Genomic DNA, 144,179 nt, shown 5'->3' with positions numbered 1-144,179 from the left:
ATTTAATAATGGCAGGGTAGAGTGAAGAATCAAGCTCTCTATATTGCTAACTCCATCCTTGCCGCCAGAAGTTTAAACTGTGTTGCCTAGTGATGGCAGTGTTTGTCCCTGAGTTCTCTCCATAAAGCTGTTCCTTTCTCCCACCCAAACTTCATTAGCTAGCACCATCTCTTGGTTAGGGCCTGCTTACAGAAGCATATCACTACTCTTTCTGTTCTATTAGAATCAGGTTCATAAATATTAATTGTTTCTGACCAATGTAATTGCTGAATCCTTATTCAAATCTTCTATTACCACGATACAATAACCTTTCAAGCAGCTGATCAAGAGCTAGATTCTGGTCCCTGCTTTGGCCTGTATTTATGGCTCCTGTGACACAAAAGGTCCAGAAAACAACTCTCAGACAGTGGTTTTCCTGGGCTATCTCCTGTAGCTATTTATACACCAGTCACTCTAAGTTCCCCCTCCCCCAGCAAAGGAGGCCATGTCAGAGGGCCTAGCTCGGGGAGGGGAGCAGGGAACCTGAGCAGGATATAGGAGCTTCCTGGAGGCTTCTTGGAAACTGATATCAGCCCATGTATATTAGAGCAGCCTGAGGTTGCTCTAATTTATGTAGGTTTTGTCTGTGCTACATGGCTTTTAGAGACATGGCCATGTCAACATAGCTGTGTCACTAAAAGTCAGGCAGTCTATCAGTTGTTTGTCAGCTCTTTTGCCAACAAAATACTTCACCCCAAAAAGTGGTGTTCATGTTGCTGTCAGGAGAACGCTCCTACTGACAGCACATGGCTCACACTGGCATTTACTTTTGCAAAGCTTTTGACTTTTGAGGGAGGGACTTAGCACCTGAGAACCCCAAATGTTTTGTCATTCAGTTGCTAGTGAAGACATAGCCTTGGGGACCAAACTAGCCCCGGGATATCTCTTTGGGGAGGGAGGAGTACAAAAGATGCTTCCCTCTGTAGATGGCCTGAAGTTTGGACTTGCATGTAAGTAAGTTACTTCTTCCTTTCTTTTAAAAAAAACCCTTTCTTTTAAAAAACAACAACAACAACGCCTTCTGATCGTAGGATTGTCTTATCAGGACAACCTTAAAAGTCACCAGAGTGTTTGGAAACATTCTGCAGACGAGATAAGTTTCCTTTAAAGAGAAATTGAGGAACACTGGTGCTCTCCAGATTAATAGACGCTTTCTACTTGATTAGTAAGCCTGAGAAGCTGCTACCATGTCTAGCTTTTCTGGTATCAAGGGCAGAGGCAAACAATGCTTGTCAAACTTGCCTCTTTTGAAGAGACACTAGCTTTTTCTCTGGTGATGCCCCTCTGTTTCCATTGCACAGGCTTGTCCTATTTTAAATTTCTAATGGGAAAAAAAGAGAATTCTAAAGCTGGTAATCATGCGCCTCCCTCATATAAAAACACATCTTGTTTTTTATCATCAGTAACCTGTACTACATAAGAGCTCTGACACATGCGTTTCTGGATAGATTAGGAATTGCCTGCTGCATTTACATAACATTAAAATCACTGTCTAGATACACAAAATAAAATGAATACCTTCCTGATTCCCCAGCATGGGCTTGCATACAAACGATTTTACCTTGCTTTCATTTTTTTTAAACACACCAATCCTATTTTTTTTTCTTTAGTGGGTTGGAGGGAGATAGGCTTGATAGCAGAGAGGACACCCGTGCAATTCATTTTCCTCTCAGCCTTGGGACAGCAGATGAGCAGAATTAAAAAAAAAAATTGTTGTGACAAAGTCTGTGTGGACTGTGTAACAGCCTGGCCCTTTCTGACTCCCCATCATTCCTTGCAGCTGCAGGAAGCCACCCGCCCGTCTTTCCAAACCACAGGCTCATGTGGGTTATGATATGATTTCCTCTGTCTCATATTTTTTTGAAAAAAGAAACTCAAAAAACTCTGCACACCCGCTTAATCAAGACAGTCCTGGCCCCTCACATCCTCCCATTTGAAGTGATTCTTGCAAAACTTGGAAAAGCAGTTGGAGGATCTTTGTCTTTGTCATGAATGGCCCATTCTCAATCTCAATACAAATAGTCTATTTTAATCGCTGTCTACTCTGCCCTAAAATGGAGCTATTTTACATTGGGTGAACTGATTTGCTTTTGCGTTGTTTATTTGGGTCCTGTCCGTTCTCTCGTTATCAAATAGCAATCCCCTCCAATCCAACAAAGAAAATGGAAGACCTATAATCTGTCTGTCATTTGTGCTCATGTAAAATCTTTATCAATGGACACTGATGAGATAGTCAGTTGCCTATTGCGAGGTGGAATTGCGGAATCAAGACTGGCTTTTTCTTTTATTATCACTGCTTTCTATTTAGGACATTTATGTCAATCTCAGTATATCTAGACTTGTTTTACATAACAGAAATGCTGCCATGAAGAGTCAAACTAGCATTGAATTTGGAAGTGTATCCATATTCAGATTACTTGAGAGCTAAGATCCCACACAGCTTATTGTTCAAGCAGTCTTCCACTTGCAGATTTACTGATGCCACATTAACTCCTAACTGTAGCATCCCCAGGCACTCATGAAAGGGCTCTACCAAACAGGCTTGATTTTAAATTGGTTTAATGAGAGAAAATAGTAATCTGGTTTTATAGGTCTTAAGGGCCATATGTGAACTCCTGGCACCATATAAGTGCATGGCAAAACTCACATTGTCTTCAGTGGGGCCAGGACGTCAACCCCAATATACAAAACAGGCTCCAAAATATCTTAGCTAGGCATAAATATGTTTTCAAAATATGCAGTAGGCAAAATTGGTCATTGACTGTGCAAATATATTTTTCCTATGCAATTACCTGGTTTCATATGCAACAGCATATTTTGTGACTGCAAGTAACTGTGCTTGCATATGTTCACTTTATATTCACACATCAGGCATCTCTTTTGAAAATGTGGCTTTGTACTTTTTCATCTAGACAGAGCAGTGATGAATTTATTTAAAAACTCTAGCTCACATTTTGTATTGGGGTCCACTTATAACCTGTTTATAAAGAGTTAATAAAGGATTAATAGATGTTATATACACACTACAGATCTGAGTAATGTGTGTTGTATACCCACCTATAACAACAGGGTACAAATGGCTATAAGGCATGGTTCTAAGCAATCTATTGACCCACTAGCATTCATAACCACCTATAACAATGTATTAGCCAATATGGAAACATCCACTAGCAATTTATTAACACCTTTTAGACTGACTCAGATGTCAGTTTTCAGATTTTTTGTACAGGAAAGAAAAAAAACAGAAATAATGTCTACAGTATTATGCATAATTTTCCCTTTTAGTCAACAAAAAAATGAGATGTTATTTAAGATATTAATGGCAATAAACACTGATTGTGCTGTGGACATATACAAATTCCAAATGTGGGACTATGAGTTACTGAGAAGATTTCTACTTTTTGTTTCCTATTCTATGATTTTTACAATATAGGGCCTAATGCCACTTGTAATGACTTGTTTAAGAGGTCTCTTCACGCCAGTCCTGTGCTGACTTATATCTAGTACAATCTTGTTGGGCCAGAATGGGGCTTTGCAAAAATACTATATGTATTGCTACATGAACCCAAGTGTGTACAAGATGCACATTTGCCCCTTTTCTTAACCATCACTCCAAAGAGTTAACATTTTGCTACTGGCATAGGTCCCTCGTCCTGCTGTCACTCAATAACAATAGCCAGCTTTGGCTTCATCCATTCCTTGCCCACTTGTGCAGTACTGTACGCTGAGGCCTGGTCTACACTAAAAGGAAAAATCAATTTTAGATACACAAATCCAGTGATGAGAATTGCATCACTGGAGTCGACTTATTTGAAATCTATTTCTGCCACCATCCACACAGTAGGAGGTCAATAGGAGAAACTCTCCTGTGGACTTCCCTTATTCCTTGTGACTGCCAGGAGTGCCAGGGTCGACGGTGGCGCCATGAGAGTTTGATTTAGCATGTCCCCACTGGGCATGTTAAATTGTATGTGGAAATATCAACTGCCAGTGCGTCGATCTTCCCAGAAATGTAGACATACCCTAAGCATTCTCACTAGCAACCATAGGCCATACCACAGTAATACTAATCCTGGAACTTTGCAACAAATCCCATTGCCTACTTTGTCCATATATTTATTATGGAGATACCATCATTGGTGGTTCCAAGGTTGTCATGCTGAGGGTGGTTGTGGGGATAAGCTCCCATACCCTATAAAATTCCCTCAATGGCGTGCGTCTCAAAAAGCCTCTGACAACCATGTCCAGCTCCTGGCCTTCTCGTGTGGCTTAGTTTTAAGCCTGGCAGAACCGTTTCTACTGACAGGAGAAGGGGCAAAAGGCGGCTCACTGGCACCTTAAAGCCAGTTGCTTCGGGCAGCTGAGGCTCGTTAGCCTTGGTCGGTCGCTCACCTAGGAGAAGGTAAACTCTGATTTCAAACCCCTGCTGCCTTGCGGTCATGCCCATTCTAGGGTGGGCTTCGGGAGTTAACCCTGAGGAAAAATCTGGAGTTGGAGACCCGAAGGCAGCCTGATGTTACTTTTGACATCTTCCTGGCAACTCCTGCGATGCTGCTGATGCCAAACTGTACCGGCTCGCCATTCCTTTGGATTCATCAGCAACATGGAGAGGGGGGATCCGCTACATGGGCAACAGCTCATCCTCTATACAAAATTTGCACAGGCATGCACCTTGGAGAGGACACTCCAGCGTCGCCTCACAGCGTCAGCATAACACAGGAAGCAATAGTATACCAGTTATAAGTCACAGCTCGTTGGTGAAGAGCTTGACGCCAGGGGTTGCTTCCAATGGTGGGAGAGGTCATTGTAGCCCCATTGGACAGCTACTGCCCACCTCAAATTGGGCAGCCCCCAGCCAATAAGATGCTGTCTCGCCACTGTCCATTTGCTTCACTGGGTGCGTGGAGTTTAGGGATCAATCCCAACAGGTGGTCTGAAATCTGTGCACCAAACAAAAAGAAAAAAATACAAAAGCCCCCGGGTCTTAGACTGGGCACTTGGAATGTTAGAACCATGATAACTGGACTTTCAGTCAACCTTGAAGACATAGACGATATCCACAAGACAGCGGTTATTAACAACAACCTGAGAACGTTAAAAATGGACATTGTCGCCCTTATCTTCTGGCGGTCTAAAGGAGAAAGATTTCACTTTTTTCTGGATGGGAAAACCCCCTAGTGAGACCAAAGAGTACTGCGTGGGTTTCACAATCAAGAATAGTCTGATTGGCTCCATCACACCACCCACAGGGTGCTCGGAAAGGCTTATACAACTCCAGGTGCAAATATCTGCAGGCCTGACCAACATCATCTGTGCCTATGCTCCAACACTGACCTCTTCCCAAGAAGCTAAGGATAAGTTTTATGATGAGCTCAGCATCACAGTTGAAGAAATTCCAATTTGCGAGCCACTGATCATTCTTGGGGATTTTAATGCAAGAGTTGGTGCTGACCATTCCAGCTGGCCCACATGCTTAGGGCGATTTGGAGTTGGAAAGTTAAATGAGAATGGGCAACGAGTGCTGGAGCTTTGCTGTCAGCACAGTCTCTGTGTTACCAATACCTTCTTCAAGACCAAGCCCCAGCACAGTGTGTCATGATGTCAGGTGGAAAGGTGGGTGGAGCATTACTCAGAGTTGTATGCTTTGGAGAACACTGTCACAGAAGCAGCACTGAACGCCATTAGGTACCTTCCAACTTTGTCAGAGCTCGACAATGTACTAACAGCACTAGAGGTCAGCCAGGCACTTGACGCACTGGCAATTGGGAAAGCCCCAGGTGAAGACAGAATTCCATCAGAAATCCTCAAGTGTACTAAGAGCAGCTTGATTCCAAAACTGCATGGGCTGCTGTGTCAGTGTTGGAAGGAGCGGAAAGTACCACAAGACATGAGAGATGGCAACATAGTCACTCTTTATAAGAACAAGGGTGACAGGAGCGACTGTAACAACTATTGTGGTATATCCCTCCTTAGTATCGTTGGAAAGCTCTTTGACCGGGTAGTATTAAAGAGGCGCCAAGTCCTTGCAGAATGAGTCTATCCTGAGTCACAGTGCGGGTTTAGAGCTAAAAGATCTTCCATCGATATGATATTTTCCCTTAGGCAGCTGCAGGAAAGGTGCAGGGAACAGCAAAGGCCACTATGCATCGCATTCATCGACCTAACCAAGGCTTTTGACCTTGTTAGCAGAAATGGTCTTTTTCAAATTCTGGAAAAGATTGGCTGTCTCCCCACCCTGCTTAATATTATTAAGTCTTTCCACAAGGACATGAAGAGAGTCATTGTCTATGATGGATCCACCTCCGAACCTTTCAGTATCCACAGTGGAGTGAAGCAATGTTGCGTTCTGGCCCCTACGCTTTTTGGAATATTTTTTTCTGTCCTGCTCAGATATGCCTTTGGTTCAGACACAACAGGCATTTACCTTCACACAAGATCTGATGGCAAGCTCTTCCAGCTGTCTAGGCTAAAAGCAAGGACCAAAGTGCAACCAAGGTGCTTGCAGGACTTCCTCTTTGCGGATGATGCAGCTATTACAACTCATACACAGGAGGAACTGCAGCACCGCATGAATCGCTTTGCGGATGCCTGCAAAGAGTTCGGGCTTATCATCAATATCAAGAAAACACAAGTGATGAGTCAGGACACTAACCATCCACTTGCCGTAAGCATCAACGATCACCAGCTGGAAGTTGTCCATGAGTTTGTTTACCTGGGCTCCACAATATCCGACAACCTCTCCCTTGAAAGCGAGATTAACAAACGTATCGGAATGGCTGCCACCACACTATCCAGGCTAACAAAAAGAGTATGGTCCAACAGGAAACTCACAGAGCACACCAAAGCACAAGTCTATAGTGCCTGCATACTGAGTACCCTCCTGTATGGCTGTGAAACTTGGACACTGAGCTCCAAGTAGGAAAAGAGGCTCAACTCATTTCATATGCGTTTCCTGAGATGCATCCTGGGAATCTTCTGGTGGGACAAGGTGACCAACAACACAGTGCTTGAACGAGCAGGGATTGCCACCATGCACACTTTGATCAAGCAGAGACGCCTGCAATGGCTAGGTCACATCTCCCATATGCAGGATGGTCGCATACCTAAGGATTTGCTCTACAGTGAACTGGCAACAGGGACCAGGCCGGTTGGAAGACTTCATCTCCACTACAATGATGTGTGCAAGCATGACTTGAAGGCTGCTAACATCAGTACTGCCACCTGGGAGACACGCGCCACCGATCAATGCCTGTGGAAGCAATGGGTGAAAAAAAGACTGTCCCAGTATGAAGACAACCTCAGGCAACAAGCAGAAGAGAAAAGAACCCTGAGGAAGTCCTGCCCCCAGTCCATCAACCAGGGCTCAGTGTTCTCCTGTACCTTGTGCGGAAAAGACTGTCACTCAAGAATTGGACTTTACAGCCACACTAGACGCTGCTGTTGATCCAACCCCTGGTGCAACAACACACCATAGTCCTCCGGGACTGATGGATGCCTACGTACCTACCATCACTGGACCTAACCACATTAATTACAGGATTAGGGGCTCATTCTCCTGTAGCTCAACGAATATTATATATGCCATCATGTGCCAGCAATGCTCCTCTGCTATGAACAGACACAAAGCAGACACTCCCTCCTCTCCACCTTTTGCCCCTCCCTTTCATTCCTATGTGTCTGATTTGTTAGCTTTTACTTCAATTTTTTTTTTTTTTTTTTGGATCTCCATGTTATAAAACCTTCAGCTCTGTACTGGAAATGGCATATCTCCAGATCTGAAGAAGTGGGTCTGCCCCACAAAAGCTCACCACATAACAAATTATTTTGCTAGTGTTTAAGGTGCTACATGACTGCTGTGTGATCTTGGGGAAGTTATTTTGAGTGGGTTTTTCAAAACCACTGAAGTGGAGCACAAGTCTTATTTGGCTTTCAATGGTACTTGTACACCTAAGTAACTTAGGTGGTTTTGCTTACCCTTATCCTTCATCCCTGTTTATGCCTTATTTCTCTCCTTTGTTAAAACACTTTGAACTCTATTGTTATTAAAGAAAGCAAGATTTGGCACTTGGTGATTAATTGAAAAAATTTTTAAAAACCTACCAATAAAATCAGTGGAGACCCACAAATATAAATGTAGAAGCCTATATTTTAAAGGTGAGCTAAAATGCTTTTTATCTGCCAAATCTTGAGATCCAAGATCTGTGTTTCCTCTGCAAAACCTGATGATATCACACATTCCTGAACACTCCAGACAGCTTCTAACACTGCATTAGGTGTAATGAAGTAACAGGGAAAGCAAGAACCCTAAACTCAGGTCTTAGAGGGTAAGTAAAGGATGGACTACTTTTCAAATATTTTACCTGGAAAATAAGAATTTCCATTATCCCCCATTCCTCTTCCTGCTTTCGTTTTGCATGCTATGTCTCCAGTGTTTAATGTTTTGGGACCTTAAATGGCATATCATAATTTTTTAAATCATACTACTTCACATTTAAATGATAAAAATGGCAATATTCTGGAACTTCTGAATGTCATCATGTTGAAATGGTTTCTTTTTCTAATTCTCCACATAAAACCAAGACAAAAACCATTACCAGAAACGCTCTCTCCCTCTCTCTCTCTAAGTAACTTTGATAACTGTATTCTGTAACAAAATGTGTATAAAATGTGTTAAATGTGATAACTATATTCCCTTCCCTTATAGAAAGTGTATAAAAAGTGTATGTTTCATTTTAAGAACTAACGAACTACTCCCCTGGCCCAATTTACAGATACTTAAGCTCTTTCACTAAGGGTAGTAGCTACTCTGCAGAACTTTATCATGTATGCATCAGGTGTTGAGTTTCATTTTATGAGATGTAACCCATATCAAGAATTGTTTACTACTGATACTGACAGCCATGCAACAGTGGAATAACAGAAAAGAAACCTATCTGGGACATGTGTAAATTTGCTTTAAAAGAGGGCAGAGCCACAGCTGGTGTAAATTGCCATGACACTGGCACCAATGGATCTGTGGATCTGTTCTGGTATTTCTGAGGTGTGTGCTAGCCATAGATGCTAGATTCCTAATCCTGTTCTCATTTCAGTCAATTGGAATTGTGTTACTGACTCCAGTGGGAGCAGGATCAGACCCTATACTTAACAATCAGCTAACTGTGTTTTAGTGATGACTCTATTTTCATTCATTTTATCTGTAGTGTGTGAATGCCAGGATGGCTGGGTGCCTGTTTCATGCTCATTTCATGATATATATTTATAGAATTGCACCATTAATTCAACAATCTGCACCCTTCAGATTGTTAAAGAAGCAGTATTAGCAATTACAAATGCAAATGTCCATTATATTTGACCTTTCTTAAGGAGCTTCTTTGCCCCCATATTACAGGCACAGAGAGAATCTTCATGGGCAATTAGCTCTTTGACTGCAGTAAAAATTCATCCACCATTACTTACTGATCTAACTGCTGGAGGACTAGTTCTGTAAAGAATTGCTGGGAAAGTATAAGCACATATCCTCAACTAAATACAGGAAATGAGTGACTGCTCTCTTTATACTGCTGTTAAGGAGTCCAGTGCAACTCCCTTGACCTCAGTGGAAGCCTCTCCATTGAGTTTAATGACAGCTGTATCAGGCCTGAAAATGATTGCTTAACATCTTTATTTTTTTTAAAAAAGAGCACATGAAATGCTGGTATCTGGCATCCAAGCAGGTCAGGGTCACTTGGAATCATGACATTAGCTTTAAAGGAAGCCTGCATCAAACAATGTGTTCAAAGGCAGAGCATGTAGGTGCACAAAGCAACTTCCTTGACTTTCTGATCAATGCATACCTGTTTAAACAGAAGAAGAGGATCTCAAGAAATTAAAGATCAAATAAATATGCCCACCTCTTAGCTTCTTCAGGGTCATCATCAGACCCTGCAAGTGGGAACTGAACTGCAAGTCCTTTCCTGGGAATTTTTATGGGCTGGTGGGCAGCAAATGGGGCCACTGGCATTAGCTTGACTGCCACTGCAAAACAAAAACAAAAACAAAACAAAAACAAAAGAAAAAACATCTTGCCTTTGAGTTCAATGGTCAGGAGACCATAATTTGACCATTGTGCTTCGTATGCTTATTTGATCCTCTTCTTAAAAAAACAATCTACAAATCACAAGAAGGTAATCTAAATTTGTTATTGCTTTAAAATCAGGATCTTTGGATCCTTTTATTAGCCCAATAAGAAATGGTAGAACAGAATAGCTGTTTTTTTATCTAAAAAATGTTCTTTAGAAAATGCAATCAGCTGACAGAGATAATTAAGACAATATATCTGGCTATTTTAGTTTGGCTAATAAAAGAATAACTATCTTCACCAATCAGATCACATACATAAATAGCTACATATTGTTTCAGCTCTGCAGATATGATTAATCATATTCACCAAAACTTGGGCACAGTAATTTACATGTTCACCCTGGTTTTTAAACATGAGTATAAAAGTGTCATCTGAAAAGATAAAGAGTAGAGAATAATTCTATTTTATCAGGTTGCCACTTTTAGCTAGTTCTGAGCCAAGATTGACTTGTGTGTAACAGAGATTGCTTTCTATGTTGGGTGAAGGTATACATGTATTGATTTGAAAAGTGAGTAGTTTGAATCTTGATCAATATTGATCTTAAAGGAAAAAATATCTTGCTAGTCACCTCAGAATCAATATACCTATCTTTGCACAGGTTCATTGCTATAATCAGTCAGGTTTACATCCACCTAATAAAAAAAACCTCCATCAGGACTTTTTCCCTTTTTAAATGAACTTCCTAAGAGGATGGGTCAAGGACAGGACCAGGAATAAGAATTATTATGCTCCTTTGGGTTAACGGTTTTCACTGAACTCAGCTGAGTCCTGTCAGGATTCACTGATTTCAATATCCAGCATGAGCAGTTAGCATTCCTCCAGATCTCAGCATTATTGGCTTGTGTGAAGTTGAAACCAGAAGTTTAGTGGCTCATAATGTGGCTGTCTTTACCCAGCCATGGCTTAGGAATTTCTTCTTGTAGGAGATTATTGACATAGAGCTAACCATAAATTATATAAAGATAAACTAATTATAGAGTAACAGGGCCGTTGTGGTATGCATTTCTTTTCATGACATTTATTTTCTGTCCTATAATAGCTGTAACACTGTGTTAATCATTTTCTCTCTTCTTTCTGGCTAATTTCCTTCTAATAACACCCATTTCCATCTTAGGTCTCTGGAGGCATATCACTGTGAAAGGGATGTCCTTAAAAAGGGGCTGGTGTAGAACAGCCACCAACTCTTCTGTGATTGCTGCTTAGTTCATATCTGCCCATGTGGCGATAATCTCCATGTTGAAACATGTTACTCCTGTTGCTTTGGTTTGGTGCAGAGCAGGATTTCCTAATTTTATTTGGCCACGGAACCCTTTTAAACTCTAAATAATTTTGCTGAACTGCATTCCCAGGCTCTACCCCTTTCACCCCAAACCCAGCCCCCCATTTCCAGGCTTAACCCCTCTCAGCTCCAAACCAGCATCCTCATCCCCTGGATTAACCTGCCTCAGCCCCAAATCAGCCCCTGGGACTAACCCATCTGTGGAACTGGCTGGGGAGCCTACACCACGTGTGACTAGTGAAAGGAAGGCTGGTGTAGAGGTGTTTCACTGGTGGGGATGAGTTGATCCACACTCACTGAAGGAGTGTGGCTGCTCAGGTAGTGGGGTGGTTGAGGGGCTCTCTGTGTCTCCTTGCTGCTACTGAAATAATAGAAATAAATTCAATTGGTTTAACTGCCAGATCCTTCCTGTTGCCCTGCCAGCCGTTAAACCAATTAAATTTAGTTCCACTGTTTCAGCAGTGGCAGAGCAGGAAGCCGCAGAGGAGTCAACTAGTGTAATGGAATTTTCTTGCAGAATCTTTAAGGTTCCATGGAACACCATTTGGGAAACACTGGCATAGTGAATGCAGCTTTTTGGCATAGATCTCTCTTCCTAGGGTTTCACATCCAGATCATATCTACATTTTGAAGGTTCTTTTTTTCCTGCAAAACAACTCTAAGATAAGGTCTTTCTTTTCCATCCGCACAGGCAAACCTCTCATCTAAGCTTTCATCCTGTCATGTCTTGATTAGTGCCGCACAGAGCTGGCCCTAGAGCAAACAGGTCCACAGGTGAGGAGCATCTTCAGTCCCCACTCCTCCATTTGTTAAATTTTTGAACATTGTATTGCATTTCTAGTCCACTTCACAACTTTGACATATGATTTGCATACATGATTTATCTCTGTCATATAAGACAATATATTTGCATCTCGGAATTGGCAAATCTGTATTTATGCATGTCACATCTAAGCAAATAAAATTATTTCCTTTTAGCTTATATAAACATTTTTAATTTTAAGAATAAATAAAATGGTACTTCAAAAAATTGAACTTTGTTCCAACAATGGCTGGGCTACTATTAAATGGTGTTGCAGTAGGTGACATTTTTAGATTGTTAGCCCATGTCCTTTAGTTGAAAAGTACTTTTTCCAGTTTTTGACCTTTCATACTGTAGCATAACATCAGAGAGAGCAAAAGATTGGCCAACAGCATTTTCAAGTGGTCAGCCTCAGGTTTTGCATAGTTAATCTAAGATGTGTTTTAGTAAGCCTAAGCTTTGAAAAGCTGTACTCCTAATTTGTGACCAAGGTTGGAAGCTAGTCACACACAGTGCCATCCCGTCCATACGATGCATTGGGGTGGCTGCCCCATGCCCCGTACTTTTGGGGCCCCCAAGGTGGCTGCCTTTGCCAGGAGGGGGGACGTTTACCTAGGGCCGGGCACAGGCGTTGGGGCAGGCAGTGGCAGCTGTAGGGTTCACCTGCCCTTGCCACATGCTCACCATGCAGCACAAGCAGCAGCATACTCTGCTCCACTACAGCCTCCCAGCCCACTGAGCCCTGCTTCTTCACAGCAGTGGGAACCAGCCTCCACTCCCAGCTGCCCGCAGAGAAGAGGGTCTCAGTGAGATGGGAGGGCAGAGTGGAGTAGAGCAGGCTGCTGCCCATGCCACATGGTGACTGCAGGGTGGGGAAGGAAATACTGAGGGGAAGCAATCCTCTGCTGCTGCTGATGCCATCCACTACCCCCTGTGCCCTGCCCTAGATAATCTTCAGCCAGGCTGGTCAAGGAGGGGGATCAGGGTGGGGGCAGAATGAAGAAGGGGCAGAGTCTGTGGTGCAGCAGGGGGCATTTCTCAGGGCCCTGTTCCTATAGCACTGGTGCGTGGCGTTGCCCTAGGACCTTCCCTTCCTCCCCGCCTCCCCCACACAGACAGCTCTGTCCACAAATTAGGAAAAATATCCTTCAGCTCTTCATTAAGAATGAATGGCAGAACTTAGGGAAGAGGTTTCCCATGTTATGAAATGTGATGGATGTTGTCCAGTTCCACACAGAAGTCTTTATCATTGGTATCCAAACATTCCCCATGGTGAATTTCATACATTTGAAGGTCCATACATTTGCTCATGAGTGTTTTTGCCTGTCTGCCAGAAGCTTGCTTAACTCACAGAAAATCACCCAGTCTCTTTGTGATGCTTCACTTGTCTAAACCTTTCTTCAATGAACACCTGAGTAGAGCCATCAAGCAAGCAAAATAACTCCCTCTTGAAGTTTTCTTCCAAGCTCCCTGTTGTTCCCTCATCTCTGTCATTGTAACCAAACTGTATTTTCTTCTGATGAATAAAATTTTTTGAAGATAGGCTCAACTCCTCAGTATTTTTTTGCCATTTCTTTGGGAGCAGTGATGACATCTTTATCTGTAGACCACAGTAAAATGAAGGCAGCTTCTCATCAAAAGTCTCCATGGTTTCTATGTCCATTGACTGAGTTGGTAACGCCTTGCTTACAGCATTTACTTGGAACAGAATATCAAGTCAAACTGAGACCAGAAATTTGAAGTCAGTAATGTGATTTGCTTGGCTTTGTGCTGTGCGTCAGATTCCAGCCTTATGCACCTGTGAGAACACGGTTGAAAATATTTTAGGAGGTTCAAGGAAAATATCTTTCTCAGAAAAGCTGGAAAGTTCTACAAAGACCCAGAATGTTCTAAGAGGTTACTGAAAAATGAATCCACATACAGAATACCTCAAGTATTTTACTTAAAATGTTATTTTTCCCTTTTGTTGCTAACAACAAAAACAGTACCCCAAGCCTGGCCTCAGGGCCATACCAAGGGTGGGGGGAGGCAGGACCCCAGGCAACCCCCCCTTCACTGCAAGCCCCACCCCTTCTCCTGCTCTATTCCCACCATGACCCCTGGCCCCCTCTCTGACCAGCCTGATCATCCACATGCTTTTGGGAGCCCCACAGTGGCCACCCCAGCCCTCCTATGGACAGGAGGGAGAGGATTAACTGGTGGAAGAAAGTGGACCCCGCAGCCAGCACTTACCATATGGCCCTCCACTGCATCCTCTCGGCCTGTTAAGCCCAACTTTTAGGGGGTGGGGGGCGCTAGTGGAGCAGAGAGGGTGAAGCAAGCCAACCCCCTGAGGCTGCCACTACTATTCACCACCCATCCCTTGCTCCAGGTAATCCTTTCTCTCTCATCCATAGGAAGGGTTGGGTGGCCACTGCAGGCCCCCCCAAAAAGCACAGAGCCTGGAAAGGCTGGGACACCTTGTCCTGTAGATGGGATGGCTGTGGCTGACATTCTCCCTAACTCAGCATTCCAGGCAGTCACCTGGGTCACATACTCCTTAATCCAACCCTCCTGCCACATCTTTTTCTTTGGTGTTGACAAATGAAACATTGTTCCATGCATACCCATTCAAACTGCTGCTGCATTTTCCTAGACTATCACTTGGACTATGCCATGTCCCTCTTTGCATCCCGGCACTGGCTGCCTCTGTTCTATGGAACCAAACACATGCCACATGGCACCCCTTCAACAGCCCATTCCCACCCTACCTATCCTCTCACTCACTACAGCATTCTTTCTGTCTCCAGTCACCCAATAATAAGAAGCAACTTTGCCCACTTGTTAAAATTATTAAACAGTCATATGATGGAACAGTTGCTGCACTTCAGTTCCTGAATGCCCTGGGAAAATGTCCCAGAGTACTTTATTTTCTCTCATGCTGCTCCTCATGCTTGGCAGCCTATCCCTATAAACATGCTCAAAGATACCTTAGCATCCTCCTTCAAAATACCTCAAAATTCAATCCTTCTCAGTGATGCCTACAAAAACAACTATTAGGATAGTAACAGAGAGGGAACTGTGCTAGTCTATATATTATCAAAACAAAAAGCGGTCAAGTAAGTCTTTAAAGACTAGCAAAATAATTTATTAGGTGAGCTTTTGTGGGACAGACCCCCTTTTTCAGTATAGCTATGGTTTGAAGAAGTAGGTCTGTCTCACAAAAGCTCACCTAATAAATTATTTTGCTAGTCTTCAAAGTGCTACTTGTCTGCTTTTTATTTTGAAACTATTAGGACGCTATTGCATTGAAACCACAATCTATCAGGTTGACCACTATTGTCTCATTGTTTCCTTACACACTTCCATCTGTCAGTATCCTTTCCATAGCCACGTGTCTTATACTTAGTTCCAGTCAAATATCTCACAATCTTTTTTGTGTTGTTATCCTAGTATAACTGGATTGTATGGCTACGTCTACACGTGAAGCCAACATCGAAATAGCTTATTTTGATGTAGCAACGTCTACACGTCCTCCAGGGATGGAAACGTCGATGTTCAACTTCGACGTTGCGCGGCACCACATCGAAATAGACGCTGCGAGGGAACGTCTACACGCCAAAGTAGCACACATCGAAATAAGGGTGCCAGGCACAGCTGCAGACAGGGTCACAGGGCAGACTCAACAGCAAGCCGCTCCCTTAAAGGGCCCCTCCCAGACACAGTTGCACTAAACAACACAAGATACACAGAGCCTACAACTGGTTGCAGACCCTGTGCCTGCAGCATGGATCCCCAGCTGCAGCAGCAGCAGCCAGAAGCCCTGGGCTAAGGGCTGCTGCCCACGGTGACCATAGAGCCCCGCAGGGGCTGGAGAGAGAGCATCTCTCAACCCCTCAGCTGATGGCCGCCATGGCGGACCCCGCTATTTCGAAGTTGCGGGACGCGCAACGACTACACGGTCCCTACTTCGACGTTGAACGTCGAAGTAGGGCGCTATTCCTATCCCCTCATGGGGTTAGCGACTTCGACGTCTCGCCGCCTAACGTCAAAGTTAACTTCGAAATAGTGCCCGGCGTGTGTAGCCGTGACGGGTGCTATTTCGAAGTTAGTGCCGCTACTTCGAAGTAGCGTGCACGTGTAGACACGGCTTATGTGTGCAAGTATCAGGGGAGCAGCCATGTTAGTCTGTATCCGGAAAAACAATGAGAAGTTCTGTGGCATCTTACAGACTAACAGATTTTTTGGAGCATAAACAGATGTGGGCAAAGACCCACTTCGTTAGATGCATGCCCACAAAAGCTTATGCTTCAAAAAATCTGTTAGTCTATAAGGTGCCACAGGACTTCTCATTGTTTTTAGGTGGGTGTGTAATGATAAGCTTTAATGTGGCTGTTTACAAACCTAGTAAGATAAGTTGCTTTACCATTTATTTGAAGTAGTTATATGGACTTTGTGTTCATACAATCTCCTCACAACACTACTTTGAGAACAGTAAATCTACCAACTTTTACAATATTTTACAAATGCAGAACTGTGCTGCAGAGAAGAAATTTGCCCAGGATCACACTGGAAAACTATATGGCAGAGCAGAAACATGACTGCAGGTCTTCCAAACCTTAGGCTAGCAATCAAATCATTGGACTATCCTTTCTCTTTTGTTTAAAAAATTACATAGCACCCGTTCAGATTCTTTAACAGAAATTCTTAACTATTATTAATCATAAATAAGATTTTCAAGGGTGAGACAGATTGCAGCAGCAGTCTGACCACATACTTGTCATCATCTGAAAGCTATATGCATTTTGAGAGGAAACTAGAGGCACACCCATAGCTCCATTGAAATGCACTGGAACAGAAGAACATACGGAGATACCGAGAAAAAAAATGTAGTTTTTAAAAGGGATGTATGTCACCAGTTTCCAGAAACTGCTCTCCATTGCAGAGCATGCAAGCAGTTCAAACTAGCACATCAGTGCAAGATCCCATACAGACAGATTGCCTTTTATTCATTTGCCAGATTCATTACAGGTCCTTCTGTATATTTAAGAGAAATAATTCATTTTTATTATATGACTTGGTCCCTTGTTCTTTTAAGAGCTGTCAAGAGAGGGAGTAGGTAAAAGGATCCCCATGCTAGAAGATCAAATTTCTCTCTTGTTCCATGAATGGAGTTTACCTCTGGTAAGGAACAATCTTTAAACTTGGTGTGTGCTTGAAACAAATGTTATGATACCTGTAAAACACTGCAGATACAATTCAGTGTAATTTCCTAATGCAAAATGTGTCAGTTTTTCTTGTGATAGGAGACAAACTTCTCAGTCATATATGCAAGTATTTGCAGCAAATGAATCTGAGATTCACACATGCAAGTGTTTGTGATGGTCACCAAGTCAGGGTTCAGAAAAAAGTTTATGTGACTTATGTAGCCAATTAAAACGAAAGAAACGCACACATGAATTTTGAATTTTGACCACCAGGGTATAGTGATAAAAGTTCAGATAGATTCATTGAATAAATAGGTATGATAAATTAATGATAGGCAACCATGAATGACCCGTGAATATATCTGGAACAGAAAAAGGATTCATTCCTAAAATAAATTAGTTGTTCAGAAAGATTTAGCCACCTCTATTTTCAATCCTTCCACTTGCAGCCTAGCAACATATTTCTGCATATAAATGGTAACATGGGCTCCTAAATCTTTCTCACCTGTCTTCAATGAACCTAGTGTGATTTATATCAGTTGAGACTCTGACCCAGAAACTCGGGAGATGTTAATTAGTCTCTGTTAGAGACTCTTGCAGCAATACATAAGCTCAGTTTATTTACTTTCTATTGATACAATTCTATTTAGTAGGAAATTATTCGGAATTCTTTGTTTGGTTTTATGTTTGCCAGCAAATAAAATGGTAACATTTAAATTTGTTACCCTGTGCATGTGAAACTACCCCTGTGTAATTGAAGGGATCCATCTATCTGCATTTCTAACGTACCCTTCCCCTACATATAGAAGATTAAAGGTCATATTTTATTCTCAAAGATGGACCTAAATCTTTTCACTGTTTTGAAACCACATTCTCAAGAAGGTGGTTGTCTTCCAGAGGAAATACTGCTGGGCTATTGTGCTATTCCATTACTGGCGAAATACCTAATTAACTATAAGAATTTTGCAATAATCTGTATGTGTGACAAGACTCAGACTCATCTTGATCTCTTGCCCGGGTATGGGTCTTCCCCAGTTATGCTCCACACTGAGATACTACATTGGGATAGCTACATATTTCTGTCAACTGCAACTGACATGATGACACATAAGAAGAATTTTTACAATAAACTTCTGTAATCTCTAATGGACTGGGGGAGTGCAAAATGAGCTGTGATGTTTTCTCTTTGAGTCTCTCCCTTGGGTCTACATGGAGTTTACCAACCAAAACTAGTGTTATATTCCTGCTTACTTTTTTGAGAAAAGGTAATTAATTTTAGCAGGATTTTAATTGGAGTACAATTTTAGTACATCCACTTATGAACTGACTTTCAGGGAGGAGTTAATCTTTCTAAGACTTAAACAAAATGATAAATGAGTAGGAAAGATTACTACAGAAAAGTATCTGGGGATCATAGTGGATCACAAGCTTAATTTGAGCCAACAGTGTAATACCATTGCAGAAAAAACTTACACATAATTCTGGTATGTATTAGCAGGAACATTAGCAGTAATTCTTTTGCTGTACTTTGCATTGATTAGGTCTCATCTGGAGCATTTTATCCGGTTCTGGGCACCACATTTCAGGAAAGATGTAGACAAACTGAAAAGAGTCCAGAAAAGAGCAACAAAAATGATTAAAGGTCTAGAAAACATGAGCTACATGGGAAGACTGAAAAAAATGTGGCTTTTTTTGTCTGGAGAAGAGTGAGAGAGGACGTAAGTTTTCAAGTACATAAAAGGTTGTTACAAGGAGGAGGAAAAAAAACTATTCTCCTTAACTTCTGAGGACAGGAGAAAAAGCAATGGGCTTAAATTGTGGCAAAGTTAGGCTTGGGTTGGACACTAGGATAACTTTCCTGTTGGATTAGTTAAACACAGGAATAAATTGCCTAGGGAGGTTATGGAAACTCTGTCATTGGATTAAGAACAAAACAAAAAAGCAGTCCAGTAGCACTTTAAAGACTAACAAAATGATTTATTAGGTGATGAACTTTTATGGCACAGACCTACTTCTTCAGATCACAGCCATACCGGAACAGACTCTGAATTATTCTGTTCTGTTCTGGAATGGCTATCATCTGCAGAAGTGGGTCTGTCCCATGAAACCTCATCACCTAATAAATTATTTTGTTAGTCTTTAAAGTGCTACTGGGCTGCTTTTTCATTTTGATAGTATATAGACTAGCACGGTTATCTCTCCGTTACTGGATTAAGAACAGGTTAGCTAAACACCTGACAGGGACAGAGGTGTTGAAATAAATGCATGGTGGGTATGCTGAGAGCCACTGAGCCAAATTGTAAACCCTGAATATGACGGAATTCACCTCATGACATAGCAGCACTGCCAGCAGCCCTAGTTCTAGCACCTATTTTTGCCCCACCAACCCCTCATGTCTCACCCTGGTCTCTAATAGTTAGTGGTTCTCTTTAAGCCCTGAAGCATGAGGTTTGAGATATCCCTTTCAAACTTTTCATCATTAAGTAGTATGTCGGGGTCCTTTTGATAGCCATACAAATGTCAAGCCCCTTTCTGAATCTTCCTAATTTGTGACCTCAATGGCAGCCTGTGGCAATGAGTACCACAGTCTAAATTATGCATTCTATGGAATAATTTGTTCCTATCTGTTTTGAATCACCTTTAATTTCATTAAATGTCATCCCTCTCCCCTCCACTTTCTTGTGTTGTTAGACAGGGGGAGCAGAAGCTCTGGGTGTACCTGCACAACCTTAGTCCATGCCAACTACTGTTCGGTTTGTTTTGTTTTTGTTTTGTATGGGTTTTTAAAAGAGGAAGTATCAGTACCTCTTCTAGTGATGCTACAGAGCTGACTTGAATGGAAAGAGAAAGGTTAAGTCTTTTAGTGCAAGAGCCAGTTCAATTAACCATGTCCTCCCCACATCAATGCTTGTTTAGCACAGAATCATACCAATGTAAGACTGACAGGAAGCTCAATGGAGAAACATGGTTAGATTCCATTTATGATTCAAGGATGAACCTTACTGTAAGCAGGCTGTTGTAAAGTAATTGGCTCCTCTAGCATACGTGAATTTATCAAAAAGATAGGACTTATTGTCATGAACAAATTATGTCTCTAAAACTTCAGTCTGGCATTTTTTCCATACAATAGCAGATTGTTCATTTTAACATTTAACATTTGCAGATATGTTTACCCGATATAGTCCTGGGCTCTGTAATTTTTTCATACTCCTATATTCCCCCCACATCCCGTAATCCTTGGCTAAACGCATTTTGTGATTTCTTCTAAACAATTATTTTTACTCTTTTCTTTCATTTTTTTTCATTTGTCTGTCTGTTGCTCTTGCAATTGTTCAGATACTTTTTGTTTTAAAGGAAAATCTAATTATCTAGAAAATTTAGTATTTCAGCAACAATTTGTTAGGACTTTTATGTGCCGCTGTTTGAGGAATAACATCTTAAAAAACTGGGTACACAACTACTCAAGTAGGTATCACTGAGTCTTTATTTTTCTGTAACACTCTCCATAATGTGTGAGCAAAGCCCCCTGGAACCTGTTTGATGTTTCAGTAAGCTGCTGATATAGGCTCCTGATGATTTCAGTGGATTTTGGATCAGTTGTTACAATATATTATACCAGTTAAGACATTTCTGATTCCAGTCAGACCAATGGAAAGCTGAACAGAACTCCAGCAGAGTTTCTCCAGATCTATATCTATGTAGATCAAAATAGAATTTAGTCCATTGTGTGTATAAACTCAACGAACTAAAACTGATTCAAACTCTGCAGACAGTGCCACAAAACTATTTTCAAGAGGCCATAGGTCTGGGATTTTGATTTCAATTATATTAAAGAAAATCCTAACTTCATGGTCATATATCCAGAATAATTGTTACTGGCCTTTTAAAATGAAATCTGGAGTGCTGCAACCTTGAATTTTATTAACATCATGGACACTAGATCCCTTGTCTGCTGCACCTAGGTCTTCTGATCATGTACATGCTTGACAATACTTTCTGATTTGCTGAGTACTTGAGAGAACTATTTTTCCTTTTTTAACTTACAATTAAAACCAGGTCAGAGGGTCTGATTACACCATGGCTGTCTCCAGACCTAGATACAACACAGGTGTGTATTGCTAGATAGGACCTTATCAGCATTGCCCAAGAAGATTGCATGATCCTGGGTCTAGGACTATGTCTATCTCTGTGTCTTTACAGAGAAAAAATGATCGCACTCTGATACTCACTGAAGTCTTGGGCACTACTATATTGTGAGTAATATGTTTTCCTTGCAAAATGGAACTGTAACTGGGTCCCTGACTCCACTGCAGTTATAGAGTTGATAGGCCTTCTTGGGCAGTCATCCACTCAACAGGTTGTTTAGGCTGGGCTGCAAAAGTGGTCAGATTAAGAATTACACAGGTGAATTAGCGGGAATAGCAGGTGATAGTTTAGAATGTTGACAAGCACTTGTGGATTCAAATTGTATCTGGTTATACTTTTTATGGTTATCTTGTTACAAAAATTCTTAGTGACAACTTTTGCGGTTTGAACCTCTCTAATCTGGCACCCTTGGGACCTGACCAGTGCCAAATAAAAGAATTTGCTGAACCATGGGAGGTGAATTTTTTTAGCACATTACCAACACTTCCACTGCTTACTGGGCTCTTAGAAGACATTTAGGGGTAAATTATAGCTGAATAACAGCACAGAACAATGAGACCCACGGCTGGAGGCTGTAAATAAACGTTATGGGACTATGGGAAATTTAGCCACACCCATGACAAGCGCTCGTCCAGCTAACTAAAATCATGCTAGATTGCAGATGTTGCCAGAGGACAAAGTTCTGGATTGGAGAAGTTCAACCTGTAGAAGGAAAAGCATTTCAACTGTTGATTTGAGCATAGATTAACCATTGCGAATGACATTGCTTTTCTTGGAAACCTAAAACCTAAAACTTCTCTTTTCTATAATGTTTGAATTTTTAACCACACTAGATCAAATATATTTTAATCAAACAAAAAAGAAAAAAATATTTTAACATCACTAAAATTTCTAAATACTATAATGTGTTAAAATGAACATGGGGAATTTGCTGTTATAAAAACATTCACTCTTAAGACATTACCTGTCATAACCTCTACTTCACTTTGCCAGTCATGATGAGTCAGATAATGTAGCAATCTCTAATGCAAGAAAATATTTCTTCACTGACATTCATCACTCTTCTGTTCCCCTCCTATCTTGTAAATGCTATTTTTCAATTTGTAAAAATAATATCCTAATAATAAAGACCTAACAATGGTCAAGTAAATATAAAGTATAAATAAGGAAATTGGTAATAAAATGTATGGGGTTTTATACTATTATTTTTGTTTCATTTGCAATTTAATCACATAGTTTATGCATAGGGACACAGTGGCTACGTTTACACAAGAGAGTTTTTCCAACGAAGCCGGGCTTCTGACAGAAAAACCCATGGAGTGTCTACATGAAAAATGCACTATGTTGACAGACTGTTGACAAAACCCGTTACGTCTATCTGCATTCAGGAATAATGGCTTCGTTGACAGTTCTCTGTCAACAAAAAAGTCATGTAGACACTCCAGGGCACTCTCTGTCGACAGACAGGGCTTCCGGTTCACCAGGCAGCCCCATTTGCTGAGCTTCTGGTTGGCCATTCTATGAAGAGAGTGGCCAGGCAGTCTGGCTGCTCTCTGTTGACAGAATGGATTGTTCTTTTGATCTGCTTTTGTGCATGGACATAATCTGTTGACAGAAATTTTGCCAGAAGCTCTCTCCCAATAGTAACTTCTGTCAACAGATTGTTGTAGTGTAGATATAGCCACTGACAAAATCTCATCTGAGTTATATTAATATATGTCTGACCCATTATGTTCATGTTATACTAGGTCTATGAGTTACTTATTTGGCCAAAGCATGGTCTGTCATGAATTTCTGGGATAGGTCCTACTGTTGTCTCATTTGATGTGTCAGGATCAAACAAATAATGTCTCCTGACGTAGCCCCTCTTCCTATCATTGGCCTTGTTCACCTCTCTTCCTTTTAGGAACAGCATGTGGAAAGAGCTAATTTTTAAATCACCCAGATACAAGTTGAAAGAAACCCACATCTACTCTCACTAAAACTGTTTGTTTGAGGTAATGTCCACAATGTGCCAGGAGCTTTCTGGACATTCAGGAAAATCTGGTCTCTATGTTTTGATAAATGTATTATAAAGATTCATAGTAGGCAGCATGATCAAACCAGGTTTTTATGAGGGACTTTAAAATAGAAAGGGTATGGTGCTTGTGGGTGAGTTTAGGGAGGTCAGTCAGTGTACAGAGGGGTTGGGTGGAAGAGTACATGGAGACTGATAAATGGGTAGACATGATGGGAACATTGGAGGAGTGGAAAGCGTAGGGGACAATACAACACTTGATAAAGAAGAATAAGTAGGGCAAGAGAGACAGAAGGAACTGACCACTACTTTGAGAATGATGAAATAGTAGATGGGGAACTAGTTATTTAAAGCATGGAGGGACATAAACAAAGAGATGGGAAAGAAGACTTTAGCGGCAGCATTTTGTAAGTACTGAGAAAGAGTAACATGGGTTTTGAGAGTCCAGGGATAAAGCTACCACTGTGATTAAGGCAGGCTATAAAAAGCCTGAATGAGAGATTTCACTACGCAAACAGAAAAGGAAAGGATTGACTTTGGAGCTGCTAAGAAGGGAAAAGTGCCAGGTGGCCATAAAATTCTTCTTTTTATTTTGTAAATTAAAAGTTCTGAGCCATGAAATAATTGTATTGCATTTATAAAGTACCACAACAAGTGATGAAATAAAGGCATTAGTCTTGTGGCAGCCAAATGAAATGCCAGGAACATCTCTGAATAACTGCTCTGCCTTTGGGAAAGTTGAAGAGATTTTTCTCTTTGCTGCAGCTAGGTCCTAAGTGATGCACTACAAATAACTCCTCTGAGATTCACTCGTGTTGACAGAACGTAGAATACTTGTCCTGATGCATATTACATATATGAACCATGTGCTACACACAAGACTTTGTATAAAATGTACCATGAAGCTGTGTTGTTTCTCTGAACGTTGCTTCCCTACACTACCATTTGTCAGTATCCTCATACTGAGTCGCCTGTATAGGTGTTATGTTACCTGCTGATTGTGTCAGCCAATGAAACTGCCTCATGGTTGACACTGACTCACTACAAACATGTAAATAGTGAAACTTCTGTCAGCCAGAAGTCAACTTGATGAAAACAGTTCAATATAGTACCTAGTAATCAATCAGAGGTAAATAATGAAAAGGATTCTTGGTCACTGATATTCTGTGATCGGGATTGCTTGATAAGATGGTTGCAAGGAAACTATGCATTTTAATATGTGTCAATGTGTACATCTAGGAACAAAGAACATAGTCATATATACAGGGTGGGGGCCCCTACCCTATGAATGGTTGACTCTGAAAAAGATGACAGCATTCAAGGTGGATCATCAGCTGAAAATGAGCTCCCACTGAAATGCTGGGGAACATGGGAATAAGATGTACAGAGATTATTTTATCTCTGTATTTGGCCCTGGTTTGACTGCTGCTAGAATACTGTGACTAGTTCTGTTATCCAAATGTCAGGAAGGCTACTGAAAAGTTGAAGATGGTTCAGAGAAGAGTCATAAGAATGGTTAAAGGATTAGAAAACATGTCTTCAGTAATTAGACTCAAGAAATGCAATCAACTTTGCTTAACACAAAGAAGGGTAAGGGGTGACTTGATTACAGTCTAAAAGTACCTACATGAGGAACAAATATTTGATAGTGGGCTGTTCAGTCTAGCAGAAAAAGATGATCCAATGGATAGAAATGTGAAAGGAAGAATTTGGATTGGAAATAATGCATATATGTATGTATGTATGTATGTATGTATATTTAACAGCAAGGATAATTAACCCCATTGGAACAACTTGTCAAGGTCATGATGGATTCTGTATAACAGAGACTGTATGTTTTTTAAAAGATATGATTTAGGAATTATTTGGGGAAGTTCCATGGTTTGTGTTACCCAGGTTAGATCAGATGACCACAGTGGTCCCTTCTGGCCTTGGAATCTCAGAAGCAGTCACTCTCAGGCATAACTATCAAATTCAGACATCCTCATCTGTGTGGCCCATATCAGTCCATTTGTGCAAAGTACCCTGCACGGCAACGAGGTTGACTCTAGGTCTTAGGACTGGACCCTGGCTACAATTTGATTAATTATTAATTATATTGTGTTAGTGGCTGGAGACTGAAGCTACGATCATGGACCCATTGTCCCCAGGGAGCCATACAAACCTTTGGTTAGACACAGATTTTGTTCCAAAGAGGTTATAATTTAAGATTCCAATCCTACAAACACATCTGTGCTTATCCTTACTCCTGAGAGGAGCCCCATTTCAAGTCAATGGTACAATTCACATATACAAAGTTGCAGACATATTTCTGTCTTTGTAGGTTGGAGACAAAAATAGACAAGATAGGATGGTAAAAGGTTGTGGTATTTACCTCATTTTACAGGCAGGGAAACGAAGCAATCAGGAAGTTTCAATCTTGCAAATAGCGATGCATGCTCTTAGCAGTGTGTGTGATTCCACTGACTCACTGGGGCCCTGCATTGAAATTCAGGAGATAGGGATTCCAAACCTCAGTCTGCCATATATTTTAAGCATGACCACGGACTTATTACTCAAGTGCAGACCCCACAACTATCTGATGCATGTGCTTATCTGAACGGTACCCATATCCTTACAGTTTGGCAGAGACAGATGTGAGAGTAAGGGCCATCCTTCCTTTCTAACCTTAACTGTGGCCACACTGCTAAGAAGCACTAGCCCCTTAGCAGTACCCCTTCCCCCTGGATAATTACTACGGGACACCAAAATAGTATATAATTAGAAGGCGTGAGGAAGGTGCAGCAATGCAGAGTCTGACCTATGCCGCTGTAACTCTGGACCAGTTCTGTGGACATCAGAGTTCTTTTGGGTTAATCTGCATCAGAACCTGGCCCACTTTGTCTGTGTCACTCACTTGAATACACTTTAAAGACTAACAAACTGATGTATGAAGTGATGAGCTTTCCTGGGGCAGACCCACTTCTTCAGAGCTATACAATTTCCAGTCCGGACTGGAATAAGTAGGGCAAGAGAGGCTGATGGAGCTGAGCACTGGACTGCTAAACCTATGATCTGGAGAAGTGGGTCTGCCCCACCAAAGCTGCGAAATCAGTCTGTCAGTCGTTAGAGTACCACTGACTGCTGGCATGGTGTGTTAGAACGCAGACTAAGACGGCTCCTCTGTTGCCTGCACTTGCTACCACCGTCGGGTGCGGGGGCTGCATGCTTCCCTGCTGGCCCGCTAAGAGCATCCCAGCCGGGGAGATGCGCTGCCTTTCCGCTCGGCTGTGGGGCTGGCTTGGCCCCAGGGCACCGACTGACTGTACCCTCCCCCTGCTCCCCACCCCTCTGGTGGGTGGCACTACTGCAGGTGCACGAGGCAGAGGGTCGCCCCCCTCCCCCGCCCCCGCGGAGCGAGCCAACGCTGCGCATCCCGGCAGCGGCCGGGCAGGAAGGGTTACCAGGTGGGTGGAGGAGAAGCCCGACCCCGCCGGGCAGCAGAGGCTGCGGGAGGACGAGGGCGCGGCCGGGGGGCGCCCCGCGGGCGGTGGCCGCGGCAGTCATGTCGCACTGGAATGAGGAAGTGGAGTGGGGAGGGGAGGGCCTGAGCGCGGAGCTGCCTCCCGCCGCGGCGCGGCTGCGAGGAGGAGCCGCGGCACATGGAGCGGGAGCGGACCGGGAGCGCTGTCTGCCGCCAGCCCCGGCCACAGCAGGTACCGTACTGCGGCGCGGGGGGCCGGGCCGGGCCGTCCTCCGTGTGCGCCGCCTGCGCCGGGCGCTGCAAACTTTTTTTTTTGGCGGGGAGGAGGAGAAACTTCGCGCGCAGCCCGGTTCGGGGCGCGGGGGGCGGCTGGGGACGGCAGGGGGGGAGGGTGGAGAGCGAGAGAGTCCGTCGCTCCCAGCTGCCGGGCCGGGCCGTGTCTGGGGCAGGGCTGTCGCCGGGGGTGGCGGCTGGGGTGGGTTCGCTCTTCGGGGTCCGCTCAGCGCCGCTCCGCTGATGGCCTGGGACCCGCGCGCGCCGCTGTTCAGAGCCAGCCGCCGGCGCTGGGCGGGATGCGCTCCTCGGGGGTGTCGTGCGCGCGTGTCTGTGCGTGTGCGCGCGTGTGCAGGTGAACTCCCGAGGAGTTACACAAGCGCCCCGCGGACTCCGCCGAGGGAGGCTCGGCGGGTCTCTTGTAAAGAAATCGGGCCCAGGGCGAGCCGAGCCATTGGAGGAAGTTGGGAAAGAAAAGTGGGAGCTGACAGAGGCGAGCCAGGGGGGCTCGCTCGCTCGTCCCCTCTCGCGTGCGTGCAAGCGAGGGGCACCGGTGTTATCTTCTTCTCCAGACACGGCCGGAGAGCAGGGGATGAACGTGCTGAAATGTAGGCGGCCCAAGAGAGGCCCGGGGCACTTCGGAATCATTCCCCCAAGTTTCTAGAAACAGGCAAACCCAGAGAGATATTTTAAAACCATTATTCCCATTTCCCACCCCCCCCCAAAAAAAATCGGGAGAGTGAGTAAAGTGAGGAGGCAGTAAAAACATGCTCCTCATTGAAGACTATGCAGCAGTGTCTGTGAATCACCTCTAACACCTCAATTCATTCAAAGCCGAAGTTCAAGGAGTTTGCCCTTGTCAATGACAGCAGCAGGGGTGACTAAGCGATTAGGGACTTGTAAAATTAGCAGAACACGTTTATTTGGATATTTTCTCTTATAAATAAAAGCCTAGGCAGGTGTTTTCTTCAGTGTGGTTTTTAGGCTTTCTCGTTTGAAGTCTTGTTCTTTCTCACTACAGCAAAACTTGTTATTCTACATGTGACTGCTTTGCCCTGTATTCACTTTAAAGAAAACTAGTATAGAAGGAACTTCACGCTTAAGACGTCATTTATAAGGAAGCTTCTAATTTTCTTTTTGTTTTAATTTAAGAACTATCTTACGGTTGGGCAGTGTTCTACAACGTACAGCAAGGCTGTCCTGAATTGCACAAAGCATCCTTTTTTGAGAATTAGTATCCATGATAGCATTGTGGTTATTTTCTGTCTAGAAATAATCACTAAAACTACAATCCTAACAGTGTTTGTAATCTCGAGACCTTAGTCTGAAACCAGTGTTTTGTAGAATGTAAAAGACTTTAAGCTGGTATAGTTTATTGATCAAACATAGCTAGTAATTTTGAGAGGAAAATAATGTATTTTTAAAAGACATGTAAATGAGTGTGCTAGGTATTTTCACATTAATGGAACTGGAATTTTCAGATGAGCGTGAGTAAAGATGAACAACAGAAACAAGACTGAGGACTTTCCAATTCTCTTTTATCCATAGGGATGTTTTCAACCTGTCACACTAGCTGGATGTCACATAGGTTGTATCGATATTCATCCACCATTATACAATCCTAGGAAAAAAACACCAAAAAGAGTAACCTAGATGGGAGACTTTATTTGTTTCATGTGTTTGTGACTACTTCTGCAAGTTTTGTAGCTACTAGTTCATGTTAAAAGTAAAAGACAAACTAAGGGCCAGATTCTGCAAACTTCTTCAGACACATCCATTAGCAGCTTCAGTGCACTGCTCATGCGAATTATAACTTGTGCAGGATTGTGCCCTAAATATATATTAATGTTTATTAGATACAATAACAATCATTAACATATAAAAATGAGAAGTTAAAATATTGCGTTTAATTTGCTCACCCAAAGCCTGTCCAAATAATCTAAAAGGTTTGGAGTGCATCAGCTAAAACAAGGAAATTACGTGAGTTAGGTTGCCAATCTCAATGTGTCCTCAACTTCCTTCTTTATGCCCTAGTATTTCAGGAATCTGCTAATGTGAAGACTTCATCATGAAGCACTTCTGCTGCAGTGTCTAGACAAAATGTGAAGTAAGGATGGAGCAGCAGACTTAAGTGGAAATTTCTTTGCTTCTATTGATTTTACAAGTCAATTATATTCCCACTTTAGAAAAAAATATTTTTAATGTGGAAAAATTAAGAAAAAAGACAGAAAAAATCCATTACTTCAGTACTTCATATGAGCCAACTTTAGGCCTGGTATTTTTGCTCCTGGGGCTGATATATATTACACTACAATGTCCTTTGTTTTTGTTTCTAAGTCACAAGTTTACGTTAAAAATTGAAATATGCTCATTTAAGAAACATGTCTATGTTGATAACATTGGAAGAACAAAAAAAAATGGACACTTGATCCTAGGCTGAGCACTTGATCTTTTATCCTGAAGCAAACTTGAATGCCCAAATGTTAAAGCTTTTTCCTCTGAAAGAGTTGGTGATGGACACAAGAAACGTGATGAAAACTCTGTGCAACCAGAGCAGTCAGTCTCTGCTGACATCCTCTCCTTTTAGAAACCACAGTCCTCATTAACAGAACTGAGTGGAGAAAGACTGGGCTAGCTCATACAGCTCTGTACTTCCCTTTGTACATGATCCTTGTTCTAGTAACATCTAGTTCCAGAACTGAGGCCCGCTTTAAAAGTGTTGCAATTCATGTTAGCTTTTAGATGTCTTCGAATTGTGTTAGTTTTTTTATTGGCAACATTTAGTTAAATATTACTGTTCTACCAAATGGTGTAAATGAAAATCCAAATATAAATATAAAACTATAATTAAAATTAAAATTCAAAATCTAAGAACCCACTTTTTTGAGTAATATCCTGACAATACCAAATAGCAATTGTTATTGATGTCAGTGTGAGTTTTGTTATTGTCTTTAACAAAGCCAGGGTTTTCCCTCTCATGCATTAATACCTGGAGTCAAGTTCTATCTTGAGCATTTTTCTTTTGGTGGAGCTGCTTTGGAGACACAGGCATAGTGTGAAATTTTGGAAACAGTGCACATTTGCTTCAGAATTAACTAGAGATACCTGTCAAACACAGCTCAGAAGTTACATGGCTTCAGTGCTCGACCATTTCCAGCATATGCTCCTAATAGCTGCACGCATTTAAATGTTGTTCTTTGGTGTATTATTTTCCCCATATAATGTTTTGTTGAGTGTCCACGTGTCTTGAAGAATGCTAAGAAAGTTGCAGCATTTTGTAGTGTGTTGCATGTGCAAAAATTGCAACGGTGCAAAGACTTGTTACGCATCTGGTACAGCCTAAGTGGTGTGTCAAACACCATTGCTAATTTTGGACACATATTAGTGGAATGCTTCAATGTGTGGGTGTGTGTATGATGTTCATGGACCATGATAACACAGTGCAGTGATACCCATTCCAATATTTACTATTTTTTAGTTCTGTGATGGGCTTTGTAGACTGTAACCTGGATCTCCCATCACTTCTGCTGAGTAGGTACACTAAAGTCAAGTGTGAGAAGAGAATCAACCTGTGGTGTTTTTAAAAAGGGGTAGGTGATTGTACCCGTGTTGTTCATCAGATATGTTGGATAATTCAAAAAATGATGCCAAACTTTTTCAGGCATACTTTTATTTGAACTGAGAGGTGGTTCACAGACCAACAGTCTGCACATTCCACAGTCAGGAAAAGGCTTTAAATAACACAAAGCACAGAATAAATTATAATTTATCCTATGTTTTAACCATAAATCATCCTATGCTGGCAATTTGTGCCTGACAACTTTAAAAAAAATTGAGGTGGTGTTAGTCACTGGTCCATCCCAATCCTGTGTCTCTTTTGTAGGCAAACCTTCCGCTGAAGACTTCAGTGGGATTTTCGTAGTTATAGGAATTAGAAGACGGGGGTCAAGATTTTATTGTCAGGTTTTCTTAATGTTTGCCTGTGTATTTGAATGCATTTTGTAGTCACAATTTTTTCTACTGCACTGTGTCTGAGAATGAAAACAAATTTAAAATAAATAGTATCAAGTTGAGCAGCTTTTTAGAAGGTAACAGCAGCAATATGTGTAGCAGTGCTGATGTATTGCTAATATTTTAAGGTGTTCCCACATAATTTCCATCCTTAGTCTGTGACAAAATCCTGTGTTCCAGGAAAGCTTGTGATCGTACAGAAGGAGATTTGGGAATCTAATATTTTTGTCATTTTATAATCGCCCCTTAGGTGGGGAGGCAGCAACTAGACAGCTAAAGTTACATTAAGTACATTTGCTGGAAATGTTTAGAAAAATTTGGGGCATATGTTGTGTGATTTGAAATGTGGACAACAAATCTGCTTTAAAATTAAAAATAAATCTGGGAATTTGAATTCTCTGGGGAAAATACTGAAAATTCTTATGCTTAGTGCAGTAATCTAATGGTAAAAACACTCTCTCTTTTCAAATGGCTTTTATGAGCCCCAACGAGTCATTTCTGTGGCAGGGAAAATTTACCAGTCTCCAGAAAGTTGTGTAGGCCCCATCAGTGGCAAGGAAATTGTCCCAAATCACCCTTCAGTTTGGTAGTGAATTTTAACAAGGGAATGCACCATGCTCCCTCCAGCACATTACAAATAACTGTAGCGTCATATCTCCCTAGTAGCTATGCATTGGAACTCATGACAGAGGGAAAGTTGCCGCAACCAAGGTTGGCTTTGACTTGCTCACCTCAGTCCTACATGTGTGCATGATTATGATTTAAAGTCAGTAAGAATTTTATATGTGGATTGGGCCCTAAAATTGAACAGAACTGAGAAATTTTGCAGAGAAAGGAATGGATTATGGGTTTTCTTTTTTAAAAAAATGCAGCATAAGAGGAAAAACTCCACCCCTAAACCACACCTCAGCCATGCCCTCTTTTCTGCTGTGTTTGAACAGGAAGAAGCTATGGAATGGGTAGTGACTAACATTAATTTGAGCTGAGTAGACTGTAACCAAGTCAGATTGTACCTGTAGAGTGCAAATCTGGGCCCCAAATCTGCAAAGACTGATGTATATTCTTTACTTTACTCAAGAGTTCTCACACTGGGAAGTCATGTGCATTTATTTGTGCAGGATTATTTGGGGGCTTACATTGTGAGTGTTCTTCAATACATTTATATTGTATTTTTCCAACAGGCATCGCAGGGTACTTTAAATAAAATATGATCTAAAATATTGATGATTTTAATGTGAAGCATCTTTCCCTTAGGTTAATAAGATATGTTTTTAGTTAAAAAAAAACACCAAACAACTTTTTCTGTTCCCCGTTGATGTTTTATTAGCTTTTTTAGTAAGGGAGACACTGACTGATAGCTTGTAAACATGAAATTGACTACACACAGTAGACCAGACCCACCACAATGTTACTCCATTTTACAATTTTGTCATCCCAGTTAAAACAATGAATTGACAGTGGTGTAAAACTGCAATATTCTATAATGGGTTGGGTACCAAATATTGCAAAAGACAAAGTAGCTAAAAGAAAGAAAGAGAGTGAAACATCTGTTGATGTTTTCAGTTACAGTAATACTAACAGTTATTTTTAATTATATCTAAGAGGAAAAAAACACCCACATGTACTTTACTTTTCCAAGCTAATGTTCTTCCTTCATAATCTTAAGCAATTTGAAAACTGTGAAGAGAATTTAGGAGGTAATTCCACAATCATAGACATAGGGACTAAAACCCCTTGTCGTTTGGAGAAACCCCACTGACTGCCGAGTCTTTCTTCATTATATGGTCTAGAGTATTTGACTCTGAAAGTTCCATCAAATATAAAAACATCACTTATTCTCAACTGTTTTGCTAGATTTACTATAATAAACATGTTCTGTGTAAAGTCCTACATAGAAAAATAACAGAAAGTACAGTTCTGCATTGACTGTTTACCCCTGCATTAGGACCAGCAGTGCGTGAATGTCCCAGTGCGGAATTTGGCGCTTGGATAGTGTGCTTTTTTCTGAGGTAGTCAGTGTCTTAAATCACACGCCTAGCTTTTTTAATCAGTTTGTTTATTTGATGGAGATTAAAGTCTTTTTCTGTACAATGGTGATTTTATTTTCTTCGCTGAAGAAAGGAGTTAGAGTGCTATGGTTTCTAAAGCATGGCTTAAGTGGTTAAATTGTCTCTTATATTTCTGCTTGTTCAAAACAAATTTTTTAGTATGTCAGGTTCAATCTAAATCTTGAAAGTTCCTTTTTTTTAATTTTTGCTTTGGTTCAGGTATGAGTATTTGAAAATTGCTGAAATTATATATAAAGTAGATAAAAAGGGGAAATATGTATGCCTTTTATAATATGCTGTAATATCAATACAACTGAAACCTAGTAGAGAGCTAGTAAGATTGTATCTAGCATGTCCATACATTTTTCCAGTACACTATTTGCATTCCTTTACAAATTCCAAAAGAACTGAGAATTGTATATTCCTACTTTTTTCAGACCCTCACAATTGTTTACTAACAAAGAAATTATTTCTAGGGGTACCAGATAAATAAACAGATACATAAATATTTTGAATCTGTTTTTTTAGCAGAGTGGTGTTTTTGTTTGCTGGTTTGTTTTTGCTCTTGTTTCTTGAGTTACAGTGCTTCCCTCATTTTGTAGACAGGAACTCTCACATGAATTTTGACTTTATGTTTACAATTATTCTGTCAATTTCTATAGTTAACCAGAATTTACACTTGCCAGAAGTAGAAAAGCAATTGTATTAAATAAATTCTTTCTTAGACTTTGTGGGAAATGTTGAATATGGACTGGGTAGAAGTGAAATTGTGATGGTGAGGAGGAAGGATTGATCTTCATTTAAAACTTCTTTTTATAGAGGCTACTAATAGCAGTGAAAGTATTTTTAATAGTTATTGGAAACATGCTGAAGTCCATAGTGCGATGCTCAATTTTCTGTTGTCTAGAAGGGACTCTTCTTTTTCTTCTTAGTTACTATTTATATTGAGTAGTCTGATGAGGAGGAAATTAAAATAGAATTAAAATGGTTCAAAAGTAGCATCATTCATAACGACTGTGAAGTCTACTTTATTAAATTACAGTGATAAAGTTAATTATAAGGTGCTTGCTGAGATATTGAACACTTTTAATTAAAACTAGTTTACCAGTTTCTAGCAATTTTCTACAAGTATTTCTACCACATCCTTCTCAGTTGATTCAGAATATGCTACATTTTACCCAAACTTAATACTCTTCATTCTTTTGCCTTCATACTCTTCTACTTAGTTTGGCACCAAAGGGTCCTTTAAAACAAAATGACCTCTTTTACAGTAGATATATTTAAAAAAAAAAACCAGAAAATAATGGAAGGATAAATACTTTTACAGGGTTTTCCTCTTTGTTCATCATCTCTCCATGGTCTTTGGTCCAAGCCTCAGCTTTAGCAGATTTGAGGGAATTATCATGTTAACATTCTGCAGTTTGAAGCCGTTTGATGCACTCGAAGATATAGTCACGCTACAGTTATGCAGATAGATGCAGATAGATGCAATGGTTGTTTTTTTCATTAATTGGAGACCCATACATGCCACTCCTCGCTTAGTCATATCATTAATATGCATATGCTTTCAAATACTTTGAGTGGTATAGTTCTTTGATTGTACCAGGTTTGCCAGGAAGCTATCTGGTTTGGTTTTATGGGGTTTGACCTCTTTCTGTATTGTTGAAGCTACAACTCATGTGAGATGCATTGCTTTGGCTATGGTTTTTTATGTTGTATCCTGCATGATCAAGAACCACTGAGACTTACAGTTTAAAGACCACAAAAAAGGAGAGTCACTATAATAACATCAGTAATCATTTAAGGCCAGGTCCTGCAATACTCAGTTAAATGAGTTCCGTTTACTGCTTGTGTAAATGAGATTGCAAAATCAGCCTTTACCCTGAAAGGCTTTGCTGGCGAGGGTGATGTTTGGGTTTTTTTTTTTTGTTTTTTTTTTTTTAACAATAGACCTATTAGCCTATAGTTATTGTAGTCAAAAAAACCAAAACCCTGTGTATTTTATAAATGTTGGGTGGGATTTTCAAAAGTGCCCAAAGCAGTTAGGAGCACAAGATTAATTATAAGTGGGACTTGTTCTTCTGACTCCCTTAAACATTTTAAAAGCTTTTACATTTTAATTGAACATATGATTTGACAGAGCAGTATTACTGGCTCTCTGGTTGTTTAGTTGTACATCTCTGAGACCTGTGCTCTTGGACATTGTGGAGGAAACAAGTAGCAAGGAGTGTAATGTCATTAACTGGGCCCTATTGATATTTCACAAAATCATGACAAGAACAGTGTAAACTGAGGCCCAGATTCTGATCTCAGGTGTGTGAGTTCAAAACCAAAGTATTGCACTGAGGTCAGTAGTGCTACTCCAAATTTTCCTCATTGTATTTGAGATTAGGATGTAGCATACAGCATGTTAATATGTCCTGATCCTGCAAGTTTATATGCTTAACATAGGGGTGTGTGTTGTCTCACTGAAGTCACTACTTAAGTGCTTAAAGGAAAGAATGTGGAGATGTTTGCAGGATTGGGATAGTATACAGGAGTCAGTCTGGCATAGACCTTATCCTGTAGTCTCTTTAGACTCCAAAATCCCATTGGTTTCAGTGTAAGTTTGGCTGTGCAGGATCCGTTGGAAGGTATAAAACATTTTATAAATGCTGCACATTAATGATTTAACTTGACCTTTGCATTTGAAAGTGTGAAATAATACACCACGATTCCATTTCCAGAGCACAATTTTGATGCATTTTTGAGGGGCAACATTGTGAGTCACAAAAATTAACTTTACAGAGATATTTGTCCTCTCACAGCATCCTAAAGGGTCCCAATAACTTTTGGACCCAAATTCATCATTGATGTAACCCTACTGAAATGTGTGGTAATGGAGGTGAATAGTTAATCTGGCGTCTCTTGGCCATCAGGTGGGAAAAATATGTTGGAGTCTAGAATGGGCATTTGGGGCTAAATTCTCCTCAGACTTACATCAGAACAATGTTGCCTAGGTATAAATGAGAAAAGAGCTTGACACACTCAGCTTTTCTTCAGACTATGAAAGGTTAAATGTTCCATGGGAACACATTAACAACTGTGCATATGCTATCCCTTAAACACGATGTGGCTAGCATACATGTGCATTTCCAATGACCACTGCATAGGCTGAGTTATAGCAAGGAGCTGGTGAGAAGAAAAGAAGTCGTGTGCATTTCTGCATATTCAGGATTTTACTAGATGGCAACTTGCACAGTCCCCCCTCCCCCGTATAAATCAACTGTTTTCTTATTTAAAGCGTAACTTTGTGTAAAACAAGATGAATTTAGCATTTCCATTTTAGTGTGTGTTTCTCTAGGATTAGTAGTGTCAGAACTGCAAGATTTACATTTTGTTTTCAAAAGCATTATAATTAATTTTTGCAATCCAGATTCTAGATTATTATGAGGAAAACATAAGGGTTTGAATCCAGCTTCTAAGGAGATTTGAAGAAACAATATAATCTTTTGAAGGGAGCATTGTTGATATTTTTTGTCATGGCCAAAGCCCTTAAATTCATGTTTAAGTAAATAATAAAGTCATAAAGGAAAACAGAGCTTCCAGAGGTGCTGAGCACCTGCACATTGCTTTCAAGTTAACGGCTCCTGATTTGAGTGCTTAAATGTGAACGTAGGTGTCTAACTTTAGGCACTGATGCTTAAAAATGTTGGCTTACATTCAGTGTTGGTGTGAGCAGGTGCAGCTGTGTAGGCGGCAGTGGAACTGCATACACTCATGCCCATGGTAAATTTAACCTATCACTTTTGAAATTATTATGAATATTTGCAAAGGATTAATGGTCAACGTTTTTCTTTTTATTAATATTACTTCCCCCCCTTGTCTTCTGCTGTGAACACTTCTGCAGTTATCCTTTCATAACCACCTGTGATAAGACTCCATATGAACATTCAAAATCAGGTCTTAAATTGTATTTAGGTGGAGGGATGAATGGTGGTGTCCTTTCTCAGGGCAGCAGCCCACTCTGTTTGAAGTCTGTAACAAAGCTTTCATTGATTTTAGGGAAAGCAAGCCTAGCTGGCTTTTAGCTCAAATGGGAGAGGCTCATATGCTGAGGTCCCAGGTTTGGTTCTGCCTGTTGGCATTACACGCTCATTACATAAAACTTGGCCTACCGAGAAATTATGTCTGAGTGTGGATTTAAACACCTTTTTATTAGTCACAGAAAAGAAAGAAGGAACATATTATTCCAACACCTAGATATGGGTCCAATCATGCACTCCTGGCAAATTTTGTTGAAGTTGGTTGGGATTTTTCTGGTACTTAGACCGTTAGCATTATTTTCCCTTTCAAATTAGACATCAGCTGTTTTAATTTAATTAATTTAAAATTTTTGAACGATCAATGCTGAGAATGCTGAACATAGATAAGACTGGTACAGAGGTCCAAAAGACCAATAAAAGAATGATATTCTCTCATCTTTCTCACCCAAACTAATACGTTGCTCATCCACTCTTTCTAAAACTCTGATCAATCTTGTTGACACCCAAAACTCTATGTCTGGCTCCAGCTACAAGGCAAAAAGGAGCAGGCATTGGGAGAAAAGGAATGATTAAGTATTTGGCATGCTGCAGAAATGCTGGGTTTATATGGTTTGTCATGTTAGAGGCAGGTAATTATGGGAATAATAAAACAGAAATGTTCACATTTAAATATTCTTTTTCTGCAAAATGACCATCTTTAGTGGATTTATTGAGGGAGAAGAAACCCTTTCCACCATATTTTGCTTTGTCATCTCTGAAGGCCTAGAAATAGAACTTGAACCATTTTCTGATTATTTTAGACAAGGTGTTTAATTAATGTGTAGGATTCCCTTCTGGTGTATGTTTTCTTGGAATTTGGTTGGCTGGAATTCACCCTGCCACAGTGAAACTATGTTAATCAACCAGCCATATGACCATCTAAGGCACCAAGAGTTGCACAGGCATGTCTTTTTCGTCATTTGTGTTCAGTGATCCTTGCAGGAGAGCTAGTGAAAGTGTGAATATGGGTTCTTGTACACTACACTGCAGGGTTATTTTGATAACAGCTGCTATTTTGAAATAACTTTGCTAGCGTATAGACTATGCATGTGCTATTTTGAAATAAATTCGAAATAGCAGGTGATAACCCTCATTTCAGGAGAAATAATGCCTATTTCAAAATAAATATTTTGAAATAAACACTATTAAGAAAGCCTGTGTCTACACTTGCATTCCTCTTTTGAAAGAGGCATGCAAATGAGGGAATCCGAAATGCAAATGAGGTGCAGATTTTCATATCTGACACTTCATTTGCATATTATTTCAAAAGAGCTTCTTTCAAAAGAAGAAAAGCAGTATAGACATGGCTCTTTGGAAAATAAACCCCATCTTTGAAAGAACTCTTCTTCCCATAAAAAAGCCACATCTGTACTGCTTTTCTTCTTTTGAAAGAAGAATATGCAAATGTGGCACCAGATATGTAAATCTGCATTTCATTTGCATTTTTATTTCCCTCATTTGCATGCCTCTTTCGAAAGAGAATGCAAGTGTAGACACAGCCACATGGAATAGAACTATTTTAAAGTAAGACATAATGGCACTATTTTGAAATAGTGCTGTGTGTCTGGAAATGCTATTTTGAAATAGCTGGGTGCTATTTTGAAGTGCATTTTCTGTGCAGCTGTGTTGACTTGACATAAGATATTTTGAAATAGCTGTTTCAAAATATCTTATTTCAAAATACATCTGTAGTTGTAGCCATACAGTCCTCCTGCCAGTACATTCTGCATTTGCAGCAACTGAACAGGTTAGAATTAGAAGATGATGCTGGGCTTTCCCTCCCTCAGGAATTAGAAGATGGTGCTGGGCTTTCCCTCCCTCAAGCAGTCAGTGGGAAATAGAGCCTATCTTTATTAAAAAATGGACACATGGAAATCTTTTCTGTTCCACGGAAGCTGATGTAAATAGTTAGATGGGAGAAGCTTTTGCAGGGGGCGGGGGATTTGAAAAGCTACAGTGTATTTTAGATGATGTTTTTTACAAGTTATTTTGCTTAAGAGTAAAATATGGGACTGGGAAAAAAGCAAAAAGAAAAAAAAACATTCTGGTACATTCAGTAACACTGTGGCAGTTACACAGTGAGTGGAATGCCTGGTTGAAGGAACAGACTGAAGGCGTGGTGGCAAAATGCAGTGGGTAAAAGCCTGCTCTTCAAACTACACAACAGATGTGCACACTGATACTGGGCTCTTCCTTGTGCACAAAGTTTCCATTGACATGACAGGGAGACTTGCATGTGTCTGAAGAGCAGACTGATAGATCAGACATGCGCTACGTGGGTTCAGAGACCAATTTTTCCTAGGATGTCCATAAAATTAATTGGAAAACTAAACAGGACTACTGCTGTTACAAGCTTTTCCACTTCCATTTGTTTGGGTATCCTGTTACCATCTCCAGCATAACTGAGGCATATCTTGAGCCTTGTCTGTTTCCATTTTCTTCAAATAATGTAAGATGGAGAGGAAAAACATTGAGTTTATATATAGATATATATATATATATATATATATATGTCATACTAACTTAATATGTCTTTCAAAAATAAGTGTTTGACAACTTGAGGAGAATGGATATTGTACAGTTGTCCCAAACATCAAAATAGTGATGCACCTCTTTGTACAGTAATTGCACCATAGTCCTCTCCTGTTTTTAACTCCATCATGGAAATTGATTTCCATTGGCTCCTTTTGATTCCAGGAAACTAGATTGGTGCTGTTTTGATATCTAAAGAGCCAGATCCTCTGCTGTTGTAAACTTCATAGTTCTGCTGAAGTCAAAGAAGCTATTAAAGTTTATATCAGATGAGGTTGTGGCCCAAAGCAGTGGTAGACAGAGTTTACAGGTTAAACAACTTTTTTCTCCTAAGGTTACCTGAGCTGTCAGCACTGTGCTGAAAGCTCAGTATCAGGTTGTGCTGGGAATATCTGCTCTTGTAAGCCATTTATTATCCAAAGCACTACCAGATGTCCACCACAGGCACTTGAGACTTCAGAAGTGTAGGCTTGTGCTCCAAGTGAAAACTTTAATTTTATTTCTACCCACTAACCCTTGGCGTGCTTCTCCCTGGGGTTTGTGGTCACTCGCATCTTACGCTCAGAACACTATGTGTTGCAACAGAAGGGCAGTAGCTTCCCAGTATTTGTTACCAATCTGTGGAGCCAGCCATCTGGCAGCAAAACAGGAAGGCCTGGGTTCCCTTTGTCTCCTGGGCTTGTTTTGCTATTTTAGGGGGCTTTACTTCTCCCTGTGTAGAGGAAAGCTGATGTGGTTTCAAGCAAGGCTCCTGAACAAGTGAGGGCCAAAGACTGAAGCTGCTGTTTTGCCCATCTGCCACTGCTTGAGGTGTATTCATTATTAATGGAGGTAGTGGCGGTTGCTGCTCAGATATGCAGCCCTGCCTGGGTAAATGAGACATTCTTCAGCAAATTGCTTCGTTTTTTGATTGCTGATTGTACGCGTGTCACCAAGCTGACTCAAGGTTCATCGATGCATGCTCAGTAAATTAGAAAGAACATAACTATGGATCAACCAAGAGAATGAATTCTGTGCCTACAATGACCCAGGGCCATTTAATTTTCTGCTTAATTTTGTTGCAGTCAGTTTGCATTTTGGGTTATTATGCAGTAGGAAATTAACAATAAATAACAAATTTGGTCCTCCTGTGCTTGTAATGATATTTTTATAAATCTTTGTAATGCTGTTTTTAAAAGGATCAAGGTCTGTGCCAGCCTGATACCCAGGTATGCAGGAAGGAAAATAAAGAGAAAAATACATTTTTCTTGCCAGATAATCTCATAGTTAAATAGCAAAGGATTCCACCCCCCACTTCTTGTCTTGTTTTTTTTTAAATATATTTCACATTAACTTAATGCTTTTCCTCTCTTTCTTAGATTACTTGAGGAAAATGGAAACAGATGAGGCTCAAGATATGTCCCAGGTTTCAGGTGAGAACCTTAAAGAATACATATAGGATAAAAATCCTGAATTCCTGTTATTCTCTGTATCAAAGTGCCATGTTGTTGTTATTGTCATTATAATTGCGTTGCATCTTTGTAATGCTAGGGTGGAAAGAAACATATCATTAATGGTATCACTTAATATCAAACATAATAGTGCATAGACTTTTTAAGGAACTTTATAAATAAAGAAGCCGAGGAAATAGAAAAGTAGTTTTGTATTAAATCCGCAATAGTGTGTCCTTGAAGCAAGATCAGGGGTGTGTTGGGTTTGGTGGGAAAGGGGAAGCAAGAGATTAACTGGTACATGCCACTTTCAGAACAAATAAACATCAGTCAGGAAGGGAAAATATTAATTAAAAATTGCTTACCAAGTAGTTTTTGGATCCCTCTCCCTAAAAAAATCCTTTATAATTCTATTACACTGCAGTTACACAACATCACTGTTGATAGAAGTTACTGTCGGAAGAGATTTCCTGACAAAACTTCTGTCAACAGATTGCAGCCACACACAAAAGTCGATCAGAAGAGCGCTCCGCTTTCTCGACAGAGTGGCCAGGACTGCCTGGTCACTCTCTTGACAAAACAGGCCCCCAGAAGCACAGCAGACAGGGCTGCCCATTGTTCTGGATGCTCTGACCTTTGAGAGAAAGCCCTCCCAGAGTGTCCACACAGCTTTTTATGTTGACAGAATCTGTCAACAGCAGCGTTACGCATCATGGCTGAGAGGCAGAACACTGCTGGCAAAAATGCTGAGTTTTGTTGACGAACTGTCAGCAAAATGTGTTTTGTGTGTGAACGTTCCACCAGCTTTTCTGACAAAACTGGGGTTTTGTAGGCAAAACTTGCTAATGTAACCATAGCCTTCCGCTTTAAAAAAAGTCTGATAGGTACATATCTGGACACATATTAAAAACCACTGCACCAATGGCCTTAGACTTTAAAGGCTTTGGGTTACTTTATTCCAATGTGTCAACACTCTGAGAGAACGTTTAAGTGTTGCTTGAGAAAACTCATATAAGAAATGGAAGAGTTAGGCTTCTACCGGCCCTTGGCATCTCATGTTTCTTGTGTTGCGAGTTTTCTTGTTGACTTCATTGTGGATAGGACTGGTCCCTTGACAAGTCTGGAAATATAGATTATCAAGATAATACTATTCTTAGTTATATAGTGCTCTATCTCTAGTCTCAAGGAGCCATATAACTACCCTCCCTGTAGATTCCCTAACATTTGAGCATAGCAGTGTCAAATGACTTTTTCACTCTCAGTGTGCTATCTAGAACAGCTCACCTTAAATTAGACTCTGACAAAGGCTCACATCCCCCTGTCTGATCTGACTTGTTTTTTCCTCTTTTGATAAGTACTGTTGATACTGAGCCATTTCCACCTTGCTGAATAGACCTTGTCAGCTCTGGCCCTCCCTCTTACTGGGACCCCACTCTTTAAATACCCCTCTGAAACCACACCCCCCCAACTCATGCATCTGATAAAGCGGGTCTTTGCCCACGAAAGCTTATGTTCCAAAATATCTGTTAGCCTATAAGGTGCCACAAGACTTCTTGTTGTTCTCGAAGCGACAGACTAACACAGCTACCTCTCTGATACTTAAATCACTGAGGCCTCCATTGTGCAGACACTTAACCAGGTGGCTCATGTTAACAGACAACTGTCACAGTTAAAATTAAGCACATGCCTAAGTGTCTGGAGGATCAGTACCTGAAGAGCAGCTGTATGAAAGCTACAAGATAAAAAAAACCCTGTAACTACAGCTTTCATCTATTTTTGAAGAAAAAAATATAAAGTAAATTATATAGATGCAGAACTAAGTTTTAGGCTACATCTGCACTAGCCCAAAACTTTGAAATGGCTGTGCAAATGGCCATTTCGAAGTTTACTAATGAAGCGCTGAAATACATATTCAGCGCCTCATTAGAATGCTGGCAGCCGTGGCACTTTGAAATTGACGCGGCTTGCCACTGCATGGCTTGTCCAGATGGGGCTCCATTTCAAAAGGACCCTGGCTACTTCGAAATCTCCTTATTCCTAACAGCAGATAGGAATAAGGGGATTTCAAAGTTGCCGGGGTCCTTTCGAAAAGGAGCCCCATCTGGATGAGCCATGTGGTGGTGAGCTGTGTCAATTTCGAACTGCTGTGGCTGCCGGCATGCTAATGAGGTGCTGAATATGTATTTCAGCGCTTCATTAGTAAACTTCGAAATGGCCATTTGCATGTCCATTTTGAAATTTTGGGGTAGTGTAGACACTGCCTTAGTGTATATGTGTATATGTGTATATACGTATATACATATGTGTGTGTGTATAAATATATATATAATGCATAATTTTCAGAAATCTTTGAGTTTTCATCAAAAAAGAAAATCTTTTTTAGATGAAATCCTAACAAGTATAAAATAAAATGGTAATGTCCCATGGAGCTTTCTCTTTTGGTTTAAAAAAGCCATTTTCCATCACAATTTTCAACAGAGACTTTTCAGTCATTCTGTATGGGCTTGTTGCACTTCTCGCAAATAATTGCCATCATTTTTGTATTCAAATTAAATATAGTGAGCATCAAAGTTTTATTTCATACTGAAATAATAAAAAACAATTTGCACCTGCATTGTTCATCAGGGAAAGCAATGGTGTACAGCTCCTGTATTCCTTAAACAGACATAATTATTAGGATCTGTTTAAGCTAGAGCTTTTAGTATTGTAACTCAGATTCAATGATTCAGTGTGCTGCAGAATCCCATATGTGAGTGCCTTGTGGAGAATGGGCTCTGCTGGATTCCAGGGGTGCTGGAGAAGAGTTGTATCGTTCACCACCTCTGTTGCAGCACATATCCCAATGGATAGCCACACGCAATGTCTTAGTGCTTAAAATTTGCATTAATGCCACATCTGCTCCCTCTTGCAATGGTGGGCCAGAGGCAGCATCACTCCACTACAAGCTATGCTGGTAGGAAGAGCAGGATGGTGGACTAGCTCTCCCTGGGGTGGGCTGCTTTGACTCATGGATTAGGAGGCCACACTCTCTTCCCCTTTTCTTGAGGGGAAGATTTAAATGGAACTCTGGTCATATCTCAACTGGTATAAGTCAGGGGAATGCCTCCTTGTCTCTGAATGCTGAAGGATTGGTACTGCTTCTAGTATTTCCCAAACATCCCTAAGTGGTTGTGACAATCAGTCATATTCTTTGGCAGTGAAGTACTTTTCTTTAAAAGAAATGAACTCTGACGTAATTTTAACTTCCTGATATCTGCCCACAGCAAATGCCCTGTGTTAACCTCCTCACTATGTTGTGCCGGTGGACCCTGGGTGTTTTGCTGTTGGACTCCTTTGGAGTAGAGACCATCAGTTCCGTCAAACAGTGTTTGTGATGTGATCAAATGGCCACAACACTGCTGTATGCTTGCTTTCATTTGTGATCTGAGTAGCCTAGTGGATTAGCGCCCTCCACCCCAGGGGTACCTGACTGAGGCCTAATTTGTACAAGTAAAGTGTTCTAACGTTGGTGGGGATGTCATCCATAGGTCAACTACTGAATCCATAAATCATTTCAATACTGTATTTTTCCATGTGATATTATTATGTATATGTATTATACTGTATACAATAACATGGCTTAGTTTTCATGACATACAGAGTAGCTTGTGGCATGGTAAGGCAGGAGCAGAATGTTTTCTGGAGTGCACAGAAGTAGTTACATGCAGCTATACCCCTTTAAGAGTTGCTACTTCATAGAATACTGGAACTGGAAGGGACCTCAGAAGCTCATCAAGTCCAGTCCCTGGAGGACCAAGCACCATCAAGATCATCCCTGGCAGATGTGTGTCTAACCTGCTGTTAAAAATCTCCAATGCTGGAGCTTCCATAACCTCCCTGGGCAGTTTATTTCTGTGCTTAACTGCCCAGACTCATTTTATTCCTATATGGTTGACAGGCTGCTCTGACCAGTAGGTGTTGTCTGAAGGGGGAATTGTGCCCATGCCTCCAGGGACATAATTGCAGGGTAAGGGTGCTATATATGTTGGGGACAAACTTGGCATTTGCAAAGCCCCAGGCCTTAGAGGGTCATACTCACAGCTATAAATTGATTTGGTATTCTTCTCCTAAACTGTGCCTACTGCTCCTCAGCCCAATGATAGAAGCTGAACCATTGTTACAGGCTACTGTGCCACTGTGTTTTGCCAGCTGTCGTTATTTATGCTGTGAAAAATAGGTGTCATGCCCCAGACAAATCAGAATTATTGCATTTGGAAGTAATTTATCTTGCTTAGCTATAACTGGCACAGGGTGTGTCAGTGGAGGATAGGCCTACACAGCATAAAATGGGCATAAAAGAGATCAGAGTGAGGCCCTTTGTGTTTTCTACACAAACGTTCCCACTTCTTGGAATTCAGTGACAGCTAGCTCCTAAAAGAATCAAAGCGTTCTGTGGTAAGCTCTGAGTCTACCTTTTCCTCCTCCTGAAAATGATATTTAATGAGGCAAGCAGTTGAAGTTCTGAAGTGAAGAGAGAGCTGACATACATTTAACTACACTGTAGCCAGCACCCATATGAGAGACTCAGAAAACAGATTATATCTCACTTAACTAGCAGTGTTTTTCTTTCTTTCTTTCTTTCTTTCTTTTATTTTAGTTCTACATTGACTCCAACAGTTGAGGGAGAAAGAAAGCCAGGATGAGTGCTTCCACCACTATCCGAAAAAGAGCTCCCTAGGCTATTTGTAGTTCTCCACTTTTGCCATTTCATGAGAAAACGGGAAAGATTTTCCTTTGACATTACAGGCTAGATCTTCAGCTGGAGCTAATTGGTCTACCTGCATGTCACTCCAGTTGTTGGGTCTGATTCCTTTTTTAAGCCAGTGTAAATTGGAAGTAATGTTATCAATGGGTATGTCTACACATGGGAATAAAGTCGAATGTGTTGAAGTTGACTTTTTAACACTAGATTTTATAAAGTAGAATTTGAGTGTCTGAAACTGCCCACAAAGTTGACTTAGGCTGCATCTACACTACAAGACAAAACTGAATTTATTAATATTGATTTTGTAACTCTGGAATTTATAAATTCGATTTTGACTATCGTTACCGCCCCATATGCTCCTCACAAAGTCGACTTGTTGCTGCCACACTTAATTGGCAAACATTGAATGTTGCAGTAGTGCATTGTGGGAACATCCCATAGTTCCCTCATCCCCATAGCATTATGGGTATGCTAGCTGGTCTTTGACATCATCTTCCCACATTGCATTTTCCTCATTTCCGTGGTAAGCAAATGTCCATTTTTCCCATCAGAAGGAAGGAAAGGTACGTCATCCACAGAGATGGCAAAAACGTTTACAGAAATCTCTTTCTTCTGTAACGGAATTCTCAACTGGCCATCCACTGAGTATCCCTTCTCCTGTGATTGCATCTGATCCCTGAAAATAATACAGGGACCCTGAAAAGCTTGAAGAAAGAGAAGATAGGAAAGTTTTTGACAAAAGAGAGTTGCTGAGGGGATGGTCTTTGGCTTTCCCTTGCACTATAAGGCCTCTGTGCACAAGCTGTTTTCTCAACTGCCCATCCACTGATTATCCCTTCTTCCATGATTGCCTCTGATCCCTGAAAATAACACGGGGACATACTATATTCTATACTATACTATACTATATTCTCAAAGTTAGAAGAAAGAGGATAGAAAAATCAGGAAAAAAGATCTTTGTCTTCGCTCTTTACTACACAGACATTGCCAGCATGGGAGATGGCAGTGAAATGTCATGCATGAACATATAACAGAAACAGGAATCTCAACTGGTCCTCCACGCTCTGTTTTTGATGGGGTCAAAGCATGAAGACGGATAGGAGATTTTAGGAAAAAGATTTTATAACAGAAATATCAAACGAGCAGGTGTCCGTAATGGACAGCAAGCTCCTGAAAATATTTTTGGTGGGAGGCGGGGGTGGTGATCTGTGGTCTGCAGCTTCAGAGCCTGTTGAAACAGTTGAAGTAGTTCCCCCCGACTATCTTAGCTACCAGGGGAAACTTCCCTCCAGCAGCAGCAAGCCCCGGTTTCCGCTTTGAAATTCATGGTCTTCCTGTTATCTAATTCCTGCTCACCTAGAGAGCAGCGGCCAGAGCAGACCACTGAGGAGCATTGTGGGTTACATACGGGGCACCTCTGGAGGCTAATAAATCTGATTTTAAGATGTGGCACGTCCATACTGGCCTTTAATTGAAATTTTGAATTAGAGCTTGACACCATATCCATCAGGTACCGACGATATAGTATCGATATTAGTGCTAATAAATAGACCTAATTAGACCTAAATCGAGCTAATGGTATTTGCAGTGAAGACAATCACTTGGTAATATCAAGCTAACTGCCTTAAATTCGAATTTATCTCATAGCATAGACACAGCTTCTTTGTGTTGCAGCCAGGGTGCCCAAGTTCGACTGTGGCAGCAGTGCATTGTGGGCACCTGTCCCACGGTTCCTGCAGACCCATTGCATTTTGGGATTCTGTGCCAGTGTCTTGTGGGTTTCTGATGTCATCATCCCAGAATGCATTTCCCTCACTTCCTGCTGAAAAGAAATGGACAAAGGAATTTTTGCCCTGCCACTTGCCATTACAAAGAATAACATGGATCCCAAGATGCTTCAATATTTGGTGCAGTATTTTGTGATGACTTCCCACATTGTGATGCAATATACTCTGAACTTAATGCTCATGCACTATGAGTGGATTGATGCTGGGGGCACTGACAGATGTAAAGATCTGAAGAATTGCACTGTGGAGTTGTTGGCATCACTGGAGTCACTGCACAGTGTGGAACGCAGGTTCTGCACCTGTGAAGCCAGCTCAGACTGGTGAGATTACATCCTTTTGCAGTCATGGGATGATCAGTAATGGCTGCAAAACTTCCGCATACATAAGGCCACTTTCATGGAACTTTGTGAAGTGCTGTCTCACACACTGGAGTGCTGTGACACCAGAATGAGACCTGCTTTGACAGCTGAGAAGCACGTAGCAATTGCTCTGTGGAAGTTTGCGAAGACAGACAGCTACCAGTCAGTGGGAAAGCAATTTGGAGTGGGCAAATCCACAGCGGGGGCTGTTGTCATCCAGGTAGCCAAAGAGATCATTAAGCTTCTCCTGTGAAAGACAGTGACTCTGGGGAATATGCAGGACATAGTGGACAGAGTTGCTGCCACAGGTTCCCTAACTGTGAAATACACATCACCGTCCTGGCACCGGACCACCAGGCCTCAGAGTATGTTAACCACAATGGGTACTTCTCTATGGTGTTGCAGGCATTGGTAGATCAGAAAGGTCATTTCACCAATATTAACGTTGGGTGGTTGGGAAGGATGCATAATGGGTAAATCTAGGAATTCTGGTCTATTTACAAGGCTCCAGAGTGAAACTTTCTTCCCAGACCAGAAAATGAATACTGGGGTCATGGAAGTGCCCATAATGATTCTTGGTGACCTTTTTTATCTCTTGTTCCCTTGGCTTATGGAGCCATACAGAGGCACCCTGGACCCCACTAAGGAACTGTACAACTGCAGGCTAAGCAGGTGCAGAATGGTGGTAGAAAGTGCCTTTGGCCATTTAAAAGCAAGGTTCAGGTGCTTTCTGACCTACTTAGACCTCAGTGAAGAAAACACTACCTGTGTTATTGCGGTCTGCTGTGTTCTTCAAAACATTTATGAGTTAAAGGGAAAGAATTTCATGCCAGCATTGGGGCAGAGATCCTGGCCAGAAAGCATCAGCAACTGGACACAAGGACAAACAGTAAGGCACAGAAAGAGGTAATGAAAATCAGGGATGCTTTGAAAACCTACTTTATGAATGATCCTGAAGGGCATTAACTAACATCCCCCACCACACCCATGGTGTTTCCTTGCCCTTTATGAAACCACCTCCAACTGCATGACAATCCTCATCACCATACCCAACCCCAAAGCATGTACCCCAAAGCGTGTTAATTAATAAACAAAACTTTCTTTTTCCAGCCTACAGGGTTTATATTTAGGGGGCCCTAATGACAGAATGGTGGGTATAGGGAAAGCAAGAGGATAATAAAATCATGGTTCGTCATATGTTAGCCTTCTATTGGTGGGTGATTCCCTGGAGGTAAAGTGCAGGGATCTCTGTGACCTTGTCGTTCTCCCCTCATTCTGGGTTCCTGAAGAGAGAAGAGGGTGGAATATGTGGAGGGAGGAGGTATGGAAGTGGGGCATAGATTGTACAGGGTATGCAGAGCCCCAGGGAGTGGAGAGGACTGATTGTGTGGAGGGAGGTCTGAAATGGGGGAGGGTCTGGAGTGGCTGGGGGATACAGGGTGCTGACCGGGGAGGAGGATGAATATGGCAAGAGTGACATGTCATGAGGGTGCCTGGAGTGGCCAGGGGATACAGAGCCCTGACCATGTGATGGGAATGAGTAAGGATGGTGTGGCATGTAATGGGGCATGTTTTGGATAGGGGGTGCAGAGTTTGTTGATATTGATTTTTCAAGCATTGCTTTAATGATCTCCATCTGTCTAGTCAATATTGACAGGACTGTAATATTCATTTTTGCTTGATTGTCCACTGTGTTTTTCCTCCACTCTCTCAGCTCAACTTTTTCCTTTCCTACTACTTCAAAATAATTCTCCATCATTTCTTACCATGACTTCTTCCTTCTCGGCATTTGTGGCAACCTCATTTCGAGTGGACTGGGGCCTTTGCTTCTGTTTGTAAGGTCTCCTCCTGAAAAAAAAAGTTAAAATATTAAGGGCAGTGTCAATAGCAACATTTTTATCTTTACTCGGAACAATGAGCGTACTGACAGAATGAATGGCTGTCTGCTTCTATAGAACAACATATTTCAACTACAAGGTCACTCTGTTGATTCTTAAGGCTGAAGAATACACGATTCTAAGCAGAATAATTTAAGCTCTTCTGCAGCTGATGTTTACCTTCAGCACAATGGTAACCTATCTTCAGCTCATGGAAGAAATTCTGCTGCGCCTCCAGTGGGCCACTGGCACAATACAGGAGGAGGGAAGGGGTGGTCTGCTGCATGGGCTTGTTAAAGCAGTGCCTTGATTTAAAAATAGGCTGCTCCAAGAATTAAAAAAAATCATTAAAAGTAATTAAAGTCCCTGGCCCAGCGGGAGAGGGGTGGCTTACTGTGCTATGATTTAAAAGCCAGTCAGGCTTCATGACTTTTACTCTGCGCAGGATGGGTCACAGGCAAAAAATCATTAGTGACTCACAAAACTTCCCATGAGTTCTAGGTTGCCAAATGAGACATCAGCCTCCTCAGAATAAGAAAAAGGAATCAGGAAAGATTGCTCGTTCTGTCTGGGTGCAATGTTGGAAAATTTGCAAGAATGCTCTGTGGGGCCATGATTGCAGTTACTTAATGGTGGCTTAGTGTGGTAAGGTGTCTTACTGTGGAAGCAGGAACAGGTCAGGTATCCCCAAAAATCTTGTGAGAAGAATCCAAAAGTTCCTGTCTAAGGCCTTCAGTGACATGTCCAAACAGGACCAGTGCTGTATCACCAGAAATATTAACAAACTGTTCTAAGGGAAACAGGCATAGACACCCCCGACCCAATTGCAACATACTATTATCATTAGAAAAAAGGCATACTCACCAGAAATGCCCTCTCCAACATCCCAGTTTGCCTCTGAAGCCTCTTCCTGAGATAACAGATTGGGCTCCAAGTCAAGAAACAGTCCTGCCTTACAGGATCTGCTTCACCACTCAACTGGACTCTGCTGTCATCCACCTCTTCCTCATCCACCACCGCAGGCCCTGCTTCATCATCTTGCAAAGGAACACTCTTTATTGAGGAGTCAGTGCACCTTCGGGGGGATGAGGTTGCATCTGTCCCCAGAAGAGCATATTATCAGTATTTCTGGGGAGATGCCCCAGACCAACCATTTGTTTCTTTGCACTTTTGGTAGTTTTGCACAGTTCCTTCATTTTAATGTGGTACTGCTGAGTCTCCCTGGTGTACCCTTTCAGAACCATGCCTTGCAATATCTTCACATAAATATCAGCATTTCTTTTGCTGGCTTTGAGCTGAAAGAAGATAGTTTCTTCCCACTCCCATGGTGATGAGGTCCAAGAGCTCCTGATGGCTCCATGATGGGGCTTTTTTGCAATCCTGGGGACTCATGGCTACTAGGTATGCTGCAGAGGTGTGCTCTAGATGTCTGCTAGTCACACTGGCCAGAGAGGAAATGAAATCAAATCAAAATTCCCAGACTGATGACCACTGCTTCCTGTCACCTACTTCCTGCTCACCTGGGCTATGTCTAGATTACAGTGATTTGTTGAAGAAATTTTTGTCAGAGGATTTCTTCTGACAAAACTTCTGTTGACAGATCATGGCCAAACTACCAAGTGGATTGCAAGAGTGATCCACTCTGTCAACACAGAGCAGCCAGACTTCCTGGCCACTCTCTTGACAAAATGGCCAACTGGAAGTACAGCAAACAGGGCTGCCGGGTGCCCTGGAAGAGGGCTCTCCTGAACATCCAGATTGGCTTTTGTTGATAGAGCTCTGTCAAAAGAGATGTTCTGCCTCCTGGGGGAGCAGCAGAACTCTGTTGAAAAATGTGCCACCTTTTGTCAATTTACTGACAATAGAATGCCTTTTTGTCAATAAAACCCTCTGGTATAGACATAGCCCTGGAGAGCAGCGGAGGTGAAGCAATGACCAGAAAAGACACATGGAGGGGCATTGTGGGATAGTTTCAGAGGCTTATAAAATCGATTTTAATAATGCTGCCATCTGCACTTGCATAGGTCAACACTGTAAAATCAAGTTTTAGGAGTTACTCCCAGGTTATTCAGAATTACACAAGAGCTGCGTCTACACGTGCACGCTACTTCGAAGTAGCGGCACCAACTTCGAAATAGCACCCATCGCGTCCACACGCGTCGGGCGCTATTTCGAAGTTAACTTCGACGTTAGGTGGCGAGACGTCGAAGTCACTAACCTCATGAGGAGATAGGAATAGCGCCCTACTTCGACGTTCAACGTCGAAGTAGGGACCGTGTAGACGATCCGCGTCCCGCAACGTCGAAATTGCTGGGTCCTCCATGGCGGCCATCAGCTGGGGGGTTGAGAGATGCTCTCTCTCCAGCCCCTGCGGGGCTCTATGGTCACCGTGGGCAGCAGCCCTTAGCCCAGGGCTTCTGGCTGCTTCTGCGGCAGCTGGGGATCTATGCTGCAGGCACAGGGTCTGCAACCAGTTGTCAGCTCTGTGTATCTTGTGTTGTTTAGTGCAACTGTGTCTGGGAGGGGCCCTTTAAGGGAGCGGCTTGCTGTTGAGTCCGCCCTGTGACCCTGTCTGCAGCTGTGCCTGGCATCCCTATTTCGATGTGTGCTACTTTGACGTGTAGACGTTCCCTCGCTGCGCTTATTTCGATGTTGGGCTGAGCAACGTCGAAGTTGAACATCGACGTTGCCGGCCCTGGAGGACGTGTAGACGTTATTCATCGAAATAGCCTATTTCGATGTTGCTACATCGAAATAAGCTATTTCGATGTTGGCTGCACGTGTAGACGTAGCCAAGGTGACCTCAGAGCCCTTAAAATCGATGTATTGAGTGCTGTGGTATGAATTCATGGTTTGTAAAATCAACCTTAGACCCTTAAATTTGACTTGATCTCCTTGTGTGTGGACCTGGACAATGTCAGTGAATTTACACCAGTTTAGAAGTAACATAAGTGAAAGGAGAATTAGTTTTCTAGTATTCAGTCAAAACAATTCTTTCTTTCTTTCTTTCTTTCTTGTGACCATATCACTAAAATTCAAATAACAGCAAAGTTTCTGAAGCCTTTAGTTGATTCTAGTTTCTAGAGAAACGAATAGCAGTATGCATTTAAAAACACTGTGTGCTTCCGAAGCACCTTTAAGACCTGAACCTCTAAGGCATCAAAAATTCTGGGAAGGTGCTGAGCCACCTCTGTGTCCCTTGTGTTCATTGGGGCTAAAAACTGTCCAGAACCATGTTGGATTGGTTCCATAAGTGTCCCAAAACTCCTGTTTGGCAGGTCAGTGCTATCATTCACATCCTATGGATGGAGAAACAAGAACAAAGAGGATGGCCTGATTGTGCAAAATAAAAAAATTTCAGGAAGAGGCCATAATGCTGCAGTACTCACACAGGTATGAAGGGTTAGGTATTTGAGATCCTATTTGAGGGCCTAAACATGGATTTGGGTGACTAATTTTAGGTGTCCCAGTTTCAATTTTTTTAGCTTAAGTGAGTTAACGAAGGCCCTCCAGTGACTCAGTGGCAAGTCCAAGAATAGAATTCAGATTTTTCGAGATGTCTTGCACTTTCCCTCAAAATATTGTTTTATGAACAAAGGTATGTTTTAAGGCTACTTCTCGTTAGAAAAAATCACACCCAGATACTAGACTGCTCTGTGTGTGTTTATGTATGTGTGTGTGTGTGTGTGTTTCACACACTTTGAGTATAAGAGTGGAATAAATGTGTGGGACTTAGGTGACATTTTAATAAATGGCCCCAGTGATCACTAGCTTTGCAATTGCATCTCTTACATTTGTTGTTATTCTGAACATGCCTGTTAGAAATTAAATGGAGAACTGTTTTTTCCCCTTTCCATTTTTAAATTCATCTGCAAGAAATGTTCGTGAGATTGCATATCTGTAAGATTGCCATGCAGTACTGAATTTATCAGAGTGTAACAATTTAGATGTAGTTAAGGCATGAAATAAGAATATCGTGCTCTAGAATGCAAGAGAAAAGGCTCCAAAAATATAGTCATTTAAAAACTATTATTTTTACATGGTCTTTTCATATACAAGGATTGCTCTGTCATGTGCAGTTTCTGGGAGTTGGGGGGATTGGGGAGGTGGAGCTAGGATTCTGTGTCAAGAGTTATTAAAGCAAAGTTTGCAAAGTGAAGTTTTCATCACTCTAATCCCTCAAATGAGTGTGCTATGTCTTCAGTTTGTGTAAATCAGCTCCACTGAAGTGTTTTACAGCAATTGTCTGGCCCCATTCTTTAATAAAACTAAATATGTTGGAATCCATAGCCATCTGACAGACCCGCTTATTTGCTGTAAATTGGCAAAGTTCGTGACCGTCTCTCTCTCCCTCTTTCTCTCTCTCTCTCTTTCTCTCCTTTTTTTTTTTTTCCTGAATCCAAGAAGGATTCTTTGAAAGATGCGAGAGGTAGGATGCCTAACTTGGGGGATGGATGCAGGAAGGGAATAAAGTTTTATGGGTGTTAGTCCACCTGGTGATCTGCAGTACCAGTTATCTATTTAAGTCATCTTTAGAAACGCAGTTCCAATGCTCGTCTCCCAAATATAGAGTAATTCGAGTAAAGTAACATGGCATACTGCTGTAACTGAGGCTAGGTTTAGATTGCGTAGGTATTTCTAAATAATTTACGCAAGTTGTGTTGCACAAATTGCATAAATTATCTCAATATGCCTTATTTCGAACTTGGTGCCACGCAAATGGCACTGAAGTTCAAAATAAGGGGCCATTCCGAAAGTTCTGTTACCTCTCTCATGACGAGGGGGAGCAGAATCAGAATATTGCGTTCTAAAGTAGCTATTTCAAGTGTGGGAAAAGAGCTGCAGCATTGCTATTTTGGGACAACTCTGTATCCCAAAATAGCACACGTAGTGTAAACATAGCCTGAGAATACAATAGGGCCTTGGAACTTGAAAGTAGCTTTTAATTTACTTGGTTTTAAGCTGTTTTGTGAAGTAAAAATCTAAGGTTGTGAGAACAGGGTCTAATGAGACATGATCTTCGCCCGTAAGCTAGTAGTTTTTATTTTAAGTAGCTCAAATGTTTAAACCACATCACCCCATTCTCTGCCTTCTCTTCATAAGATACAGCTCTGCTGGGCAAGTTGTGACTTGCAAGGGAAAAGTGGTTGGTAGTTCATAAGTTCTTTAAAGCCTGTTAAGCAGTGAAGGAAATTGCAGGGCTAAATACACAAGGGAGCTGAGCAAATAATAATCAAAACAGCATTTTAATCAGCTTACTTCCTGCTTTTGTTCCTTTCTGCACAAAGTTCATGCTCCTTCTTTTCCCTTCCTCAACCTGTCTTCAGTTGGGCATCTATATCTAGTCAGTATTGTCTCTTTCTGAAAATACCATGGATGCTAAAGATGCAAAAGACTTTTTAACTCATGTAGTCTGTCCCTCTGCCAATGTGGGGATTAGTCCCTACTGTTTATCCTGAAGTTCGTTGTCAACAGTAGTTTTAAATGATTTCTCTGATGCTGCTCTGCTTGCTTTCCTTGGGAGACCATTGTACAGTCTGATAAATTCATCTAGTGATTGTCTACTTATTTTTCTCCTTCTAAATTTAATTTCCTTATACCTAGTTATGTAGTCACACAATCCTTAGCAATGCTTTTCTTTCTACACCATCTTCAAATACTTCATAAAAGGCCCTAAGTAATTAAAACTGCAAAAGTTAGCAGTGTTATGCCAGGATCAGAGAGATCAGAATCTAGTTTATTGCCTATTTCATTCTTTATTGTTTGGTCAAAGAATTGTCTTTTAATAATGGTGGTCTAAATTAATCTCCTAGATAACTCCACTGACTACAGTAGAATCACACCAGGCCTTGACTTTGTCCCAAATCTTTTTGGGATTCAGAAAAAAAAAATTAGAAGGTCAAATGCTTTGATAGATTACAGCAAACAAGAGATCACAAAACAGTACTCTTTTGGGTGATAGAGATTGAACTTCTCTAGTCTGGCACCCTGAGGATCTGATTGGTGCCAAATCAGAGAATTTGCCGAACTGCAGGAGGTCAATATTATCTAGCAGCATTTCCAACACTTCCACTGCTCACTGGCCTCTTAGAAGACATTTAGGGGTAAATTAGAGCTAAATAACAGCACAGAACACTGAGAACCAGGGCTAGTGACTGTAAACAAATTTTATGGGACCATGGGAAACTTGGCCACACACATAATAAATGGACACATGGCTAACTAAGATCATGCTGGAACATGGATGTTGCTGCACCAGAGAATGTCAGACTACAGAGGTTCAACCCCTACTTGATTCTGGATGCAGTGTGCTAGTAGACAAATTGTGCAAGGTACTGAATGAGAGAAGTCATTGGAAACTGAGGGAATTAAGTATCTGGCAGGGTCAAGCCATTTTTAAAGCTCTAAATTGTGTTGCCCATCAGCCAGGGAGAGCGGTGACCAAGAGTGAGGTCATGCTGTGGACCCTACTCATTTGGGAGTAGAGGTTTTAGAGCATTTAGACTATTTGTCAGGATAATAACATTTTTGTTTTGAGGTGCTGGCAATAAAGCAAAAATGTACTTATCTTCATGTAGCGTCCATAGAAGAAAGAAAAGTTTTCGTGTCAAATAGTTACCTTTATAATCTGCAATAGTTTGTTTTCTAGACTGGATCTCTGGGATTTAGCCGTACATGTCATAATTACCAGAAGTGAGGCTAACAACCTAGGAGTTATGGATAAAATAAATCTAGAAAAGACATTCTTCCAGGTACATATCTCTCACTGAAGGAAGAGATTGATGACTAGGGTCTCTGGTAATTTTTTTTTAATCTATTCCAGCAATATTATTAATCTAATATTATTCTTCTGTGACTAGGAAAGGAAAGTCCTCCAATAAGTGATGTCCCAGATGATGCAGATGAGCCCATGCCTGTACCAGAGGACCTTTCAACCAGTACAGGAGGACAGCAGAAGAATGATAGAGCTTTGGGTAAGATGGTTAGCCTGCTGTGTATAGAAATACTAGTCTAGTCTAGTATTAAACAAATCATTGTATAGTTGACTGGTATATTAGGAAATCTTGAGTCCCTTCATCTCCCTTAGCAGATGTTTCACCCTGAGGTTGTTTGCTACTTTCCCCTCAGCCATCACAAAGGAGAATGTAGTCTGCAACTAGAAAGATCCTGCCACTTATCTAGTTTCTGAAGCATGACTGATGGCATGCATCTCCCTCACAGAGATGAAACCCTTCTCATTCTGCACAGGAAACTATTCTGCTGTAGAGATCAGTAGTAGATAACAAAGTGCGTAGTTCCAGGGAAAAATAAAATGTACCTGTACTCCAATTTTGTTTGGCAGTGGAATGCTAAGCTGTCTGGTCTGACCATTTGCTTGCCATGGACGCCTTAGCTCTGTGGGTTTCTCCAAACACTTCACATTAACAGCCTACAGTTGGCTCATAAATTCTACATTCTTTGGCTAGTTAAGTCCAAACCTTTTACAGACCACTCTGCAGTGACACTTGTTGTTTCTATTGGGCATAGCCTGATAATCACTTGAATTTCTTTTTCCTGTGTCACCTGCAAAATGGCCAAATCCATAAGATCACAACTAATTGTGAACCAGAACTGATTTGCAAAGTCCTGGCACTAAGGGCTTGTCTACATGATAGATGAGGCCACACAAAATGGGGGTGAATTCTGGTGAGCAGTAACACGCTTACTGGCCAATGTGCACTAAATGCCCCCCAGTATGCGTTAACGTAGGACTGTTTGAAATGAAGTGATGTTAACATGCATGAGGGAAGTTTTAGTGCACAGTTATGAGCAACTTGCCAGTGCACACAGAATTTACGTGTGCTTGATTTGGACTGTTGCAGTGTGTAGACAAGCCCAGATTCATTAACTCACAGATCAGTGTGCAGTAATGGCTCTGCTGCTTCCTGCCCCATGCATGTGCCTACATTTACCCAGATAGGCATATTCCAGTAGTTTACTCTATGGCTGCGGTTACATTACATTCCCATTTCAGAAGGGGAATGCAAATACGATAATCGGAAATACAAATGAGGTGCTGATTTACATATCACACACCTCTTTTGCATAATGGCTGTCACTCGTTCTGGAAGTGCTGTTTTCAGAAAAAAAACAAGCAGTGTAGATGGCGCTCATTCGAAAACAAATCCCATTTTCGAAAGAACCCTTCTTCCTGCAAAATATGAGGAAGAAAGGTACTTTTGAAACTGGGGTTTCCTTTCGAATGAACCCCATCTATACTGCTTGTTTTTTCCCCAAAACAGCAATTCCAGAACAAAGAGTGGCCGCCATTTTGCAAAAGAGGTGTGCGATATGTAAATCAGCACCTCATTTGTATTTCTGATCAGCCACATTTGCATTCTCCTTCCGAAAGGGGAATATAGTTTAGATGCAGCCTATGCTGCTGCTTGTCTCCAGTAGGGGGGCCAAGTGAGAAGACATTTACCAGGCCATTGAATCAATATTTCTTCTGTCTTCCAGACCTGGGATTCATACCAGGAAAAACTGATGTCCCTAAGGGTAGGGAAAGGAAATAAGTACTAAAATGCCTTCCTTGCCTGTCAGCCCCTGGGGGTTAGTAAAGTTCCATTAATCATTTACAGAGGTGCTAAGAGAAGGGTTTATTTTATAAGTGGTAGTACTTATAGACCTCAGTAGAAATCCTGGCTCTTTTGTGCCATAGACTGTATAAACTAAACTTTGATAGTGTCCCTGCCCCAAAGAGTTTATAATCTAAACACTGAAGACAATACGAGAGGGGAAAAGGAGTCACAAAAATGGCCTACCCAGACTTACCCAGTAGGGCAGTGGCAGGGCAATAAATAGAACCACCAACCCAATACTGTCTTGGGAGTCCTCATTTTGTTTGGTACCAAAACAAATATTCTCAAAGTTGGAGCTTAAACTTTGGCTCCTGAAGCCATATTTAGGTACCTAAAATAAGCGGCCTGACACTGGAAAAGTACAAGTGCTCAGCTGGGGTTGCCAATTCTGACTGAAGCTACTCTGGGAGGTTTGTCTTCCCCCCCGCACCCCAACATGACATAACATTGTCTTAAAATCTTCAGGACTGCTTTCAGTAGTCTCTGTGACTGAAAAGCTGCGTCTACACGTGCACGCTACTTCGAAGTAGCGGCAGTAACTTCGAAATAGCGCCCGTCACGTCTACACGTGTTGGGCGCTATTTCGAAGTTGAAATCGACATTAGGCGGCGAGACGTCGAAGTCGCTAACCCCATGAGGGGATGGGAATAGCGCCCTTCTTCGACATTCAACATCGAAGTAGGGACGTGTAGACGATCCGCGTCCCACAACATCGAAATAGCGGGGTCCTCCATGGCGGCCATCAGCTGGGGGGTTGAGAGATACTCTCTCTCCAGCCCTTGCGGGGCTCTGTGGTCACCGTGTGCAGCAGCCCTTAGCCCAGGGCTTCTGGCTGCTGCTGCTGCAGCTGGGGGTCCGTGCTGCATATACAGGGTCTGCAACTAGTTGTTGGCTCTGTGTATCTTGCACTGTTTAATGAAAGTGTGTCTGGGAGGGGCCCTTTAAGGGAGCGACTTGCTGTTGAGTCCGCCCCGTGACCCTGTCTGCAGCTGTGCCTGGCTCCCTTATTTCGATGTGTGCTACTTTGGCGTGTAGACGTTCCCTCGCTGTGCCTATTTCGATGTTGGGCTGAGCAACGTCGAAGTTGAACATCAACGTTGCCAGCCCTGGAGGACGTGTAGACGTTATTCATCGAAATAGCCTATTTCGATGTCGCAACATCGAAATAAGCTATTTCGAAGTTGGGTGCACGTGTAGACGTAGCCAAAGGGTTGGCAACCTTATGTTCAGCAGTTTTGAAAATCAGGTCACTCATGAATTTCGGAGTCTAACTTTAGGCACCTATTTTTGAAAATGTTGGCCTTTATATCTTTGTTGACATGATCAGTAAACTGAATCAATCACTTTCTAATGTTAACATTCCATGGCAAATTGTTCAAACCTTGATTAAAAACCTGCTAATCAAATAACTGGCAAAAACAGGTAACTAAAACAGCCAATATTCTGATGACATAGAATTTATTTAACTGCACACAGAGGCTATGTCTACAATACAGAGATCTTTCGAAAGAAGCCCTGCCAGAAGATCTCTTCTGAAGAAACTTCTTTCAAAACAGTGTGGCCCACACAAAAAGTGGATCAAAAGAGCGATCTGCTCTTTTGAAAGAGAGCATCCACACAGCCCCCGCTATTTTGAAAGAATGGGCCAGGGGTCAAAAAACCAGGTGCAATGAGGACTGCTCTTTTGAAAGAAGGGCCCTGCGGAGTGTCTCAACATGTTTTCTTTCGATAGAAGGTGCTCTTCCTGAAATGGGAGTGGCGGAGCGCTTTCAAAAGTAGCACTGCATTCTTTCGATTTACATTCAAAAGTGGGCTTTTTGTGTGTAGACGCTCCACTGCATCTTTCAAAAGAGCCCCCTTCTTTCAAAAAATCTTTCAAAAGAACTTGCTAGTGCAGACTCATCCAGAGGCTATATATGGGCCATGCTGAAACCTACCTTTGTTGATGGTGCCTCTCTCCTATAGGTTCCTTACAATATCAGTGGTGAGATGGCAAGCAATACACATTTTTTTTGTAAACACACACGCATATTGTTCTTGGGGTTCTTATTCAATGAAATATACCTCTTGTCCTCCTATGTTCCCAATAGTAAAACAGGTCGTCATCATCTTGACTGCAGCATATCTTTCTACAACTGCTGAAAAACTCATGTTGTATCCATGACTTTTGGGTAACAGGAGTTGCATTCTTGCAAGGAAAAGAATCATTGTCCTGTGTAACAACAAAGACAATTTACAGTATTCTGCTCTCTGGACACTCTTCATTGTAGCCAGTGATTCCAGCACTTATGTTACTGCTCTAGATCCCAGAACTGTATTTCCTTTTATCCTTTCTAATCTTTTCTCTTGGTGCTAACTATAATTTTTTCTTTGAAAATTATATTTTTGTATTTAAAAGACCTTGATTTAATATCCATGCCATATTCCATACACCCTTAGTGCTACCCTGAAAATAAAAAAGATGCCATCCATCTAATTCTGCTTTTGTATTGCTCCTTAGTAGTGCATGTTTCAGGGTCCCTCCAGCTTCACAAGTAGGCATTTGATTTATCATTCCATCTTTGTCAGAGTGAAATAGATGGCTTTCATGTCCAATTAGCAATGTGTGGCATGCAGCATACATTTTATGTGATAGGGGAAATATGGCCTCCAGCGACACTTGGGTTTGATAACATGGCTCCCCATCCAGACAAAGTTTAGTGTCAGTCAAAATTGAACAAATTCAATAGCCAAGATGCTACAACATTTGAGCCATATAACTTGCTAGACAGCTAGAAGAACCTTCTGTAGCTGTGACAGTGGCAGAGAAGGATAAAATCTTCCCACACTGCTACACTTCTACCATTGCTGCCCCAGTTTCTTCCACTCTATTTATTATCATAGGTCATAACTCATATATCAAGATGACCTTGGAAGGCAGTTCCAAGAAAAGGGGGAGATGGTTGTGGATAGCAGATTATTGTAATAACTGACAAGTTATAAAGATGTTGCAGCAAAGGGAGGACCTCTGAGAGCCAGGGTAATTTACATGTCACAGATGAGAAAAAGGTGACCAGGCACATTTTTCTCCTAAGGACTCTCCCTGTCTTACCTGGCTTGTCAGGTAATGGAAGCACCAGTGCACTCTGGTGCATTTCAGCCTCTGATCATGTTTGTACCTTAACCCCATGCTGTCCTTGCTGCATGCATGTAGCATTTGTTATTAACAAGAATTGTGTGTGTGTGTGCTGAAGGGAGACTAGGAATCCAGAGAGTAGCTGAAACATAAGTTAACTAGAGATAACAATAGGAATTACTGTTTGGGTAAAAGGAAGGAATAACAATTGTCCACCATGAACTAGTAACACTAGATGAGAAATCTTGAAGGGATGACTTACTCCTGAAGTTGAGATGGTCCAAATGGACTGCTTGCTTAGTCTGATTTGTAGTTGCACTGAATAAAATGACTAACCCCATCCTCAGAATGTTAGTTACCTTTCTTTATCCATTTAGCGTGTTAAAGGTCAAAAGATCTGTGAATTTAGACAGAAAGATAGGCACCCAACTCCCTCTGTGCCTTTGAAAATCAACGCTCCAACCCACCGCTATGCTAACCTGAGCATAAAACTTTAGGCTACAGATGTGCTAAAAAAGGAACATACTGAAACTCTCTTCCTCTGACAGGATGTGCTTGCTGCATTGATTGGCCAATGCTTGCTAATCTGTTGTATGTCCATGTGTGAATGGTAGCAGGGAGTTAGAAGAATGGGGAAAAGAACAATAGATCAGCAAACAAGAGCCTAGGTGCCTATGAAAGGCCACACAAAAGCATGTCTTTCCTTTGATGAACACTGTGCAGGTACTTTCACATGCATACAAAATATATTCTTGTTTATATGCCACCATCTCTAACAAAAGCAAAGGTACAGATGGTTTCTTGATAGCCATAAGTAGTAGAACAAAATTCACCTGCCAAGATTTTTATGATTTTGGGTGCATCTGCTTTTGTATCCCCATCTTGAATCTGTTTGAAGGGACACAGATTTCAAGGTGTTAGTGCTCAGCAGTTCATAAAAAGATCAGGCCCCTTTTAAAGTGTCTCAAGATGAAGACTTAAAAATGGACACGACCATAATCTCTTTCACTTTTGACCATTGTGAAAATGATACACAGCTTTGAGAATACTCTGTGCAGAAGTAAATTCATCACTGGCTTCTGAGAATATCTTAAACCCAACAGAGCAAAGCACTGATAAAGAGGGCCTGGTGATATAAGTCATTTTATTTCCCTGGTTAGCTTGCCAACTTCTTTATGTTATAACTTCTGGATTGCTGTGATGTTGAATAGCTTCCTCCTTCACATTCTACTTCTGCTGCCCTGTCTACCAAATCTCCTTCCTGCTGTTCTTCTCCACCCTATGTTTCCTTCTTGTGCTGATCTGACACCTGTAACTGTTTTTTTTTTGTTTTTTTTTTTCTGTTCACCCAGATCCACCTACTCTGTGTTTCAGGATCTTTACTCTTAAAAACCACAGCTGAGATTTTCAGAAGTGTCTAAGTGTTTTAGGAGCACAACTCCCATGGAAAGCCACTGACTTGTGCTAAGTCACATAATGCCCAAATTCTCAAAGATATTTAAATGTCTAACTTCAATGGAATTTTGAGGAGCTGAGCCTTTGGCACCTTGGGGATAAGTGTTTTGTAGCCTTGCATAGACACATAGTCCAACTTTTCATGTTCAACTGTTGATTAAAAAGCTGACACAGGATATTTGGTGCCCATTCCCATTTTCATTCAGGTTTTGTAATAAAAATTTAGAGCAACTGCTGTGAATTGTCTCTGTTGAACTTGTATTTGATAGGCAGTTACAGTTGAAGGGCTTCCCTGCCCTTGCAATTTGCCCTGATTCAAGCTCTCTGTGGTCAGCCGCTGATCTGCAGACCATTAGCGATGACTAATAAAGTCTCTGTCTGCAATGGTGTAGCTTACCTACATGTCCACTGGTCCAGAATTACTCTTCCTTTGCCTATGTTAGTTTGCATAGGTGCACCTACATCAATGGCTGGCCACAGATGGCTGAAATGGGTGCAAATTCCAAGCTTAGATGAGATCCCAAAAGAAAATGTGGGCCCAGGGCTCACTAATTTTCTGAAGCCCTAGCAGCTTGCTAATGGTAGATATTCACATTGCTTACTCACAGCAGCTGCCTTAAACATTCCTTTCAGAATTTGAATGGAAGCAGTGAGGAGAACTGATGGTTTTGTAAACAAATGGTAAAAATGGCCACCATCCCACTTGCAGGTGATTACTATGGGCTTGGAATTCATAGACCTCGAGACCCTTCTTACTTGCCAAAGGAAGTGGGGAAAACTCCTCCCTCCTCCGGGTTGAAATGTTGGAAGACTGTGAGGTAAAATGCCCACAGTCATGGGTTTTAAAGGTCACTGGAATGGGGAGGGGATCACCCATTTAGCCCAAGGTATGATGGTAAATTAAATTCTCCAGTCAGTTTTCTCAGCCCAAAATAAAAAGGTATGTCTACACTAGAGTAATCCATTGACAGAAGTTGCTGTCGGAATATATCTTACGACAAAAATTCTGTTGATAGATCGTGGCCAGACTGCCAAGCGGATTGAAAGAGCAATCTGCTCTGTTAACAGAGAGTAGCTAGTCTTCCCGTCTGCTCTATCGACAAAATGGCCAACTACAAGCACAGCAGACAGGGCTCTCCAATGTCCTGGAAGCCCTGTCTGGCAACAGAGGCCCCCCTGGCATGTCCAGACAGGCTTTCTATCGACCAACTCTGTCAACAAAGGTGTTCTGCCTCATGAGGGAGCAGCAAATGGCTCTCGACAAAAGTGCCTTGCTCTGTTGATTCACTGTTGACAGAACACCTTGGGAATGTGGACACTGCTAGTTTTGTAGATGAAACTCTCTAGTGTAGACATAGCCAAAGGCAGAGGTGGGTGGATGCAAAGGAGACAACAGTCTCTTCTGAGTGTGGACATTCCTGCCCTGCCAGGCACCTAGTTTACAGTAAGAGCCTGCTTAGTTACTGAACCTGAGCACCCGGCACCGCTGGGATTCTGACACATCCCCAGCGTCCTTTTTTTCCAGCTGCCTTGGCAATTCAAACACTTGTATCGCTGCCTTATAAGAACTGGTAAATATCATGATTTTCACTCTTGGATATTATAGTGTTTTATTCTTCTAAAGCACTTCAGCACCTGGCGAAGAGAATACCTGAGTACATAGGTCTCTTCAGGTGCCTGCTGTCACAGCTCAACTTTAAAGTAGTTCTGTGGCAACTCACAAATAGGTGAGTGCAAGCAGAGGAAAAGTGAGGGAAGGCAGCTGAGAAAAGAGGGAGGCAAGGCAGGAAAACAAAAGAGGAAGTGCACCACCCTGAATTGCAAAACACAGTGCGATCACTTGAGATGAGTCCATGTTATCTTGCAAGTAATTGCTATTTTGACAGTGGAACTGTGGCCCCAAAGCTGTTCAGCATTTAGGAGAGCCACAGAACTCAACTCTTTAGAGTCACCCATTCTGTCTCACCTATTTGGGCTTTGGTGTCCTATAAGGGTGTGTGCTGTGTGCAGGTAATAAAATACTGTTATGTGTAATAGCTCAGACAGAAAGAAAGTGAGTAGAAAGCTGGAGTGTGGTGCAAAGGGCTCACTGGTATCAGTTCTGGATGTCCGCATTGTTCACATGAGTGGCAAAGCCCTGAGGGAGTTGTGTGGATCATCTCAAATAAATGCTAGTTAAAACCTTGTGTATTGTGTAGGCTCCAAAGCTACAACAGAAAAATTGCTTCAGAAATGTTTTGGGGAGCCTTACATGGTGGTAAGGGAGTTGTCTATTAAATCTCCACAATATATCCAGATTGCTGCAGCATCATTAATCCAGCTGACGTGGTTTCTGACAGATGTTGGAAAAATTATAACCAGTATGTTTTAGAAACTTCTCAAAATAGGGAAGTTGGGAATCTCCCCTTTCATAAGGGCTAACACTTCCATTTCTATCCAGTCATGAGACATTGGACCTTAAAACTGTCACAGATGCAGGTCTAACTATTGTCTGCAATGAACTTGGGCCAATATAAATTTTGTGGGACATTCCACATTTGAGAGGAAGGTTGGAAATATTTTGGTTCTTTTTTTTTTTTTTAAATAGCGTCTGAATGAAACAGCTCTGAGTGTTTTGTACATTAGAGTAAATAAGGTGGATCTGGTTTAGTGGGCAGAATGAAGAAAGGACTGTTAAAGATGCCTGATAGTCTTACCACAGAAGTGGATGTGTGTGTGTGTGATATAGTTATGCACTAGTCTTTCAAAAACTGTATTTGTTGGAGTGAGACACTGAGGTCATGGAGGTGGAGACCTGCTGGAATGTTGAAGGCTTTTCGGTGCTGCTGTGCATGTGCAACAGACAAGAGGCAGTTATTTTCAGCAGCATATAATGCAGACGCATAGGTACAGATTTCCATGAGGTCAGTGAAAGATACTTCCTTGAACCCAGGATTAAGGTCCTGTCAAATTTCAAAGTCCTGCTGAAAATAATGGAGGGCTGACAATTTTTGCAGACAAAGTTGGAGGAATTGCTCATAATGGCAGATGTTATACCCTGTGAGTATAGGGTATTGCCATGCTGCTACTGTTAACACCTGCAGAAGGTGAGCCTGAAACCCGCCATAAAACTTGTGTCAAATTTTTCTCTCTGATATAACCAAGTGGCCCTTTGACGTCAAGGACTTCCTTGAGCCTGCAATTTATCCTAAATAGGAGAAGACTTTGGGCCAATGGACCTTTGATGCCATAAGCAGCTTTTTCACACTTTATCCTTTAAGTGGAGGAGTGACTTCTTTACTCAGCACCATTCTGCATGGTGGTGGTATTTTTAGATTTTTTGTGCAAGAGATTAAATTAGTAGATCCGATGCCATTGTAAGGGTTAGAGCATTGTGGAGAACAGTACAAATGTCCATTTGTAAGTATCATTACTGTGCAAGGGAAGAAACAAAACGGTTTGAATGTTACTACTTCATAGTGGAAAGCAAGAGAGCAACAAGCTTGGCTAAGCTGGAGACAAACAGCGTGCTTAGCTATGTGGCTTGTAAGTACGGATACTGAGCCTGCTGATCTAATCTACGGTTAAAGGAAGTTGGTTTTTATCTGTGAAGCACATCTCTTCTGCTCCGATAAGCCCCATTTTAGCTGGGGAGTTAAAATTATCTAGCAGGATCTCAGCCATGGCTGCAGCAGAGCTCAGATCTGTAGGGCTTCTGCTGGATGTGGGGGAGCAGGTTTTAGACTGGGGAAGACCTATGTGACAGTTGCTTGCTATATCTTAGGTTATTTTAAGGGAATGACTGCATGTAGAAAGATTGGATGGGTCTTAGGTCCACCGACTTTTATATTTATTGTTTATTGTTTACTGTTTGACTCAGCTTTGCTCTCTCTAGCATGTCCATGTTCTGACTAAGCCTGAGCATACAGTGGGCTTGTAGCCAAACCGAGAAAACAACTGGTGTAAGCCATAGTGCCAAAAGCAACTGTTGCCTGAGCTATGGAGCAAATGGTTCACTCTCCTTTTTCTAATGGCTTATTATCATATTGCTGCACTTGTGGAACTTGGGTGAAGGTTATACTGCATGACTTAGGGACAGATTTTTGAAGATAATAAGGCCTGTAAAAGTTCACCGAAGAACCTGGTGGAATTTTCAAAAGTGCCTAGGCATGTAAGTGCCATTGCTCTTGAGAACCCCACTAAGTGTCTCTCTGCATCTTTAGAGGGCCTGAATACCTTTGAAAAATCTTACCTTTAGTGCTTGCCTATAACTAGGGGCATTGGCACTGGTTTAGTTGCACTGATTCACATCCCCAGTATTGATGTGCTGAAGCGCAGCAAAATGGAGCTTCCACTTGCACCAGTATTACAGAAAGTTGTTCCAGTGCAGTGTGTCTACCTTAATGGTTTGCACCAATGAATTATGTCATTGTTGCTGCACCAGTGCAAATTTCCCTAATATTCAAAGGCTTGAAATCTCTGACCAAGAAGGGGAAAAAGAGAAGTTTATTTATTTATTCCACTTTCCTTTTCTAAATCCTTGATCCCTTAAAGTCCACGGCAAAAGACCACTGTGTTCAGTGGAAAAGAAAGGTGTCCCTGTGTCTTTACAAGTCTGTTAACGGAAGTCCTCTCTCGCCCTAATCAGTAGGGATCTCTCTAGAAAAATTGTTCAGTGAATGCAGAAGGTTGAAATCCTAGCAGCACAACTTTTCATTGCAAACTTACGAGACTCATGAGCTAGAAGGAACCTCGTTGACAGAGTGCTGGCCTAAGGAAATGACTTGTAGGTAGTCCAGTTCTGACTTCAGTTATATATACTCCCAAATGAATAAGACGGTGGAAGAAGATGGTAATAAATAGCTGCACATGCTGTACATGACATTAGAGGGTTCCCCCTTCCATCCTTATACACAAAGATAAAATTTTAGGTTATGAAGATCCACCTGAGGGAAACCCAGACATGAGGATGGTTCTCAATTTTTTTCCAGTTAAGTTCTATTTCCTTGTTTCAGTTACATCTTTAGGTTAAAGATAATATTTTCAGAAGTGACTTAAGACCAAATGTTAAAGCTATTTAGGTATCTAAACATGCTTAGTGGCATATTCAGAAGTGCCTCGTGGTCTAACTCCTATTGACACTGATGACATTTTGATTCCAAACTGTCTTTTTTTGAAAAGGGGATGTAAGCTTCTAAGATACTTAGGCCTAGATTCTCAAAGATATTTAGGTATCTAACTCCCATTGGAATCACTGGGATTTAAACCTTAGAACTTTTGAAAATGTTACCCTGGACATGTAGAAAATTGTGTATAAAGCACACTGCTTACTGGCCATTTATTTCCTATTGAGCAGATTTGTTTAAATAAGTCCAAATTATGACTGCTGACTGTCACCTTTGCTTCTCTCATGCTTCCCTTCCCAGTTAGAATTTTTCTTCCATGCTACAAAGTGAGCTAGCAGGGAGTTTCAAAAAGAGAAGAAACTTGTGCAGTCAGTAAAATATGGAACTACAGTTGAACCTCTCCAGTCCAGCACTCTCCTGGCAACGTCTATAATCCAGTACGATTTTAGTTAGCTGGACAACCATAAATCATGGGTGTGGCCAAGTTTCCTGTGGTCCCGTAAAGTTTGTTTCAGCCACCAGTCCTGGTTCTCAGTGTCATGTGCTGTTGTTTAGTTGTAATTTACCCCTAAATGTCTAGTAAGACACCAGTAAGCAGTGGAAGTGTTGGTAATGTGCTAAACTATATTGACCTCCCATGGTTCGGCAAATTCTCTCGTTTGGCACTTGCTTGGTCCCGAGTGTCCCAAATGAGAGGGGTTCAACTTGTATAACTTAAAATTGTAAGCCAAATTTTCTGCCCTGGAAAATATATTTTTGAGGAAGTTGCTCTTACAGAGTTTTCAGTGACCTTATTTGCTCTGAAATGCTATATGAAAGGAGGTAAGCCTTCCTTTTTTAAAAAAAGGATCTTTAACAGAAACTGTGTTCCACAAATTACCAGAGAATAGCCACAAACTTTTAACACTTCTGGATAATTAGGATTGAGGGAATAATTTTACAGAAATTTCTAGTGACATGAAAGGAGTGTTTTCTGTGACTTTGGAGAGGCTTTCAGCATGTGTTGCAATTTGTATAAAAGGAAATATTTATTGTTCATATTTCATCATTTAAAAGCATCAGGTAATTGCAGTAGGCTGTGATCAGCAAACATCCCCACTTGGATGGATGTGAATCTCCAGACTTATGAGTGTTTGCTTTTTATGGTTGTCTTTTTTAAAGCCAGGAGATTCGTGGCTTAATTTTGAATCCTGGCACAATTTTGGAGAGCAGAAGGCCAGTCCTTTCCCTTTGAACAAGCACTTGCATCTCATTGTGGTGTGAACAGGATTATGGACATACAATTTCCGTGGTAAATACATCTCATTGTTTGCAAGTAGTGTCAGTAGCTGATGTTTAAAAGGAAGGTTTTCATTAGCACTGAAATGAGTCAAGGAATATTGCTAAACCTGCTCCATTCACGCTGGACGGTCTCTTCTTTGTAAAGACAAGGTGAATGAGGGAATATGTTTTATTGGACTAACTTCTTTAGGGGAGAAGGACAATCCTGTGAGCCACAAAGAGCTCTCTTCAGTTCTGGGTGAGGTACTCTGAGCATCGTATCTAAATGCAAGGTGGAAAAGCTTCTAAACAATTTTTTAGTCTGCCCACCTGACATTTTCAGAGATGAACCAGGTGTGTTTCTTGCTTCGTGTGCATGTAAAGAGGTCCCCACTAGAACTAATTCGATAGGTCAAATCCTCCTCTTCTGACCATAAGGTCAGTAGGCTGAATTCTAACCCCACTGCCTATAGGTGGTACTCCAAGAGGATTCACTTTGGGAGAGGACAGACATTTGGTTGCGGGGAACCACTTTGATTTACATACAGGTTTCACAGGAGCTTTGATGGTGCAGGCTACCTAGGGAATATACTGATTTGGGCAGGTCCCCACCTTGGCCAGCCTTGCTCACTTTTTGGCCTGAACCAACCAAATGCAAGTCATGCTGGTTTATGTGAGAACCCTCTGCCCTCCCTCCTCACATGTTCCCTCCTGTACTCATGCTTCTGCCATGTGTTGGTTACTGTGGGTGCACAACTCAGGTTTCCATTGGAAGCCAGCATAAACAGTAACTGACATGGGAATTTTGATTGAGCACTTCATATGCCCCCAGTCATTAGGTTGTATTAGGCTATCACAATTTCTTTTCTGTACTCGTATTGAGCCTTTCTCCCAGAATCTGAAGAATTTTGTCACTGTGATGTCACTTTGCTGGAATTAGGAAAGGGCTCTTCAACCCAGGGGATTGCTGGAGCATTTTGATACTGCCGATCTAAGACTCCCTTGTTTTAGAAATGAAGTGGGAATTGGATTTCTCTGTTCTGTTTTGTTGCTGCCTGTTTGAACACACAAATGTAGAAGTAAATGTTAATGTACTAGCTGGCGTTTTCAGTCACTTTGGAGCACATCATATGCAGAAGGTCTGGAATAAATAATGGTAATGAGATATTATGGGTGGTAGGAACACATTTGCTTAATCTTACTGCAGTGTTGCAAGTAGATCCTAGTGAAAGTGGTATCCTCCCATGGGCTTACTGTGGTGTTAACTGGAATTTTTACTCCTTGCAAAACAGAGGAGGGCATGTCTAGTTTTGTAAGTTTTGTAATTATACATTAATGGGCTTCCATCCATGCTGTGAAAAAGACTGATTTGTACACCACAAGGTTGTGACTTGTTGTGCTAAGGCCATTGTTGAGATATTTTTAATTTAGAAATCCTTGTCTTTATTTATTTATTTTTTAGTTTACTCTTTTTTATGGTGCCCATCTGGAAGCTTGAAACAGCAGTGTTTCCAGTGTGTTCACACGCACGCATGCACCGCCCCCCCCCATGTTTGGTAACACTGTTCAGTGTTTTGTATAAATTAGTGTAAATACACACATGCATGTGCATACGCAAGCCTACAGTGAATATACGTTTTAAAATCAGATCACCTATCCACAGATTTATTGGGGTAGCATTTCTCTCAAGGGCAGGGCTTCTACCAAATTCTAAAAAAAAAAAAAAAAGCGCACTGAGGTATGTATTTTGAAAAATAAATACAGATAACTAAACAGATTTTTTTCAGACACAGAAGAAGAAAAGATTATTTGCTGCTAATTTGACATTATTCCTTCTAACCTAACAGAGCTAGCAGTGTAAATTCCCTTTGGGAAGTGGGCAGGAACTGGGGAGAATATATTTATTTTTGTGTTATTGCATCGCTCACCGTCTGTGTAAAGACTGTGCCCATGAGCCCTATGCTGTGAGCAGAGAGGAGTATGAAAATAAAATGGACCAGAACAGTCTTTTTTTTTCTTTTTTTCTGAAGAAGGAATAAAATCAACACAGCACACAGCACGCCCTGGTTATGTCGATACTACAAAGTTATTTTGAGCTAACAGCTGTTGTTTCTAAATGACTTTGCTAGTGTCCACACTATGCACACACTGTTTTGAAATAAATTCAAAACAGTGGACGTATTATTTCAAATTTCATACCCTCATTGCAGGTGGAATAATACTTATTTCGAAATAGCTCTCTGGAAGTAGGTGCTGGGAGGATATGGAGTGGTGCTATTTCGAAATAAGCCATAATGGTGCTCAATGGCACTATTTCAAATTATCCCTATGTGTCCGGAAATGCACAGTAGCATTTCTACTGTGAACTAGCTGTGGGCTATTTTGAAATGCATTTTGTGTGTAGCAGTGTTATTTTGAATTACCTCTATAGTTTAGCCATAGTCCCCCTGTCCTCCCTCCTGTCCCCTTCTTTAAAACTCCAGAAGTCCTGCTCCTTCTTGCCTCTGATACACTGCTGCAGGGATTTAATATAGTCAGTAAAGACAGCATGAGCTCTTTGGGCCCGATTCTCCTCTCACTCACAGAACTTTAAATCAGGAGTGAGTGACTCTCTTACAGCCAGTGACATTGTACTACTGTAAATGAGGGAACAACCACACCATCAGAATCCTCTCTGAGCATCAACTGTACAGCTGGAGGGCATCCAACAGCAGCATGACTCCAAAGGGAACTTTTGCTGTTGAAGCTGGAGGCCTGCAGAAGAGCACACGGATCCCCTAGGAGCCAAGGGCTTGGGAATAGAGTTCTCCATAGATACCATGACTCCTCAGGTTCAGCCCTTCCCATCTCCAAGGCCCCAAAAGGTAGTCTTAGGCTATGTCTATACTAGACATAGAAGTCGACAGTCGATATGCAGTTTTAGCTATGCCAATTGTATAGCTAAAAAATCGGCTTATCAGCAGTTGATTTCAATGCCTATCTGTACGGAAGAAGGTCAGTGGGAGCATTTCTCCTCTGGCTCTAGCTCTAGCTCTAGGAAAGAAGAGGAGGAGGAGGAGCAGTCACAGAGCATGAATCAGTTGATTTGCAGGCTCTGAAGGTGCTGAGAAGGAGAGGGGAGCAAGGAGTTATGAGGCTTGGGTACTCGAGTGCGTGGAGGAGGGAGGCAGCCAGGGGTCCATGGGCCATGGGTTGTCCACTACTGTTCTAGCTTGGTAACCTAATATATGTTTCTATAATGGACTGAGCAATTAAATATGAAAGAGCAATTAAAATAAAGAACAACTCTAAACAGAAGTAGTTAATGTTTCTACTCTGCAGTCCCAGAAAATGAGCATGATATTAAGGAACCACCCCCGACATATGCAGGGAACCTACAGATTCGTGCAAAATGCACCACTTCACAAAGCCTGGGCTAGTTTGAGCAGAAAGCAGACCCCAGCCTTCCTGTGTGAGACCCAGTGTTTGCTGTGTGATCTTCCCTTCCCCCAACCCTATGCTGCCAGTGAGACAGAGTGCAAGTACTTATGTTACTTGCGTACTTCCTGAGAACGCAGTGATCCACACATTCTGGGCTGTGGGTTGTGTTTTTCACATTCAGGCATACGATGGGAGTTCATCAGATAGCTATGGGTGGCTCTAGCAAATAGCACATTTGCATCAGCAGAAGCAATTTCACAAGACCTGCTGGGAAGGTTTGCCACAGCAGTCTGTGCTTCTGCAGCACTAACAGGCATGGCACGTTCGTTTGATGTAAAAGATGAGCCAGAGAAAATGAAACTCTTAACGTTTTCCTCTGTCTCCCTTCTGGGACCATGTGAGAGCCACATTTCACCTTTCAATGCATGAGTGCTTGCTCAGGGCATCTTTGCTGCGAACTCAGTTTGCAGTCATGGTAAAATTTTGCAGAAATGGATGACCTGTCTTTTGTCCATTTAGATGGCAAGCTCTCCATGCTGAGGACTAGTGCTGTGTGTGTTGGTACAGTGTGTAGTACAGTGGGTCTCCAGGCACTACATAATGATATAAAAATAATAATGACTGGAAATTTGCAAAGGAGCCTAAGGGAACTAGGTGCCAAATCTCACTGGAAGTAAATGGGAGTCAAGCATCTATTTGCAAAGGCTTATATGAAAATACAGCCTTAAAATGCAGTTCTGTTGTAAGAAAAAGTGCATGAAAATAGATGTTCCATATTTTTGTCTGTGGCTTCCAGGTCAAATTTGCTTAATTTACAAATAAAAATGCAATTTTCTAATGGCTGGCCCCCCAACACTCATACTGAACATCCAAATGGGTTGCTTCTGGCTTTGGGTTTTTCCATACACAGCATTGTTCCTGAATAGCTCCATGTATGGACACTTGTGTTCCGGAACAAGAGTACTTTGTTCCTGTTCAGCTAAACCCACTGGGTTAGTGCAACATCCTTCTCTCTGGCCTTGATAAAAGTAATCTTGCCCAGCTCATATCAGTTCAGAATGCTATTGTAAAGTGCATTCTCCTGGCTTTTCACTTTGACCATATCACATCCCTTTTTCTCTGTTGCATCAGACATAATCTACTTGTCTTCACTTTCAAGGCCTTTCACAGCTTATCCACACTATAGCAATCACCACTGAATATTTAAATGTCAACTTCTGGCTTTAATTGGCCTTTGATGACTGCTTCTATCGCTCACTTATCAGATTTTTCAACCAAGCAATTTTGTGCTTTCGTGCTTCCCCTCACTCTTCAGAGTAACTGCATAAACATCTGTAAAGCCACCTTACTCCTTACCTTCAAATCTCTCATTACAATTCTTCTATGCCATGAGGAAGAATAGCAAGCGGACAATATGGTTCCCTCAGAAGCATTTTAATGACCTAAAAATCCAAAAGCAATCCTACACAAAGTGGAAACATGCACATCCTGCTCGGGATAAGTTCAAAAGATTACTAATGCTAGCATGCGGAGACAAAATCAGAAAGGGCAGGGCACAAAATGAGTTATGTCTAGCTAGAGACAAAAAAAAGAATAAGAAATATTCTGTAAGTATCTTAGGAGCAAGAGAAAGATGAACAAAGGTGTAGGTTAACTATTTAGTAGGAAAGGAGGGATAATAACTGCTGACATCAAGAAGTTGGAGCTACTTCATGCCTATTTTGATTCATTCCTCGCTAAAGAGTTAATTGTAACCGGGTTTTAGCACAAATAATTTTAACCAAGAGGAGAAAGCATGCAGGGCTCACAGGCTAAAATGCTTAGATAAGTTAAATGTTTTCAAGTGGGCAGGGTCTTACAAAATTCTCCTTTGGTTACATAAGGAACAAGCTGAAGTGAGTTGGGAGCCGCTAGTGATTATCTTTGAGAACTCACTGAGGATCAGGCCTCAGGCAACTGAAGAAGGGCAACATAGTATATGCCTTTAAAAAAGGAAACCAAGAGGATGGAATGTTAGACCAGTTTAACTTTGATACCTGGAAAGATATTGGAACAAATTATTAAAACCTAGAACATAGAGGATAGCAGGATGATAAATACTAACTACTGTGGATTTCTCAGAAACAAAGCATGCTAAACCAACCAAATTTCCTTGTTTAACAAATTTACTGGCATTGTGGATGGGGGAAAGATGTAGACATGAGATATCTTGATTTTAGTAAGGCTTTTGACACAAGCCCACATGATATTCTCATAAACAGACTGTGAAAATGTGGTCTAAATTAAATTACTGTTAGGTGGGCGCACAACTAGTTGAAATACCATACTCAAAGAATTTGGTGTCAGATTGAGAAATTTACCCAGTAGGATCCAACAATGGGGTAATCTGGGTCCGGCACTGTTCAATATCTTCATTAATGATGTGAGTAATGAAATGGAAAGTGTGATTATAAAATTTGCAGATGGCACTAAACTGGGAAGGATTGCAGGCAAGTTAGAGGACAGGATTAGAATTCAAAATGGCCCTGATAAGTTGAAGAATTGGTCTGAAACCAGCAAGATGAAGTAAGGGGAAATACCAAATACTATGCTTGGGCAGAAAATAAAAAACAAATGCACCACAAAATGGGAATCAAATATATTAAAAGTTGTTTTAAAGAGCAGAGTGATCATTGCTTCTCCATGTTCACTGATGGTCAATGTTGCCTCTAACTTTTCCATCCATGTGCAGAATAAATTTTGTTATGTACAGAAGGGCATGTGCAGATGTGTACCACCAATAGACACACATGCTGCTGGCTGCGGGCAGCCCTGGTGCTGTGCTCATCAGTTGGGTGGCACCTGAATTTCTCTTGGGTGGCTGCTCAAGCACTCATCTTACAGGGAACTCTGCTGAAAGTAGGACAAAAATAACGAGCGTCATCTGCAGCAAAGGAGATTTAGGTTAGATATTTGGAAACTATTAGATTTTCTAACTGTAGGGATAGTTAAGCTCTGGAAAAGGCTTCCAAGGGAGGTTGTGGAATTCCTATCATTTGAGACGTTTAAAAACAAACACCTGTCCAGGACAGTCTAGACTTACCTGATTGTGCCTCAGCACAGGGGACTTGACAAGGTGACCTTCTGAGATCCCTTCCAGCCTTACATTTCAAAAACTGACAGAAGTTAGATTGTGGCAAGCCTATCATGCCACCTATCTTTGTCTTATTGTGTATTCCTGCTTCAGTTAGTCTGCATCTATTGCCTCATCTCTCACTTCTAGATTGTAAGCTCTTTGGGAGAGGGAGATGTCTTTTGTCTGTATTTGTACACCACCTAGCACAATGGCTTCCTGGTCCAGACAAGTGCGTAGGCATTAGCACTAGTTGTAAAGAATCTGAAGCACAAATGTTCCTCTTCATTCACACCGGTCTTAAGACGATCTGGGAAAGAGGCTATTTTGCTTCATGGATCTTCTTGTACTCCACACTGTGCTGCAGGCACAGCAAGGGTGTGAACGTTTGCTTTAGCTGATAGGAAGTAGTAGCCCCCGGGGCTGTTCTGCAGCTGTTGGAGGAGGCTCTTCACCGCATTCAGCTGTCCAGCACGCAGCCCAGATACTGTGGCTGGGTGCTGGCATGAGAATTTCGCATGTTGTGGATTGAGTGTCACTTCTTTGTGGGTTTGGATCAGCAGTGACCTTACAAGTCATTTGAGGCAGTAGGGGACCAACAAAGGAATACATTCGCTAGGGTTGGTTAGATTTTTTTGTGGGGTGGGGGTAGGGGATGGCAGTTGTTCTTTTTAAAAAAAATCTTTGCAGAGGAAGGAAAGTACATAAGGCTTTGACACAAGAACTGTATATGATTTGTTTAATCAGCACTGGAGTTTACCTACACTGGCAAGAGTAACTTTCCAAGTAAATGGCTTCTCTAATGCACTGTGGGCTTGGAGACTATATTCTCGGAAAAACCAGTCAAATGTGAGCTGTCCTACTGGAGCAGCAAAAGTGAGTCTGACGTGAATTATGTTTGGCAGGGTCGTATTCTATCCGTTTTCAGCTCTTGACTTTAATGGTGCTGCTCATCTGCTTATGTGTTTGCAGAATCATGATCTTAACATATGGGATGTATAAGAAAACATTCTATTGTATAGCACACCAATGATCTTTCTGATTGCAGGAATACATTTGATTAACTGTATTATATAGGTGCAAACCAAAGGAAGTTAAGCTGACAATTGATGTTAACAATATTTCTTGAAATTCAGATACGGTTTTTAAATGCTGTTATAATTTCCCTTCAAATACACTAAGCAGATGTTTTAAAAAGTCATAGAAAAATTTAGGCAAGCTAATGCCCCTCTTACACTGAGAAGCACGCAACTAAAAGCTGACAGGAAGTTTGAAACAAACTGTTTGCTAGACACTTTTTTTTAAGATTCCATAAAAGCTAGGAGAGCGGGCAATGCCTTTGCTAATAATCTTAACACATCATGAACACTTGCAAAAGGTAAATGGCCAAATTTTGGTCATTTCCTTCACACTTGTCGCAGTTACTGAACTTGTTTTGATGGTGCATAGTAACATACCCATATGCTCATTAGCTGGAAAAAAAGTATCTCCCTTGAGCTTTTCAGTTCTCATCTCAGCCCGAAAGAAGTGTTGGGGTAGAATAAGATGTTTTCGTTATCTTTTGTCTAAAAGTGTGTTATTTATTTCTACTACAGTGACGTATAGGGAGCTTAGTGTTGGCTAAGGGCTTCGCTGTGCTAGGCCTTGGGCATGCACATCACACAAAGATTGTTCTCCCCCCATCCAAAGATCTTGCAATCTAATTGATGTTTTACAAGCTTAATTAATTAAGTTTCATGAGAACTGTGTCAGAAGTAGGTAGTATTTGCTGAGTTTTACTAGCAGGAAAATAGAGGCACAGATCCACAAAGATGCTTAAGCACCTGACTACCTTTGAGGCCCTCTCAGGAAGGCTGACAGACTTGACAGGCCCTTGGGCAAGGTGTGTGTTGGGGCAGACAGTGGATGGCAGCACACTCACAGAAGGGGTGTGGCATCAGACAGAAGAGGCAAGGCTGGGGGCTGCCAGCCCTCAGCGCTTCCTGGAGTGCATTATGTCAGATCCTCCTCCAAAGCCCTCAGAGCCACCTGCAGTGTGCAGTGCTCTGGCAGCAATTTAAAAGCTGTGTCAGCTGCCACTCCTGAGGTAGCAGCGGTGGTGGCTGGGAGATCCAGGAGGATCACCAGAACCCAAGCCACTCTCTTCTTTGTTTTCCCCTTTGCTCCATCAGTGGGGCTGGGCCCTGGGTTAGCGAAGTTTGAATAGCTGGAATAATAGTAGAGTCCAGGACTTACATCCATATTTTATCAGTCCAGTGCTGTAACTACTATGCCAGTCTTTAAACATAAGCCCTGAATGACTGTTCCAAATGATTGAGAGAGCAAGCCTCTCTCTCCAGCAGTGGCAACAAAGGAACAGCAGCAGCATTGGTTTGTCATGATATTCCAAGAAGTTAGTTTTATTTAAAACAATGAGGCCTAACAATTCAAAGAGAGAATATCCTTGATACAAAAATATAGCACAATATAAATATCAATTTCATTGTATGTCAAGCAAAATAACACCAGTGGATTCTTTTTGTGGAAGGCTGGTTCTGTGGCCTGTGTTATACAAGAGATCAGAACGCGTTATCACAATGGTCTTTTCTGGCCTTACAATCTATGAATCAGGCTGTTTAACAGTCTGTACATCAAGTTAAGTATATCTTGCAAACCCCTCATTTATTTTGCAATTTTTAACTAGTAGTAAGTAGTCGCTGGAAGTTATTCAGAGAAGCAATTTAGTATATCGCTCTAACTTAGGGAGGAGAGGAGAAGTGTTCACAGCTCTTGTGCTTGATTCACCACTGCATTGGTCCAGTGTTATGCCTGTGCAGTCAATGCAGTGATACTCATCATGCCCGGATGGCTTTGAGATTTTGTACGTAGACCCAAACTGGTGGCAGTTGGCAGAGCAAGTTAAGGTCTAAGCCTGTACTTGCTGTTGTGCTTTTGAAAGCTATGGAGGGTGTGAAAGTTGCTTACAGAATGAAAACACACTGGCCATTTGTTTTTTGGAGTTAGGCCTCACAGCTCGTAACTGAATTAAAAATGTGCATCTTTCAGTATGAGAAACACTTCAAGAGCCAATCTGGAGACAACATACACTTCAGTGGTTAGTCATTTCCTACAATAAAGATGCCGTTTGAACCTCTCCCCTCTTTTTTTCTCTCTCTCTGACTGCTAAGAATATCTGTCATGGCTACTACAAAGCACGGAGACAGTTAAAATGTATTTTGGAGAAGACTGCATTCTGCACATTTTTCTCAGGGTGTTTCAGTTTTGTTTCATTTATTTAAAACTGAGGCTATGTCTAGATTGCCGAGAACTGTTGGAAAAAGATATGCAAATTGTGCAATGTATTTGCATATCTTTCTTTTGCCAACATTTCCATTGGGAAAGGCTTTTCCAATATTTTGTCCATCCACACAGGGCCAAATGTCAGAAAAAAACCCTTTGTTGAGACATCCCTTCTTCCTCATTGAAATAGGTGTACAGAGATGCCAACAGAATGCTTCTAACCCACGATCTCTGCCAACAGTTCTTCAGTCTGCACGTGCAATCTGTTGATAGAAGTTTTGTCAACAGAAGCCTTCAGTCTAGACATAGCCTGAGACTTTACATTTCACCCTGGGTGAAAGGCGGTCAAAGAGCAGCTAAGAGAAGAAATGGCACCAAAAAAAGTTTTGTTTCCTTCCCTACTTCCCACAGAACTCCAAGGTAGAAGTAAACTCCTTGTTGCCCTTGACCTGTTATAGATTATAGCTCCCCCTGGATAAAAGGTCAGCTGCTGCTTTGTGGTCAGTGGAACCACTCTCTTCATCCCCTGTCACATAGACAAGATGTATCAGAGTATCGTGCACTGGAGAAAAGACGTTGTATATTTGCCCTTGGGCTGCTCTGTAGCACAAGATGCTGACCCTAGTCCTCAAATATTATGGCTTTCAAAAGTGCCTAAGGCCAAGATTCCCAAAGCTATTTAGCCACCTGTCTTCTTTTGATTTCAGTCGGAGTTAAACACACACTCAAAAGCTACATCTACACGTGAAGCCTACATCAAAGTAGCCTATTTCGATGTGGAGACATTGAAATAGGCTATTTCGATGAATAACGTCTACACGTCCTCCAGGGCTGGCAACATCGATGTTCAACATCGTCTCTCAACCCCTCAGCTGATGGCCGCCATGGAGGACCCCGCAGTTTCGATGTTGCAGGACGCGCAATGACTACACGTTCCCTACTTCGACGTTGAACGTCAAAGTAGGGTGCTATTCCCATCCCCTCATGGGGTTAGCGACTTCGACGTCTCGCCGCCTAACGTCGATGTTAACATCGAAATAGCGCCCAACACGTGTAGCCGTGATGGGCGCTATTTCGAAGTTAGTGCCACTACTTCGAAGTAGCGTGCATGTGTAGACACGGCTAAAGGTATTTAAGTAACGCTAGAACCCAAATCCCACTGAGTTTCACTGGAGGAATAACATTCCCCAGCTTTTACAGATGGGAAAGTGAGACACACAATAGATTAAATTACTTTCCCATGATCGTACAGTAAGTCTATGGCTGATTTACTGAGTCTGGATCCAAATGCAGTGCCCCATTGCCTAGACTCAGCTTCTTCCCTGAAACTAAAGCCTGGCCACAGTAAAGCTCATGCAGGATCAAGCAAGAGACTGAGCGCTATGAGAGAAAATACATTTGCTCACAGGTAAGTGATGTTAACACGCAAAAAGAAGTGAAGACAGCCCATGACCCCTGAATGCCCATTTTGATGACTAGTTCAATGTTCTCCTTTCCCAAGTTTGCATCAGTGTGAAAATTCCCCTGCAATGTTTTCCCTTGACCAAGTAACCCACAGTGATAATTCACAGTGCCACTGATGCCTTCATGTGTCATCACGAACCTCTTGGCCCTTTCCAGCAGAGCCCCAAGTTCCATTTTTTAAATTTCTACCATTGTAAAGGTAAGTAGTGTTAGGAATGTCCTGGTAGGAAAGCAAGAATATTCTTTGCTTGTTATCCTTTTGGTGTGGAGAATATTGATCATCCATTTCCATAATGTGGTCCTAATTTTTCAAGGACTTGTGTTTAAAAGAGATGTAGGCCTGATTTTTTTCTTTTGTTTACACTGATGTAAACCAGGAGCAACTCCATGGAAGTCAAAAACTGATGTAGAACTAGAGAAACTGATAGTAGAGTCAGGCCTTTTACTCCCAGCCCAAAGGTATGGCAGCCCCCCTTTTGTAATGTCTTAGGCTATGTCTACACGAGCTAGGAAGATCAACCCACTCCAGGTCACTCTTCTGGGGTTCAGTTTCACATGCCTGGTAGGGACACACAAAATTGACCTAGCGGGGTTGTCATTGACCCCTGTACTTGCGATATGTGAGCAGTCAGGAAGGTCAATGGGAGAAATTCTCCCATCAGCCTTCTCAGTGAGGTCGCACCTAGAAGTGTGTATCTCAGATAAACTTAGATTCCTAGTGTAGACCTGACCTTAGTGACAATGAGCTGCCAGAAACCTGTAATACACAGTCACGCTCTCACAGAGCATTATTTGCATTGTCACAACTGCCATCACTATTGAAAGATACAATGAAACAATAGCCCATATGCCAGTCTATAAGTAATGATAATATCATGCAATCCTCAATATGGCTGTGATTTCTGTTTGTTGTTTTGATGTTTCTCTTGTGGCTGATAAGGTAAAAATAAGGGTGTACAACATTGCAGAATCAGTGAAATAGCCAGTTCTCCCACTGATCTTAAAGGACTAAGCCAATACTACAGAGTACAGAACAAAGTAGATAAATAAACAGATGAAATAAAATAAAGTTCCTGTTCCCTCCCCTCCCTAATATCCCTTGGATGAAATTCATGCCTCCTCCTGTACAAATGCAGAATGAGTGAGCTTTGTCCACGGACCTAAACATGGGTTGTGGGATCCAGATAACATTCACCCAACTCACAGGCAAGTCATAGGGCTGAAATACAGCCATTGCCTCTTGACAGTCCCTTTGCAGAAGTGCTAGATTATCAGATCCAAGAAAGCATCGATCCTGTGCTGCCTTTTCATGACAGCCTGTTCTGATCCATTTCTGCAGCGTACCACCCTGTCCCCACTTCTCATCTGTTCTATTTCTCCTCATCCCTCATAGAGGACTGGTCACAGATGTCTTGGAGCAAGTTGGCCCCAGCACGGTGGCTTTTTATCCAGTAAAGAGCAACTAACAATGTTCCCGTATATTTTTGGTATACTTCTGTCAAGCCATGTCTGTCTTCATTTACAAGTATTGTGTCATCACTATATTCCCATAGCAATGTGAAAGTCAGTTTGCCTTAGCCAGGTCCTGATGTTGTTCTACTCCATCCTTAGTTAGACAGACTCCCATTGAAGATGAGTGGGAGCTAGAAGGAGGAAAAACCAAACATGGGAAGGTGGAGCTGGTTGTCAAGGAGGTTTGTATTTTATTTTGTGTCTCTTCTGCCTGCAAATAAAGAAGAGAAAGCACTTCATATGAATTTTAAAACTTTCTGCTGTCACCAAGTTTCATTCTGAAGTAGTGGGACAGAATTGTACATTATCTCATTGGAAGGACTTCCTAAGTTCTCCTAAGCTGTCCACTCCATGGTACTAGCACATAATTGCCAAATAGGTCAATCTCATCTGTGTTTTCTCTCTTCAAACCGTCTGCTACCATCTCCTCAGTGGCTATCTCTGGCAAATGAATCCATTATCTAATCACCACATCTGGCTCTGGGAAAAATATAAATTAGATATTCTGAGATATTTTCTTTTAAGTTTTCCTCTATTCCTTCTTGGTATGGCCTCCTACAGTTGTCTTCAACCTCACATGAAGATTTTTACAATGCACCAGTATCTATCACTTGTGTAAATGTCTCTGTGCAGAAGTTTCACAATTTGGTAACTGCCTAAAGGTGAAAAAAGAAGAAAACCAGTGAAAGCCAAGCAGGAGTTTTAATTCGAGAGGTTGATTTAGAGGCATAAAAGCCAAACTTAAGGTTTTTTTGAGTGTTGTTTTTGTTGTGTGTGTGTGTGTGTGTGTTTTGGTTTTTTTTTTAAAGCTAAGCCACGAAGTGCAATTCCTGGTCTGTGCTTCCCTTTCTGTCACTTCTCCATAATTCTTCGCATTTCGGTTGGGCTGCTTTGTCTCTGCTGCTTCCTCTTTTCCTGCATTCCTATATTTCATTCTTTGCACTTCTTCCTCTTAAAGTGCTTTTACAACAGCGCAAGGAGGATGTGGAAACCCAGTTACAATATGACACACAAACTGCAGAGTCACAATTGCTGGTATTTGGTTTCACCTCCTGGAGTGTGGAGATGAAGGGTGGGGCAGTAAAGAGGGGAAAAAGAGACCTCTAAGCAGGGGCTACCAATTACCCAAGTTTAGAGGTTCTGGAGCAGGGTGTGTGTGATGTCATCTCTTAATGCATTTGTGTGCAGGTGAAGAAGACATCAGGACAGATTCTCAGCTGGTGTAAATTTTCATAGCTCTGTTGGCTTCACTGAAGCTGTGCCGGTTTACACCAGCTGTGGATCTGTCCCTTTGTGTTAAAGTAATATTGGCCTGCACACACAGTAAAGACTAAATTAACTGGTGTTACTATGCGGCATATTCAATACTGCTTTATTTGCCAGGCAGCTGTGAGACTCCCCACACTGTGTACAACTCTTGTACTGCATTGTGATGAATAATGGCACTCTCTCTATGTCTTCTTGTGATCAGGGCCCTCTGCATTAAGTGGTTCCTCAGCCACAGAATTTTCTGCTAAATCTAGGCTTTGCTTTTCTCCTAAAGACAAGAGTTGAGATCCAGGTCTCCTGTTTGTGAAGCAAATCTTTTAAAAGTGCAGAGTATGTCAGTGGTGCATTGTGATCTTCCTGAGATTGCAGGCTTACCCCTCGAGAGATGTGTACTAGCCCCAGGCCCTTCAGAAAGGCATTTTCAGGGAGCAGCTGTAAGCAGATATTTCACATGGGAGCTTCCTGAAGCCTTTCAACTGGGCTGCCTGGATATAAGGCCTGAGAACTTGCATATGACTTGGTCCAAACTTTTGTTCCACAACTCCCAGGGAGGGAGGGGAGGACAGCTAAAGAGACATACAAGTGTTGGGTGGGAGGAAATAAGTAACGTGTCCAGACTGTGGGAGCAGTTAGAGGAACAGTAGCTGAAGGTTTCCTGTTAAGCCCAAGGGGGAAGCTGTGATATGCCTCAGCTATGGCTTCTGCAGAAGAAGAGACATCCTGATTTCCTGGGGAACTCAAGCTCCAGAGCGTTCTCATGGTGGGATTTTTCAAAAGCACCTAAGTTGATTTAGAAGCCTAGGCTCTATAGAAAGTCAGTGCTGTGTTTAAATATTGTACCTTCAGCCCCCACAAAGCAGCTTGTACTCCATGCTATTCAGCAAGGGAGAATGAACAGACAGAGACTCCTGCAGCTGCAAAATTAGAACCCTGGAAAAAGCTGTGAAACCAAAAGAAGACGATACGTGTTAACTGTTTCCCTGGTGATCGTATAAGCAGAACAGTCCATCTAACGTGTGTATCCCACATCCCACAGTGACTTCCACTCCATCCCAGGTGCAGAAGACACCAACTAACCACACCCAATTGACAAACCGTCCAGCTTACACTCTGACAACTTTCTCCTTGCTGGAGCCTTTCCCTGTGGCATCGCCCTGCCAGTGTCTTTCAGTGCAGAAGGGGAGCTCTTGCAGCAGTAGGCTGCACTGCTTAAAAACAGCAGCATAGTCTTGGAAGGCAGTGCTTGGACATGTCAGCTACGGGGACACAGCCAAGTTACTTCAAGGTAGCAGCTGTCATTTGAAAAGAACTTTGCTGCCATCTACACTACGTACATGCTATTTCGAAATAAATTTGAAATAGCGGGTTCATTATTTCGAAATCGGTAAATCTCATTGCCGGAGGAATAGCACCTCCTTCGAAATAAAGGCTGTGTTCAGATAATGTATGTTGAAATAGCTAAGTGCTGTTTTGACATACATTTTTGTGTGTTGCTGCCCTATTTCAAAATAGCTGTTTCAGAACAGCTATTCCGGAATAGCTTATTTTGAAATAAGGCTGCTGTGTCACTGTAGCCATAAGCTCACTTACCCGTGACTCACTGCCTGCATTGCTATTTATACCTGTGCTAGGGCAGTGTGCGCTGGCTGCAGAGGGGCCAGCAGACATGACGGACCCTGGGCAAGGTGGAAAAGGCTCAGCTTCATGCTCCCTGAAGAAGCTGGGCTAGCGGCAGCTAGCCCTGAAGGCCACATGAAGTGCACTCTGTGACTGCCCCAACCTCCACATGCCAGCAGCGCATGGAGTGAATGACCGGATGCTCTGGTGGTGATTTAAAGGGTCCAGGTCTCTAGCTGCCACTGTTGCTATGACAGCCGCAGCAACAGCTGGGAGCCCCAGGCCCTTTTGGATCTCCAGGCCCCAGGGCAGTTGCTCCTTTTGCCCCTCCCTGCCATGGTTGGCTGGCCTGTGTGACTGTATGCTACACGCCGCCATGAAACACAGAGATAGTATATATGCAGTTCTGTGTTGTCTGGCCAAGAAGTCTGCAGTTAAAAACAAGCATGAAAGAAATTAAAATTAAGTCAGTACTTTTCAAAAGCAACTCTCCAGTTTTGAATGCGGAATGAAACTGCTGCAGCCTGCAGAAGTTTTAGTTTGCTGCAGAAGTCAGGGAAACTTGTCTCCGAATATATTTTGCTCTCCATGGGCCACCTGTAGCTTATGATCAACAAAACATGTGCGAGAAGCTATGAGAATACACATGTGCACATGCACACAAATAAAAGGGGCCATGGTCACAATTTTCAAAAACAACTGGTGATTTTTGGTGTTCATTTTTGGACGCTGAGCTTGAGGTAACTTCAAAGGGCCTGCTTTTGAGATCATGAAAGCTCAGCACTTTCTGAAAATCAGGACACTTTAATGGGGGCACCCAAAAATGCAGGCACCTAAAATCACTAGTCACTTTTAATATTTTTGTTTGTTTTAGGAGAAGGTGAGCAAATAAAGAGCAATTTATTAGGCTTGGTCAAAGGAGTGGAAACAGAAGCCAGACAAACTCAGACTAGGCGTCTGGTGCACATTTTTACCAACATGGTAACTAACCACTGGAACAATTTACCTTAGGCTGTCATAGATATTCAGTAGTAGAAGTCTCTAATCAAGACTGAATGGCTTTCTAGAAGATAGCATCATTCAGCCAGAAATTACGTAAGTTTGACCGGGGTGAAATTGTATAGCGTGTGTTATGGAGGACAGACTAAATCATAGTTGGTCCCTTCTGGCCTTAAAATCTACAAAGCTATTATATATAGCATTTATGAGGGCCAGTTTATCAAATGGATTTTGTTTTGGGATTTCTTGGAGGTATTTGTTTACTGCTGCCGGCTGAGAGTTGTCTCTGATGTCTTCGTTAACTTCTTGGGTGTGTAGAGATGCTTGCACTGTGAAAATAATGATTGTTTTGTTAATTATTGTATGAAATAAGTGCATGATCTCAGCTACCTTTCTAGAGATTATTAAAAGTAAAATTGGCTGCATAATTAGAGTGGTTACCTCTGACCAGAATGCACTCCTTCTTGTCCATTTTTCTGCTTAGAAGTATTGCAGATGCTTCACTATTTCTCACAGCTTGTCTATTCTTACCAGAAGATCAACGAGCTGACAGTCGATCTTCCAGGGTTCGATTTAACATGCCTAGTGGGACCATGCTAAATTAAATGATCAGCGTGCTGCCGTCAACCCCTGACACAGTTGTGAGGAGTGATAGAAATCGAAGGAAGAGTTTTTCCCATCAACCTCCAGCTGTGGGGACAGCAGTAAAAGTCCATTTCAGATACGTTGACTCCAGCTACGCACTTCTCGTAGCTGGAATTGTGTGTCTTAAATCTCACCCCCTGACCCCCAAGTGTGGACCTGGCCTCAATCAGGAGTGAGTTTCAGTGGATTAGCACACTAGCCTTTGGCATATAGAACCTTGAATCCAGGATCTTAATTAAGGCCCACTCCAGCTTTCATTGAAGTAGATCTAATCATTTCCATTGACTTCAGTGGGGGGTTGGATTGAGGCCTTAGCTCTAAAGTGAGAATGAGTGAATTTGTCTCCTTCAGTTCTCCTATTCTATATCACAAAACCACAGCACTATTAAGTCTGGTTCAGTGTGACTGCCATCTTAGCTACGTCTACACGTGAATGCTACATTGAAATAGCTTATTTCGATGTAGCGACATTGAAATAAGCTATTTCGATGAATAACATCTACACGTCCTCCAGGGCTGGTGCCGTCGACGTTCAACGTCGACGTTGGGCAGCACTACATCGAAGTAGGCGCTGCAGGGGAGCGTCTACACACCAAAGCGGCCCACATCGAAATAAGGGTGCCAGGAACAGCTGCAGACAGGGTCACAGGGCGGACTCAACAGCAAGCCGCTCCCTTAAAGGGCCCCTCCCAGACACACTTGCACTAAACAGCACAAGGTCCACAGAGCCGACAACTGGTTGCAGACCCTGTGTATGCAGCATGGATCCCCAGCTGCAGCAGCAGCAGCCAGAAGCCCTGGGCTAAGGGCTGCTGCACACGGTGACCATAGAGCCCCGCAGGGGCTGGAGAGAGAGCGTCTCTCAACCTGTCAGCTGATGGCGAACCCCACTATTTCGATGTTGCGGGACGCGGATTGGCTACACGTGCCCTACTTCGATGTTCAACGTCGAAGTAGGGCGCTATTCCCATCTCCTCATGATGATAGCGACTTCGACGTCTCGCTGCCTTATGCCGATTTCAACTTCGAAATAGCGCTTGCCACGTGTAGACGTGGCGGGTGCTATTTCGAAGTTGGCGCGGCTACTTCGAAGTAGCTGGCACGTGTAGACGTGGCTCTTATCTCATGAGTGGTTCAGGAATTGATTAGCTTGGAAGTTGCAAGTCATGACTGACGAGCATCTGAAGAGCAGAACAGGAAAGCTTGCACCAACATTGCTTACACTCGGTCTGATAACCTTCTTACATCATCTTTGAGTTCGTGGGATTCCACTGACTTTAATAGAGTTACTCTTATGTTGACATTAACATCAGCGAAAGGAGAATTCATTCACTATGCCCCGCCAAGCCAATGTGATCTGTCTTTCATGTGCACGCAGTTGGGGTGGTATTCAGCAATACAGGGCAGACCTCAGTTGAGCAATACCAATGCAAGGAGACTTGATGCTGATCTAACTCGTGCTGGTGTAATTCAGGACTTGATGTCAGTGGAATCAAACTGGTCTCAGTGAAATCAGAATCAGGTTCAGAAATCACAAATTATAAATTGTTACTTCAAAGAATCAGCTTGGGCAATTTGTTGGTAAACCAGATTGGTATGGCACACGAATGACAGCAGTTTTTCCTGAGTACAAGCTTTTTTCAACATATGATAGGTACTGTACTCTCCACTGCACAAATGCCTTACCACAGATGTGCTGTCTGAGGCAGCAGTGAACCCTGTTTACAGAAACGTGCAGTCCATGGGGCCAAACTGAGGCTGTGTCTAGACTTAATCCACAGTGGCTTGAAGGTGCGCAAGAAAGGTGAAGAACTCCCTGGTGCTCAGTTTGCTTCTGACTCCCAAAGCACGCCATACACAGCATCTTTCAGACTGGTCTCCCATTCACAGTTTGGGTGGATGGAGGGAGGGGGCAATGCTGGAACAGAGCCAAAAGAAAACCACGTGGCCTTGCTCCAGGTGAATCCCAGGAGCTGGGGCATACTGACTGTTCAATACTACTCCCACTCAACTGCCAATAGGTGCCAGAGACTGCCTGAAGGTGCAGGAGCTACTGGGCCACCCTCAGCAAATGTTTCTCTCCTCCACTACTGGAACTGTTCCCTGCCACCATGTGCCTCATTACATTCCCTCAGCTGTTAAGACAGGTGGTCACTTTTCTGAACCTCTGTCTATTTTTAAATTGATTGTGAGTTAATGGGGGGGTGGGTGGGAGGTGGCTTACAGGAGCTCTGGCAATCCCTGCTGGATTATCAGTTACCTTAAACTTCCACAAAGTGTGGTTTTCTTTTAGCATTGTGTTCTGATGTGTCTCAGACCTAAGGAAAGCCTGAATGCTGCACAGAAAAGAAAATGACTTCTGAGACTTCCTTCCCCTACTCCCAGTAATGTTTGGGATCTGACTGTGTCCAGATATCTGTTTTTCCCTAAAATGAAGATAAAGAAATTGAAGATGTGGAAAGGGGGATTGCAGAGTGAGATGAAAAGAGGGACTTTAAAAAACTGAGCTTAATGGAGCCTAAGACATTTCCAACTTGGTCCAAATATATGAGCCCTTTGAGGTTTCTCCATCACTGTTCACAACACCCAGTTACTTTTAGAAATAGAGTTTGAAACCCTGTAGTCTGTCACTTTCTTGTCCAGCAATATATGTAATCCAGCATGATTTTAGTTAGGTGGATGACCACTTATCATGGGTGTGGCCGAATGTTCCATGGTCCCATAAAGTTTGTTTACAGCCACCAGTCCTGGCTCTCAGTGTTCTGGGCTGTTATTTAGCTGTAATTCACGCCTAAATTTCTTCTAAGAGCCTAGTAAGCTGTGGAGGTGTCAGTAATATTACTAGACAATATTGACCTCCCATGGTCCAGCAAATTTTCTCATTCAGCACCAGTCAGATCCCAACAGTGCCAGACTAGAGAGGTTCAACCTGTATTGGATATTTTCCTTGGCCATATCATATATATGACCGTCACACTAGCAGCAAGTTGGCTGCAATACACAAGGGAAAAAGAATCATTTTGTAAAGAACCTTGTTCAAGATCTGCCTCTGTCAGTGAGATCCAAAAAATTAATATAGATTTCAGTGTAATAGTCTTAGATGATTTGATAAATTATAATCAAAATTCTGCTATTGGGTCTAAATCTGAGAAGAAAAAGCATCAAGGCCATGTCTACACTAGCCAAAAACTTTGAAATGGCCATGCAAATGGCCATTTTGAAGTTTACTAATGAAGCGCTAAAATACATATTCAGTGCCTCATTAGCATGTGGGCAGCCACGGCACTTCGAAATTGACGTGGCTTGCCGCTGCATGGCTCGTCCAGACAGGGCTCCTTTTTGAAAGGACCCCGCCTACTTTGAAGTCCCTTTATTCCCATCTGCTCATAGGAATAAGGGGACTTCGAAGTAGCCGGGGTCCTTTTGAAAAGGAGCCCCATCTGGACGAGCCGCGCGGCAGGGAGCTGCATCAATTTCGAAGTGCCGTGGCCGCCCGCATGCTAATAAGGCACTGAATATGTATTTCAGCGCTTCATTAGTAAACTTCAAAATGGCTATTTGCATGGCCATTTCAAAGTTTTTGGCTAGTGTAGACATAGCCCATAAGAGTCAAACAAACACTTCTAACATGATAAAGGAATTCCGTCATGTCTAAGGGTTTGTCTATGCCACCAAAAAATCTCTAAAATAACAGCAATGAGCTTCAGAGCCTGGGTGAACTGTTAGTCTCTGAGTCGCATCCTCCTTGCACGCTCTCAGAAACAGTCTTCAGCCTGAGCAGAACCTTCTGCACTGTTATTTTCAGAACATGAACCCCACAAACCCCAGTCAATTAAGTGGGGCTCTGAGGCTTGCTGCCAGGGGTTTAGGGGTGTTTTTGTCATAGACAAGTCCTGATAGGCCTGAAGCAAAATCTAACTCAGAATTACTTCTCAGTTGATCTAATCCTGGGAAACGGGGCAAGCGGACGGGCAGAGGGGAGGAATCTACTGTTTCCACAAAATGAGGGCTGTGACATTGTAAAAAGTCAATTTCTCTGTTTAGTGACCTGCCTACAAAAGTTGGGGTACCAAGATGCTTGCCTGTTTCAATCTTTGACCTGTTTTCACGAACAGAATAAACAGGCAGCTAAGAGGAAAGATGCAGTTTGTACAGACACGCCCACAAACCAAAACACAGCTGGTTGATCTCATTTTAGGCCGTACCAACCTTTAAGACAGATGGGGAACCATCAGCAGTCTCTTAAGATGCAGTACAGTGTCAGCACAAGGTTCGTAATAGCTGAAGAATTGGTATTCTGCCAGTAGAGGAGAAAACAGAGTTTGCTGAGTACTGAGGTTATACAACTTAAAATATGCAAATTGCTATTTAAATGTGGACTGGTGCAAATCCACACGGTTCCACAGAAGTTGCTAAGACACAAATTTTTCATCGTTTGCTATATTAATTACATTTGGTATATTAATAGTGGGGCATATTCATTAATGTCTCTAATTAATATAGTTCTTTGCATATAAGCCATATTAATCTAAGAGCAGGTCTACACTTACCAGGACTTCCGCACTGTGGCCATAGATCCCCCAGAGATTGATTTAGCAGGTCAAGTAAAGACCCAGTAAGTCAACCACCAATTGCTCTCTTGTTGATTCTGGTACTCCATCAGAATGAGAAGGATAAAAAGTCAGCAGGCGAGTTTCTCGTGTCAGTCCCCTGCAGTGGAGACTCCACAGCAACTTGATCTAAGGTACGTTGACTCCAGCTATGCTACCCGTCTGGAGTTGCATACTGTAGGCTGACATTGCCGTGTAGTGTAGATCTGCTGTTATAAATGACCATTCCTGATGAATCTAGCGTGTATAGGAATTTCACAGGTTTTTTTTTTAGTGGGCTTAAATTCTCTCCCCCCAGCTACACTTTACAGCATGTTAGATACCAGACCACCAACCCACCCACTGGCTGTGTTCCTTGATCCCCACACCATAGGCTATGGTTATACTAATGAGTTTTGCTGACAAAACCCTCTTTTTCTCAACAAAACTCGTGGAGCGTGCACACACAAAATGGGATTTTTCAACAGTATCTATACAAAACACAGCACTTTTGCGGGCAGCATTCTTCCTCAAAGCTTTGAGGCATAACACTGCTGTCTACAGAGTCTATTGACAAAACAGTTGGTAAATGCCCCAAGGGGGCCTCTCTTGACAGACGGGGTGTCCGCAGCAATGGGCAGCCCTGTCTGCTGTGCTTCTGGATGCCTGTTTTGTTGACAGAGCAGCCGGGTAGTTTGGCCACTCTGGCAATAGAGCGGCACGCTCTCTCAATTTTATTTTGTGCGTGGCCGCACTCTGTCAACAGAAGTTTTGGCGGGAAATTTCTTCCAACATTGACTTCTGTTGACAGAGTGCGGTAGCGTAACCATAGCCATAGTGACATTCTTTTGGCTGGGCGTCTCTCCGACGTGGTCTGTTCTAATTCAACAGTGAACTTTAACACACATAACTACAATGCTGGTTTATGACCCCACCTGTCTCTCCGGCCTGATAGTTTTCCCTAGGCTCTCTGTTAATTCCATACCTCAGTAAACCTCCCCTCTTCTCCAGATACTGGTCCTTCATCAGGAAGACATTTTATCACACTACTGAGTGCTTTATTTGTGATTGCATAACTTTCATCTTAAAATTATCTGATGCTGCCACTCTTCTAACTCAGAAAGGAGATTTTGCTGTTATTTAAAACAAGCACATTTTAGAGTGCAGATTAACACTGATAAGTTTCCCTGAAGTGTTTGTATGGGAAAGATTTGAAAGTGGATGCCTCCCCTGTCAGGAGAGAGCATTGTTAGCATTAGTCACGGTCTGCAGTAAAATGTGAGGTCGACCCAGCTATATTGATCAGGGATGTTAGAAATTCACCCCTCTGATCAATGTGGCTAAATCGACCTAACTCCCAATGCAGCGGGTGCTTCTGTTAGTCTCACTAGCACTGCTTGGGGAGGTGGATTATGTCTACACTACAAAATTAAGTTGATTTACACATCAGTATATAGCAACCGTAATAATTAAAATGGCTGCTCATGTCCATACTATGCTTCATTTGTTGGCAGTGCACATCTTCAGAAGGATCACTTCCACCATCTGCAGTGGGGCTTTGTGAACGACTGACAGCTCAAACCTGGCATCCCTGTAACTGAATTCGTGGGGTCAAAGCTATCCCCTCAGCTGTCATCACCTGGGCAGGGGGCCTCCAGCTGTCAGCCCTGTTTTCAGGGCTGACAGCCAGAGTGCCAGTATATGTAACATATGTCCTGATATATGTAATATATGCCCTAATTCAGGGGTCTTTGACCAAAATAGCAAGAAGAGCCACCTTTTCAAGTTCAGTTACAAAATCAACATTTCAAGAGCCACAAGGCAGGTGAATAAGAGACAGTTCTTAATAAATAAGATCAAGCTACACTTTTTGTCACCCCATTTTAAGAACAGTGCACACACAATGATTTGTACCAGTTAGAAAGTTTGTTACTTTCACCCCTGGACTGGTGAGCAAATGAAGACAAGGAAAACGCTGCATCTGGGAACAGTCTGTCAAGCAGGAAGGAGCAATGTTCACAAGAACCCTCCACGCCCGCTCCCATTCCCAGGATCTACTCCCTTGGCCCCCAAACCTGCCCCCCATCTCCAGACTTTACCTGCCTCACCCCCAAATCCAATTGCTATCCCCAAGCTTTACCTCCCACATTCTGCAAAGCTGCCTCCCCACCCCCAGGCTTAATCCTTCTTAGCCCCAACCCCTGCCACCAGCTTAACCCCTCTCAACCCCAAATGTGCCCCCCATCCCCAGGCTCAACCCCTCTCAGCCCCAAACCTGCCCCCCCATCCCCTGAATTAACCCAACTTAGCCGACACGCTCCTCCACCTGCACATGCCGGCACCTCCTTCTCAGCAGGGCTGCACAAGTCCAGCAGGGGCAAACTCGGCCGCCCCTACCCCCAGCTCTCCTCCAGGCTCAGCCATTCCCCCGCCCCAGCTGCAGCATTGGCAGCTCCCTGCCCTGCTGCCACTGAAATAATGGAACTGAATTAATTGGTTTAACGGCAGGATCCTGTCCTCTGCCTGGCTGGCTGTTAAACCAGTTCAATTTAGTTCCATTATTTCAGCGCGGCAGGACAGGGAGCCACAAGAGGAGTCAGTGGCAGCAGCGTCCAGAGCTGGACCCACAAGTTGCTGACCCCTGCCCTATCTTTACTGACATAAGCATTATACTCCCTTGGAGCTGGCATTATGACCATGCAGGAGGCCTCTTCAGAACAAGCAGCATTTTAAGATAGTTCTGGGCATCATTAGGTCAATGCAAATAGCCTTTAGTCCCCTAGCTTCATAGCGTATTGGTCAAGGCTTAGAAAGCTCATCTTGAGTGGTTCCTTAGAATATGTGCTAACTACTTGTCCTATTCCACCCCTTCAATCTTGTATTTAGCTGTGACACTCCCAATACCTTTCCTAAATCTGAGAAGGAGCTCTGTGTAAGCTTGTCTCTATCACCAACAGAAAGTGGCTCAGTAAAAGATACTGCCTCTCCCACCTTGTCTCTCATAAATCTCAGATCTGTTAGGACTTACAGTGTCACTTGATAAACCCCTCTGTCTGATAAAGCGTTTCTCCCTACCACAATGCATACGTGTATGCACACTTCTGATGAACACCAAACACGCAGCTAGTTAACAGAGGTGGGACAGATAAACTGCTTGGATTCACACACTCCTCCCAGTTTAGATCCAGAGCAGAACTGTGCCGATTAGGCCTACTGAAATGGTTATAAAGTCCTCTAGGACCTAGCTAGTTAGGCCCGGATTCAGCACAGAACTTCACAATGCTGAAAGCTAGGTGCATCTTTAATAGATTTGTATGTGAATGCTCACATGAGTACCCTTTTAAATTGGTATCTTAAATCTGATAATTGCTTCTATGTGCAAAATAGCTTCCCAACCTCTAACCCCGTCCACTTTTGCTGGACTTCACCAAAGTGGCGACACAGCTGAAGCAGAATGCTTTGGCACTTTCTCTTTTTGGTGTGGTGGGGATTTCTTGGGTTATTGGATCTTAACTGGAATCTGTGCACAAATCCCCATGGCCCTGAAGGAATAGAGAGCGCTTTTGTGGACATACAGGAAGGTGGTTCTTTTTTTTTTTTTTTTGGTTTCCATGTCACTCATTTGCTTTCATTATACTCTGACCTGCGCATTAGAATTACAATTCCACAAGAAAAGGCCAGTCTATTTGCATCACAAAATAAGCAAACGGCAACTTTATTCATCCATTAAGAGCATGAGGAATCAGGGGGTCTCTTTCTCACCAGCTATCATACTGGTATGCTTCTTTGGCAAATGCTAGCTCAGGTTTTGGGTTTGCAAGTGGAAGGAGATGGCAACCTCCAATCACCAGATGGGTGGATCTCACCAGATTGGTGGTCGTGTGGCAGGTAGCCTATCTGAAATGAGCCTGTGTGTCTGGAATCGTATATTTGAGTAAAAGCCAAAACTGGGGTAGGGAACAAATTGATTCCAAACACTGATTGTCCAGGAACCTTGAGTAGGGGGAGTGGTTGAGTTTGTCCTACATGCTCAGTTTGCTGCAGTTGCAGGGAGCCTCAAGGCATTGGTGGATCTTAATCCTAATTATTTTTCTTTTTTTCCTTTTAAAATCCATTTGAGAACTGGACTCTGAGCAGCTGCTCAATTATTATGCAGTACCTGCAGTTTCACCTGTAGTCCCATTTTTCACTCTCCAACAGGTGGTCGGGAAGGGAAATTGACCTGTTCTTTCACTAGGTTTACTCATTTGTTTCAGGGGTTATCTTCTATTTGTCTTATTAGTCCTGCTGTTTCTTGTTTTTAATAAGTTGAGGCCTTTTTTTTTATGAATGTACTGTACTGGCATTTGTTCAGGTTGGTTTGTAGCCAGGAAGTTGTTGTTGCTTTTAGGGTTTTGGGAGGGGGCTTTTTAATATATTTCAGGTTCAGCCTTCTAGTCAGCCTTAAATGGTGTCTTTTTTTTTTATTATTTCACATATACCATGTTGAAATTGTGCTGGGGCTTGCTAGGGCTGAGCCCCAGCACTTTTAGGTTTGGCAGTTCATAGCCCTGGCACCTCTGGGCTTGCTACATCAGTTCTGAAAGTAGCAAAAACTGCTTGCACTCCAACACCTCTTTCATTCAAAACTAAACACTGCACACGTGAGAGTATCACATATGCACGTGCTAGTTGGTATTTGTACATGGAAATATGATGACTGCATGTGCAAAATGACACCTATTTTTTAAACAATTTGGCCTCTTTTTTATTGTTGTTGTTGCTGAAGACTAAGATGGTCTGGATAAGTCTATTTTGTATTCCATGAATTAGTAATCTGGATCAACCCATTAAAAATTGTGATGCAGATATGCAAACCCACAAATTTCTTTACTGGCTCCTTGAAGTGAATGCTGGAAGCTGTTACTATTTATTGTTGTTAACCTCATGATTATCTTCTGCCCAGACTTTTAAAAGATATTTCAGATCTCAATGGAGAAAGCTTTAAAAAGGCATGAGGGGAGGTGGGTGGGTAGAGTGATTAATGGAAAAGTCAAACTAGAAAATAAACTTGTATTTCTGGATGTTTCTGAGATGTTCATAAACCCAACAGCTTCTTCCCCACACATAGCACTGCTCCTCTTTGGGACCGCAACTCATTGTGATGCCATAAACTAAGGCCAGGTCTACTCTAGACTTGAAAGTCAATCCTAGATATGCAATTCCAGCAATGGCAATTGCATAACTGGAATCTATGTATCTAGGATTGACTTATCTGCTTGTCCTCACAGGAGGTCGACCAGAGAAGCTCTCCCATTGACCTCCCTTACTCCTCACAATAATGAGGAATCAGTTGTTGAGCCCTGATAACTCAATTTTATGCATCCCCACTAGGAACAAGAAATCAAACCCCGGAAGATCAACCCTGATCAAGCTGATCTCCTCATAAGTATAGACACACCCTAAGGGATTGTGACTTCTGCTGGGTAATTCGCATCACAATCTGAGTAATCTCTCCCGCCCAAACACTACCACGCCTGATTTTATTTGAAAATCTTTATAAAATAAAATAACATGGGGATTACTGAAAATATTATATGTAGGCAGACTTTTACTAGTGTAAACGAGAGCAAAATCTGGCTCCAGGTGCTATCTCAAAGCTTGGTTGATTTTCTTGTTTCTTTTTAAAATAATAAATAATAATCTAGATCTACATTTCTCAGCATTATTGTTTGTAATTTGCCAGCAGGGATGGTATTAAAGATTTTATCCTCCTCAATACATTTTAAATCTAGTATTCAGATAAATTGGCTTTTGTTGCAGCTTTATCTATCTACTGGTCTAACTATTGTAGTACCATGTATGCAAATATTTTGCTGTACTTTAAATCATCAATTGATAGCAGCAAAATTCTTCAAATTTCCCTTAGAGGATCAAATTAAAACAAAGTTTGGACACCCAAATATTAATCCAAGCACTTTAAAAAGGTCTTTCCATTGCTGTTGACTTTTAGAACTCTGCAAGTAGGAGGGTCTCAGAATCTGGGCTGCACTGCAATTAAACAGTGCCCCATCCCTAGCCTTACAAGCTCAAGTCAGCTGGCATGGGCCAGCTGCAAGGTTTTAATTGCAGTGTAATTTCAATGAGTTTTAGGCCTCTAGACTCCTAAATCACATAGGGTCTCTTGACATTTTTTCCTTTGTATTTTTAGGCTAAAGTCAAGCCATTCTAAGAACTGATGCACAGACACCCAGGGAGAAGAAAAGGCAGTTCTTTCTTCCAGATGCCCCTCCCCCCGTCCCCCCTCCTGACCGTCAAAAAAATGTAGCTTTCTATATTTGTGGGTTGCATAAAGGGTGTTTAGAGCTAGACTAGAAACTCTTATCTAATGTGACATTTTCTGGATTGAGATGGAGTCATAATATATAAACAGCAGGATTTAAGCTTTTGCCAGAAGTCAGTTAGGTTCTCTGACAAATGTCCTGTTGATCTTCCCTGACTATATTTTAGCAAAAGCTCTTCATTGCTCAGTCAGAACTCTTTTTGCCTCAGATTTGCCCCTGTTAAATTATACTGTATCCCATGAATACTGAGTCAGGATTTCTGAGTTGGTTCCTTACAGCAAGCAGCTTGCACAGTAATGATGTTTAGAATTGAGGCACTGTGATTCAGCAGCTGCATGGCTTGGCTGGTGGAAGAGGAGGAGAGAAGAAAACAGAGGAGGAGAGTCTGGTGGATATTTCCTTTCCCTTCTTGTGACAGAGCCCTGAACGCTCCACTCACCTTCCAAATCCTGTCAGCCTGTAAGAACCTTCTGTTTTCCAAGCAACCTACTGAGGTCTCTCCCCCTTCTTACCAGCTGTCAAATCTTCATGACAAAATACCTCACTTCTCACTCCGTGTTGCTCAGCTCCTCCTGAGGGATCATGGAGTAGAGTTCGGAAACTGAATGCCTTCATGGCCCAAATCTTTTCCTCAAGGGGCCCAAAATAACCCAGCGTCTCCACCAGCTACCCCTTCATCATAACAGTATGAAATGGTCTCTGTGTAGGGAAAGCCATGATTTCCTTCTCCAAACCATCAAGATTCCTGAACAGCACTCTGTACACACATGCAGGCACACAGAGAAGTACAAATGTGACCCTTCTCTGCTAGTGTCTCTGTCTTCCCTTAATACTTGTTATGCTGTAGTTACACGTTGATCGTGCCAAGGCCCATGTGCACTGTACAGGAAGTTGGGCCTGTAACTTCTGCCACTAGCTTCCTGGATTTCTGCAACACTCTGGGTGCAGCAGAGTGGAAATCTTGCAGTAGTTGCATTTCCGTGTAAAAATGGAGGTTTTGTTGAAACATGTGAAAAGTAGTAGAATAATCAGTACTTTAGCTCATCTATTTTGATATTAACCACAGTTTGCTCTCTGTCCTTTATATTCCAGTTTCCAACATGCAGCAGACTGATATCCCCTACCTGTGTTGTGGAATTAGTCAGGGATAGGAAGATGAAGGATTTGATATGTGGTTAGGACACAAAGCGGCTTTGGACATGTTAGGATCCATGAGAGGAAGCTGGGAATTGTAAGAGATGTACGTTACATAGATGGTTCTCATAAAATGGTTCTCATCTCTTATAATCTGCAAGATGCTCTTTTACCTTTAAGTTGCCTTTCAGTTGCCTTTTTGTCATTTATCATGTCATTTTGACTTTGTAGCTTGGTCACATTGGTGCAATGTGTGCATTCATCACAGTGAAAATGGATTATGATTTAATCTCCTGTGTATCCATAGCCTGATTCACTACCACATTAGCTCAGTATTTTACTGGTGTAATTCAATGGGATTGCATCAGCATAAAAGTAAAGTATTACTGTGATGAATCAGGCCCAACTATGTAAGATTTTCGTAGGTCATCGCTAGCCAAATTTAAACATAGTGTAATTAAAAGGGTAATGTCTTCAATGTGTTAGGAGGGCTAGGGCTTAATAATAAATCAATAAATAATCAATAATAATAATAATAACAATAATAATAATAATAATAACTAGAGGCCCAGCTGCAGTCCTGCTTGCGAGCGGAAGTTGGGCTGGAAAAAAGTTCTAGACATAAACTTGTTGCAATATATATCCAAAGGGTATGGGCCGGGCCCTCACTGACTAGGGGAGGAGCTCCGATGAGGGCTGTGCTAAGACCCGCACTTGCCAGGGGAGGGGTGAGGCTGGCATAGTGCAGCGGGGAGGAACATGGTAGACCTTGCCTGGACAGACAGACAGACAGACCAAAAATAATATAGCCAGTTATACAGATTGCATGAGTTAGGTTATATTACAATGCTGGGCCATTCATATTCTGTTGTTTGGAAAACAAAGTATCACAAAGTATCACCTATTTATTGTTGCATCAATAAATTTGAAGTACACACTCTGTTCCCTGACAGCCTTTTCACATCATCTGAGTACTAGAAATAGAATAGTTTATCCCTTTATAGAAGAGAAGGAAAACATACACGTCTCATCTTCCAGTTGAAACAAAAAATATTGATACTTAATCTGATCCAAATATAAAGCTTCAGACAAAACTTTCAGAATCTGCAAGTTACTGCTGATGCCATGCCACTGATCAGTGAATGCACTTACAAAAACCTGCTTTCGTACACTTAAACTAATTTATTTTTCCTTCTCCACCCATGTTAAACGGTCTCCCATTTCCACTGGGTTTATTCCCCATTTCCTGCTCTACCACATCCAGGCTCCCGTTGGATACTTTGAGCCTCCTTACCTCCCTGGTTATTTTTAATATTTAAAGTGTGGTTCTACTCTGCAAACTAACTCTGTAACAATGTGCCCCCTTTACGTGTGAAGAGACCTGTTTTTTTAACAGCCAGGCCTGTAAACTTCCTCCAACATGTTAGGGGACAAGCTGGGTTCTTTCCTTTTCTCACAGCTTCCCCAATAATGGAAGTTCTGTGTATGAGATTAGGCCTCAGTGACACATGTGCAACTCTGTTATAGTAATTGGGACTCCATAGTGGCAGCTGAATGGAATAAGGCCTTGTCTTTCTGGGGTTTTTTAACTACCGATATAGCTAATGCAAGCCAATGCACCACTGCAAAAGCTCCAAGAGAACCACTGCATTCATTTGTACCATTGCTTGGTCCAGTGTGGCTCACAGCAGGTTGCCACAAGTCATGGTTTGAATCGCTAGCATGTGTCTGCACTAGGTATATGCGTCAGTGCTACTACACTGCACCATTTACCTGTAGTGGTGGTAAGAAAACCCCATGTAGACAAGGCCCAAATCATGCTGATGATATGCAAGGTGTAATAGAATCAAGAATCTCTTTTTTCCACTGTGAGCTTGTCTCTAGGTGGTGTTCAGTGTGCACCATCATGTCTGTGTATCAACTGGTCTCTTGAGCACTCAATGGCCTGTGTGGGCCCTGCTGGGCCCTTGTGAATTTTCTTGTAGTTCCATTTCAAACCATACTATATTCACGCATGCTTGGGAACTTTTCATGCATGCCAGTAAGATCCCCACAGGCCAGCTAGTGTATTACAAACTGGTGTGCAATAGAATTTACACCCTCTAGTGCAGACTAATGCACCATTTCAACAAGTCCTTGGTTCACTCTGCAAGGCTAACAGAAGCGAAAAAAGGCACAAAACCTCGTTTTGTCACAAAAGTAAATAGAGATGATGGAATATGTACAAGGAACTGTTCTCTGGAGTGGCAAAAGATGTGTTGGCTTTGGCCTCTAAAATGCAGTTCCCTTGAAGACAGAGACTTCCAAGCCGGCTCAGGAAGTTGCATGTTCATTTTCTCTCAACTTTCAGTGACTTTCCCTTGAAAATTAAAATCACAGCTCCTTTTGGATTTGGTGGAAATTTTGCATGCACTAGACCTGCAGAAACTGGACCTATCGAGGGAGGAAGAATTCAGAAGCTCGTGGTTTCACAAAACATCACAGAATTTAGAGAACTCTGTGGAAAAACAGCAGGTTGCAAAGGGAAATTACTATGCATGCACATGAGGATTCTCTTAGTTGTCATTCTGCTGTCCTTCCTTTCTATTGCAATTTTTTTGTACTATGTCTGTGGTGAGAGCTTTGTCTCTCTCATAGGTAAGCAACGTCTTTTGGAGCAATAATATCATCTTTGACTTTTACTGCTAGCAGTACCAAAACCCAGCATTCTGTTTGCCTTCTTTGTTGCAGCTACATATGGGGCTGAAGGCTTTAGAGGTTTTCACGCAATAATTCCCAAATCTTTTTCCCGTAAGTATACAGTGTGCTGTCAATTACTGAAGGGCATGTCCATCTGGCACTTTTATTTTTTCCATCATTTCAGTGCTCAACAATTTACATTTGTCTGCATTTAAGTACAAATACCACATGAGGACTTAAAGACTATGTCTACACAGCAGCATTATTTTGAAATAAGGATTCATATTTTCAAGAGAAAAATTAATTTATGTGTTTCAAATAGTAGTACATTTTTACATGTATTACTTAGCTAATTACAGTTTCACGTGGATTAAAAAAGGGACTTCAAAACAGGAAAGAGCAGATATTCTGGTGCAGTTTTTTTAAAGATTTATAATACCAGCCGATTCTCTCATCCACACAGACTGCCTCGGGAATACAATGACTGTTTTAAATATGGGGCCGCTTCATTCAGCCACCAATTCCTGTATTCAGTCTAAACCATTCTCCCATTCTTTCCTGCTGACTAGACCCCTCCGCTTCCAACCTCTTGTCCTGGGTTCTTGAGATCTTGTCACGTAACCCAGGAACCTCCAGTCACAGAATCAAGTGCATGACTTCTACTCATTTTATTTCAACCACAGTACCAGCCCCAGAGGCCTTAGCCTGTTCCTTCTCACTCTTCATTTTTCCATCTGTGCCTGAGTCCTCTTCCCTTCCCACTGCCATGCTTTCTTCTTTCATACTGACAAATCAACCAATATGTGGATTCAACATAAAAGTGCAACCCTCAATCTCGTCCTGTTCTCAGAAGACGAGATGCCCTGATAAGCCTATCACTGGAGAATAGCAGATGTATTTTTAATGGCATCCACTGTCTTTTATGGGTACTTATTTTCACTATTTGGTGTCAGACAAACCCAAACAATATAAATTCATAATTACTGTCCTTCCTGTTTATTTGGATTGTCAATGCAAATATTACAGCTGCAGAAATCTGAAAGACTTAAATCAGCTTGTATTGGTTACTGGTATCCATTGCCCATTATTCCATATGTCACTGAACTCACCATGTTGCACATAAAAATGTCTCCATATCAGTAGTTTCTGTGCTTCGTTATATTGTACATTCTGTTTAGAAGTTTTCTCCTTTGCTTTGATTGTTTCTTTGCCACTATGTTTACTTTGTAACAAAAACTGAGTAGCATCCTGTATTGTTTTTTTCAGCCAGTAATATTAAAATAGAGACTCAGAGTGATGAAGAGAATGGGCGTGCCTGTGAAATGAATGGGGAAGAATGTGCGGAGGATTTACGAATGCTTGATGCCTCTGGAGAGAAAATGAATGGCTCACACAATGGCCCAGGCAGCAAAGCTATGTCAGGAGTTGGAGGCATTCGACTTCCTAACGGAAAGCTAAAATGTGATATCTGTGGGATAATTTGCATCGGTCCCAATGTGCTCATGGTTCACAAAAGAAGCCACACTGGTAAGGCCTGGCGTAGTTTTTCCTTTAGGGCCAAGAAATGGCCACAAAAATAGGAAAAGACTTATTTTGTGAGTATGGGAAGCATGTTCCCTTTTGTATGACCTTACACCTTCCTTAAGCATTTGAAACTGTGTTACTTAGCCATTCCATTCTGAATTTGAAATGAAGCAGTATTCCTCTCCAAGTTAATTGGCTCCATCCCAGCGAGTCCAAAATGGACAAGGAAGCCATGGTTTAAGGGTACAGCACTAACATGTGCTTGCTATTGGATAACTCAGTGGTCCTCAACCACAGGACTGGGGCTCACAGGGAAGCCACAAGTGGGTTTCACGGGGGTCTGCCAATTAGGGCTGGCATTAGACTTGTTGGGGCCCAGGGCAGAAACCCAAAGTCCCACTGCACTGGGGTGAAGCCACAGCCTGAGCAATTTGGCTTTGCAGGAACCCAGATGTGTAAGGCAGGTGCCCTTCTTGCTACTCCCTAATGCTGGCCCTCGCTTTTAGGGAAAAAAAAACAGTTGTGCACAGATGGGCCATGGAGTTTTCAAGTATGTTGAGGGAGGGTCTCGGAAAGAAAAAGGTTGAGAACCCTTTGTATAACTGTTATGAGACATACATAACAATATCACTTATTCCATTACACCCTCAACAATGGCAAGTTACCTTAGTTAAAAACATTGAGTCTCAATGAATCCCTAAATTACCTTGACATGGTTCTTTTTAAAACAGATTTAGACAAAATTACATGAAAAATTTGTTATGGCTTTGCATTGTTAAGAGAACACTGCTCTGATGTCTCAACATTATGAAAACATCCTGGTATTAAAACGATCAGTGCAACAAATTAAGTAAATTGCAAGTCTTCGAATCTTTTTTCATAATTTCTGGTAAGATCTGAAGGCAACCAGAATTGATTTCATGGCAAATACTTGATAAAATAAAAGCCTGTTATGATGTTCATCAGAAAGAACTGACTCTGAAGGAGTTTCAGTAGGACTTCAAAGAGACATGGAAGGAAGTTGTGTTTTCACGAATGATAGCTTTTCATTATCACAGTGCTGCAGATCTTCTGTCTGCGTTCGCTGTTCTAATGAGCCCCAAAGATCATAGGAACTAGCAATCATTACACCACACATTAAAGCCTGCCTGTGACTGTACCTGGGGATGGCTCACGCTGAACTGAGTGCCTCTTTGCACAGGCATGGGGCTAAGCTGTCTGAAGTCAGTTGCAGGATGAGAGCCTAAAATTGTAGCCCAGCTTGTGTGGTATTAAAGGGAAGGAGTTGACCCTAGAGTTTTCAGTTGTTGTTATCTTGATAAATTATGCTGCTTAAAGAAGGGATATAACAATAGTACGTCGATAGTTTGAACAGTTATTTCAGATGGGCAAGAATGATGTAACCAGCAACCAGCTTACGTTTAGACTGTGGTATAAGTGAAACTAATTAATCAATGGAATTGTTTATCAAGAAAATTGCAAACATCTTCCCCAAAGTCATTCAGGAACAGGTTAAATAAAATGCTTAAGAGCTGAATATAGAGAACAATAATGCACTAAACTGGGGAGAATGCAAGAAACGACCCAGAACAGCCTTTCCAACTCTAGCGTTTATCATATTAAATTCAACTGTCCAAGCTGCAGAAGGATGCTATACTATAGCATAACATTGTGTACTGATAAGAAATTATTGTGCTGCTGTTTAGAAATCTATTTCAGAACACTGTGTGATTAAATTAGATGCAGTATATCCTTCTCTAAGGGAAAAGCAGATGTTTTGTATCTTTATTGGAAAAGCAATGAAAAATTATTGAAAGTGTGATTCTGCAATGTACTATAGTAAAGGGTTTGGTGTGTTTTCTTTTACTGAATGTTAACATGTACTTTTTTTTAAAAGCTGATAAAATGTCCACAAGAGTTCTTTTAACAGCACTATTTGGCCCAATGTATAATGGAATAAAGAGGATAGTGTTGCATGAACTGAAATAGAATGTTGACAATATGAAATTGCTTGTTTAGCCAGATAGTTATTTTTATGGAGATACTGTACATGTTTATGTTTATAGTATATGTTTTTGGGTCAGCTCAAAGGTTTTTGCTGTAATATAAAGCTACTTGCATTATGAAACTAATTCATCATTTGCTGAAAGTATGACATAATAAACAGGTGGTGGAGGGAGGGAAGATATTCACATGCTTGTCACCCCCCCCCCCCCCAAAAAAAACACACATACCAAAAAAAAAAACAACAACTCCAGAACCCTCTAAAAGTTCCTGGAGAAAAGCTTCTCAGACCTGTGAATGTGTCTTGGGTGAAATTCCTGCCTGTGCAGAGAGCCAGTATGAGGCCTTCAAATCTTAAAACCAAGCTTCAGCAGGACTTGTGCTGAACTAAGTCTTATGTAGTCCCTCTGAAAATTTCTGTGGCAATCACAGCAGAGTGATGGTAACAATGTCTAAAGGGTCAGCTTCTGTATGCTCCAATGTGTTTGCATGGCAGGATTGGAAGGGTGAGGTGGAGACCCCTTTTCTTTCTATTACTCCTGCAAAGGGGACCTAATTTCTTGCACAGAAGTTTCTGAAGAGCAGGGGTGCGCTGGAGGTGATGCTGAGGGCGCTGATTGATAATCCACAGGGGGCATATCTGGCCAAGGTGAAGTTGTGGAGACAGCTCTGCCTATCTCCATATAGCAGACAATATCAAGCAAGCAGCCAATGGTGTAACAAGGACTGCCTCTACGCACTCCTCACTCTCAAAATCCTTAGAAGCATATCTGCTTTTACCTACCATATACCCACCCCCATGTCTCCTCTGCTTTGCAGCTGGAAAAAATCATTTGTATCTATGCAGAGTGAGTCTGAAATCTTACTAACTAGACTGGCAAATTTGCACTCACTTTAGCATAGATGTAAATAGATGCACAAAGCGCATAGCAATGCAGCAACCTAAGACCTCCAGAACTCTCAGTGAAGTGTTGCTTCTCTTCACAGCAACCTGTAGGATTCTGAATTTGATCCACGGTATGCAATTAAAGCATACAACATATTGAATGGTGCACAACACACCTTTCATGCTTTAGTGCACTTAGTAGAACCTACATTTTTTAAATAAAATAGAAAATCCTAAAGTTAGATTCCTTAATTGTCCTGCAAAGCTGTCAGATCAAATCATTGCTTTGAGGGTGATCTGATGCTGAACTCCTTTTCAAAGAAAAATCTCGGCTGAAGGCCACAAAGAAGAATCTCAGCTGAAGGCCACTGTATTCATCATGTGCAGGATCAGAGAAGGAGTTCTGGATCAGGCCCAGCTATTTAAATTAAAGGAATGTCATCGGGAAATAGTAGTAACTGGCTCCCTTTCAAGTCTGCTGTGAAAATTAAAGTGGAAGTGGGAGACACTATTAAAGACATTTAACTGAGTATGCAGAAGCCCATTTCAATATGTGCCTGATGAGGGACTAAGTCTTGCAAATGAATTACTTTGCTGTTAATTCATGTAGAACTTGCATATACAGTGCAGGGCTCTTAAATATTTGATAAATGAATAAATCCCTGGCACACTAAAATGCCAAAATATAAGGACTGGCTGACCCAATAAAAGACATAATTACATTTAATGAAAATACCTGCCAAATGTAGATATGCAGAGTACCACCTGGTATTTTCTGCCCACTCCAGTCTGCAAGTAGCTGTAAATCTCAGGCTGCTCAACAGTATTGTTACCAGCTTGTTTCTGTAGAAGAGGATTCCATTCATGACTTTCTGACTCCCAATCTGTTAGCTGGTTGATGGTATTCAGCCTTCCTTTCATGTTAAATTTTTAGAAAAGCACTTTAAAATGAGAAGCTCATGCTTACTGATTGAGGGACCCTGAGCCTGGGTCTATACTGTTTTGGGAACCATTAGCCAAAGTCACAGGTAATCTTGCATTTGATCATTGTCCATCTAGCTAGATGTCAGAAGCATATGGCCATCACCATGCCTGATGCTCCTGCTATTGATCATTTAAAGGGTTAATGCACATTCTCCAGTAAGAAGAAAGGGTAGCATTCTGCATTAATGCATTAGATTTTTCACCTATCAAGACCCGAGTCTAAAATCCTCAGTAAAGTCACCAATGGAGAGAGCTTTGGCCATCTCCATATTGTCCTTATTTTTCCAGCTCATGAAAACAATGTATATGGCTTGTTCTTCAAAGTTGTTTGTGCATCCCCAACTCTCATTGAACCGAAATGGAATTGCTGATGTGCCACACCTTTCAGGACCATCTCCATAACATTGTGTAATTGGCAGAATATCTTGGTGAGGACTGTTGCAGGCCAGGATGAAATGTGTTGAAGACCCTGTGTAAGGCAGGACAGTCCAACACCTATCGTTGATTTGTGCCCGTGGCTAAAGGATTGGTTTTCAACTTTAGATCCACAGACCCAGAGGGCCTGCAGAAGGTTGTCATTACCACACAGCACTGTTTGTCACCCTGGGGAACTGTGGATTCCTGGGGATCCATCAACTGTGTGTAAAATTTTTAAAGGGGTCTGCACCTCCATTTGAAAATTGTTACAGGCCTATAAATGAAAAAAAACTTGAAAGCCATTAGGATAGAGGTTAGCACTGTGAGTGCTAGCACTGTGAGTGTGAATGTAGGTGCACCCGCAATAAGAAACTTTTTATTAGGTATGAAAAAGATGCAAGTAAGGAGGGGACAATAAACTTTTCTCAAGAGGGAATAAAATTCACCTCTGTTGAGAGTTAGCTAGGACTACTGACACTTAAGAGGGACAAACATAGTTCCTAGGCCTTGTTGACCCTCTGCATGAGCTGCATTTTACCCAGTGATGTGGAGAGCAAGAAATCAGAGAACAGTTAAACCAGATTAGTCATGTAAAAAGACAAAATTTACATTCTGAGAATGGTGCCTCTCATTCTGCAGGAGGGTCTTGTGGCCAGTGATGTCCCTAGATATATCCTAGACTGACTTGCCATTTTTACTGAGGCTTGTTTGATCTGTTAGGTCCCATAGTAAGTGCATGTGTTTGTTCTGCATAGCTGTACCGTGGGCCACCTGGGTATTGGGAGAAAATATTGACTGTCTTTTAGTTCAGATGTATTTTCTATTGTTGCAATATGGGGACTCAAGTATTTATTCCCTAATATATGCTCCCATTGTGAGTTATATAGCATTACAGAGTACAAAGCATTTTCAGTTCAAATTCTCCATCTGCCTGCCGTTTCTGGCCAAGTCAAGGTTTCACCCTGTCATTATGAGAGCCGTAGGTTGGAGACACTTTTCATTCTTACTCTGCATGCCTCTCCTTGAATGTTTTTGTCATCCTTATATTCTCCTTTTTTGCTTGTCTGAGTAAAGTTAATTGAAATGAGTAACAGCAAATCTACTTAGTAAGAATTAACTGTTTCCTCTGTATTTATGATGGTCAGTGAGAACTGGCTTCTGAACTATTTCACTCCACCCTCAAAAATAGCTCTTAACGACTGTAACTGGGATGTAGAGAACACAGACCAGAGGCAGACTCTAATAACTACTCAGTTCTTTGCAACATGTTTATAAATGGCTTCTTCTCAAGGAAAAATACAGTACAACCCTGGAGCTAGCTCCTCAGACTTCAGTGGAGCTACACCATTTTACATCTAAATCTGGCTCTTTCTTGCACACCTGTCTTCAGTGGTATTTAGTCACCAAGCTGTGGGCATATAAGTGCCTAGCCACTTTTAAGGATCTGGGCCATAATGAAGACAGGAGCACATCTAAAATGAGAGATTCAGACCTCCCTGAGGGCACTTGATCAAACACTCCTTATCACAAGATAGTCTCCCATTAGCACAGATTTGAATGTTAAGGAATCTGCCCCCTGATTATAGAGATCAGCCAAGCAAAAGATTCTCCACAGGTCAGATTGTGCTGTGCTTATATTTGTTACTGAGCTTTCTAACCATATTACTTTGGAGTGAGTATGACTATAGCTTGTTTTTCTATGCTCCCACACATAAGCTAGGTGTTGCCAAACATGCCAGATAAGAGGTGTTCATATGAATTAGGGGAAAAGTCAGCATTTACAGGTTTAATTTTTTTAAATCGTGTTGTTTATTTGCACTGGACAAATCCTTCATTTAAAAATTATTTTTCATTACTAAAACATTAGATGACTATAATTATTTTAGTTTTCATGTAGGACTAACAGATGTCAAAAAATTAGTTTCAAAGCCTGTTTTGATGTCAAACTTAGGGACTATTTCTTATGGCAAATGTGAATGACAGAAGGCATTGGGGTGGGCGTGAGGGCATGTATACAGGATTCCTTTCTTATGTAAATTGCCTCATGTAATTCAACAATTTGGTGTAACTTGAAACACATATAACACTTACCAGCAATTTAAAAAATCATGTACCTCAAACTGAAAGAATATATCAGTTTCAAAGAGCAGTACCAAAAAAACAAACTAAACCAAACCAAAAATATTCCAGCATCAAAGCCATATTTACGTCTTTGTATTGGTATGCTGACTTACTCCCTTGAAAATGTGTACTGTACCAATTTAGGCAAATGACTGTACTTCCTAAAAGGCTTTTTTTGGTTTTTTTTTGAAGTAGCGTACAGCACAGCACAGCACATTAATATAATTCCTACATTAATATCCTGCCTACAGGAGGCCAGGACGTTTGCATGTAAGGGCCATGTTTCCTTTGCACTGTCTCAACTTTTCATTTTATTTTTCTCTCTCTTTTTCTCTGTCTTTTTCCTGATTTGGCTGCTTAGGGACAGACAGGTAATGGAGAAGAAATTGAAAGGGAAAATACAGGGAAAATGTAAATGAAAAGAAGTTATTATAACTGTTATAATGAAGTGCCTTTCATTTAAATATAAGAATGTAACGCTGAAATGAACTTGTGATCCTGAAATGCATTTTTAATGAGTTTCCTTTTTATTTTGCTGCTTCAGTGGCATATTTTAAAGACCCTTTGAAAAAAGCCACATTAAAAACCCCACCAAATGCCACAACATGCAAAATTGGATATTGGTTTATTCCAAAACTGCTGATCAGGAAGAGTGGCTCTTCAACACAAAATGTTGCAGTCACTTTATTTAAATGAGTTTGAATTTGCATTGTGATGTGCCATTCTGATTTAGGAAAAAAAAATTAGATTTTCAGATCAAATTGACCCAGCCACTGAAGCGTTAAGAAACTGGCAGGTTTAGTCTGAAAGCCTCATGTTATATCAAACCTGCAGCCGGTGGAAGTCATAGAGCACCAGTGGGAAAACAACTTTCTCTCTGAAATCTTTCTCTTGTTACTGTGTAAGATTTTTGTTCTCACATATTTCCCCTTCTCCTTGTAGGGGAACGCCCTTTCCATTGCAGTCAGTGCGGAGCCTCCTTTACTCAGAAAGGCAACCTCCTCCGCCACATAAAGTTGCATTCAGGTGAAAAACCTTTCAAATGTCACTTGTGCAACTATGCCTGCCGACGCAGGGATGCCCTCACAGGCCACCTGAGGACTCATTCAGGTAAATAATTGCATCCAAGCACGTTCCGGACAAAATTGGTTTACTTCTTGGTCAGGCTGGGTACAATGTACTTGCTCACTGTCACCAAGTCTACAAAGACTTCTTGGATTAGGATGAATGTAGTGTCACTTCAGGTTTACCCAACTTCTGATGTGAACAGGAAGTGATTAACTGCAAGGTTTGAGCAGTGAGAATGCCTCATCCAATGTTACAAGACTCTGCTTAGGGTTACCATATAAAAAAGAGGACACTCCAAAGACAGAGTGTATCTGTATCAGTACCTGCCAACTCACATTATATTGTGTGTTATATTGTATGGTACCTTAATACAATGTGAGTTGGTAGATACTGATACAGATACTCTCTCTCTCAGGGGTGTCCTCTTTTTTTGAAAGGACAAATATGGCAACCATACTTTTTCTAACCACAATTATCACTGATTGCAAATTCCCATCTTAGGGTCTGATATTTCAACCCTTAGGTGAGCCTTCTCTTTAATAAGACTACTTGCATGAATAAGGATTACATCATTTGAGTAAAATACACACTGGTGCAGAGCATGCCTAAGGCCTGTGCACCAGTTAAGACCAATTAATCTCGCAAAAGAAAGTGTGAGTAATGCATAGGCTGGGTATTGGCTCTGAATATGAGGTTAACTCCACCCATTCTGTGTAACATATGTTTTTCTCTGCATTTTACTGGTAGAAGTTTCAGGTTGGGGTTATTTCTTAAATAAATAGACTCTAATGGAGTTATGTGGATAAATATTTTCTAAAATAGTCATGTGTGTGCTCATGTCTACCTTTTCACTGAATACGGCTTCTCAGTGTTTAAAAAGGTCACAGTATCACTCTCTTTCTGAGAAGGAAATCCAAAATAGTACTCACATCAATAAAAGTAGCAGGTAATCATGCCAACTTGGGCTACCCTTCCACTGGGTTCCGTAAATTAAGCTGGAATGCACCTTCTCAGTATTTGGATAGAGGGCTCCAAGGAAAACCCCTTGGGCTTACTGAAGTGACATTGGTGGTTTGCTCTTCCAAGTTAGCAAGGAGCCAGTGGCTTAGCCTGGTGGTAGCAGACTCTGGAAGTGCCACTTTTATAATATGAGGGGGGGGAAACTCGTCACTAAAGATGGCTCTGTTTGTAAAAACAGTGGTGTTCTCCCAAGTATCTATTCCCACTAGATTCTGTCTAAATCAGAGCCGAAGGCTGGGTCTACACGTAAAGTGAATGTCGACGGCTGCTACATAATTATAGGTATGCCCATTGCGTTCCAAAAATTGATTTTGCAGCCATAGATATTCATCCCTGTCCCCACTGCAGAATGCCGACAGGAGCGCTCCTCCCATCGGTAGTCCTTAATCCTTGCATCTTTCAATGAGTTCTCGACCCTGACCTTGGAACGCACCATTTCACACGTGCAAAACTGCACCCCAGAAGATCAAACCTAAGCATTCATTCTTCTGCAGCAAGTGTAGACCCAGCCTAAGTCAGGAAACCACTTAAGCACAAGCTTAATGTTAAACATGCCCTTTTAAGCTCTTTGGTTACCTTGGGACTTTAGCATACACTTAAATGATACCCTGCATAGCGATTTTTTTTTCCTGAACTGGGTACACGAGCATGCTGCTTATTTAAAATTGCTATTTCAAGATGATACAGAATTTCTCTTCAGTTGATATCCAGACAAGTATTGTGTTCTGCTTTATGCTCTTTTGTGGCTGTAGCATTCTACTCTCAATGTGGGTGAAGTGATTTCTGTACAGCTTGAATAAAGTTATGAGATTTTTAGAGCACAGGACACTATATAAATGTGCAATATTATTATTGGTAAAGTGACATCAGTCTTTGCAGGCACAGTCATGGTCTCAGTCCAGTTCCTAGCTGACAGTGATGGTGAGCAAAACTCAAAGACGAGGGTTGTATAACCATCCAAAAGTACAGCTTTTTATCAAAACTAGCCAGTCTTTCTAATACAAGTCTACAAATTTTGGGACAAAAATCTAACATGAATGGTCACTGCTTTAAGATTCCCCGGTACTTTCTGCATTTAGTCACACTAGATATTCCAGAAGCAGAGCCTCTGTCATGATATGCCAGTGCTTCTACTTCTGAATTCTGCCAGAACCAGGAAAGCGAAAATATTTTTTACAAAAAGTATCCAAGAATAATTTGAACCTTCCAGAAAGGCTCTTCTTGGAGTGGGCTTTAGTAAAGGGTGGAATTAGTTTTCATTTAATCAGAATTGCTTCATCTGCTTAATCTGTCTCTGGTGGACAGTTGTCTGCACCACAAACACAGTCATTACAGTTGGTAATCTCTGTGCAGAGAGGAAAATATTTAAAGGACTGTGAAACTGAAGTGCCTTTTCCCTACAGTTCTTCACTCATCCAGCTGACAATTCGTCCCACATCAAAAATGAGGCATGTCTTTGTAGACATGCCCATATACAATAAATTTGAAGGGTAGAGTCCTAGGTCCTGAAATTCCAGAAATTAGGAGCCCAGCATACCAAGGTAATTTTAATGACAGCACAGGATTTTAACATCTTTTGTCTTAGAATTTTGCAAATCTGTACCTTTTAAGAAACAGTTACCAGTATACAAATCTTATTTTTTTTATACAAAACCCAGCAAACAGTACTTCGACACATTATTACCATATTTGCAAACATCCTTTGAGGTATTTGGTGTCTCTGTGGTTCTCTGATATTGTGGTTGTTTGCCACCAGTCACCAAGACTAAGTTTCATCTGATATCATGTCATCATGATATCAAGCTTGCTGCCAGATATTTAGGCCAGTTCCAAAGCAGAGATGATAACGAATCAGGACCAATGACGCACAGAATATGTGAGGGAAATGGGATTGTCCTCATTTTGGAGATTTAAGGCCAGATTTGTTGGCTGGTATATATCAGGGGAAATCCGTTGATTTCAATGGAGCTGTACCTGTTGGTGGCTGCTAGTAGTTCAATTAGAAAATATAACACTGTTGTTTTCAAAGTCCCCAAAGTCTCTCTTGATCCTTGGCTGTCTATGGTGATAGCATGAATGATTTCTTGGTATCGTTATTATTCTGTCAGATATTTATTTAGTTTAACTCATTTGCTATGTTGTGTTTTCTGCAGTTGGCAAACCTCACAAGTGTGGATACTGTGGTCGAAGCTATAAACAGCGCAGCTCTTTAGAAGAACATAAAGAACGCTGCCATAATTACTTGCAAAACATGAACATCTCAGGCAGCTTGTATCCAGGTAGGAGTGGAAAGCAGTAAGGGTATTCCAAGAACCCATATCTGCCTGTTACTCATTAATTTGCAAGAGCTGGTCTAGCTGAGGCATCTAGGAAGCATAGCTATCCATTACAATATCATTGTGGACCACATTTTATCTATATCTATATACCCATCTCTGTCTTAGGTACAGCAATAGCTTCAAATACGCTATCTGTCTACTAATTAATATTTAGTTTTCTTGTCTACATTCTAAAATAATCAAGCTAAGCTATGGAGGCCAGTTTTGACTAATAGCTAGAAATAATGACTTCAGGTAACCAGTACATGACTTGGAACTCTTTAGGTGTTCCGGTTAAAGCATAGCTATCCCTACCCAAAGGGCTAAAACTTTCCTCTTTATTTTGGGTCCCACAGATTACAATACTCAGGGATAGGAATTCTTGATAAAAAGTTAATACTACTGCCAATAAGATTTACTCTGGAATATGCACCTTTAGTATAAGGGCGTATAACAGCCTCTCCCACCCCCACCCCAATCCCAACACACACAACTGCACAAGCTGTCCAGACCTTGGATTTTAGTGCGCAACGAGCAGATACTCAATGCCATCTACTCCATGTAGGCCCAGAAGGTGAACAGGAAGAGAGAAGAACCTAAGTTCTGTCCCACAATGCATTCACTAACCTAGAATAGCGAGTCTGGAGGGGAGAGTAATTGCCCATCTAAACCAAAGGGGAACTAGACAGGGACACATGCCTCTCGTCAAACATTTTTTTTTTTTGAGGCCTGATCCCATGCTTGGGGCATATGGCACCGCCACAATTTATCCTTTAAAGAATACAGAATCTGAATTTGTGCTTATATTGAGCCGGTCTTCCAGGTTTTAAACAAAGATATTAATTAGATGTGAGAGACTGATCACCAGAGGTAATCATATCAGATGTGTTTGTAGGCATTAGCTCAGGTGGAGAACATAGTATCAATGTACAGAGGAACTGAAGGTTAGTGTCCATCTGATAAACTACATTCCTTGCATACCTTTTTAATCTTGTAAGTGTGTATTATTCAGTTTGTCAAATATCAAACTTGCATGTTGTCTCTGACCTATGTAAAGTGATGCCTTATTTAACATTGTGTATCTGGACAGCACTTGAATATGTTTTTACCTGTTACAAGCTAATGTAAATTATATACACATAATAACAACTCTGAATGCAGCTGAGAATCTTCTGACAAATTATATGTTAGAGCAGTGCTCCTCCTAATTTTATTGAGGGGTTGGAGAATGTATAAATAGGAGGAAAGCTGAAACTAACGTACTCAAGAGAGTGGTATTTATTCCATAACTTGGTGATAGGATTTAGACAAATAGTCTGTTGAGGGTTAAAATTTCCAGTTCCTGACTTAAAGGTTCACTACATCTGAGGGCAAAACAAAGCAAAAAGTGATGTTAGCTTTTCAATTATTTGCTTAAAATAAAATATTAGTATGGAAGAATATGCAGATGAGGTTCCGATAAGTAACCAGAAGCCTTAATATAAATAATTCAGGTTTATAGGATAGTGCTTATTATAAACCCAAATCGTGGATGTTCACAGAAGTTTATGATTGTGCAGTTCAATATTTTATATTTAAATCAAACTGAAAGTTGGCATATTTGGAAATAACTCATAAGCATTTCTTTCTTGCATTTACAAGGTGTATCATACAGATCCTTATTATATCTAATATAATACTGTTTTTTAGAAACTGGGAGTAAGATGGAAGAAACAGCATATATTCCAACCACAGAGATCCTACTTTTAAAATACAATTGGTCTTATTTCTCTATTGATAAACCTGTTTTTCATTTTTAAAAAACTATGTTGAAAGTGATACTGATATGTTAAATTACATATAAGGCTCCCTTGCATATCACAAACACAGTTGCTATTTTTCAGATGCTATTTTATAATTTTAAAAATATGGTCTCTGTAATGAGGTAAATGTGCAATAAAGTAGTTCAGAATGCGATAAGGTCCTTTTGCTTTTTAAAAATACTTTTAAATGTACGTTTTTATATGTGGAAAAGTAAATCAGTCTTTTATGCAAGAACTCAAACAGCTTTTTGGAATGTATTATGTAGCTATAACAACGGTAATAAAGCCCCACTGATTGCTGTATTGATGCTAAAATTACAGAAATGAGGAGTAATGTCATCTCTCTCTCTCTCTGTTACCGCAAGCTTATTTTCCATAACGTATTTCCTAGCATTTTGTCTAATCTAATTGAAAAAGTCCTAAGCAATTGATTTCTATCACTTCCTTTAGGATCCTGATAGATCTCATTGGTAAACATACCTAATGTGGGTAAAGGCAAGGAGGAGGGTGCAGGGGAACAAAATATTTTTGTAATTTTGTCTTTGAATTTGAAGGAGAGTTGGGCTGAAATCATGGTCCCTCTGAAGTCACTGGCAAAGCTCCAAACATCTTCAGTGGAGCTAGAATTTCACCTCAGTATCTGAAATTTCCACACATAAGTGGTTGTTTTGCTGTTTTTTTTCCAATAGGAGGTCTTGGGACCCTCCATGTAATGTACGAAATATCAGAAAAGACAAAATATAAAAATTTACTGAGTTATGCTCTTCTGGTTTAGTATGTTATCATTGCTCAGTGAAAACATAGCATAGTACAACCACAAAGGCATACATGTAGATGCTTCAGGTATACACAGATATCAGAAGGGGTGAAAAGTAAAATTAATTTCTTCTCGGGGAGGGAGGACACCGGCAAAGGGGGTGATCTCCCCATGTGACTCTGCCCCACTCCTTACCCAGTGCCCTCAAGTTTGTCCCATCTACCCATGATACCTGAAAGGAGGGGGAGTTGAAGGAGATACAACTGTAGCAGCAGCTGGCACTTCTGCTGCTACCCCTGCTCTGCTCCTGCTTGTGAAAGGAACAGAAGCCCTAGCCCTGCCCCCTACCCTTCCCCAGAGCTTCCTCTCCTCTAGATCAGTCTGTACAGCAGCATCCCTGCCAGAGAACACTTTTTGGTTTTTGGCAACCAAAACCTCTCCAAATTCAGGTTTCTGACCCATTTTTTAGGGTTGGGGCAGTGGGGTGAATACAAAGGGCATAAGTTTTTGGATTTTTTGTCAAAAAAACAAAAATATTAAATCATGCGGTAACCCTCCTTCAGTTATTTGGAAATGAATTGTGCTGCATTCCTGAATGCCATGGATAAATGGGTTAGCATTTTGGGGCAATATGGGAACTGCTATTTATCATTATGGCCTTTAGATGCAATGACTGCTTGTTACTTGAGGCCTTTACCATAGATTTCTTCCCTTCAGAGTCTTCTAAATTGGATTGGGTAACACAGGCACCAGCGTATTCTTGGAAAATACCAGGAGCTTGCCTCCTTAATAGGGTTCATTGTAATAAGCATACAACAGCAGTGCCCTGTGCTGACTGACTGATCACAACACACCAATGCATGGGATTTGCTTGTTCAATTCATGTAGGCAACAAATATTTTCTTTAACTACTGTGAGTGGTCAGTTACCACAGTCCTGTAAATATCCACAAATAAGTCAATGCACCTACTGAGGAAATACTGTGTGTCACCAGCATGCACAGAGCCTAAGACATCTTGCAGAATAAAGGCCTAAATTATTCATGGTTTATTACTTGATGATTAAATAGCAAGTCACAATCTTGCTTATAATAGTTATCTCCCAGCAAAAGATAAAAGAAATCCAAACAATCACTCAGTGTGTGTCTAACACGCACTTGATAATTTACCTTTTCTTTAGGCATTGGATGCTCAGGATAGGCGCAGTTCACCATCAGAGAGCTGGTGTGCCTTTTCTTTCTCATCCTCCCTCCTTCAGTTTCCACAGGCAATTGCAGCAAAGTGACATCAGAAGCTCTTTGCTGGGCTTCCTTTCTTAAACCTAATACTTCTTTGCAATAGCAGGAAGTCAGAAAACAGTCTGAGTGCAGAAGGTCAGTGTTCTATGATAAATATATGCTTAGCCACTGGACTAGCTAAAATTGGATTTTAATGACTGACTAACTGTATCAGGGAAGTGGAGTAATAGAGAAGTGTCAGAGAAGTTGTTTTCTGCATAAATTATAGATACGTGCTTCTAGACGAAGTGATAGCTGTACCCCATTTCTGTTGAAGCGAGAGCCATTGTGCTGTGTTTTTGATGTTATTAAATGGTAGCTGGGGGACGATAGGAGGTGAAGTGCTTTGTATCCAATGTAACACTAAAGATCTTAGAGCCTGGCTCGCCAGTATCCTGCACTATGTGCCATCAGTTGGACCACTGCCAAGCTGGTGTAAAACCGAAAAGTGATCATGTTAGGCATTCGTTTTGTACCAGGGCAAATCACTAGATAAGATGCAGAATCAAGCCCTTAAAGCCATAGTTGTACTTTGCACATCTTTTTTGATAGGAACATGGGCGCTTATATAATTTTAGTTAGCATAAGGGACAATGGTACAGTCAAGGTCAGTCTCTGCCTGTAAGCTCCTGGTTATTGTTGGTTGCATGCTAATAGAAAAGTCAGACTAACACGATACAAAGGTAATAGCTCCATTAGAATGGAGCGTGTGTGCCTAACCCTTCTGATGTCATTTAATTTCAGTCATAAAAGAGGAAACTAACCAGAGTGAAATGGCTGAAGACTTGTGCAAGATAGGGTCAGAGAGATCGCTCGTGCTGGATAGACTAGCAAGTAACGTCGCCAAACGTAAGAGCTCTATGCCTCAGAAATTTGTTGGTAAGAGTTAAACGTTTGCTGTCTCCTAAAAAAAAGCCTTATAGGGTTTTCAGTCTTGCATTATGATTATGATTTTCATTTGTCATTAAATTAACAATATATAAATATATAGGATTCCCTGTAAGGATTCATTAAAAAGGATACTCTCTGCACGTTTAGCTTTCCGTCCTACAGCTTTTGTGGGGGGTATCGATATTCTTGCCTTTTCCACTGTTGATGACCTAAGTCTTCTGTGTGATCATTTTAGTTTTTGAGGTTCCTCCTCAGGAAAGCACTTCAACAGATGCTTAAGGTTACATTTTGTTAACTTCCCACATCAGGGCCAGACCTTGTGCTTTGAAGCATGTGTGAATAGGTGAGGATGGTCTGAACGTAAGAGTTTAATACTCTCTCACTCCTTCAGAATAGTTGTATACTTGTTTAGGCCATTTCTTTGGTTTAGTATCATTTGTAAACCTGGAAATATGTGCCCAGCTGATGGAAATGGTAAAAGAAAAAACAAGATAAATACATACTTTTACATGTGGAGATTATAAGAAACATGAACTTCCATAACATGGTTCCTGCTTTTACTAATAGACATTTTCTTGCCTGGGTGACGTGACTCAGAGATTGGGTACATTTTCTTCTTCTAGTTGGTACTCAGTGTCAGAGTAGTGGCAGGATCAGGCCTGTAGCATATCAGTCAAATGAAATTGAATAAAATGAGAGAAATAGCAATAATGTTTAGATTTAAACCCTCAAAAGCATGGAAACTCAGTGGAAAGCTTGAGCTCAATTTTATAGAATAAATATTCAGACCTCTCTAGTGTAATATCACTTGCTTGAGGAGAGGATTAAAGCCTTTTGGAAGCACTACATTGAAAGAATGGGTTTGAGGACAAGGTGAGGGCACGACTGATATGGTGAGGGAGGGGAATTCTAAAATATAGGAAGACAGGGGGAGGATGTTAGATTCCAAAAGTGGGAAAACGCAAAGGGTGCAATAATTGACATGGCATGGGTGAATACAAAGGAGAAGCAAAGTGTGCCACAGAGACAAACAGGGAAGTAATGGGGATCTACAGTGAGTATGAACTTTAAGAGAAGTAGCGGCAGCCTCAACTTGATGGTATGGGTGACAGGAACACAGCTGAAGGATTTGAAGTAAACAAGAACACTGTCAGAGCAGTAGGTATTCAGCATTTCAGGAGTGAAATTGGAGCTGTGGGCAGGACACCCAGGAAGAGACAGCCAGAAGTACAGGTGTGAACAGAGTGGGGTTAAGTGAGAGGACAAGAGGCATCGCTGAAAACACAGAATAAGATAGTAAAAGGAGAGGAGGGCCAGTGCAGAATCCTGAGAGACCTTGGTAACAAGAGGCAGGAAAGAGGCACCACCAAAGAAGAAACTGCAGAAGTAGCCTGAGAATTAGGAGAGAATCTAGGAAAACAAAGACTCTCTGAAGCTAGAACAGAGACAGTATTTAGAAAGAAAGTGTAAGGAAAACACACCTAAATTGGGGAAAGCTGAGACTTATGGATATGAAAAGCCTTTTTTGATTTATCAGGAAGACACCTCTGGACAGCTTCAGTGGCATGAAGGTGACTAGGTTTAAGGTGGTCCAGGACCGAGTTAACTTGGAGACGTTCAGGCCACAATGGTAAAAAATACATTTGAGTATTTTGGAAGAGAAGAGAGGTAGAAGGAGAAAGAAAGTGAGCTCAAGGGAGGGATGTTGAGGCTATGAGAAATAACAGCATATTTGAAGGCAAAGATGTGTGACTTAGAGAGGAAAGGGCTGAGACAGAGGGAGACAGATCATATAAGGGAACTCAGGAGCTGGGAGAGAACAGGAGATGGCCAAGAAAGCAGATTGAAGGACTAGTGGAAGAGGACAGGACATACATATCCAAGTCATAAACTGGTCATGAAGGAGGAGAAAATATATTTGAGGAGAGGGAGGAGGATTTTTGTGCCAGTGTGTACATGTAAACTAGTAGCTTTACTGAGACAGTCAAGGATGAAGAAAAGGTTGCAGCCATTGTAAGAGCAGGACTTATTCAAAGCAGGAAATGTAGCTGTTCACCAAGTACAGTGGCAGAACTGCAGATGACAAAGTTGTAGTGGAGTTCAATACTGAGAATGTGTTAGGAATTCTGAGGTAAAAAAAACGAGATTGCTTGCTGATTAAGGCCCAGATTCAGTTACTAGAGTAAGTTGGTGCAATTCTTCTGAAGGTGCAGGACTGAATTTGTGTCACACTTCTTGCATAAGGAAAAAAATGTCAACTGTGAAAATACCAGGTTGACCATGTTGGTTAATTTCATTTAGAATAATTTAAATAAAACTCAACAAGTATGCTATTTGGAAAAGTGAGCGTGGACCATTTTCAGTCTCTTACCACCTTCACACTGACAAACAATAGCCAAAGCCAGTCAAATGAGAGAGATGGGGAGGCAGAGTTTCCAGTCACTTCTACAGTGTGAGGGATAAGATGAAACCATAACAACAGAAAATAGTGATGAAGACTGCTTTATTCAAAAACATGGCTTCATTTGACAAATCCCAAATCCCCTCCTCTTTTCTTTTCCCAGTCCTCGTCCTGCTTCATATGAAGTACACTGCAAGTTGCTCAGAATCCAAGTTTGGCCTCCTTGTCCAATGTCCATTTTGGTAACAGGAGAATGGTTATTGAACTAATGGATTAGTTCAATAACCATTGACCCAAACACGGAACATTGAACTAATTTTTCCTTGTCCCTCTAACACAGCAATCATTTAACTACTTTAACAACACCAGTCCTGAAGCTCCTCACTTATACTGGCTTTAAACCAGTATATCACTATTGTCATCACTAATATCACTCCTCCTTTACATGGAACGAGAAGAATCAGAAGAATCAGGCCCAGAAGCACCACTGATTAGAAATGCCAAAATAGCCATACGCTTTATCAGCCAAGGCAGTCAAGTGCAAACTTCAGAGCTCATTAACAAGGCAGGCAAAACCAACCACTGTTTCAAAGAATGCAGTAATAGTAGAGCTAAATCATGGCCTAGGACCTAACTCTAGAAAGGAGCCGTGGTGACCTCCACATTCCAAAGGCCTCACTGCAGCAAACTGTTCTCAGGATGAAACTGGGTGTTTTATAAAGCTGAGCTCATTCACCAATTTGGATTAATTCGGTGTGAAGTTCTTTGACAGCAATAGTGCTGTAGCAGCACTTGTGTGTGGCACCATGCTTTGGGAATGGGAACAGATGCCAGGCCCAAAGTTGGATGTTCCAAACTGAGATTGTACTGGTCAGCGTTCTGGCTGAAATGTGACTGACATGTTAAAACTTCAACCAGATTTATTTTTTAATTAAAAAGAAGAGGACAAATAAAGCTAAGGCCTTATCAGTGGGCTGTTAATACTTAGCTATCTGTAGCAAGAGCCCTGAAATCCAGCAAAGCTTCTGTAGATCTTCACCCCACTACCAGTCTACCTTTCTTATTCTCTGAAAACCATAAACATAGGTGATTGTTTTTAATAAGCATCTGGTCAGTTATAGGCTCATTATGGTACATAAACATAAAGCAAATTCTAACCAGTGAGGAACGCCTTGTGCCCTCTGAATGCTGAGTGTACTGTATGTCCAGTGTGTGACTTATAATAAAAAATCCCAGATTTTAATTATATACATTACATACACAGGCCCACCAACTGGGCAGGGGGGTAGAGGGGCAAAAGGGGCAGTTTTACAAGGGCCCACCATTCCAAAGGGGCCCAGCGCTCTTGCTGCTGTGGCTGCCGAAGCAGCAAAGGTGGCTGATGCTTGAAGCCCCTTTGAAACATTGTGACAGTGCTGTTCCACCATGCCATGAGGCTGTGGGTGGGTGGGGGAAGTGTTGCCATCTGAGCACCACTAATGGCTGGCTGTCCTAGGCCCCACCCCTTCCATCTCTTCTGGGGGCATGGAGCCCCCTGGAGGCTGTCGGCCCTGCTGTACATACATGCTTTGTCTTTATTGTTTTCTGAATCAAGGGTATAAATTCTTAATAAAATGTGATAACATTTCATGCATTGCCCCATGCATTCTGTACAGAGTCCATTTTGCATCTATGATCTTTAACTCTTTGCATTTCAAAACTATGGGACTAGAAATGGTGCATCTAATAGCAATCATGCCACTGGTGGGGAGTAAACACTAGCAGAGGAGTTGGAGGAGGTGACAATAGGGAAGGAAGGCCATAAAAGCACAGGGTCAGGCATTAGGTAAGTCAGGTTAGATAGAAACTGTGCCTCCTATTGGAAAATCACTCAGGAGTTAACCTATCTCCAAGCAGTGCTAGCTCTAGAATAGGTAAAAAAAAAACAAAAAATCAGTTTTGCAAAAAATGTTGCCGTATTGATGTTTTTCATTCTGTGTTAGGTATTCTTTTAAAAAAAAATGAGAAAATGGCCCCATCCCTCCAATTAGTCAATAGACCACTGGTTAGGTCACTCACCAGAGGATGAGGGAAGATCCAAGATCAAAGCCCTGCTCCACTTGATTCACAATAGTGACTTGAACCTGGGTCTCCGACATTCCAGGTGACTAGCAGTATCCTGTGAAGAGGGAGAAATTCCATCTTTGAGAAACTTGAGCCAGAAAAGAGAAGATTCTGCAAAAAGACTTTTGGTCAAACAATTCTTGACCAGCTCTAGTTGGCTCCCCTTGGGCATTTGCTACTTCCTATTCTGTAAAGTGAGACTAGGGCACAGAAGGGAGAAGTCAGTCTTCCTGAGATACCAGAGGCTCAGGAAGTTCTTGGTGTGCAGCACGACTTTCCACACTACAGGACTGTGTTTTGCAGGGTTTCACGTAAATAGTTTTCAGTCTGCAATCTTGCCCCTTCATCAGTGGCGACAACAGCTACCACAGGCCCCAGGGTAATGTGGGAGGAGGCCCGGGCTCCATGCCTAGGAAGGGGCAGAGCCAAGAGTGGAAGGCCCATAGCCAAGGGCAGTCAGCCCTTAATACCACCTGGACCACAGCACTGGCCCTCCACACACCTCCCTCACAGCTGTACAGCGGGGTGGAGTAGCATTACCCTGACACTTCAAAGGGGACCGGCCCCCTTGCTGCTGTCACCTGGCCCTGGGACAATAGTCCCCTTTGCCCTCCCCCTCCTCCATCATCAGGCCTGCCCTTCATGAAGTTTGGAATTCCCTCCCATTGGAGGAGAAATTGTCTAGTTTGTTTTGTATAATTTCCAGCAGACTTTTTCTCACGCTCTTTAGAGGCTTTTCCACAAGAAGGGACAATGGGACCTCATTCGAGGCAATCTTGTACGTGCTGCAGGCTAATGGGAAAGTTATTGGTATAGCCTGAAGGCGAGGCAGTACAAACTTCAGAGAAGTCTCCCTCGCTCTATATCTTAAGGAGTGGGTGACAGCAGCAGGCTATGCATGGCAGGGCCCCTCTGCCATTGGATCCCTGTGAAATGTCAGACTCGCATTGCTCACAGTTCCATAGGGGTAGGGTACACTACCAGGGACCCTGATTTCCTCCTCCTTGCCCCTCCTTTATGGGATGGGTAATACTGCAGAGGTATTAAAAATACTGCTAGGGGGACTTTTTTGCAACCTGTTAATGAAATTCAGGTAGTGTACTGTGCAGAAAATATTTAAATCTGCAGTACCTTTTAAAAGATCTGTCCAGTTCTCACTCTCTACTTCTTATTTTTTCTCTATAGCCAAGATTTCCAAAAGTGACTACTGATAACAGGCACTTCAGTTTTTCAGTGCCCGGTTTGAGACACCTTACAAGGGCCTGACTTCTCAAAGAGAGGAGCACTCATTTGTAGTCAGCAGAAGTGGGGACATAGTAGCTTTTGAAAATATTAGTTTATATATTTAGAGAGACTCCTTATATTGTTTCTTGAGTTGACAGCAAATTATCTGCTAACTATATGATAGATGTGCAGTTGTAATTTTTCCAATGGACCCTATTGCATACTTATGAGGTCAAGGCCACATCTAGTTTTGGTTGGCAAAAATGACTGGGCAGCCAGCTCAAAGTAAGCCTCTCGTCATGCACAATACTAATTTTCAGTTCATTGGAATTATTTTGTTGGAAGCAATGCCTTAGTCTGCTCCTCCAAGTTAGACTTTCGTAACAGAAACTTGTGAACTGTCTTTTCAGAACTAGTGTCTGGCTTACGGTTGGTCAGAATTTTGTCATTTGAAGTGTTTGATCACAAATTAATTTTTTGATTAAATTAATTATTTTATGAAAAGCATTTACTTTCTCAGACAGTTTTGATTTTTTTTTTTTTGTCAACAAGATGAATGGTTGAAAAATGGACTACTTGTTTTTCAGGCAAAAAACAAAGTATTTCTGACAAACTCCCATTCTCTTCCATGGATCAGGAGCCTTTGGACAGACAGTATATCCCATGATGCACCACAGCCATGTAATGGCCGTGATGTAGCACCTCCTTGCACCAAGAGGGAGGTTGTGGCACATCAGGCACCACCTCAAATCAATTTTTGTTTGTGTTTGGTCAAAATACCAGTTTGATTTTTTCCCCCCCAAAATATTTTATGATCAGTTCTGAAATAGCGCGCTGGGAAACCGACAGGTCTTCAGAGCAGTTCTCAATTTCATAAGGAGATTTCTACCTTGCATTGCATCTCACTATTTTGTTTTATTGACATAGGAAGTCCAGTGCTTAGTCCTGTTGAAGCCCAAATGTCTAACTCCTGATTGTTTTGAAATACAGGTGAGAAATGCTTATCTGATGTTCCGTACGATGCCACCACTAATTATGAGAAGGAGAGTGAGATGATGCAGACTCATGTTATGGACCAGGCCATAAACAATGCCATCAGTTACCTGGGGGCAGAGTCTTTGCGTCCCCTTGTGCAGACACCTCCAGGCAGCTCTGAAGTAGCACCTGTTATCAGCTCCATGTATCAACTCCACAAGCCTCTTGGGGACAATCAGGTTCGTTCCAATCATACAGCTCAGGACACCGCAGTGGAAAACTTGCTACTGCTTTCCAAAGCCAAATCCATCTCCTCTGAAAGGGATGCTTCCCCCAGCAACAGCTGCCAAGACTCAACAGATACAGAGAGTAATAACGAGGAGCGCAGTGGTTTAATATACCTGACAAATCACATAGTTCCTCATGCAAGAAATGGCCTGTCTATAAAAGAAGAACAGAGGCAATATGATGTCCTGAGGGCAGGTACTGACAATTCCCATGATGCTTTCAAAGTGATCACCAGCAATGGGGAGCAAGTAAAAGTTTACAAGTGCGAACACTGTCGAGTCCTTTTCTTGGATCATGTGATGTACACCATCCACATGGGCTGTCACGGGTTCCGTGATCCCTTCGAATGCAACATGTGTGGCTACCACAGCCAGGACCGATATGAATTCTCTTCTCACATAACACGAGGGGAGCACCGTTTCCACATGAGCTAAAAGCCCTCCCACACAGATAAAACCTTATCAGTTCTATTATTATCAGTTCGATTATTGATACGAGAGATGGATGAATTTCAAGGACAAAAACACCAGTCTGTTGGACAGTAAAAGAATCCAGAAATGAAAATTAAAAGACCTAGCCTCAGGAGTTTTCTCCTCTTGGTAGCATGCATTGCAACTCTATTTTATAAAATGAATATTGGTGTTTTTACGGCAAATATTTGAACCACCAAAACTTTAGTAAGTAGGAGCTTTTGTAGTCAAGTAGTAGAATCCACTTCCTTTTAGCTATTGCTGTCTGCAGACCTCTTCCCCAACATAGTTAAGCATGTGCACAATGCACAAAAATTTGTCTGCGGGCTAGAAAGGCCTTGTGCCAACATGCTGCGAATACGGCTCTTACACCACACATATTTTTGACTTCCCATTGTTATTTGGGTACTTGGGAAGACTTTATTAAAATAAAGACAAAATGGCCCAAACAGGACCCTTGGATGGTGTCGTGTGGACCTGGAATGGTATTGCAAGCTAGACCCTTGGGTGGCAGTATTTTAGCAGCAGAATAAAATAACACAGTAGCACACACCAGGCAAAGCAAAGCAAAGCACACCTTATTTGTACTGTGAGGCATAAGGCCAGTTGTTTGAAGGACATGAGAAGCAACCATCTAATATATACTGTGGAATGAACAAAAGGTTTGGGTTCTGAGGTTTTTTTGTTTTTTTGGGTTTTTTGATCCTTTAAAATATTTCCCAACCTAATGCTCACTTTTTCTTTAAAAATGTAAGTATAAAATACCAGAGAGAATTTTATGCACCTTTCTTTCATTTTGGGGGCTATTTTTACAGCAGCATACAAAATTGACACCCTCACCCATTTTTGCATATGAAAATGCCCATTCTGCTTTCACAACATCTTCTGGGTACTTTTGTGGGATGTGTCTGGAAAATTTAGCCCGCAGCAATTTTTTTTTTTTAATTTTTTTAAAAAGCACTGAGCTGAATTAAATAAACATTTAAAAATCATGCCCATCCCCTGTTCCTCAAAATTAGGCAGTCACGGAGGGCTCCATCCCGCAAGATACTGAGCACTCTAGCACCAGTTTAGCAAAGCACTTCAGTATTTGCCTGAGTAGTCAAATGAACATAAATGGAACTATTCTTGTGTGTAACGATAATCCCAAATTTAAGAGTTTTTGTTTGTTTGTTTGTTTGTTTGCTTGCTTGCTTTTGCTGGCCAGAGCAAGGCTCAAGTTCTATAAAACCAAAAACATTTATTCTATCTACACACGTGCGTGCCTTTTTCTTGGCAAGACATTTAAAATTTAAATTCCTGTACAATAAAAAGACATTTGAAGCACCAAGACAGATGATAATACAAACTGTCAATCTGTTTGTCTCTTCTCTAGTTCCTCTTCCAAATATCTTGTTCCTCTCCCCAAACAGCCTACTGGTTTAGGCCTGGATAATAGTGATATTTATGCAACTTGATTAAGAATCTCCCTTCATAGCTGAGATCTTTCCACAACAATACAGGAATTTAATTAATTGAGTTGCCCAACCCATTGAATGTACACACATTTCCACTGTATTCAAGAGATCGGTACTACCCTGAAAACTATAGTATGTATCTTATTAGAACTGTGTGCACTTAACACCAAGGATAAATTTGGCCCAATGGGTGTATATATACCATTTAAGTAAATGACAGACAGGGACAGCCTGGTTCTGCTTTCACTTACACAGCTCTAAATCAAGAGCAACTCCACTAAGGCAATAGAATGATAGGGATGTAAATGAGCTTTGACTATGCTTTACACCTTGCCCCCCTCCCGCCACCTATTACTTTATTACACTGTACAGTCGTTCCTAACTAGAAGAAATTTACTTTGTAAAAGCCAAGCTCCTTGGATCACAAGGGTGATTTTACATAGAAAGAATGTATATAAAGCATGGACTGCATAAACACATGCAAACACACATATGCATATTGAACCAAAAACATGAGTAAAACATTGTATGAGCAGAACATTGTAAATTGCAGGTAGGATACCAGAAAAAAACGTAACATAAGCTATAGCTCTGATTGTGATCTTGCACTGGTTAAACTTCATTGACTTCCATGGAGGCATTCCTCATAAAATCCAGCCCCTATACATCACACAGGCCAAAGCTAAAAAGGGCACATCTATCCATTTTGTTGTGCTAAAAAGATTTCCTCACTGATTCCGTGTCAACAAAGACTGTGTGTGGTTGAGCCCATAGCATTTAATCATCCTTCCAAGAAGCAGTTGATTTTAACTGCAAAGGAAAGGCAGAAATAATTTACACTAAGATGAGTTCTTGTTTTAATGACAGTTTCTCTAGTATTTCTTAACGTTTATGCCTTTACAGGGCCTAATTCACCTGCCCTTCATCCTCATACCTTCATTGCAGGCAGTTTGCCCTGCTGTTTTGACCACAGAGGTACAGTCATTTCTGAGTCTCTTGAATGTACATTAATCTCCTGGAAACAGGGAGCTGGTTCTGTTATGGATAGCCAGGGCCCCCTCACACCTTAAAGTGCTATACAATCTACAGTTTACTTTTAGCTTTTGAAAACAAGATTTTGCTTAATAAAGCTCAGGCTATAGGGAGACTCCCTTTTTAGGGCATTTCTTTGCTAAAGCTCAACAAAGAGAGGGCCAAAATCACTACTGATGTAAGCTGGCACATCTCCAATGGAGCGATGCTCACTTACAGCTGTGTTGATTCTGGCTGTTACAGTGAAATGCGTATATATGACAATACAATTTACATGATTTCTGATGCAGAGGATTTTGCCACATTTAGAATGGTTCTAGGATGTGTCCCCCTGGGTTTGTCAAAATACTCACACAAGTTTGTGGGTGAGTGGCTCATACATAACTATATGGTTACGTTTCACGGATTTTCACAGTGGCTGTGTTTCTTGGCGCTAGGCTTTTCCTATTTATACAAAAGTATGTGAATGTTGTACAATAAATACAGTTGTATAATTTCTCTTATTAATAAAGATACAGTGTATCAGAAGGAGTAGCATAACAGAGGTAGCATTCCTCGTTTGTAGAGCAGCTTTTGTTCCACGTTTGCACAAAAATCAGCCTCTGTTAGGAAATAAATGTATTGCTAATTTTTATTTATGGGGATGAACAAAGGAAGGGGGAAAATGATCCATGTTCTCGGTGCTTGTCTGTATGCAGCTAAACAAATTGTGCCTGTAGCTAACTGTAAGTGTAAGCTCCTGTTTCACCTCCTAAGCTCTGGTGTAATAGCCTATAATGGTTTAGCTTTACTCTAACCAAAAGAGTAAACATGTTGAATGGCTTTAAGTTACATTGATAGCTGTTTTTTTAAGATGTAAATAGCAACATAGTAAGAACGCTTTTCAAAATTGTTCTGCAGTTGGTCCCCAGCCCGGACACCCCCCTCCCCCCATCTTTTATATCTGGTATAAAAACAAGTTGTATTTACACATTTTGTTGTGACTTTAAAACCATTGTATTTACATTTCAAATTTTTATGAAATTTGCTTGTTTTTTAATTAAATTATGTGTGGAAGGTGAGACCTAATGTGTAAGAGACCGCTCAGCAAATGACTTGTCTTTTGGTTGCTGGCATGACATTCCGCATAGCTTAAACCCTTTTGTGTAAGAGGCTCAGTGTGAGCCTATATGTGAAGTGCACAGTGGAGCAAGGACAAGAGCGTGAAGCTGAGCTTGACTTCATGTAGTCTGATTTTCTGACCTCCTCTACACTAGTGTAACCACATTGAAGTCAGTCAAGTTAAACCAACCGAGTGCATGAGAGAGATAATCAGCCCCTTGATATTTATACAGTCAGGGATTGGATCTTCATTGTTCCACACCCTTGATATCATCCCAAGACAGGGGTCCTGCCTGAGTCATGTGGGGGGCTTGGATGATCCTGCAGTTTTGTCAGCTGATGTAGGGGCTTGTAAACCGCTAACAACTTCCTTTGCTGCCAGCACACAGGGGAAGGGACAAAGGAAGCGCTGACAACCCAGCCTAATTTAGGAATCCCTCAGGCTTCTCAACCACCACATAAAGAGGAAGACGTGCAGGGGAGCAACAGGAGCCAGCCCACACAAATGGGAGCTTGGGGACTCCTGTACACCCATAGCTGACTCTGGGTCTCCAGCTTTAAGCTAGTTTCACAAAAGGATTTTGGTGCCTAACTGCCACTTCAAGGGCATGAATCTTCAAATAAGGCTTCATGGGTTTTTCCACTACCTCTGCTCAACGGCCACTTCCACTCTCTTGACCCTCCCAACTTTTGCAGTAAAATAGTTCCCTGGACACCTGATCCTGCATATGAATAATGTGGCCACACATCATCTGTCCAACTGCCCGGTCCCCAGTGTGATCCATGAGCCGAGGCAAGGTGGGTGTTACTTCACCTAACTTCCTGCAAATCTCCACCCAGTAAGTTCAGAGCTTGCCTACCATGACACTATAGCCTGGTTCACACAAATGGCTGAGGCAAGGGAGAACTCCTCCCCCAGAATACTGAGTTCTGAGGTTAGGCTAATTATCCAGGAGACCCTGTACTAACCTCTCACATTCAAACATATCTGCTACCTGAGCGGGAGAGGGGATTTGACCAGGAATCTAGGCAAGTGCCCAGCTGTGAAATACTGTGCTGTGGGTGCTCCCTCAGTCTCTGCTGCAGAAGTGTTGGTGTGTGAGCACATTGCTATGAAGGAAAAACCTTGAGTGTGCACACACCAATTTACGGTACCTCAAAGCCAAATTGGGTAAAGTGAATTTTTGATTTGCTAGCCCTAATAAGCTATATCTACAGCTTTGTTGCCATATTCACCGTAACATACAGATACCAAAATTACATTAGAGTTGTCAGTGTCAGGAGACAGCGCTTGTGAAATTAAAAATGGCCCGTTTAGGAACTTCCATTCACAGGCAGTGGATAAATCTTGATGGCGTTATGCAGTATTAGGAAATCCTTGCACAAAGCAAAAAACACCCAGTGCTTTATGTGAGAGATTGTAAGACTAAAAACTGTGCAAGGAGCTCAGGGCATAATGTGAATATTCACAATATTTCAAAGATAATTTCAGTGTTCTTATGTTCTGATTATTCCTACAATGGTAAGTAAGTTAAAGACACTGATAGTACTTATAGCATTCCGATACGCAAAGTACAAGCAACATTGCCCAATATTGTCACCCTTGGGAAAATCTACAGTTAGGCATCTAAAAGTGAAATGGTCATTTTAGCAGTGTTCTACACCCACAACTCACATCAAAACCTGTTGGAGCTGTGGCTTCTTAGGACCATCAAGAGTCAGACCAGTTGTATTTAAATATCAAAATGTGTACGTAGAAACCTAACCTTAGGTACCCACCTCAGATAACATTGGCTATGGCCATATTTTTATTATTATATAAATACACACAAACTGTAACTAGAAAACTCAGTTATTCCTTACTCTTCCCATAGGCTCAGCATGTTAAAGTATTTTTGCTAATTTGTGACTAGCACTAGGCAGAAACTAAAAGTTATGCAACTTTGAAAAATTGTCATTTTCAGCAAAAAACACAAACCAACCTGCAATTTTTTTTTTGGCTGAAAATTCAAAATATTGTTATTCTGAAAAGCACCTGCAGTGTCTCACACTCCTCAGTGGGCCAATTGCCTTGGTTGGGCTACATCTCCAATGTACCACAGTATCATCTCTCAGCCAAGGGACACGGTTACCCAGCAGCACTGCATCATGGGAGACTGGAGTCCAGCTATGTAGGGATAACAGACCATAGAGGGAGAATGGGAGCTTACGTTACCGGCTGAGGGTCTGTATTGCTCTGTTTTGAGTCTGCATGCCTCCGCCTGCTTTATGGACACATGTTCATACATAGACAGCATGGTAGGTGAGCACTTAGCGCCTGCCCAGTTACCAGGGTTCTGCATGACAGCAGACTTCAGTAGTTTGATGTTTAAAGCACATTATAAGTGTTAAGTCTCCCATCGCATCTAGCAGGAGAGTATGGCAATACTGGTATCCCATTTTGCAAACAGGGTGGCTGTAGAGCCCAAAGTCTTGTTTTCCGGTACTCCAGTTGCTGGACACATCATTTTTTTTTGAAAGGGGTTGCTTTTCAGGAGTGTTAAGTAACCTAGTTGAAATTACCAGGGGCTCCAGATGCTCAGCACCATTGAGAACCTAGATTGTCTAAAGCTGGGCACTCAAAACCTGAAGCACCAAAATTAAGGATACTTGTATTTTTACCGAACAAAGAACCCCAGGTAAGAAGGCAGAGCTACTTTCAAAACTGGAGTTAGAGTGCAGTAGCTTGAGTCCTTACTGACCATATTTATATGGCATGAGAGAAATGGCAGTGAATATGGATCAAAATTCTACAGTCCTCAAGCAAAATCCCTGATGCCAAAGATTTCAGTGGGAGTTTTGCTGAATTGAGGACTCTAGTATTTAGCCTTGTATTTTTATTTTTAAATAAGATCTCACTGCTTGAAAGAATGTCCCAGGTCATGGAACGATTCCCAGTTTTATCTGTCCCAACCACACGTACTAGACACGTGAATGACAGAGGGCAGCTGCTGGTGCTGTTTCTGCTGCCACCACCGGCTGCAAATCACACAAACCAACGCCTTCCTGTCCCTTGGGAGAGAAGTGAAGGTTCTGGTTTGTAAGCAGTTAGAAAAAAATAAATCTACACCTTGCAGCAGACGGTGGGCCTAGGGCTGGCTGGGTGAGGAAGTTAATCAGCACTGAGCAGGCTGCTCGGGATGAGGCCAAACAGATGGTTAGTCTCTGAAACGGCAAAACGGGAAGCAGATGTGGCCACCGCTTCTCCCCATGCATAACTGGGAACCAGCCGGTTGGTGAGGAAATTTGCATAACAAGGATAATTTGGTAGCAAAACTGTCCCTTGAAATGATCTGCATGGATCCAGGCACAGTTGACAATTTTCACTTCTTGTTTCCCAATCATTGTTCAACCTGATTAAATTTTAATTTCTGAAGTTAAAGGTTGCCAATGCCTTTTCTTAGCTAACTGCTAGGGAAAGCTACTGTGCAACCAGAGCAGCAGCAAGTTGGCATTAAAATGTTTATGATGAAATCCTGACCAGACTAAAGGCAATGGAAGTTTTAGTGTCATCAGGATTTCAACTTCAAAGTCCACTGCAAGTAACAAATGCAACTCCAAAACAATGAATCTGGGTCTGAATGAACAGCCTTTATTCCAATCCCATTGAGGTTTATGATGGTTAGATTAGAACTTTGGTGCAGACATAGGAATGAAGCAAAACATTGCAACATTTTGATCCAGATTTGATTTGTTCAGTTTTAGCCCATCTCTACTAAATGCATATTTCTCCTCTTTAATGGGTAATTTAGCTGGAGTATGCCAGGGCCATCCTGGTGGACAATAGGTCTTCACAACTTCACAGAAGTCAGCAACAGAGTAAACTGGGTTACATGAGCCTCTCTCAGACAACTAGATTACGTTCTTTAATTGAAGAGGTAGACCTGTCCTCTTCCTCTCTGCTCACCTCTATTTCGTTTTTGAAGAGGTACAGTGGTGCCTCCTATTTTCTTACATGGGAATTGCAATGACTACAAACCTAGTTTCCTGTTGAGCTTCAGCCAGAACACTAGAGTTTTGATATACAGCAATTCCCCGAATGCTGGACTTAGGGCACCTGCTGGTGGATCTGAGAAAAGCAGGCTAAGAGCTCATGCTGCTGGTTGTTCATCCTTGTTTCAAGCTGCTAAAATTACATTTTAAGACACCTTAAATATTTTCATAATATGACTTGTCCATGTATGCAATTACTGTGCTCACTCAGGGATATTATGTGATTCCAAATGGCAGGGTAGGTGAATCGTGGGGTGACCATTCTGTTACAAACATGGTCCATACTATGAAAAAAAAAGTTTAAGAACCCACATAGGATAGGATCCTCCTTAACTTACTGCTCTGGTACTTCAATGACAACTGAGCAGCCAGCACAGAGAATTCCAGGAGACACCATAGTCCTGAAGGTCTGCTTTTTTTGCAACATCGTGACACCTGGTGAAAAGGACTTTAGCACTCATCTGAGCTCTGTTATGTCCCACAGTTCAGTGAAGACAATATTCTCTTCTGCTTTCAGTTTACTGCAGGTGAAGGAATTTTCCTCTCATACTTTCTTTCACCTTCCTTGCTTACAGTAACAGGCCTATTACCTGTTTTTAGTTTGCAGTGAATAATATCACTCTGTTTTGAAATGGATTAAACATGCTGCTTGCTTCATGTATTTTGGCTGTGATCTTCAGGAGTCTTTACATATGGGGAAAGTTCAAATTTGCAGCTGAACATAGTGGCTTGGTTTGATCTCAATTTAAGATATATAAAATTTACTTCCAAAGGGAGGCATCTGATTGGCTGAGGGAATTTCCAGTGTACGAATATGGAAACCATTGTGGTGTCAGGCTTCAGCATGTTACATAACTGACAATAAAAAGAGGAGAAGGAACAAATCATTGATCAAAGCAAATGTTTGCAGTAGTTAAACAAGAATAATTAAATGTGTTTTCCTCTTCTGACAGTTTAGCATGACATATTTGCAAGATTTTTCCAACACAAAAGTTACTTTCACACACACACACACACACACACACACACACACACACAGAGGAAAAACCTTCCACATGCATGTACAACTATCAGGTAAATATGTTATTTGCATAGTCTACAGAGATTTATGTAACTCGTGAAAGTTCAATGACATGTATGTGGTTTTTGGACCCACTAAAATTGTTACAAAGAAATATTACTTCTGCTTTGGGAACATCTGTCTTGCTCTCTCTCTCTCTTTTTTTTTTTTTTTTCTTTTGCAAATGCACAATGTAGGCAGAGATACTGATGTGAAGATCAGATAAGGATAGATAGAAAAAAGCCTAATCCAGAGCTCACTTATTCAGGTGCCTCTCAGGAATAAATCCATTGAAGTCACCAGTGTGAAACCGAGTTTGTGGTGACACTCAGACAATTTAGCAGCATTTGCAACATTGTGTCTCTCACTGTCCTCACACTTATACTTCATTTAAAAGTTCTTTGGATGGAGAATTGATCCTGGATCATATTCTAAAAATGCGCATGGGGAAAACACAAGGATTTTATGACAACAAGCAAAGACCAACATTAAAGGATAGAAAAGTCTTAAATAAAGAACTTTTTCCTTGATTCGCATACCAAACCACTCTAAAACTCAAACGTATTTAGTCTCTTTATAGACTCCTCTTTGTGGTTCAGCAATAATTCAGTTATTTAAGATAGAGGGAAACGTACTGGAAGTGATAGGGAGGCCAAAAGTAAAATGAAGAGTGGTGGAAAATTGGGTGGAAAAATTAACACATCAGATTCAGCTGTGGTGAAGGAAATTACTCTTTCACCATAAAGAGATTATTACCACAGAATTAGCCAAAGACTAAACCAGTGCACTTCAGGAAAGTTCTGACCCTAGAATCTTTGGCAGGTTATATGGGGATATATTTATTCACTGGTCTTTATTAGCCTGATTTCCAAAACAAATTTATGACGTTAAATTGTTTTTGATTGTATTAAAAAACAAATGTAGGCACCATTCTCCCACATACTAAGTCTTTTGTATTTTCGGAGCATTTGCTATCAGACAATCACAAAGCATTTCAAAATATTTGTTAATAAAGAATCACACCTCCAGCATTGACATTTCTTGTAATTTTATCATGAATCTCACAAAATTTGAGTCCCGTCCCCACCCCCGAGATCCAGTGTTTGGTGACCAAAAAAAAAAGGTGAAGTTCTCAATAAATGGACATTTCCAGCCCCCACAGATGTGGAGAAAAGCTTACAAACATAAATTGAGTGCCACCTAACAGCTGAAGAAGATGAGGGCAAACATTTGGGCTTGGCAGTACCCCTGTGACACCATTATCCCTATTTTACTGAAGGGAAACTGAGGCATGTTTCATTTACTTGCTGAAGATCACAGAGCAACATTGGGACTGGCCCTAACATCTTTTAGTTCTTGATTTTGAGGGCAGAACAAGTACACAACCTCCATCCCAAAAGCAGGAACCAAAGTCATGATTCCTCGCTCTCCCTGCCTTGCTCTAACTCAGGGCTCTCAAACTCATGCCTCTAGGCCACCTGCAGCCCAAGCAGTTCTACAATCTGGCCTGCAAATCCCTGTGGGAGGGAGAAAGAAGAGTCCATACATTCCTAAGCCCAGCTCCTGCCCCATCCCACCTCTCCTGTCCTCATTCAGTCCTTTCCCAGAGTCCCCTCCCGCAAGGGATACAGCCTTGAGGATTACCAGGGGGCCTTGTGCAGGGCAGCAGCAGGGGTTGGACCGCCCCCCACTCACACTCACCGTGTCAGTGGGAACTGGCAGGGTGGGGGAAGCGGAGCAATGCAGCAGCCTGAACTGCTCTGCCACCATTTCCCCAGCTAGCCCAGTTGCTCCACTTCACTGTGGCAGTGAGAAGCAGGGTGCCCCAGCACCAGCCTGCTGCACTCACGAGGGCAGTATGGGGGCACCAGGAGACATGCAGGAGAGAGGGATGTACAGACTCCCACACCCCCAAAACTGTTACCAGAGCAAGGCAGGAGGGTGTCCACTGGCCCATTAGTTAAACTGAGTTGGAAACCACTCTAACTACTTAAACAGCCTGAGAAGGACAATTTCTCACTGCCTTTATAACCTGATCTAGCCACCAGACCACATTACTTTAGGATAAATAATTCAAAACATTTCACCATGTATATAATTTGAGGAAGAGCAATTACTTACTTCCCTCTCATTTCCTCACCCACGATTTCATAGTAACATTGCCCAAAAACTTCAGGTTGTTATTTTGGCTCTCAACAACTTGTTTGGTGGTGAGCCAAGGGTGGGGTAGGCCCCTTGGGGGGCATGAAATTTCAAAAGGGGAACACACCATGATTGACTGCTCGGTCTCAGGCTCATCCATCTCATTAAAATGTTGCTGTTCTTATATATGTGTATTCACAGTTATATACCCATTAATAAAGTTTTTACATTCTACATACCTATTTCGAACACATGCTGAAAGGGTTTTTTTATATGCATATAATTAAAATCTCCATCAATATGAATTACATTAGACAGGTTGGGTTGTGGGAGGGGGCTGCTCGCTGCAGGGACAAAAAGTGGGACCTGATAAAAATAGTTTGCTCACCCCTGACCCATGTGATCTTCTGTATCACTCCTAAGTGACAACCAAACTATTTTCAGGCATAAGGGTTGGAGACAGAGGGGGGGGGGGGGGTTGCCAATAAAGGCGTGTCTACACAGCTTGTATCCTGCAAGCAGCAGCTTCTGCCAGCCGCAAGAAGTATTTGTAACATGACAGATATACAGAAAGCAGGAAAAGTTCTCATAAATGTCTCATGATATTGAAGACCAACTTCGGTCCAGCTGTGAATGTATGATGGCTGCAAAACAAATTTATAAAGGAATATATTTACGTTGATATATTGGCCCCAGCCTGAAACACAAAGCTAAGGGGGCCAATTCATCTCTCAATTATTCTTGCATAGTTTGGGGGGGTAACTCAAAAGAAGTCAGTAAACCTACACTAGCTTAGGTGAATCAGACCCAAAGAAAAGGAACTGCTTGCTGGATTTGGTTAAAGTGCTGACTTGCAATAAGGCTTGCTGGAAAAAAAGCCTGCACAATGATCAACATGCAAAATAGAAACTTGAGATAAGCTATGGAAAGAGGGTGGGACTTCCAGAAAATAGAGAAGGACTTGCTACACCCTGCTTGTCAAGTTTTGCAGGATCACCACAGCTTCTCTGGAGAAAAAGTGGGGAAAAAGCTAACAGCTTTCCTTTTGCTTCTGCTTCTCCTAAATAAACTGCTTGCCTAATTTCCTTTGCAATTAGAGAAATGTTCCTTTTGAAAACCATTATTTCCACACGCTACTGGGTCATGCACATTTTCTACACAGCCTGCTGGAAACTTGCACACAGTTTGGAATAATATTAAATGAACATTTTGCTTTTCTAAGTGTGTGTCAAAACTGAAGTAACATTAAACTTAACCAAGTTAATATGTCTGTGTATGTGTCGGGAGGAGGGTCTAGTTCTGTGAAATTTAGCAGATCTGAAAAACACACTATTCAGAATAATTTACGTGCAGCAGTGCTGGGCCAAATTCTTCTTGTGTGTAATCTCATTTCATTCAGTGCTGTTACATCTGGCGTGAGGTTAGCCCTCATTGCTGCATATTCTGCTTACACTTCTGAAAGACATTTGTGTAACCTTTCATTCTCGCAGTCCATTTGCAATAGTTACCACCAAGTGAAATGCTAAAGAAATTAAACTGTTGAATAAAGGTCTTTCTGTGGCATGTGGGGTTTTTTTGTTTTTTTAGTGGGGGGGTGTTCATCTCCCTCACCACCTAATCCCTTTCCACTGACTCCCCCTCTGAACATTATGTCCTAGTCCTGCTAACACCTATGCATATGCTTAAGGGTTCACATGCAAGCTACCCATAGAAGTCAACAAGTCTACCCAAAGGCAGAGAGTTATGTTTATAAATATTTGCAAGATTGGGGTTTATAAAAAAAATACCCTAGGCCTGATCCAAAGCCTGCTGCAGTCAGTGGGACTTTTCCCATTAGACCTTGCTCACAGAAATTCATCTGTTCCTGTTCTTTATGGGACAATCGTCTTCCCTGGGTACAATTATTATGTCACAGGCAAACAGCAGGAATAGCCAACCATCTAAAGCCTCTATTTCGTAGGCAAGATTCTCACATTTCCACCAAGCTTTATACTACTAGCTGTATATGTTAGACTTTTTTTTATATTTGTCAGGCAGTAGGAAAAAAAAATCAAAAATAACCTCTTTCTACAAATCATCCTGTGCTGGTTTAAAGAAAACCTACCTGTGCAACAGGAAAATAAAAGACCTCACAAATCTAAGTACAGAAAACAATGCTCATTGAATTTATGGTCCTGAAACTGTAATTAAATTAGAACTGCAATTAAATGGCAACCCTCTGTGGACAGTCTGGTTTTTGGTTTCTGTGCCCAGGAACCATTTAGGCTTTGCAGATCCTTGGGTTTCAGCCATAAAGTCCAATCAAGAAAGGGAGCTGGCAGCTATAAATGGCACCCAAACAGACAGTCTGAGACCTATGGAGGCAGGGACGCCTCTGATCATTAATCCATACCACCCTCTATTGAGAATGAGCTCCTGCCTATCTGCACGTAGGCTCCTGGAGAAGATGGCCCAGTGAGTGAGAGGGAGAGGAGTGAGCAACAGTGCAGGGCTGTGGGAAAGAAAAGCACAGAAGGGGTTGCAGCCTTGAAGGAAGAGGCAGAACAGGGGTGAGGTCTCAGGGGTCTGCTTGCTAACCATTGACAAGACTTCCTCGGGACCAGCTTCACATCCATAGTGCAACAAAACACTGAGCTATAATTTCAACCTGAGAAGGCTTCTCATCTCTCAGGTGGTCAGTCGTTAAAAGTGTGGGAACAGTGCTTCAGTTGGGAAACATAAAATACACATGCCAAATGCATATGTCCTGGACTGCTCCACTGTACTACTGAGATTCTATTGCCGGGCAGCAGCACCACAGGACTGAATATTAATTCTGGAGCCCCAGTCGTTTGGTGGTACAACAGAAGACATCTCTGAAACTACTAAGCTGTCTGACTCAAGGCCATATACTTCCTGTTGGCAGAAAGTGAGGCCTTATGGTGTTCCCCCTTTTTCCCTTTAAAAAAACAGTGCCAAGAATTGATGTAAATTTCCTGGTACTGGCTGAAAAGCATCAGATTGACAAGACAAGGAAATGAGAAACTCAGATTTCAGACAAGCACAAAGTGCTCCATTTAAATAGAATGGCCTGTGATTTGGGGTGCCTCGGTTTTTGAACGTTCAATTTAAAATACTTCCAATGATCCTTATTTTAAGCCAGTGCTGGGCACCTCTCTCATCTCTGCAGATTATATTAAGGTGCTTTAAATTAGGCACTAACTACTGAGGCACTCAGAATCACCAGTTTGTAAAAGGCAATTAACATCTGGTATTGTTCCAACACTTTCCTACTGCTCCAACAAAGCCTCTACGATGTTTTCAGATAATGTGTTATCGCTTACTTGCTTACATATAAAATGTGGTCAGAAAAACCTCTCTCATCTCACGTTTCTTCACTTAAAGCTTTATCATATTCCTTAAGAGAACTCACATAAGTACGATACGCTCTGTGGTACAGCATGTCCTTCATAGATGCAGATTGTCTATTGCTCCTGTGGATTTTTAAAATGGTGTGCTCACCTTTCCACTGATCATAAATTAAAGTTCCCCTTTCTCCATCCCAAGAGTCAGGTTCCTATTTCATAAAACTTTTAGGTGGTTTTCGTATTATGGAAACTAGCAGGTTGACCGCCTTGGAGACAAAAATCTGTTTATCCAGAGAATAAAGACATCACTGGCCACAGCATTGCATACCAACACTACTCAGCCAATACGCCTCAAGGATGTAAGGAGCTGCTGTGCAAATTGTTCAAAAATTTCTGACAGTAGCTCAGCCTCTGTGTGTCAGTCCTCTCTGGGATTTTTACTCAGGCTATGCCTACACTACAAGAAGCTTTCAAAATTATTAAAATTGATTTTTTAACTCTGGCTTTTATAAACTCTAATTGTAGTGTCCTCACCTTCCCATGGGGTCTCCACAAAGTGAACTTATTGCTGTCACACTCAATCAGCAAACATTGACTGTTGCAGCAGTGCATTGTGGGAACTTATCCCACAGTTCCCTCAGTCTTGTAGCATTCAGGGTATTTTCACTGGAGCTGCATAAGGGAAAAAATGACCTGCAAGTGTTTATGGGTATTTGGCATCAGCTCACACGTCCATTTTCTTAGGTGGAAGGAAGAAAAAGTAGGGCCACAACAAATATTGCCCAATCTAACAGAAATCTCTTGCTTCTATAACTAATTACTTTTTAAAACTGTAGCTGTAACTGAATTACTGAAGATTTTATACAAAGCAGCAGGTGTGTGCCTTCTGAACTGGCCCTCCACCCACTGTCCCCCATCCCCAGAGTACAGCTGATCCCTGGAAATAATACAGAGACAATACAAAGCTTGAAGAAAAAGTAGAGTAAATGTTTTGAAAAAAAGAGTTTTGGTGAGGATGGGGTTTTGGCTTCCCAGTTCATTATACTGCTTACATGCTCTGGGATCTCCCAGCAGCCTGTGTCTTCTCATCTGGCCCTCCACCCACTCTTCCCTGCATGAAGGGGTCCAAAAGTAGAAGAAAGAGGAAAGAAAAGACTACAAAAAAGACTTTTGGCTTCCGTCTTCCCTACACAGACATTGCCAATATGGCTTGCCAAATTTCATTGCCATTGTGGGGGTGGGGTGGTTGGTATTTGGGGGGGTTGAAAGGCCAGTTGACATGGTCCCCAAAAATCTTTTAGGGCAACAGGGTGCGGGACAGCCAGGCCCCAAAAATCTTAGCCAGCAGGGTGCAAGGCCCCAAAAATCCCGCACCCCCAACGTTGGAGCCTTCAACACTCGCAAGCCAGGACATGGTGCTGTCTGGCAGCATGGTTAGCTCTGAAAGGCAGGCATGTTCTTTTATTGGGTCGGGGCTAGCGATGAGATGCGGTTGGGCGCAGGAAAGACCCTAGCTACATGGCACCTATGGGGGAGGGAGATGGGGGCCTGCACAAATATAAATTGCTGAGAAGAAGTTTCTCAGCCTCTGATACAAGTATGATCCACCCCCCGCCCACTGCCAAGAGCTTTGCTGCCACATTATGTGGCAGGGCAGCAGCTGGTGCCAGGCAGTGCAGAAAAAAATACCAAGTGCTCAGCTAGCAGAGGCAGAGACAGAAGCACAAACTCCATGTTGGGGCCATTTGTAATGGGTAGATGTGCTCATAGCACTAACAGGAAAGACAAAGACATTTCTCAGCCTCTCATACAAACATAACCCCACAGCCACAAGCTTCCTGGTCCTGAACTGAAATTCACTATCTTCCTGTTAACTAATTCCTGTGTACCTGCAGGGCAGTGGAGATGGAAGCAGATAGAGCAGAGCACTGAGGGGTATTATGGGGTACATACGGGACACCTCCGGAGGCTAATAAATTCAATTTTAACATATGGTGCTTCCGCACTAACCTTTATTCAAACTTGATGCTACACCCAGCCAGTTTCAACACTGTCATATCGATATTAGTACTCCCTAAATTGAGCTAATGGTATATACAGTGAAGACAATCACATTGTAATATTGAGCTAACTGCCTTAAATTTGATTTTCTCTCAGTGTAGATGCAGCCTCAGATTGTCAACAGAAGTCCCAATAATTACTGTGGTGGTTGATTTCATGCTCCAGACCCATGTCTAGTAAGATGGTGTTTTCCAACCTTTTTTTTATTTGACATTTCCTACAAAAATTCCAAATGGAGAATAGACCATTTTGGAAGCCATAGGCATAGTCTGCTGACTCCCAGGGGCCTGCAGACCACAGGTTGAAAACAACTGTACTAGGAAACAGACAAAGATCACCCACTCATTTCACATGGGTCAAACAGCTATGCGATAACAATGGATGTCGGTTACTGCCAACCTACACTGGATTCAGACTGGTGATTTAGAAAAGCTTCAGATCCCATCACCAATTCCCTGAATCATTAGTCATCCACATTTACTGTAAACACATTTGCAGCTTCTAATTTTGCCATTTCAAATATTCAGAAGATATAGAATACTTCACCGTGCCATTCGAATAGAAACACCTAAACTGTAACAAAAAAAACCAAAATGTGTGCCCGTTCATCATCCAAAACTACAGCTGACCACAAGCATGTACACACACACACACACACACACACACACCTGTTCGTTTGTATGTGTTCAAATAATTTATTAAAACTCTAAACCTCACAATCTAAACCAATGAGATATATGGAAAAAAGTGATGTACACCGCAAATTTTTAGAATACCGAACTTCAAAATCTGCAGAACCCAAACACACACTTCCTTTCTGTCTGCTCTGCAGTTAGGGTCCTGCAGTTCTAAAATAGCTGAGGATGAGGGTCCGCTGGGTCTGCTCTCATTTCCTAATGAGAGTGTTAACCTCAAAGGGAGCAAGACTGAGCCATTCTACAGTCTATTTGGCTGGCTGCTTTTCTGCAGCTGACCTCCTATCCTGCTTGTGTTCTAGGTATTGGGTCCCAGAAGGTGGAGATTTTCGTGGTCTCCCTCAATTTCTGATGCATTATTTGCAACAGCTGAAGAAGAAACTGCTATCCAAAGAATTGAGGTTGAATGGACCCCACTATGCTTACTGGCAACAACTTTGGGAGTTTAGTCAGACAGAGCAGAAGTCCATGAATACATGTTTCAATGCATAAATTCAAGAAACTCTAATCTTGGACTGTACATGCTCTTCAGCTACTTTCCCCTTCAACTAACTTTGATGCCACAGCGTTGAAGTCTAAGTAAAACTAAGACCAGGGATTGGTTCAAGAGTTACAAATGTAGAATGCTAGGATTTTGTCCAATCCTAATACAACATTACACCCAACAGACAAGGTATAAATTAATGGGGGGGGGGGGGAAGTCTTACCTTGATATAAAACAGGGTGTGTTCCAGAGGTACCACAATAATTTAAACAAAACTGCTATTGATCAATATCTCAAAACTAAAACAGATCCCCTATTTTGTTACCTTTTAAACAACTGTGGCCAAATAAAATACCAAAAACAAGCATTCAAAGTAATTAATGCAAGATAATTTTCAGATTCCAGAAAGGAGAAATCCATTATTTTGGCTTCTCTGGCACTTAAGTACTAGAGAGAACTTCCTT

General features: G+C 41.7%; 1 protein-coding gene across 4 annotated transcripts; it reads left to right on the top strand.

Moving 5' to 3' along the window:
- The first annotated feature begins 27,133 nt into the window (after positions 1-27,133).
- Positions 27,134-129,861, top strand: IKZF1 (IKAROS family zinc finger 1). 4 transcript variants are annotated; one of them, XM_074986014.1, is made up of 9 exons: positions 27,134-27,284; positions 41,339-41,392; positions 57,038-57,151; positions 101,827-101,886; positions 103,042-103,302; positions 110,654-110,821; positions 113,953-114,078; positions 118,697-118,831; positions 125,562-129,861. In XM_074986014.1, exons 1-9 carry the CDS (start codon positions 27,134-27,136, stop codon positions 126,266-126,268), a joined length of 1,776 nt encoding a protein of 591 aa, XP_074842115.1. In that variant the 3' UTR covers positions 126,269-129,861. The 4 variants fall into 4 exon arrangements, with proteins under 4 accessions (XP_074842115.1, XP_074842112.1, XP_074842114.1 ...); XM_074986011.1 differs by lacking the exons at positions 101,827-101,886; positions 103,042-103,302; XM_074986013.1 differs by lacking the exons at positions 101,827-101,886; positions 103,042-103,302; positions 118,697-118,831.
- The last annotated feature ends 14,318 nt before the right edge of the window (positions 129,862-144,179 follow it).

The sequence above is a fragment of the Carettochelys insculpta genome, chromosome 2 (genome assembly GCF_033958435.1).
Source record: "Carettochelys insculpta isolate YL-2023 chromosome 2, ASM3395843v1, whole genome shotgun sequence".
In the NCBI taxonomy this organism is placed as follows: domain Eukaryota; kingdom Metazoa; phylum Chordata; order Testudines; family Carettochelyidae; genus Carettochelys; species Carettochelys insculpta.
The sequence above is the reverse complement of the archived record's forward strand: the minus strand, read 5'-3'. Positions and strand labels throughout refer to the sequence as shown.

Excerpts from the sequence above, each read along its gene's own strand:
- IKZF1 (XM_074986014.1), top strand. The coding sequence starts at position 27,134 with ATGTCGCACTGGAATGAGGAAGTGGAGTGGGGAGGGGAGGGCCTGAGC. Across the intron at positions 103,303-110,653 it reads TCACAAAAGAAGCCACACTG|GGGAACGCCCTTTCCATTGC; the intron begins GTAAGGCCTGGC and ends TTCTCCTTGTAG. Across the intron at positions 118,832-125,561 it reads TATGCCTCAGAAATTTGTTG|GTGAGAAATGCTTATCTGAT; the intron begins GTAAGAGTTAAA and ends TTTGAAATACAG.